We start from the raw sequence: 144179 nt of genomic DNA, 5'->3' as shown, positions 1-144179 counted from the left end.
ATTATGATTGGAAAGGAAGAAGTGAAGCAAAATAAGATTGTTGGAGGAATTGTTTCCGGGAAAGAAGAAATCTATTATGACCACAAGGCAATGAAGAAAGGGCTGTTTCTTTAGTTATGTTGTCTTGAATTCGACATGTACTATTCTGTTGATGTATGGACACGTATTTAAAGAAAGAACATTAAGAGAAAGGTTGACTTGTATCATCTATATACACTATCGTGTGTTGTATCGTCACAGTATCAATATTTTGAGATATGAATAATTGCTATAAATGATAATAAAAAATATAATCATACGTATATATGTTTTCTTTTCTATTCATCTTCAATTCTTGCATATATCTTTTACGAATAGGTATGATACTCATAACGTCATCGATATGCAAGGATGGATTCTTTTACAAATGGAATCATGAAATTGTTTTGATTTTAACATCATCAAAACACATTTGGGTTAACACACGATAGTTAAAAAAAAAATAAATAAGATCAAACCAGGCAATAAAAACATACTCGGTCAAATGAAAATAGAACAAAAAATGGAAAACATAGAACACAAAACGTTTTCATGGTACCAACCTTCACCCTTACACAAGTCAATAGTGTAACATCACAACATACATGTAGAAAGACACATTACATAATATCAAATGAAATGGTTTAACTCAATCAAAAGCCATATAAACGCAAGTGGACATACACTGATGAATAAATTTGATCTATGATACAATATAAAAAAGAACATGTGGTATGATTGCTGATGAGACAACTCTCCACAAGAGACCAAAATAACATAGAAATTAACAACGATAGGTCACCGTACGGCCTTGAACAATGAGCAGAGCCAATACCGCATATTTAGCTATAAAAGGCCACGAAATGACAATGTAAAACAATTCAAACGAGAAAACTAACGGCCTTATTTATTTTAAAAAAGGAACAAAAAACAAACATGTTACACATAAACCAATGTTAATCTAAATCAATAATAAGGGATGAAGAATTAAAGTGACAGTACTATTCCGCCGTAAAATGTAAAACAATTTCAGAAAAACAAATTGTCCTTTTTCATATTTATTCATGAAACATTTTAAAAGGTGAACGTTGTTTTTGTTTGCTCCGTAGAGAATGCCTCAAGATACAAGACGGAAACAAAAGCGCTGTTCCGGTACTATTTGCCTTTCTTTTTGCTATGTATGCACTTAGTTTGTGTGAAGGATGAATATCTCACATCCCTAGTTTTACTATTATATAAGTACATAATAATCTTTTATTCGTTGGTATTGAAATCTGTTGAATTTGAAACTGTTATAAACAAAGCTATCATGAAAGTTTGCTTGAAATAATCTACAGTTGTTTACCCTCATCCTACTTTTTTGGCATGATATACAGGTGTCGATAACTTTGTTAAGAGCACCTGATCTGTTTGATATATATTTAATAATTAGTAGCATGTTAACAAATACGTAAGGACACACCATTTTATACAGGCAATTTATTATGCATGTAGTCTTATCGTTCATAATCTATGAAAGGCCGTTCAAGTCATAACTCATTTTCACATGACCTATATGTACACGTTTCACTTTATTCACATACCCGAGAGGTACACGTACCACTATGTTGACGTATCCTAGAGGTACACCTAACCCTTAACTCATGAACCCTAGAAGTACACGTAACAGTTTGTTTACGTTTCTAGGAGTGTGCGTAACAGTATGTTCAAGTACCTTGGAGATACACGAAACCATTTGTTGCACATATATACCCTAGAGGTTCGAAAATCTGTGAATAATGGATTATCTGTGTCAACATCAATTCATAATACATGATGTAAAATCAAATCCGCCAAATACAGTGTAATTACCAAAGGTTGTAATTTGATACGCCAGACGCGCGTTCCGTCTACATAAGAATCACTAGTGACGCTCAGATCAAAAAAGATAGAAAGCCGAAACAAGTACAACATACTGTTTTATATGTACACATTCTGTTGCTAAAATTTATTTTTAATACAAATCTAGGTTTAACCGAAATAATTTCAACCGAGTTTTAAAACTTTAAATAAAGTAATGAGTAATATAGTTATAATTATTTTTTTCATAGTAAATCAAACTTAATGGATATTTTTGACACTTGTTATTTGATACATCAAGTACCGGTACGTTATCCATGCCTCGTTAACCATCAAAAGTATATAATCGATTTGGTTAGTACATGTTATTTCTTTTATATGTATAAATTGGTTATGAAAACAGAACTACATGTATTACTTCCACAGTAAGTGTCTTCGAAAAATGTAGGAGTTATTGATAAGAATATAAAGAGATATACGCGGACACTTATTTAGATTATTGCTTTTAAATATTACCAAATGGTTTAAGTCATTTTTTTCTACGATGTAAATGTGAATAATATTTATCAAATAAGGATTTTGATTTTTATTATACCATAGTCAGAAGAATTTGGGGCCGAGGGGAATCCGTTATAGTTTCAGTCTTATCTGACAAGCCGAAGAAGTACATTGTTAAAACTTGATTGACCAAAACAGTTTGTCAGCGTTGTCTCCCCTGATCCCTGCACTAGTAGCACGATTTCAGTCTGAAACGGTCATTTTGGTCTGATCATATCTTGATTGACTGGATTTACCGTTAGATAAAAACGTCAAGATATTTTAGATCGTTAAGTCGCCGTTCCGATCGATAGCCTCACCAGGTAAATCCAACGGTTAAGGCATGTCAAGATAAATAAGACTGAATCTTCTAGCGGGCTGTTTCGACCCGTTAAGACCGTGTCAGACCAAAACAGACCATGGATACAAAACGTTAAGATGCTGTCAGACCGTGTCAAGGCATGTTCAGATTTTAAAACTTTGGACACAAAACGGGTGAAACTTTCCCAGTGATTATCAGGAGTTGCTGCCCTTTTAAGAATAAAATAAAAATTAGAAAGAAGACGGTTTAAAGGTTTATGTTAACTGAAAGTGTACCATGTCCTCTCAATTAAATAGAAAAATTATCAACTTTAATTCTTATTTCTTCTTATTTAATTAATTAACATTTTTTATGTTAAAAATATAAGTAGCTCAAGGTCATACTACTGCACCAACCGCCGCGAATTGAGTTAAAAATCAACAGATTGCCGTCGAAGTGATATTTATTTATTGAATATTAAACATGTTAAAGCATCTAAAACTTTATAAATGATTGCAAATAAATTTATGCAATTACTGACTGGTGCCGTGGTGAAAAATTGGTCAACTTGACTTAACAGATCATTCAAAAATTACGGATGTTCTTTAAAAATTACGGATGTCGGGATGATCACAGTGACTTGAAAACGTGATCATGTTTAATTAAATTTTGATGTAACTTTTCTTTTTTTAATATTGTAAATGAAAAAAAAAACATTATCATTTATTTTCTTTATGTTTCATATACAAATTTCATTTTGGGTTATTGTAAATTTGAGGCAGGAAAAAACTAACGAAAATTGCCTATCAATCTTGCAGTGCAAAAATTATTCGGAAGAATCTTGCAATACTATACGTAGTTTAAGGTGACCCCAGATGAGTATCGATTGAGGCACGCTATCGTTGGCGCCATTTTAGATGCTGAAGCCGAACAAACTACAACCTGTAAATTACATCGGAAATAGTATAAACCGTAAGTAGATTTTTCTAAAGGAAAACGATGTTATATTGCCACCGGCCTTATAATATAATTCTTAAATGCGAAAATGTATAGATTTATATTGCAATTTGCAGAGTTAGAGCCTAGCTTGTTTCAGTTTCCGCACTCCATCATACCAAATAAATATTGATAACTGGGCAGTGAATTTCGTGCTAATAAATGTTTGAAACATCACCACCTCAGTCTGACTAAAAAATCCCTTGTATTCACACAACATTATCTTATTTCTGGACTTTCTATCTAATAGAAATATGAAATATTCACTGACATAGTTTCGAATTCAAAAAGTTCTGTATTCTTCTACATACTGTTATACGTACATGCCTTGTTGACATTTAAAGAATGAGAAGAAGTATTGTCCACTGTCATTGATAATTTTTTTTACAATATTTGAATATTAAAGTAACTTTCTGAAGGTACAAATGTAATTCAGACCATATGCCATGTATGCATGGCAAGGCAAAGAAATGTTGTCATACATGTACATAATAAATATAAATAAATGATTTGAAAAATAACTAAAAGATATAGACTTGTACTTTGAAAAATGTATTCGTAAAAAGTATTAACAGAGTCTTTCAATTTTTCTTGAAGTCTCATTGGGGGAGCTTGACTTTTCACTGTATGGTGGTCAGGGGTCTCTGTAAATCTGATGTTTGATTATATACTTTTTTCTACCCTTTATGTTACATTTGCATATATATATATATATTTGAGCATGAATCAGACATTCCCTGTCATTTTTTGCCTGTATAGTAGCTTCGCTTACCAGTCTATATTATCTTGTTCTATTTGTGAATATAATATATACATGTATATGGTAAAGGGCATTAATATGAGTGGCCGTCGGTTGCTAAATTTTAACCCAGAAAGACATTGACACATAAACTATATTTCTTTTGACTGAGACTGAGAGGAAATTATTTGCTTACCCTTGCCATGAATCTTTATACAGACTTATTTACCCAAACCAGCATGTGCATGATTAAAAAGACAGCACCTTACAGGGTCTAAGAAGCATAAAAAGCAGTAGAATGTGCTTGCCTAAATAAAAAAAATCCTTTTTGAAGAGCTGTAAAATATGATCATATATGAAAATCGTTAGTTTCTTTAAGAAAGGAAAAAAATAGGGCATTTCATAGCAGATACTTTTAAATACTTAGCTAGTACTTATATGGATTCAATTTTAAACTATTTTATTCATCTCAGCTGTTTTGTACATGTAATATCCATTTGGTGATACTGATATGATAGGTGATTTATAGATATCAGTAATAATAATTATAACAACTATCATCTAAATCACACCCAGCTTCAAATAGACTAGTACTGTCCTTATGCAAATTAAAATGTTACAAGCTTAGCACCATCAGTTGAGAACATATTGTTGATATATATGTACATGCATTGATAATTTAGTAGCAAGATTTTCTCAGATTAAAATTTTAAGTGGTTTCAGATTAAAATTTTAAGTGGTTTCTATCTACAATGTATTACATTGACCTATGGTTAGAGGAATAGTTGGGATCCGTCTTGGATGTTTATACGGCCACATTCTGTATGGTGCCTGTCCCAGGTCAGGAGCTTGTAATTAAGTGGCTGTCGTTTGTTGCTGTGTTACATGTACATGTATATTTTGTTTTTCGTTATTTTTTGTACATAATTAAAACCATTAATTTTGTCGTTATATAAAGGATTGCACTGATACGCAACAGCAAATTCATACCTGTAATTTCAACAAAGAAAAAAAGGTGTTATAGCTTGCTACATGGTACATGTATATATGCTCATTGTTGAAGGCTGTTCACCTATATTTGCTAACTGCTACAATATTTGATTTCTAGTGGAGATTTATATCAATGGTAATCATACATATACATTGTACATGTACCACCTCTATAATATAAAATAGCTGGCCATTTAGTTATGGAACATGAGAGACAAACATTGTCATTGTAAGACCTAAAATTAAGATTTATTTAGAGTCTGATAAAACACGACTACTGGAGATACATCATTTTGTACATGTTTGTGTAAGGTGGTCATTAAGGAAATTAATTGCCATGACAATAGTCGGAGCAATTTACTTGTTTTTGTATGTATGGTGCATGTAGTGTTCTCCTGGTAAACAAGGGAAATAGAAAAACCATCTTGTTTTTAAAATGTATCGCAACACATCCATAACATAATTTATAAGAAAACCACTTCAGATAGCATCACATTTAAGGTTATAGCATCACATTACCATGAAGTTAAAAGGCCCTGGGGAGAACACTGTTGGTAACTATACATGCTATAGAAAAAGAACAAAAGATGTGCATATACATGTATATTCAAGTTTGCTTGTTTATGATCGTATGCTGTTCACCTTTACTTGATTACTTCAATGTCCTTTGGTCTGTGATGGCATTGTCATATTGTAAATCATACTAGATATCTTCTAACTATAAATTTAAACACACTCAGGGGTTTCCCTTAAAATTGAAGTAGTAGGCTAAATTATAATTATAGGTGGCTGTAACATGCGTTTGGTGAAGCTGTACACCCACCACCTTATTTCAACTATCAAATGACTATTTTTATGTATGAAATGGTGAATTTAAAGGGGGAAAAAAATCTCATTTTTTTTAATGTAATGGTTTGGTTTTTTTCTTTCTCTACCTTATGCTCAAAATTCATTGGCTTTTAAAGGAGTTTAATTTATATAATAATCCGATTTGTTAGAACTCTTGATCAATATATTTTGCATAACTCCTGTATTTGTAAACAAATGACCCCCTTTTTTTTCCAAAGACTTACGCGTATTTAAATCATTCAATTATTGCTCAAGCATTGACAGAAAATTGATATATCCTCTGATTTTTCTTTTTTTGTAAACTGTTCAATAAGTCGGATACATAAATGATAAATCATTTGGAAACGTTATTTATTTGTGGTCGTTGTTACGCGTACCTCTAGCATTCGTATAACAAAATAAATTATGATCCGAAGGGCCATTCATATTAAACTACATAAGTACAGTAGACTCATATCTTTTACATCAACCACACAGAGAGCTCACCCCTAAATCAGTGTTTAAGAGACACATATAGACTTGTATCTTTGTTTAAGAACTAATTTATTTAAACCTAAACCTTAGCCTAACTCAGTAACTGATTAGACCAATAAATATGATGTCTAGAAAGGCTTTTTTGGCATAATTATCTTGACTACTGCTACTTATGATCCCATCATAAACATAATACCAAAGGGGATGGTGGCTAGGGTGCTTGTTTCATCTTGTGCACAGTTACAGGCTTTGGTACTGACATCTGGCTGTTGTAAACCAGACATTTCAATCCATTCATATACATTTATTTTTACATTTATTTTTGTATGTAAGAATCCATATGTATATTTTATTTTAGCTGCCTACTCAATTTTTTTTTATTGTTCTGATGTGTTTTTTTTTCTCTTTTAGTCTGATAAACACAAAGACACTTCAATTTCCCTTTGCTGTGAGAAAAATAAAATGCCCACCAACTTACCCACTGTCTTTTTAAGTGTGGCCTTACAAATGTGACTGCAAAACTAACAAGTTTAAAAAAATATTTAAGGTTTGAACAGTCTCTTGAAAACTTAGACATAATGACGTAAAAATCTCAAAAGAGGTGTGCAAATTAAACATGAAATGCCCCACAAGCCTTTTAATAGTTAACAGTTACCTTGTCCAGTTATGTACCCCTTTAAGTTTATTCTGTCCTTTTAAATTTGTAAATTTAAAAGGAAGTATCTTTATAAATAATTTAAATATATTTATATACATGCTCTTAAAAGGTAAATTTACAAATGATATTTTGTTCAAAGTAAGCTGATCACTTTTTTTTTTTAGTTCTAAGTAAAAACTAGGAGTAAGGGAATTCAGACAATTTTAAAAAAATCAATCTAATGTCAAATATATTTCTTTCACTAGTCCACTTAAACATGTTAATACAAAAAGGTAAAGTGCAAGGAGTACATGTATTTATTTTTCTGCATTTCTTGTTTCAGCAACTGCTGTACCTTTCCAGTTACTTATTATGTGTTGTGTATTTATTTGCAATTGACTATAACACTTTTCAGTGACAGGACAGGTTGATAATATTCATCCATAGAAAAAGAAACTGGAGAGATTGGTAATGCCTAAATGGTTTAAGACAGCTGCAATTGAAGGTACACAAATTAAGGTCGTCATATAAGCCTTCAAAGTCATATCAATAGCCAATGCTAGTAGTCAATAAGCATGAGTCATCAGACATCAGTCATATCAAAAGCCTAGGGTAGTGGTCAATTATCAGGAATCACCAGTTATCAAAATCAATAGTGGCCTAGGGTAGTCAATTATCTGAAATGATTAGTTAACAAAGCCATGGCACTAGCCTAGAGTAGCGGTCAATTATCAGGAATTTCCAGTTAACAAAGTCATTTCACTAGCCAAGGGTAGTGATCAATTATCTGAAATGACCAGTTATCAAAGTCATGTCACTAGCATATGGTAGTGGTCAATTATCAGGAATGACCAGTTAACAAAGCCATGTCACTAGCCTAGGGTAGTGGTCAATTATAAGGAAATGTCAGTTAACAAAGTCATGTCACTAGCCTAAGGTAGTGGTTCATTATCAGGAATCACCAGTTAACAAAGCCATGTCACTAGCCTAGGGTAGTGGTCAATTATCTGGAATGATTAGTTAACAAAGTCATGTCACTAGAATAGGGTAGTGGTCAATTATCTGGAGTGATCAGCTAACAAAGTCATATCACTACATGTAGCCTAGGGTAGTGGTCAATTACCAGAAATGACCAGTTAAGAAAGTCATTTCACCAGCCTAGGGTAGTGATCAATTATCTGAAATGACCAGTTGTCAAAGTCATTTCACTAGCCTAAGGTAGTGATCAAATATCAGGAATCACTAATTAACAAAGCCATGTCACTAGCCTATGGTAGTGGTCAACTATCATCAGTGATCAGTTAACAAAGTCATGGCACTAGCCTAGGGTAGTGGTCAATTATCATCAGTGATCAGTTAAAAAAGCCATGTCACTAGACTAGGGTAGTGGTCAATTATCATCAGTGATCAGTCAACAAAGTCATGGCACTAGCATGTATGCTCTCACAAAGTGGCAAAATGCAGACCTTATTTTATATATTTTACTTCTATGGATCTTGTCCTCTTTGTGACTGAAACCTGTTGAAAATGAATACTAGAATAAGTTGGTATTGTTATCACAAATCAACCTCGCCCGCAACATAACTTTGATAAGAACGGAAAATGCACCGATCGTCAAATTATGCGTGAATTGCAGTTTATGTATTATACCAAAGTGCATAAATCAAAACAGAGGTACATCAATTTTTATATTGAAAAATACATGTTTGAAGATCACTTTTGAACAGTAATTTCTAATAACGTCAAAACCGAACTTAGAACTGACTTGTATAGTCTATTAGAGTATGGAAAAGATTAAAATACCTATCAAGTAGAACTTAAATTATCATACGGATAACAAACATGTGGTGACGGACGAACATATTATTATTTAACTGAAACTATTAGATACGTTTAATGTTAACAAAGTAACTGTATGGATGGCCAGTTATAACAAGATTGAATGATCATATGATAAAGTTATTGAAAACAACAATTTTTCGTATCTTAAAAGGATATTGTTGAATAAAAAGGAAAGTATAATTCCTAGTATTAAAGTGAAGTAAAATATAAAGGAACTTATTTGTGTATAAACTTGAGTAAGTTACTCGCAAACATATCAATTAAGTTCTTTGGACTTTTATTTGTTTGTGAGGGAACTAGTCGAGTTTATACACCAATACATTCTATAAAAAAGGCGTTTAATAATATAATAGAGATTTAACATTGAGGAGGATATTTTTTTTTTAATCCTAATATAATTCCACAAGGGCCAGTTGCATTTGAAATGCATCTATTGTTCTCAATGTACATAGATACCAATACAATACAATTTTTACCGTTTTGGTTGAACATCCATAGATACTTCATACATTAAAAAAGAGAAATTCGAGACATTGGATTGGACGAAAAGTCGTAGTTATATGCTATAGTAACATGTTTCGGTAATCATTATCCATCTTGTCAGACATTTTATGTTCATTAGTTGTCGCTGTTCATGTCTGTCATACTTAATTTTTGTAAATTGTTTTGTTGAAATTTATTCTGTAGATTGTTTTATATTTTATAAAGCAGACTTTTATAACTGGATTTTTCCTAATTATTGAAAGGTTTACGGTTCGTTTTAATTGATTAGATTACATCATTTGAGCTTTGGTAGATAGTTATTGTTTTTTGCTGTTCTGATTTTGTGTAAATGATGAATATCCCACATCCTTAGTTTTTCTATTATACAAGTACATAAAAATGAATTTTCCGTTGGAACTGAGAACGGTTGATTTTAAACTGTTATAAACAATCTATCCTGATCGTTTGCATGACATAACCTTAAGTTGTTTACCCTCGACCTGTTGTTTTTGTATAATATACAGGTGTAGAAACTAATAATTTTCTGTTTTTTGTTATAGATACCAGGTTTGAAATGTTTTATTTACGCCAGACGCTCGTTTCGTCTTTAAAAGACTCATCAGTGACGCTCGAAAAAAAATATGTCAAAAAGGCTAAGTTGAAGAGCATTGGGGAACAAAACTTCCTAAACGTTTTGTCAAATACAGCTAACGTAATCTACTCCTTAGGTAGAAAAGCCTTAGTAAATTAAAAAATTAAAAAGTTTTTAACAGCATCTGTTGAGAGCATCTGATCTGTAAAATATATATTTGATAGTGTGTAGGATGTCAACAAATCCTATCAAAAACGCCGTTTCATACCAAGGAATTTTGTATGCATTAAGTCTAATCGTTCTTAAACTAAATAAGTACAATTGAATCATATCTTTTAAGTTATCCATGCAGAATTATTTAGTGCTTTGAAAAAGTATGAAAGGAAATTTCAAACCATTGGCTTAATTAATTTAAATACGTGTTATATTAACATGGCCGGGTACACATTTTCTTATCTAAAAGGACTTACTAGTTTGCATTTTCAAATGTTTGAATAATATTATAGTATATAAGTACAAAATATATGTTAATCCGTTGGTATTGAAAGAAGAGGAATTTATAGAAAAAAACCACAGATCTCCTTACAGTTAACCAGGAACAACCTTAAGTTGTGTATAACTCAGTCCTGTTTTTTTTGCATTATATCACACTGATTATTTTTCCGTCTTTAAAAAAAATTGTTATTGTTTATGAATCATGTAAGGCCACCATTATTAATGAAACAAATGTTTATCAACTGTAAAAGTTTATTGATCTGCCAAAACAATTAAACAAATTGTTTTATATTATCTCAATATCAATTTATTATAAATTTAAGTTAAATAGAAGGTAAATAATAATAGAACTTTAACAACTCTCTTTTGTTTAACGGTGATGTTTGTCTGGAAAAAAACAGCCCGAAAAAATGTTTACTTAACTCCTTAAGATTTACTCTTATGTTATCCTCTTTGATACTTGTAACTTTTGACATTGTACCAAAATGTTTTGACAATATTACCTACTATATATATGTTTGTTTGTTTTGCTTACACATTGTTGTCAATATAATGCCAAACTATATGTAACAGTTGTGCAAGTGAGTGATATAACTTGCTATGAAACCAGTTTTAACGCAACAATGTCTACATAGGGAAATGCCTGAACCAAGTCAGAAATATTTAAATAAGGTGTCTCGTGTAAAAATTGCAAAAGTATGGTAAACAACAACAAACATAGATTGCATTGTGGGAATCAAATTAATATTCCTAATCTAAACGTTAGTTCTGCAACTCCATATTTGATTTGAATTAGCCTTCAAACTGTTGTGATTCAACCACCACCGATAAGTCTTTACAAGAATTAGGTCATTATTTTCCAGAATCAACCCGGACGATACCATGTTTCAATAAAATATGCTCTAAGGCATAAAAAAATGACCTGTGTGGGGTCATTATTTTCCTTGATAAAAATACAATCTATGATTTACTTCAAAATTATATTCGTCTGATAGTTTTTTGTTGCCGATTTTGGAATTTATTTTTTTAAAGTTCAATCGATGATAGCTTTAAAAGAAATCGTCATTTCCCGCATTTTAATTTTAGAAACAGATAACGTGAAGTTTTGTTCATTTTCTCCGTTACAATACAGAAACATTATCATATATGTGAAATGAATTTTGATTTAGACTTTCATAAATTAAAGCCAGATTTGAAAATCTTATTGAGTCACACTGAATAGGTTGATTGATTTTTGGTTACTTGCTTAACGTCCAGTGGCAAATGTTTCATGCATGCTCAAGACGATACACACTGACTAAGAAATCCTACTGTGACTTACATGTATATATATTCGTCTTCGTGTCAGTTCTTAGCTTTTTTAAATCTATGTATACCTTTTACTCTATCAAATGATCAACTAATAAGATATTCGTTTATTCTATCAAAAGGGTCGGGTGCGGAGGTTATATAATTATATCTCGATTATCTGTTTAAAATTGTATTGCTATTCAAAAGACAATATTTCTGAATATTTCATTTGATTCAATTAAAATTGATGAAAAAATAACCACTTTTCCGCGATAAAAATATCATTTCAAATAGAAAAAAAACATCCCCTCCCCCTTTTCCATAACTAAGTTGGTACAATAAATTACTTACAATGTGTCTTGTTTTTATTATACACCGTTATCGGATGGTAACAATTAGTTTGTGTCTTTCTTCATGCAGTTACAGTAATATTTCTATTATGTATGGATAATGATTTTTAAGGTTTATATATTTAGTTTAATAAGTGAGTTTTATTTCACATTCTAAATGAGCCATAGGGCGTATTAAAATCTGGACGCATTAGAAAGGAATATCCCACTAAGTGTGATCGGTAATATATGATATTAAATTTTGCAAATCTTTATAAAACATATAAATTTTTGGACGGTATATAAGTCAGATAATGCATATTTTAAGGTTTTTCTTGTAGTAGAACACACCTTGGTCGGTCTTTCATTTGATCAATCCTGACACCCCTCGGTGTGTTCTACGACAAGAATTATCTTAAAATATGCATTATCTATAACGTAACGAACCTCTTAAATAACAAATTATACGCCTGACATCTTTGATGAATTTAGTTTATTATAATGTTTCAATATTTAGTTCATAGAAAACGCCATAGTGGGCTCTTCTTACGGTAACTTCATCATTAGAAGGATGAACAGTCAACATGCAAATTTTACAAGATAGAGAAAAAGAACAAATAAAACTTTAGTTTAACAAACTTGTTATAACATTTCTGGGAAAAAAGGGAAATAAATCAAGGAATGCTTTAAGGGAGAGGCGCAAGGGACGTGCATACTCGGAAATAAAATGACTACACAAAGACCAAACAACAAAACAGACAAAGAACAGTAAACAAAAACATAACAGAAAATCAAAGACTGAGCAACACAAACCCCGTTAAACACCGGCGGTGATTTCTGATGCTCTGAAAGGTTAATCTGGTTCTGCTTACACTTGACACCCGGCGTATTTTATCTGTCAAATACGTTGATAAGTGATATCAAGTGATAAAATATCACGCAATATCAATATGATAATTGACTCTTATCTTTCCATAAGACTCACAAATGTCAAGACCATCAGTCATGTATAAATGTCAAATAAAGAAGTTTTTGTATTTTTGATAGGAAAAAAGTTTTCATGACAAAGGAAGACAAGAATGTAACCGATAGAAACAACAATAACCTTGAAAATAAAAAGCACAAGGAACAGCAACACAGCTTTCTAGATAGAACGTTAACTGTAATGAATAAGTGGATTCAATCTCTCAAATCCTGCATAAAAACGTTTCGAATGGGATACTTCATATATAATTATTAATTAAATTTTCTTGCTTATTTAAAAATCCAGGTCGAATTAAACTTGTTATGTTCCCCATACAGTTTCATATTACATACTTTTTCTGTGTACGAAGTAAATATATATGGAAGCCTAGTTATAACAAGACTGCATGGTCCTATGATAAAAGTAGCGAATACAAAAATGTTCAGATTTCGTTTTTAAAAGTATCTTTGTATCTAGATGTAACAGTGAATAGGATGATTTTAAATAATTAAGGAAACACAATTTATTCCACAATAGCCAGTTGCACTTATATGCATTTAATGTTCGCAATGTACATAGGTATCAATATAATGCATTATTAATTAACTACACTGTTATTGGACTTAATATGATAAAAACTGCCTAGGCGATATAAGGTGTAAACTCGACCAATACAGAATAACTCAGCCAATACAGATTTTTTCTGTATTGGCCGAGTTGACACAAACACAGGATTTCGAAACCGTCTCTAGTTTTTACATCGAAAGTCACGATAAACACAAACTGAAAGTAAACAGTTCTTTGGAAGACACAGTTTTCATTTAGTCATCATTACATGCTGAAACGTTCAGTTTGGTATATATTTCAGGCTAAAGATGGTCACATTCATTTAAAAAGCATTTTGAAAGCAGACGATGGAATTATTTCAGGTTTGGGGAACGAGAACAAAGTTCATCTCTTGACGACCTCATAATTTCACGATGGTGCAAATCGATTAACTGTTTTAAAAAAAGATCTGTTTACTTTCTCTTTTTTTGTAAACTGTCATTTATTTTTAAACCCGAACCAGGCATAATTAATTATTCAAATCTTCGTTCTTTGGTTATTTGGCTTATGGATAGTTGTATCATTTTCAACTTCTACATTATTTTTTAAAGATATTTTCAACTAGTTTCTGCATAACACCTGCAATGGCAGAACCTTTCCAATTACTATTTATGTGTTGCGTCAAAGTTTAAGTTGTAACACTTTATAGTGACTGGAAAGGGTAGAAAAATTCATCAGATGAGAAAATGCTGAAGACACCTGGAAACAGCACCAGATCATTAAATAAATAAAGAAAGTGAGATTTGGATAGTTCCACTTTAAGGTAAAAAATATTTATCTCTTGTGAAATGAAATAAAAAAAATAATATTGTAACACTGTAGTTAATTAATAAAGATACTACTACGTGTATTTCTGTATTGGCCTTTTTATTGGTCCTCGGCCAGCTGTATTGGCCTTCGGCTTCGCCTCAGGCCAATACAGCAAGCCTCAGACCAATAACAAGGCCAATACAGAAATACTTACGTAACAATATCATAATACTACGGTTTTTGGTCGACATGTATAGATACTTCATACATTGAAACAGAGAAATACAAACGATTGATTTGGACAGAAAGACGTATTTATATGCCAGATGAACATGATTCTGTATACAAGCATTATTTATCTGATCAAACATATTATGTTTAGTGGTTGTTGTTCGTAAGCACTACAAACTTTTCAGAAACTTGAAAAAAACTCATATTTTGTGCTAGACCAGTAAGGACGAACGCAGATTTAACTTGTTAGAATCGACATAATCGCAACAGTACTTAACAGTACTTAGCTGTACTCGACTTTGGTATCGACTTGACTCAATAAGTCTGTTTCAGACTTGACAATCTTGGTATAGTTTGAACCAAACACCAAATTACCTGAAATATATAAATGAGTTAATCGGCTGATACAGACAAGTGGAGACTAAATGTAAAGGTCACGACTAAGTCTAGACAGATCGTGACAAGTCGAAATTGTTCAAGACTTTTCGAGACAGAGTCAAGACTGGTTGAGACTGAGTAAAGACTTATTGAGACTGGTCGACACTTAGTCAAGACTGGTCGTGCATTTGTCAAGACCATTTCAAACTTAAGTATTTAGTACATACCATGACTTTGTTTAATGGATGACTATCCCTTATTTCTACTTTTTTCTAGTACATGTATGCAAGTACAAAATAATCAATTTTCCGTTGGTACTGAAAACTGTGAAATTCGAAACTGTTATAAACAAAGCTTTTCTGATAGTTACCAGAAATAACTTACGGTTGTTTACCCTCGTCCTGTTTTTTTTTATCCCCATTCTGTCTTTATTTTCATACAATATAAAGGAATTGAAAATAATTCAATCTTTTTTTAAAAACATCTGATATTTCAGATATATATTGAATGGTTAGGTCGATGTCAACTAATCCTTAATAAAACACCATTGCATTCAAAAATAGCCAGTGACTGTTAATGCACTACGTTTTGTCGTTCTTTATTTACTTAGGTAAAATGAAATCATACCCTTTATGTCCGCAATGCATAATTATTTAAGCCATGTCAAAGGTTTACATTACCATGATTATCAAACTTTAAAGGAAGATTCAAACAATTGGTTTGGATGTTATAAATATGTGTTATATTAAAACGATCGGGTAAATCATTTGATTTCGTAAAGGACTTATAATTAGAAATGATTAAAAACGAAAAACACCTTTAATGCATTTGAGTACACAATAATCAACTTTCCGTTGGTATTGAAAACTGAACAGATCTCTTAACAGTTAGCCAGACATACAAATGTAACCTTATGTGTTGTTTTTCCCCAGTCCTTTTTTGTTCATATTAACTTGCTGACAATTATACCACTTTTATATGTATTGTTATAAAGCAAAAGAAATAACACGTTTGACAATTAGCATATGTCAGGTCAAAATGTTTATTGAGACAAATAGTTATCGACTGCAAAAGATTATTAATGTATAGGCTAATAGTAACATAGTTTGCTTTATATCAATTCAATTTTAGATTCTGAATATATTAGCTATAAATGTATGAATTTATCCCGACAATTATATTTCGAGCAGTGATGTTCCTCTGACAAAGTGACAAAACGCAGACCTAATTTCTTATGTTTTACTTCTATGGTTGTTGTCCTTTTTGATGTTGTTACCTATTAAAAGTAAAAACTAGAATAAGGTAGCATATTTAGAGCAGTAAAATGCACTAATCTTGAAATTATGTATGAATTGCATTTATGTATAATACCAAAGTGTCTTAATCTGAACAATAAGTGCGAGTCAGGAATCATGATTCCTAAAACCATCAAGCTGAGGCGCACATTCATCAAAATAAATGTCAATTGTTTCTTATTTCATCATTACGTTTATAAATTCCACGTCTGCTTTCATTTTTCTGATTAATCTAAAATAGACGAGACGTATGTAACTACATTTTCTATTAAAACTTAGAATGTCGTCAAAATGGGATTTTAAATTCAAATTCTAATATTTGGTATCGTTTTATAATGCAGACAGCCAAATTTTGTTAAAAATTAATAGAAGGACAGAGCTTGACGATACCTTTTTGAATCAGCTATTTTATTTCAATATCAATTCTTTTTTGTTTGTTTAATCAGTTTTATGAAAAGTTAATACATCTGCGACACTTAAATTCATTCAAAAGTGCAAAAGAAATGTCATTTGTTTTACTTTCCTTTGTCACATTTCAGTGTGCATATTGTATAGTTTTATAATCAGCGTTCTGGTTAACTGTTCATAGTTCTAGTGTAAAATGATAATCCTGGTATCTTTGATAACTGTTCTGTTCACTTTTTCAAAAGTTAACTTATTAAATCAATTGTCCACATGCAAATTCCCGTAATTGACCCTGTAATTAGAGACCCTTTTTAGTTGTCTCCCTTATGACTTACATCTAAAAATTGACAATGAGGGTCGGTTGAAAACAAAACTTTACGACAAAAGAGATGATTTCAGCTTTCCAATTGTGAACTTTCCATTTCTAAGTAGCAACATTCCAGCAGCACCTGCATACGGGGTATATATCTCCCAATTGATACGATATTCCCGTGCTTGCGTTTCCTATCATGATTTTCTTGATAGAGGGTTACTGCTCACAAGGAAGCTATTAAACCAAGAGTTCCAAATGGGGAAGTTGAAATCATCCCTTCGTAAATTTTACGGACGCCATCACGAGTTGGTTGATCGTTATGGAATAACCGTTTCACAAATGATATCGGATGTGTTCCTTACGTCGTAACTACAATCCCCTTCCCTTTCATGAATGTGACCACCGAATTAGACTATTTACCGGATTTGTAATCACATAAGCAACACGACGGGTGCCACATGTGGAGCAGGATCTGCTTACCCTTCCGGAGCACCTGAGATCACCCCTAGTTTTTGGTGGGGTTCGTGTTGTTTATTCTTTTGTTTTTCTATGTTGTGTCATGTGTACTATTGTTTTTCTGTTTGTCTTTTTCATTTTTAGCCATGGCGTTGTCAGTTTATATTAGATTTATGAGTTTGACTGTCCCTTTGGTATCTTTCGTCCCTCTTTTATGAGGGACATTATTTTGTATTAACGATAAAGAGATAGCAGAAAGAGCCAATTTACATTTGAGTTATGTGAGTAATCTTAAAGGTTTCGAAATCTCATAATTACATTAATTTGTTGTTTAGTTGATTACTTACGACATCAGAAATTATTTTTCATGAAAAACTAGTTAAAATGACGATACATTATTTTCAATTCATCATGCTTTGCATTGGCAACAGCCAATATTGTGCGGTATAGAACCAGTCCAAGATTGACAAAGGGAAGTAATTTGTTTAAAAAGTGTGTAATAACAGAATCAAATCGGTAATTGGCAAATGAACTATAAAAAAAAACGTTTTACGACAGAAATTATTGTACATATATATCATATTTTATGCAACAATTGTCATCATACAAATAACGTTTATCAATTTAATGAGTTTAATTTAGTCTAAAATATTTAAGCACATTCATTAGAATAAAAGTAATGTCAAATGTTTTACTTTTCTTTTTCTTACAAATTTCACATCTACTTTTATTGTTTTGTTTATTTTGTTACGAACTGAACTTTTAAACAACCTTATTCATAAAAAGTTATATAGTCGCCAAAAATTTATTACGTGTTCTGTTTAATGCAGAAAATGTAAACAATTACTAAAATACAAGAAACAATAAATATTAATGAAACTCACAACACTTCCCAAATTACCATTTGAATGATAGAAAACACTCTTTTAATAAATATCAATATTTTCATGTTGCTGAAAAAAAGTTAACAGCACCAATAACACCTCAACTCGTTCAATAGTACAAAATAAATGTCAAGTGTAGCAACTTTATTTTCTATATTTCAATATACTTTCTTATTCTTCTGATTATTTCGATATTCTTTATGTAATGTCACTTTTTTTTATTGTTCTTTATTGATTGAAATGTAAAACAACATACTTAGCACCTACCGAAGTTGCTTATAAAAGATTTGTTTGCTAGATAAGTTAAACTATTTTCTATCTTCATTTCAAGAACATTTGAAGCTAATTAAAAAGTAGAAAGTTATGTCGATTGTCTTACCGTCAGTTCTCAACTTGAGTGAACAAAAAACTGAGAACTATATTCAAGATGGACATTTGAGAAGTATGCATGAACAAATGGGCATATCTATGGTGCAATTTATGTATCTACGTAGTCCGTTTGCAGACAGTAATGATGTTTGTTTCGCTGACACTGTTGTATCAAGGATGACAGTATTTTGAATACTTTAGGAAAATGAATGGGAAACTTCATTTCACTTCTATTCACTGGAACATTAAATGGACGATGATAAAGATAAGACGTACTTGAATTGGAATAACATGATAACATTATTATTGGGAAGAAAGTGGTGAAACGAGATAATAATTTTTGCGGAATTGTTTCCAGGAAACAAGAAATCTAGTATGACCACAATGCAATCTAGTAAGGGCTATTGCTTTGGTTTATTTGGAAACGCATTCGATAAAAACTAATCTATTTATGCATGGACATGTATTTAAAGAAAGAACAGAAACAGAGAGGTTGACCTACATCTACAAGAACTTGTTGTATATTCACTGTATTAATATTGTGAGATATGAATAATTGCTGTAAATGATAATAAAAAATATAATCATACATATATGAGTTTTCTTTTCTTTTCAATTGATCTTGAATTCTTGCTTATATCTTTTGCAAATATGTGTGATACCTCTAACGTCATCCATGTGCAATGATGGAATTTTATCTTACAAATGCAATCAGGATTATACTATAATTATGATATCATTAAAACCAATTTGGGTTAATACATCATATTTTCAAAGAAAAAGTACGATAAATCCAGGCAATAAACACAAAGGTCAATTGAAAATAGAATACAATTTGGGACGGATAGGAGACAAAATTTGCAAATAAGTTCAATAAAACTTAGATAAGATGACAAATAAAAGCAACACACACAGTAGAATACCGCTGTTCGAAAGTCATAAATCGATTGGGACAAAAACAAACCGGGTTACAAACTAAAATCGAAGGGGAACACATCAATTATAAGAACAACAGAAACATTGAGGTTAACAAAAAAACGACAATACAACATACACAGAAACGAACTATAAGATAACAACTGTCATTTTTCTGACGTGGTACAGGACATTCTAAAAAAAATGGTGGGTAGGACCGGGTTTTTGTGGCTAGTCAGACTTGCACTTTTATGGCAATGTAAAATATACCACAAAAATGACAACATTACAAGACAGGAATACAGTATAAATAAATGAAATAACATTCAGGACAGAGAAAAATACCAATAAACAAAACAATAGTACATTTCGACATGCTAACCCCAAAATAACAACGAAGATGCAAAAAGTTAAGTTAAAAATAATTTCCTAAAGTTTAAACTATACTGCAGAAATCTTCAAAATATCACATTGGCTGTTCAAGAACACGTTTTACCCATAGTCTTTCTTTTCGTGGGTATTTATTGTGTTCAGCCATATACAATTACTCCAGATATATATTAAAATTGTCGACTGTTACAGCCCTTGGATGGTGTAAACTTCCCCAAAAAACGTGTAGGGTGTAACTGTGTATGGCATATGGTGCAATAGTAGAAAGTGTATGGTGCTATGGTGTTTGGTGTAAGGGGACTGGTAAAAAGGTGTAACGAAGGATCAGGAATGGTGTGAATACATGTGTATGACATTTAAAACTATGCAACTGATTTGTAATTTTATACATTAATTTTTAATATTGTGATCAAAATAAGTTTTTTTTAGAATAAAAGATTTTGTAGTCGAACGCTTTCTTTGAAATTAAATTACATTATGTTGTTATGTGAAAGGTGTATGGTGCAAGGGTGAAACGTGTATGGTGTAATGGCACAAAGGTGTAACGTGTATGGTGTAATGGTACATGATGTATGGTGTATAGTGAATGGTGTAATGGTGTATGGTGTTAGTGGGAAGTTTACACCATCCAAGGACTGTAACTTCTTAAAAGGGATGATTTAAAAAATTAAATTGGCTTGGAAGAGATGTTGTTTATGAGTGATAAATAAAACAAGTACACAAAAAAATATAATGTAAAACATTATGTATCTTAAAAATCTGTAGATTACATGTTATTCAAGAAAAGAACAGCATGTAAATGTTAAAGTAGAAAAATCTTTCCGTTGGTATTGAAAACTGTGGAATGTGAAACTGCTTTAAACAAACATGTACTTGCAGTTTACCTGAAATAACCTATAGTTGTTTATTCCCTCGATGTTTTGTTATTTTCACAGGCCATTGGCACCATTCCACATTTTGTTTAATATATTTAAAAGAATAACAAGTTTTTCTTTAAAAACTGTAACACATTTAGTTCTATCATTTATTAATGAGACAAATATTTATCAAATGTGACAAAAACATGAATAAGTTTATCTGCTAGAACAAATACTACTTTTACATACATTTCATCACAAACTTCGTCATTTATCATTTAGAAATTATAGAATATACCGAAAATTATATTTGAAACGGTAATGTTCGTCTGACAGATGGGTCCTTTTTGATACTGAGAGCTGCTAAACATAGAATCGGAAACTTTGATAAAAATACTATTGACCTTTTCCTGATCTAAACAGGTGAACATATTATTTCCAACACACATAACAGTTAATTTTAACATAACTTACTAGAAGTATTGCGTAACAGTAAAGCGTAGAATAACAAATTATGCAAAATCGAACAAAAACCGATCATAGTTCGAGTCTTCAGATTAATGAATATCAGAATATGAAACAAGAAAAGATAAAGAGTTGATAGATCTTATTAACACATCGCTAGTAAACATATCAGATATATGATGCAACAACACAAAAGTCTTTATTTGAGTTAGTAATCAATGTGCGCCAAACATTAAATTTCTGATTTTTGTTTTTAGGTTTTAAACTTCGTATTCTATTTGCCCTTCCAATTGTGTAATTCGTGCTACGCCAATAAGTTGTATAAGGAGAAATTACGCCTCTGATGTACCAAGTTGTAGTTTTGCGTTTGAAGAGTAGGCAAACGTTTAATTGATTTGCAGTAACGACAAGATATCGGTTGAAAGTGTATACCTGTATTAGATATCATTCAAACAAGGCGTAAAATTCGATGACTTTACAATTATTCCACTAAAAGACGTTACTTTTTTCCCATAAAATAAAACTCGAATTATCTGATAAATTCCTCAGTTTAATTCAATGGATAAATTAACGAATACTGGCGAGTACTGTATCGTCATTCATAGTATGATAATTTAAAAAAAAAGGACTTGCCTTAATCAAGCAACCAATATGTGTGTTATAAGGTACCGATAAAGTGAACCTAATTAGGTAATCAACTCTGTTGTAAAATTTGAAATTGATAATTGTACAGATCTCAAACAATGATGATAATCATTAAAGTGTACTGGTATGATCTGAGAAACTATAATTACTTCTTATCATCTAACGTTTTTAGTAAGAATTAACATCACGCATTTTATTTTCTGCCAGACTGTTGCTCCAAGGTTTTTTTTATAGAGTTGTCGTTCTTATCATAAGAACATAGTAATTTTCTTAACTACGGGATTTGTTCCGGTTGTTCTTATTGAAATGTTATCACTGTGGAGTAAAACTCCTCATTATTATACAAATCAGCTCTAATACGGATAATCAGACTGTGTTATATTCATGACGTTGCTCTGCCGATATGTACCAGGACTTTTTATCATTAAAAAAAGTTTAAATGATGTTTAGTGTTTAATAACGTTTTTAAATGAAATATTGTACAATCTTTCGATTGGGACTTTTGATAAAAATGATTAATTCCAGCTGCGAATTTGATGCGACCGAAGTGAGAGGTTTAGATAACTTTAAATCCAGGTTTAATCCACTATTTTACTCATAAGAAAATGCAGGTAACAAGTCAGGAATATGAAATGCAGTTGTCATTTATTCGTTTGATGTGTTTGAGTTTTTGATTTTGATATTTGATTAGGGATTTCCCTTTAGGAATTTTTCTCGAAGTTCAGTATTTTTGTGATTTTCATTCTACTTCATATTGTCTAGATAAAATGAATAATGAGTAATAGCATAACATTAAGTACTAGGACGAGAAATCAGAAATGACATATGTTGACAATTTAATCTATCATGAATGCAAAAAGACAAGTTCAAATATGAATTTCTGTATCTGCGAATTCTTAATGGTGAGTTTCTTAGTTTAATAAGAAAAACAATATTTGAATACATGTGTAATGAACTGGCTCTAATGGTCATTGACGCTTCAAGTATCGGGTCCAGTAAAACTTACCTTGATTCTTTAACAGGATCAATACAGAAAAAGCCAGTAACTTTATATTACTGTTTATAATTAATGATCATTCTTCTTTGTCAGTGTTATCAAAGCGTATGTGAGATCCACGAAAAGCAAGTCGTTACTGGAAATGGTCCGTGTGAAGGACTTCTTGATTTCTACCATAAACGAATTGGTGAGTTGGAATTGAACAGTCTCTGAGAATCCTCTAACCTGTTCATCTCAAGTTTGGCTTAGTGCATTTAGTAAGAAATGAACATTAAGACATTTTTTCTGGCCTTAAAAAATTTAAAACAACACGTTAAATTTGTTCATGCGTCCGACGCTTAGTTTAGAATAATCTATTGTTGTTGAAGCAATTCAATATCTGTATTCAATAATTGTGTCTAAACACTGACATAATGCAGTTTCTTTGACTTGATTAAAAGTGTGTGAAGTTGTTGACTTAGAAAATAATAAATGTATATTTCGGCATGATTAACTATCAAATTTTGAATTCGTAGTTCAACCTGCAGTCTTGTTTACTATTTTTTGGTAGTTAATTTTTAAACAACACAAAACTTTTTTTTACCAGTTACAAATAAATGTGAACAACTGATGGACAGACAAATTACATTAAATAAGGCTGGGATGTCTTCTTCCATCTTGGATTTTGTAAAATGTGAAAACAGTGGTCTAGATCTTTGATGAATGTACAAATTGTGAAAGTAGTATGTAATTAATGTGTTAGACGTTTCATGATAATATAGAAAGTTATGTGTTTGATTATATTTACGACTATATTTTCTAAAAAAAACCCACAATAATTTTATGCTTGTTTGCTTCTTTGTCTTTCTTTTATAATTTGCCACATAGGGGGAGATAACCGAGATTATAGTGAAGAAAATTCAGATAAAGTAGTAAGTGTTGTGAATTTTAAATATATAGCAAGAAAACATGTCAGGTGACCCCATAATTTCTTTTTCTTATCTAAAGGTTTATTGTGTAATTTTCCTTTTATCACACAATATTGGATATTTCATCTATAAACTTTCAAAATCTGACTATTTTGCAACTCTTGTAGCGTGAAAAAAAGTCCAATGAGCCATACCTTTTTTTAATATATAATGAAAAAAAGCATGATCAAAACTACATTTTGCAATTTTTATTTTTTTAATGTTTAAGACAACATTTCCACACGGAATGATCGGGTAAACACATTATTTTTCTAAACGAAAAATGTTATGCATTTCAAATGTCTTAAAGAATGTTTATGGATGAAAGTATAGAAATTAACTTATTGTTTGTATGGAAAACTGTAAAATTGAAAACTGTTATATACAACGCTATAACATCAAATTTAACCTGAGATAAACTTATATCCAATTTGCACATTTACTACATCTTTTTTTATATGTCAAATGAAATGATTAGTACGACATTAAATACGTTTCGCTCCAATATTGATAAATGAAACACATAAATATAACCTGTAACAAACATGTATACATTGATCATATAACACAATCCAAGGATGAAGTTAGAGAAAATTAAAAAAAAATCTAAAATTTTAAGTTGAAACATATTTATTTATAGTGGATTGGAAAACAAGTTATTGCAACTTATACTAACCCTTTTCCACTTTGCTAATGCGAGTCTTACCTTGTAGCGGCATTAGATTACTCTTTGTCGAATCTACAAGAATGTTGTTTTCGTGCAAGATATATGGCTTTCTCATAACATGGGTTAGCTATTTATTGTCCCCTTCCGATGGACTATTATCGTTTCTCAAGACCATACTTGCAAATGGTACCAAGGGAAAGCCGAAAATAAGTTGATTAAACTAGTAAGACGAGCATTACTTGAGGAACAAAATAAGCTAAATAAACTCATTATAGATACCAGGAATAAATTTTATATATACGCAAGACGCGCGTGTCGTCTACAAAAGACTCATCAGTGACGCTCGAATCAAAACAAGTTAAAAAAAAAAAACCAAATAAACTACGAAGTTGAAGAGCATTGAGATCCAAAATTCCTAAAAGTGTTGACAAAACAAGGCTACGAAACTCTTTTTCTAAGATATTTGTGTTTTTTATAAAGTGCAGGGAAACGCCGACTCGGACTTTTATCTAGTATTTAGCATTGGCATAATTTGAATATTAAATCGTTAAAAAAAATCTATAAAAGAGGGGCGAAAGATACCAGAGGGACAGTCATACTACTACATTGAAAATAAACTGAAAACGCGATGACTAAAACAGAAAAAGACACGAACCCAACCAAAAACTGTGGTGATCTCGGGTGCTCCGAAAGTGTTAGCAGAATCTGCTCTTCATGTGACACCCGTCGTGTTGCTCATGTTATTACAAATCCGGTAAATAGTCTAATTCGGTAGATCACATTCATGAACCATTGGTTGAATACCCTTTTCAGCATCAATCTGCTCACATTTTTGTAATGACCTTTTTTGTGTTATATACCTCTTACAGAGCTTTTGAAATATTCTATGATAAGAAAATTGTGTAAAAGGGGGCAACTTATTTTACACAGTATCTTAGAAAAAAAACCAGGAATATACTTCTTATATGACAATTATATATGTCTGCTGCTTAACCGGCTGATTATTTTATAACAAGGAACTTTGGTTAAAAATAAATATATCGACAAAAGAAATATTTTCAACTTTACATGTTTGTAAAGAATATCATAGTAAGGCATGTATATAGAGTACACATTTATTAGTAGATGCAATTTCAAAGGCTTTCTTACATGTCAAGCTATTTCATAGAAGACGATTATTGCTGACAAAAAAGGTATTTATCCAAGGGTTCTAAAAGATAATGTTAAAACCTTGTGTGACTTAACAATTGTTTTGGACTAACACGATACAAGAATAATTTAATAAATTATATAATTAAAGACTTAAGATATAGCTCGACTGCCAATCATACAATCTGCTAACCAAGACTGTTATGTCGCCTACATCAACGAGCAATACCCATATTCTATAGTACGATATAAAAGACCAAACACACCACTTGTCTTATCTGTGTCTTCTCGTTTCCATAAAAGATACTAATAACTTGAAAGTAATGATACACTGCCGTTAATGAATTATTTTGTAATAATGTGTTTCTATTTTATTTCAATACAGCTGATGTTTTTTTTTTTAACTTCCTGTGACATATATTTAATGCATATTCAGAATATGAACCAGTTCAAAGATCAATGAATTATGTTAGTTCTGTAATGTAAAACGACGTAGATGAAAAGCGGGAAATTTGTAATTAAACAGATTAAGATTGTTTCATAAGACAGATAATATCTTCTACCTAAAGGCAACATAGGAATTGCTAATTCACATACAACCAAATAGAATTGAATCATCCATAAAAAAAAATCAAGAAGCAATATGGAATTTATTAACTAAAGATTTAAAATGTTAAGCTAGTCAAAAAGGACGACAGACGCGCGTTTCGCCTGCATTGATATCTTCACTGGCGCTCGCATCACAGCCATGAATATGATTAAACCTGTATGAATGTCAGATTAAAATTGGTAATGTGTTGGAAAAAAACCTTCATATGTGAATGGAGTCATTGTCGAAATCAAATGATTCATCACTATAACATTTAATCGATCTGCCTAATTTCCTTACTGGTGTCGTTCTCAAATGTAATAGTTTTTTTTACATTTTTATACAAACTATTAATAATGCTTATATTTTGCGGATCTGGTGCATAGAAAAATGGCACTATTTATGTAAATAATTATAGAATGGTTGATAACTCTTAGAAACAAGTTGCTGGCTGTCTTTGAATTGAAATGTATCTTTCACTTTTGATGCCAAGAATTTTATATTAATACTAGAACACACCCGTGATATCTCGGGTCTGTGACTGAATTAAAATATATAACTATGCGCAAGCCTTATTTTAGTATTAGTATTGTCATCTGATGAAGTCATGCCGATTATAAGATACACAGTTTTCTCTGCTTTCAAATCTTTCTGTTTGAACGCGTCGAACTGGAACTTATCAATCATTGGTAATATTAATTAGCAAATGATCAATTTCCCTATATATTCGACCAAAATTCACACAAAACAAATACAGTAAAGTCCTAGGGTCTCTACAAAAACGAGAAAGTTTATAGTGGATAAACAATGATTTTTGGAAGGGTGTTCAAATTTTTCTATTTTCCTTATGATAATGTCAACACTTATAATCATTTGTAGTGAGCTGAACAATTTTAAAAGGCCCCCTATCCTAGTTTTCATGTTTTTGTACGTAAAATCAAAGAAAATTGCCATTTGTAACAATCGTTTCCTCGTAATCCAGCCCTATTGTTGACATAGATTTATGTTACACTTTAATTAAGGAGAAGGAATTTATATAGCCTAAAATAGAAAACACTGGAAGAAAGTCTCTCCAAAGCTGATCTTCTACCACATGTACTAGTATATAAGATTTTGCATGGAAGAACCCTATCACAAGGCAAAATTCTCTTAAATCTTTTTTAGACCCAATCCATTCTACTCTAAATGTTAGATACTTAGCAATAGGTTAGTAAAATAGCATGAAATGCAAAACAAATAAGAGTACATTCAAGGTCAAAGTCAAGGGAATATCTTGTCTCGACCCTTTTTCTCTGTGAAATCGAATGTTCTATGGTTTGGTTGCATTACATCCAAATACTGACAGTACAGTATACTTCTTATATGTAAATTTTAACATGTGTCCTTTTGTCATACAGCTAACAAATGATATAATACATTTAATCAATGTTTTCTCATGATTTACTCCTTATAAATGGAATTGATATATTATTACGCTATAAAGAATGACTGTACTATCTGTATGCATATTCGAAATTACATTAAAAAAGAGGATGCACTGTTAACGAAACCACTACCCATTGTGTTCTGTGTGCAGCACCTTTTTTATGTTATTTCTTCATATACATCAAAATTTCACAGCCATTCCTAGAATATAATAATTATTAGAGTAATGAACATTAGTTAGAATTGGTGACATAGAACGAATAAAACAATTGACCTTCGTTTTTTGTTTAGTGGGATGTGTAGGGTGATATATATATATATTGTCCTTTTTATTCTTTAATTATTTATAGAAAACTCTAGACCTTAAAAATAGAAAGATTCTTAACTATTCCAAATGGTATTGGCCTGTGTTATTTCTTGTTATTTTTAAATATTCATTCATTTATGGATTGTCTATCATTTCTTGCTGCATTCCAGTTTACTGTTGATCCAAAAAACACTCAGACGACGCAGATTTCCTGCGTAACAAAAGCGACAAATACATATAGCTTACACATAACAAAAAGACATAAAAGAAAGAAAGAAAACCAATACAAACATTAAATTTTCTCTTCATAAGCCAAGATTAGTATAATCAGAAAAACAACCGGATAGTCAAACAGTATTATTCCTTCACAATAAATTTTTAAATTCGTAACCCTTCAATTAATCATTTATTTCTTGTTATTGGCTTAGTGAGTTAGATTTCAGAAACTGTGAGTTTTCTCAGACTTGTAGTTAAATTTTCTGTTGTTGTTGGAATGTTTAAGTGACCACGTGCAATTGTATTTTTGTTAAAAGTATGTTTTTGTATCGATTGTTTTATAGGTTTTTCCTATGTTTACCAGGATATAGTAGTTTTCGTTTGTTACTGTGTAATGTAATTATTTTCGTTCATAAGTTATTCATAGATCAGGCCGTTAGTTTTCTTGTTTGAACTGTTATACATCTGTCATTTTGGAACCTTTTAATGACTTTGCATTGTCATTCATACCCCAAATTTTCCCTACGAAATGACGTTACATTCACAAATATGTCCAAAATTGGTCTGATTAATAAGACAAGTTAGTTTGAGTTAATTTTAACTAACAACTAATTATTAAAAATAAATTTTAAAATAAATATAGATATTTTCCAGAAATAAGTGATTTTTGAATATTTTCTAAACTTTTTCCCCAAAAATGAAGTTAAATACCACAATATGTATAAAAAAAATTCTCAATTTTTGGCAGGTAATTTTTTAATAATTTTCATTTGAAATGAATTTATAGTAGCTATGTGGATATTTAATAAAATAAAAATATTTTCCAGAAATCTGTGATTTTTTAGGATTTTTGCAACTTTTCGCCAAAAATGAGGTTAAATTCCCAAATAAGTCCAAAATTGAGTCTGAATATTATGAAATGTTAGTTTGACTTAATTTTAACTAACAACCAATTATCAAAATTAAATATTTAAGAATTAAAATAATTTTCCAGAAATCAGTGATTTTTGAATACTTTCTTCGCTTTTCCCCAAAAAATGAAGTGGAATACCACAATATGTATGAAAACTGTGTCTCAATTTTTTGGCAGGTAATTTTTTGATAATTCAATTCAATTCAATTCAATTCAAAGTTTTATTGCCATATAAACTATACAGTTTGTGACATATACCAACAACAAAAACAAATAAAGACAATAACTAAGTAACTCAATATATATACACAAATTCAGGTAAATATTAAAGGGTCCTCTGTCCTCAGTTCCATTGACTTTTTTATAAAGGATCCTAGTTTATTCACTTGTGTTGGTGTTGATGGGTTAAGTATATATATAACTTTGTCATTGTCAGTGAGATTAGAAAATTAATTACGTTCTCTGTTAATGCAATTAAAATATGTTAATCTAATATTTGAATTATGAGAACAATTTATTAAGAAATGTTTCTCATCATCTAGTACTTTGCATTTTTTGCAAAGTCTCTCTTCGCGAGGAATTTTAAAATGCCTTCCTTTTTCAATCAGTAATGAATGGTCACTGATTCTAAGTTTTGTAATTAATTTTCTAAATTCAAAGTTTGGGTAAGAGAGGTAAGGTTTGATCAATAGATTTGGCTCAAGTCCTTTATAAAAATTTAATTTACTTTTATCGTCAATAGATTTCAACTTATCCATCAACAGGTTGTTGTAATATGAGTTTATTTGGGGTTTAATATAGCTTTTAATATTTTTTAATTGTTTTAAATTATTACAGGTTTTTGGTCTATCTATATCAATGTTAGATTCAGAAAGAATATCTTTTGCAAAAGTGAACCATGAATAGGAGCCACTAGAATCTAAAGTTTTAGTTAATCGAAAAGATTCATGTAATAAGGGATTCAAATTTGAGGTGAAAAACCTTGCTAAATACATAATAGTTTGTGTTTTTATATGACATTCAATAGGCAGTCTTTCCAATTCGTTCCTTGTACCAAAATTTGAGGCACTCTTGTTATTGCCAAGGGTAAACTTGCAATAACCAAGATACAAGTTTTCTATTGGAGTCTTGTCAATAAAATTAAATGGGTCCACAATTTTTCCAGAAACCAAAGCTCTTTTTTAGCTTTGAAATATGTTATATATGAGTCCAAATACGTTATCTCAGAACTATAAGTTAATATAGGTCTCTCCTCTGATAGGAAGGCTGTCAAGAGAATTAGTATATGTTTTAATAGAAAACAAAACCTTTTTTGCCTTTTTTGTTAATTCAGCTGTACTGTGACTGAGATTACCATTTGATTTAATCAGCAGACCCAAGTAAGGATATTCCATAACATTCTCTATTTTTTTGTTTTTATATACAAGTATAGATGTTTCAGGCGTTTGCTTTGTTGTTGAAAAGACCATACTTTTTGTTTTATTTATGTTTAGAGAAAGCTGCCAGTTTTCACAAAACATGGAAACTTTATTTAGACTATTTTGGAGACCCTCCTTAGATTCTGATATTTAAAGCAGATCATCAGCAAACAGGAGGGAGCCTAGTTTACTATTTATGAGCTCCAATGGACTTGAGTTGTCATCTTCCAAACCTTTAGTGATATCATTTATAAAAATATTGAACAAAGTAGGACTTAATGAGTCCCCTTGTTTCACACCTCTAGTAATGTCAAAATAGTCAGAAATGTGATATTTTAAAAAGGATTTTGTATTTAAATATTGTTGTTTTATTACCCTGTAAAAAGACTTTCCTATTCCCATTTTGCATAATTTATACAGAAGGGCTGTCCTCCATACAGAGTCAAATGCCTTTCTTAAGTCAATGAAGCATGCATATATTTTTTTGTTATTTTTGTGTATATATTTATTAATTAAAGATTTTAATATGAAAATACTGTCAGCAGTTCTGTGGTTTTCTCTGAAGCCAAACTGACAGTTATTCAGCTGTTTATCCACAACTGTGATTAGTCTATTATTGAGTACAGCATTGAATATTTTAGGAAGATTACTGATTAAAGATATACCTCTGTAATTATTGGGATCAGATTTGTCTCCCTTCTTATGAAGTGCTATTATATATGAGTCCTTCCATGATTTTGGGTGTATACCCGTTTCTAGAATTAAATTAAATATTTTAACAATTGACTTAATTATTACTTGATTTGAGGTTTTAATTATTTCATTTATAATTCTATCTGGTCCAGCAGACTTTTGAAGTTTTAGTCCTCTGATTACCTTATTTACTTCTGAACAAGATATTGGAGCATCTGTTTCAGCTTTGAAATCTATATTATTTTCTAATAGCTTTAATTGTGATAAAATGTCTATCATAACAGCATTATTTATAGATGAAGGTTTACCTTGATCTTGAAAATGCTTTATTCAAACTTCTTCATCTTTTAATACCTCTGGTATTTCATCTTTTTCTGTTTTATTCTTAAGAGATTTTAAAATTTTCCAATATTCTTTTGGATTTTGATTGATATAATCACTTAAACAATTATAAAGTTTTTGTTTATATTCATACTTTTTCTGTTTAACCATTTTCTTTAAGTTTTTTTTTATCTCAAAAAACTTTTGCTTTAAACTATTATTATTTGGATTATTCCTTATTTTGTTTCCTATTTTATTTATTTGACGCTTGGTTTCATATACAACATTGTCTGACCAAACTTGTTTAAATTTCCAAAGAAAGGCTTGAAATATTATCTAAAATATTTGTCAATTTTTCTGTAGCCTCATCAACACCAACCTGATTTTCCTCGTAATTAACCATTTCAAACTCTATTATCTCATTATTTACATTTTCAGTCAATAAAGCATCAATAAGTTTAAGTTTAGAATTTTCTGACCATTTACATGATTTAATCCAGTGCCACCCTTTTTCCTCAAGGCTAATTTCTTTATCTATATTTATAGAGCACTTCATATATAAAGTAATTTGATTTTTACAGCACTGGGTCGATACCTCTGCTGGTGGACTATCAGTCCCCGAGGGTATCATCAGCTCAGTAGTCAGTGCTTCCGTATTGACACGATAAAACAAACTTTACTAAAATTGTCCGTTTATAAATTTTGAAATTATTATGAAACTAAGGTTTCAACTCCCTCAGGCAAAGTTGGTTTTAGATGAATTTGGCTATTTTTTTTTAGGTATTTTTAACATATAGCTCTTCAACGATTTTCGGTACTTATACATCTTCGGATTTCAAATGTTTGGCTTTGAGCGTTCTTGATGAAGGTAAATCCAGAAAAGCGCTTCGGACGCAATAAATTATTAAACGTGTTGTTTTATATTTTTGAACATGATCTGATAGGTAAGTAAAATCGTTTGTTTTAAAATATTTGACTGAGGACAGGAGACTCTCGCTAACAACAGCATAATCAACAGTACTTAATCCACTGCTTGACATATATGTATAATATCCCAATGAGTCACCTAAAAATCGACCATTGAGTAAGCGCAGCCTTGAAGACAAACACAAGTCTAATAACTTTGTACCAACTGTATTGACAGAAGTATCTTGATTGTTAATATTTATTTCTGAATCAGTAATATAATTTTCAGGGAGTAAATCAAAACCATCAAAATTATTGATGTGATCAGAATCATTTACAATAAAGTCAGCTCTTTGGCCAGTTCGAGCATTTAGATCTCCAATTAACACAATCTGTCCATTCATTGAGAAAGTAGATATCTCATTTTCTAAAAAATCTAAGTCATTATCATAGTGAGATGATCAAAAGGGGGGTATATAAAGAGCACATAGATAAATATCATGTACAAATCCCAAAAAGTTCTTATTCAACTTAAGCCATAGTCTATTTGGCGAGGTTTTTGATTCTTTCAAATATGTAATGCCTTTAAAGTATGGCTTTTTAATAGTAACAATAATGCCCCCACTATACCTTCTTGTTTTTTTTCTTTTTTTTTACGGGACTTAGAGATAATACAATGGCCTTCCAATTTAAATTCCTTAGATTCTCCCTTCCAGGTTTCTAAAAGTATGTTTATGTCACCTTTTAAATTCTCAATAAACAATTCATCTTTAAGTTTGTCTCTAAGGCCGTGAACATTCCATGAGGATATAGATAGATTTTTATAACAATTTGACATTTGAGCATATAAATTTTTCTTATTTTGTTGTAAACCTGAAAACCTCAATATTCACAATATAAAGTTCAAATGATGTTACCTTGTGTATGGTCTATGGAAGGTAACTCTATTCTTTAAATTCAGAAAAATTAATATTTTAAGCCCTAGCATATATACTAGTATTTACTAATTATATAAAATCAATACAAAAGACAATTTGATGTATTATATATCAATGCAATAACCTAGTTGTTATATAATTTTCTTTTATTTCTAGTCACACTTTGAACATATAAAAAAGAACTTAAAAAATAAAAATAAAAAAGCTTTTCTTTTGAATTTTATTTTACACCTCCAATTAGTCTTTGAGTTCTATATATAAAAAATCAGTTTGTAACCAGAACATATGAAAAGTACAAATGGCAGTAAACATATACCGGTAAGCAATATATCAATAAACTACATTTTTTTTCTAATCATTCATACATATTTACCACTGACATAAAAAAATCAGTTTGTAATCAGAACATATGAAAAGTACATATGGCGGTAAACATATACCGGTAAGCAATATATCAATAAACTACATTTTTCTTCTAATCATTCATACATATTTCCCACTGACATAAAAAATCAGTTTGTAATCAGAACATATGAAAAGTACATATGGCGATTAACATATACCGGTAAGCAATATATCAGTAAACTAAACATTTTTCTTCTAAACATTCAGACATATTTACCACTGACCCGTTCTCATTTCCTGTAACATGAGCTCCATCATATTTACAATTTTATTTCTGCAATTCATAGTACTTTCACTCCCTACATGTATAGGGTTATTAAAATGAGATTTATGCTCAAAAGCTTGATGATCTCTCTGTTTTCTGTTTATTATTGAATTTGGCATTTGATAATTAGGTATACCATTGTTTCTTACAGGATTTGTTTTTGTGTTATATTCATTGTTTTCCCATAACTTTACATTTAGTAGTGTATTGAGTACTCTTTTAATGGACATAACCATAATTGGAATGCCATGACCTTTAATATGTATTCCATCTACAAAATAATCAGACTGAATGAAATCATACCTTACAAAATGTAAATCTAAATCTTTACATAATTCATACAATTGAACATTAAAAATAAGGCGGTGTTCATTAAAAAACTTAGCATAATATCTGTCACTCAAAACACGTGGCAGTATTTCACCAAAAGTGATTGTTGCATCTGGGTTATATCGTTGTGTCACTCTGACTAGTTCTTCTATTTCTTCGATAACCTCGTCCGGGTTTTTCTGTTCTATATCATTGGAGCCGATTTGGAACATTATATGCTTTGCTTTATCTCTAAACGATTTAATATACTGAATTGCTCCAAACACTGTTTTGTCGTGTAGAGTGATAACTTTAACTTTTCTATTTTTGTACAATCTTTTGCCGTCAATGTCTTTGATAATCGAAGAGCCTATTATCAATAAATCATAGGTATCCCTGTGGTGGCTGTTTTCCTTCCTTAAAGTTGGATTTATCACACCGGCATAAAATTTATATTATTAACCCTCTCCCTTTCACACCGGTACAGCTTACCGGTGAAACCAATTTCAAGATTTTTTGGGGACATTTAGACATGTTTAATCGCCATTTGCTGACGTACAGATGTGGTTGAGGGCTCAAATTAATCCTCAGATAACCAGCAATGCCATTTAATGTGCATCATTATTACTTAATAAACAAGTCGCCCCTTACTGATGTGTAATTCTTCTGTAAAAACCATTTATTTTTCTTCGAATTTTGAGGGATATTCTCAAATAGAGGTGCAAAGAAAACTGCTCTTTTAAGCGGATTTATGTCTTTTTTCAATAACTGTGCAGTGAGCTTTTGAAGAATAGTATTAAACTAATAGTTCTAACTTGTACACTAGTTGCAAATGTAATTTTTAGTGTAGCAGCGCAATCACAAACTTGAATTACGCTAAAAATCTGAAGTCATTTCTTAAAGATATTATGAGAAAAGAGACAAAAACCGCTAAAATATTCTGAATTTTTTTGGCAAAGTTGAAATAGATGTAACAAAACATGGTTTCGTAAGTGTTGCGGTATACTAAAGTTGAAAACACTTTCGTATGAATAAAGAAACATGTATATTTCAATGAAAAAATGACAGTTTAAAGAGTGGATTTCTCCTAGATTTGCGTAAAAATCATGCATTTGGCAACAAAAAATTATCATCTGAACACATAATTCCAAAAAGAAAACAAACTGGGTGAGAATCTTTATATTATTTTTTTTTTCATTTCTTTCGTAGTAGTAGACTTAAGTACTTAAATTTCGATAACTTCACTACAATGTCAGTGGCGCAGGGGTACGCTGATCTATCCCAAGGCGCTAAGATTGAGAGTTCGAATCTCACTGCCGGAGTTGGAAAAATACTTTCCTATATTAAATGTAACTTAACTTAACTTTACTTTCAATTTCAAAAAGGAAACCTACGAATTTTTTTTTAAAGAATGTGTGTGCAAAATTGCCTACCCCCCTTTTTACCCCCTTTGCTCCATCGGGCTCGGTCAAGGGTGTCCCAGATCGAGCTAGCATTGGTAATTCAATGAATTTTCCCTTGTAAAAACAAAGTTTAGATTGCTGATTGATTGAAAACGAATTAGACAAATAACTAGGGTCCAAGTTTGAAATCGGACAAAAAGAGCGTCTAAAATCAATTATTTTGAATGTTACGGACATCGATATTTCAAGGCCTACAGCACGTTATGCGTCTATTTATACCACTATGATAACTTATATGGCTTCAACAGACTCGAGGCATTGTGTTTTTATCAAAACCTGACCCTATTAGCCCATCAATATGTCTCTGCACGACTTTTTGCCCAAGGATTTCGTATTTTTTCACTTTTTCTCCAACAGTCACGTGACTTTTGAAAATATACCACGTGACCAAAAAAATGACGAATTATCGTCAAACTTAATTTTTTGAAATAATTTACCAATTATCTTTCATTTGAGCCCAACATGGCATGTGTATGACCATTGATGCGAATTCTGTATATATTTAAATTTCGATAATGTATTTTCGATAAGTAAAGGTCTAAAATGCATGAAAGGGAAAGGGTTAATGCTTCTCTCAGGCTCATTTTTTTCACTGTTTTTCTTTTCAGATATTCTTTCAGTTGGTGTGGAATTATTGTCTACAGCACTTTCTACATGTACTTTTGTATTTTTGGTTTTCGTCTCTGCATGGTAGGTTTGGTCTTCTACGTGTTCTTCTGCTTCTTTTTCAATTGTATGTTGCAATTCTTTTATGTTTTGTTCAATTTTGATAACTCGTTGGATTTCTTGATTTCTCTCATCTACACGTTTTTCTACTTCTTTTTCAATTGTATGTTGCAATTCTGTTATGTTTTGTTTCATTTTGACAACTTGTTGGATTTCTTGATTTCTCTTATTTGCCATTTCTTTCAATCTATCCTCATTCTTTTTTATTTTTAATGATTTTTCTTTGTCAATTTGTTCATTCATATTTTCTATCTTGTTTAAATTAGTTTGCAAGTTAGTAAATAGATTTTGTACTGCTTGTAATTCAGTGTCTTGTTTCACAAGTTCAATTTCTAGGTCATGTATTGTTGTTTTCATTTGAGTTATCTCCTCTTTGTGGCGAGTTTGTTCGGACCTAATCTTTTCAAGTTCAGATTCAAGTATCTTCATCTTATCTTGATCATATCCCTCTTGGTTGTTTAGGACAGATGTATTTGGTTTGAATGTTTCATTTTGTGTTTCATTTTCTGAAGGTACATGTATCTTTTCAATATCATCTATAACTTTATCGGCATGTACACGTTCGGCTATTGGTTCCAGGTCTTCTGGAGATTCTATATCAATTAGTTCATTCTTCTTAAATTTTAATTCACTAAAAATGTTATCTACATCACAAGGGAGGTTCCCTTTCTGTTTAATCTCTTTGATTTTATTTATTGTGTCATTTATGACTTTAAATTCAGATTGTAACCATTCACTTGTCCCCTGACCCTGGATAGTGGCTTTTTTGGTTGTATAGTAAATAGTGATCACAAAGAGTTTCTGTTTATCCAATGTAATCGACACTGCTGATTTGAATAGTTCTTTCTTTGGGATTTTATTTGTGAATGCATGTTTATCATCAGCAATTTCTATCAGTTGCGATTTCTGGTCAAAGTCATTTCATTCAACTTTCGATTTTTCATGACTTCCAAGAACTTTGAAGTAACGAATTAAAAGGGCTCGTCTCCATAGATAAATATTCTCATTTTTTAGTTCGAATGTTGCTTGATTGATCCTATTGTGTGTTTAATTGTTGTTGACCCTGTTTTTGACCTCGTGTCCGTCGTAGTATGGGGATTTGGGCTGTCTTTTCCAATTGATGGCATTTCAAACGTTCAATTTAGATTTTTGTTAAATTTCTATATTCATACTTTTGTTTTGTTGAATTCTGTTACTTTGTAGCTTTATATTGAGGGTTTCAGGCTACAATTAAATTGAATTTGCTCTAGCATGTTAAAATCGTGGGCGCCGCCATTGCACCGGAAGTTCACTTGAAAGGAATTCATAGTAGTCAATAATTAAGAAAATAAGGATACTATCCAGAAATCTGTGATTTTTTTTATGATTTTTCCAACTTTTCTCCCAAAAATTAGGTTAATTCCCTAATAAGTCCAAAAATTGAGTCTGATTCTAAGATATGTTAGTTTGTGTTAATTTCAACTAACTTCTTATCATCGAAATTGAATATTTAAGAAATCAAAATTATTTTCCAAAAATCAGCGCTTTTTTAATGATTTTTTCATTATTTACCCCAAAATGAAAATGTTTGGATTTATTTGTAAATTTCATGTGTTTTCATGCTTCATACATCACATACAACTATTAAGTCACAATAGAAACATTGTTTAGGATGGGGAAGTTTTCACTAGTTAGTTAACCTACTCCTTTATACTCCTCATGTTAATTCTGTTATTTAACTTTTTAATGTCTTCTTAAATTTGGTCTTTTGTGTCTTTTGACCATTTTAAATATATACACTGTTCTGATATAATTTAATAAAAATATCACAACATTTCTAAAATAACGTTTTGCGAATTTACTACAAAATCAGCAAACATTGTTAACCTACATATTTGTTTTCGCCAAGAACGTTTTAAGAATAAAAGTCAAATAATTTTCTGTGTAATTTTTTCCAAATTGTTACTTGTTCTATTGTTCTAATTATTTTGATACGCTAAGAAAGACTAGCCAATATAAAACTATGTAAATGCAATGAAGGTTAAACAAAAATAAAACTGCTACATTAATAGTAGATATGTGGCTGTCATGCAGCTAGCGACTGATATTCAATATAAAAATAAATGAATATATAAATAGTCCTTGCCAATTTCAAAAGTGTTCAATAGGTGAATTGAACAAAGGGACAACAACACCATTAGCACCTAAGCTCTTTCAAAAGAGGAATTGAAATGTCAATTATTATGCTTTTTTCCAATTAAATCTGACTACTCCTTATTAAAAGTTCAAATTTTACAGTGTTGTTATTGGTTGAAATAGACAACATCATCAACCCGCACCGAATTTGCTTATAAAAGATCTGTTTTGGAAAATAAATCATCATACTATTTTCTTCACTTCAAAAAAATCTTCCGCTCATTCAAAAGCAGAAAGCGATGTCAATTGTTTTACCTTTAGTTCTCAACTTGAGAGAACAGAACACAGATAATTATATCCAAGATGGACATTTGAGAAGTATGCATGAAGTGCACATTCTGACGATGTACTGTCGGTATCGTGGAGGCCAGTTTGCAGACGATAATGATGTTGTGCTGGCTGTCACAGTTGCAACTAAAATGAAAGTATTTTGAATAGATCAGGAAAATGAATCAGGAAACTGTTCACCAGAACATTTATTTTAATTTCTGTTACACGATGATTGAATGTTGAGCAAGTAAGCAGAACAAGAATAGTAATTGTGGATGCCATTTCGAGGTTTTGATAATTGCTGTACATAATAATAAAAACATATTGATATGCGTACATTTTTGTGTTACCTTCATATTCAATTCTAAACTATATAAATATTATTTCTTAGAATATAGAAGACTATCAAACGGAGTCAATTGAGGATCGACAAACCCAGGGTTCAAAATAAAAAAAGAACATACAATACCTTACACATAAGATAAATAAGTAACCTGTTGATACGGCTCTATGTAACCCAAATACAATAGTAAAGACATTTTGGGTCCTTTAATATTTTGCTGTTCAGTGTGAGACAAGGCATCATGTTAAAGGGCGTGCTTTTACCTATAAATGTTTACTATTTACAAATTATGACATGGATGGAGAGTTTTTCTCATAAAAGTGATTTATAAGTTTTCAAAATCATCTTGACTTCAATTACTAACATGAAAGATTTTGCATTGTTGACAGTCATTCAATTTTGTGTTTTTGTAAGACCAAATCCACTCTAAATATCTATCAATAGTTTAGTGGAATAGAATGAAGTGCAAAACACTTAAGAGTGGATACAAAATTCCGAAAATAGACAAAACACCACAATTGTTACTCCAATTAATTTTTGATAATTTGGAACTTTACTAAATGTGCATAATTCATCTTTGTATGGAATGAAATGATACTACATAATGGCATGAACACAGGTTTCCTATCCAGTTTATTTAGCATTAAATATCTTATTACATGTCATTGTATCATCATCGGAACTTAATCATGTAAGTTTTAATATCCTGTTTGTTCACTTATGAAACCAGTTCACATTAACACATCCAATAGATGTCTTTTATAACACATTTATTTTAAATATGGTATAAATATTGACACGCACACGATAGATGTTTTACGGCTGTCAAATTAAGTGAATCTTTTGTTTTTTGATATGATTTTTACATAAACATCGCATGTTCTATGTTTTGGTGGCATTACAAATTAAAACCAACAACACAGCACAATTCTTAAAATATTTATACCTTTATTTCTCAACAAACCAAAATGCTTTGGTATAGAGATATGTTTATCTTGACATGTGTCTTTCTGTTATGCAGAAAGCTAGTAATATAAATTTTATCAACTTTTTTGCATGATATGCTCCTTAAAAAAAATTTAGAATTAAAGTATAAAGGATGACTGTTACATTTTGACGTCTATTTGAAATATTTGGGAGTATATAAGTATCCGTCCATGTCCACTCTATGTTTTTGTTAGATGTATTTCTACTTGTATTAATCCTTTTCAACTGATTCTTATAGTTTGTTCCTATTTTTTTACGGTTAAACCAAACCATTGTCCAAGGCTGGGCGAAGGTTGACACCCTCTAATAAGTTTGACTCCGCCACATTCTATGTGTGCCTGACTCCAGCAAGGAGCATGTAATTGAGTGGGTGTTATTTGTCGCTGTATCTTATATTTTATTTTTTCGTTCATTATTTTGGTCATAATTTTGGCCGTTACTTTTTCTCGTTTGTCTTTTCTAGGTCTTTAATAGCTGACTATGCGGAATGGGCTTTGATAAATTTTGAACTTCTCCAAGTTTGCTTTTTTATCCTTTGGAGGAAGTTTGGTTATAAAGACATTGATGTCGTTCAGGCGATTAATGCAGTAATAATTGATCTAACTCTTCATTTGGTTGAAATATCACAGAAACACAGAACAGATCTATGTGTATTCACGATTTATATGTAAGTAAGTGTAGTGCTGGTTTATGTTGCTAGGTTTCTGGATTGCCGTCTCGTTGACATATATCATGAATCTCCTTATGTGATAGTAATCATATGAATATACAGTCCATAGAGATTTACGTTTCTTTTGATATCAGCGGTGCATCAAGGCGGAAAGTATTTTGAATACTTCAGGAACCTGTAATCTAAATCTATTTACTAGAACATTTCACTACAACATAAAACTATGCTTTTAATTTCTGTATCATAATTTTAGTATAATGAGGCAGACAGCAGTAAAACGTAGTAATTGTTTGGGAACTTTGTACATAAAGAAGACATTCATTGTACAAGCAATAGAAAGCAGAATACACAACATCATGTTGTTTTGATGTTGTGATGGTGTACTACTGCAACTTAAACACTTGCAGTTTAGACTGTAAATATTTAACAAAAACATATACGAACAAACTGGTTCATTTGTTTACTACCAATTTTTTCTAACAATATTTCGAGATATTAATAATGGATGTAAATAATAATAAACGATACATAAATATGTATTTTTTCTTTATACTTTATTTTTAAGATACGTCTTGTTTCCTTTCATATTCATTTCTAAGTTTGTCTTGTATGACTTTATTTGATAAATTCTACAATATGCATGTTTATCGAACTTTTACTTCAGATGTTTTCTTTGTCTTGGTTTGAGGAAAAAGTTAATATATGACAGATTATAAAAAGAAGTCAATATAAAATATAAACAATCATGGTTCTCAATGAAACACAAACATACAAAAACTTACCACATACAATCCTGGCAAAAACCGAAATGGTAATTTGGCTCTTGCTAACGTTAAATCAAAAGTAAAATTGTGAAAAGTTGTCCAACTTTACTTTTTCTATTTTGTCATATGGACAATCAGAAAGGGTACAGCATACATATCAATACTTCTGTTATTTTGCATCAAAGAATATACTTTCGTTGCAAATTTCTGCATAGAAAACTGCAATCTCAGCATAAAGGCATTTACAATAATCTACGAGGGAAGTGTACTTTTGATTGATATGTGTAATGATCAAGAATGATGCCCTTTATTTTTTTTTAATTAGGTGATTTACTGGTTTCTATGTTATAGTAAACGTTCAACATTACTACATACACTCTTTTAAATTAAACACCATGTAACAGATCATCATTGTCAAGTAAAGTATTTTTCAAACTCCTTGTTGAAGACTGTACACTGACCTTTAATGGTTAACTCAAACAAATTGTGACTTGGATAGAGAGTTGTGTCATTGACACTCATATCACACCTTCTTATATCTATTTATCGTGTGAAATTACAGAAGTCGTGAAACAAGGTGCAACGACAGTGTTGGCGTCTATTGGTATGCAGACTATGTGGTTTGCTCATTTTTGAAAATCTTACGGTGACCTATGACTAGTCGGTATGGACATCATTGTTGAAGGCCGTACGGTGACCTATAGTTGTTTTAAAATATCTGTGTCATTTTGGTCTCAATATCTGTGTCATTTTGGTCTCATGTGGAGAGTTGTCTCATTGGTAATCATACCACACCTTCTTTTTATATATAGTTAATATTATCTGTTTAAGGTGGTATGGGAGTCTAAAATAAAAATGATAGAATTTGTTCATACTTTGCCAAAACGTTGTATCTATTGATACATGTTGAAAAATATAATAAAAATGATAGGTCACCGCGCATTTTCTCAAGCTACAGGACGGGACAAAATGACACATTTTGTATGGATTATACAGGAAAAAACACCATTTTGTGATTAGAAACTAAACAAAATGATAGAATTGTTAAATACTTAAGGAAAAAAAAGCTTTCAGACACTGCTTTGAGAATATCAAAAGAAAAGATAGGGTCACCGTACGTTTTTTACGGCTAAAATATAAAATAGGAAAATTCCATACAGAATCCTTCAGAAAATGCACTTTTTTTTAGAGTTACCTCCCCTTTAAAATGCCAATTAAAAAAAAAAAAAAAAAAAAACGACCAAAAATAATTAACATTTGCAAAAATATCAATATTTATAAGTTATATTCTTATAAATTGGTACTTTTAAATGAAAATGTACATTAAACATCTGCATTCCTGCATCAAATTTTTTTAACTTGATGGAAAATCTGGACCTTTGATTCTCTGTTTTTTACAATCCAAGATGGAGGAAGACACCCATACCACCTTAATTTGTCAGTAAGTCTCTTTTGGAGGGTTGGCTCCACTTTATTTTTATATCAACACATGAATATCAAGTGTTTTTTTTTCAACTATAGTAAGGGCACCTATCAGTTTCTCAATAGTTAACATTTACATTAAAATTATATCAGGACGTGTCATCGATATACCAGTACACTATTTGATTACACTATAAGACCATTTTATCATACCATAAGACCATTTCATCATGCCATAAGGCCATTTCATCATACTATAAGAACATGTCATCATACCATAAGAGAAAACTATAAATAGGGGTAAAATTCCAGCGCGAAATTTCATCATATCATAAGACCATTTCATCATACCATAAGACGAATTTATCATACCATAAGATCATAAGATCATATCATCATACCATAAGATCATTTCACCATACCGTCAGACCATTTCATCATACCATAAGACCAATTCATCATACTATAAGACCATTTCATCATACCACAATACCATTTTCTTCTTACCATAAGACAAATCTATAAATAGTGGCGAAAATCCACCAACGATATTCAGTAGCAACATCGATTGTAATCATAAAAAAGGCAGCGAAGAAAAACTTTTTACGGTCACGATAGGCGACACACACATATTGATACTCTCTAAAAAAAATCTTGCCGACAAATTTTAATTATCATGAAAGCACCCTGTCTTTTTGCACTTTATATTCACCCCATAGTATCGTACCGGTCTGATATTGGTACGAGGATTACCGTTTGGTTTTGGTACGTAAATAAGAGATGAACACTTTTTTCTCAAATAATAAAAAATCAAAACATAACTGCTTTCAGAAAGGGGGTGGGGGGGCACTTGATATATACTAGGTTATAGAACGTGCTATTCGAAAAGGACACATTTTCCGGAAGTATATTAAGTTCCTCTTACTTGCTAAAAACAGAGCCCGGAATTTTTTTGCAAAGCCGAAAGTGTTGGTGCTTATGACTGTATTTCTGTCTACAAATATTCCCTCTCTGACACTTTGGTAGTCATTTTTTAACATACGAGATGAAACCAAAACAAAATGGAAAAGGTTACACTTTCACATACGCAAATTTTGGATTGTTATACATTTTTAAATCTTAATTATACGAAAAAAGTAGCGACACCCATATGATTTGAGTATTAAAGTGCATCCCCCCTTTTCCCCTTGACCTTAACATGTCTTTGTTAAACGCTAAATAAATTCGTAAAATGTAGATAGTAAAGTAAAGATTGATCAACTTTCAGCATTGATTTGTTAACTTCATTTTACAGATCATTATTTAAACAATAATGTCATTTCAAACATCTGCCGATCTGGATTTCAGCTTTTAGTTAATAATAAAATTCAAGAATACAGTTAATTTTAATTGGTATGGACGAAAGTTGGTACGGGACACAGGTTACAGATTTTTCAACCTGTCAACCTGTGCTTAGAGTAAACTATCTAAAAAAACAGGTTGCTTTCATTAAAATCAAAATTTGACGAAAAGAATATTGGCCATGTTTTTGTTTAAGGCTTGTATACTATCTAGTTTAGTGTTTATTTTAGTGGGTACCAATCTTATGGTATGATGAAATTTCGGAATAGAATTTTCCTCCCTATTTACAGATTTGTCTTATGGTATGATGAAATGGTCTTGTTGTATGATGAAATGGTTTTATGGTATGATGAAATTTCGCGATGGAATTTTCCCCCTATTTATGGATTTGTCTTATGGTATGATGAAATGGTCTTATGGTATGGTGAAATAAGTTTAAACATATTTATTCAGAGTGGATTGGAAAACAAGTTTTGCAACTTATATTAATCCCTTTCCACTTTGCGGGTGTGAGTACTGTCTTGTAGCGGCATTAGCCTGTATGGTGAAATTGTCTTATGGTATGGTGAAATTGTCTTATGGTATGGTGAAATTGTTTTATGGTATGTTGAAATTGTCTTATGGTATGGTGAAATGGTCTTATGGTATAATTCCATGGTCTTATGGTGTAATCAAACAGTGTACTGGTATATAGATGACACCTCCTGATATACAAATTGTTAGCTTGATATAGAAATATGTCTTTATATGATAGTTATATGACATAACAGTATAATGAAATTGTTCTATGATATATCGAGATGATTGTATAGTATACAAATTTATTGTTATACTATCCTGAGATTACAAAATAGTATAAACAAGTTGCTTAATGTTATATATCAAGATGTCTTCATAGTATGAAAGAAGAAATAGTATGAAAAGATAACTCTATTTTGTATCAAAGTGTCTTTACAGTATATACATTTATCTTAGTGATATAGCAAATCAACACAGTATTATAGGCAAATGTCGTTATAGTATGGAGCATTTGCTTCATGATATATCTCTACCCTACTTCTATGGTTATTGTTATCATAAGGCAGATGTGGCGTTCCATATCTGTCTATCTATTTTACGCTTTTTGATCACCTGAATGTTTTACCTCATATTATATTTATACAGTATTCTGTTTTGTCTGAGGCATTGCACTGACCATGTATATTTCATTACAGTGTCTCACTACACACACTGTCTTGTGAAAAAGTCTTGCATGTGTATAACTGAATAACATTTAAAATGATGAACAGTCCTTTGTATTGCTAAGTAATGATTTTAAAAGTTTCAAATTTATGAAATTATATTTATACATCAATGTCTTTAACACACAAATAACAAAACTGAAATCTATTGAATTCATCAATTTTGTAATTATTTAAAAATAAATCAAATAACTATACTTAAATATAAAATTATGAACCTGTTCAAGGGAGACAGTACTCAAAAAGATTTGATTGCCTTTTTTAAAAAATGGAAACATAATTCAAAGGAATGTCACGCTTGCATACACATGACACATCAATAAAAATAATTAACTGCGCATTCGTGCTCCACCGTCAATGAAGATTCTAAGTTATAAATATAACCAAAATATGTCAATCTATAGGATAGTGACGATTATAAATGCTAACCCACAGTTAAGAATATTTCTTTGAATTGTTTTAAAACTTACTAAAAAAAATGCTCAGCTACTTGATTTCCATAGCTCAAAATTTTAGTTTTTACACAAAATTATGATATATAAAAACTATTTGCTAAGTGTAATACGCAATACAGATCGTATGCTTGTATCAATTTACCCAAATACAGATTGAAATAAGTCTTGAACATTTCGAAATTTTTTATTTATTTTTATCAATACTGGTTTGTAAATAAATCACAATTACATGTTAAGATCCGACTAAATACCCATATCCAGATATCGTCAGGTAAATACGCTATATGTTGGTTCGACCAATATCGATGAAACCGACTGTACTACATTTTTTTTGGCATCACACCTAGATATCAACAGTACAGAAAACATATTAAGTGTAAATCTTGAAGTGAATCTTTCTGTCATGCAACAAGCAAATAAGACATTTTAGTCAACGTTAAATCTTCCTTCATTTACTACTTAAAATTGAATTTAGAATTGAATCATAAGGACATACTTTAATATTAGTTCTGTTCATTCGAAATTTTATAAAAAATGACATTATGTGGTGCATACTTTAAAATAAGCCGCTATGCTTACTATAACGCTTGTATTATTGTTAGTGTTTTTGTCTTTTTTTTTTAGCTATGGCGTTGTCTGTTTTTCTCAACACTAATGACATTCAAATACATAGATAAATAGTTTAACAGCATATTACAACATGTAAACCACAAAATCACTATACAAACAAACTATGAATTTATAACTGTATAATTGACATTTGTTTTCTTAATTAGTGGGCTGTTGTGTTATAAACATTGTCTTGTTCATTCCATAGTTCTGTTAAATGCTAGACATATTTATTTTTATTCCAAATGGTATTGGCCTGAGGTATCATTTCGTGTTGATTTATTCATTCATATATTTATGGATTGGCTATCATTTCCAGCTGCATATACGTAAAGAAATATTAACAATAAAAAAATGAAATTAATATCTCTTTTTTGACATTTAATAAAACATAATAATGGTTCTAGTATTATCACAGATGCTGTTCCTTGATGACAATGTATTCTGTAACTAATTATAAAGTCAGATTGCTATGAACACTATATTTTTTGTGTTTAAATATATATTTTAAATGTATATCAACGAAACAACAATCTAAGAACACTTTAAGAGTTCAATATACAATTTATTCAGATAAACATGTGTCTTTAAATTGTGGCAACATCTGTATTGACTTACGACTAAAACGATGAAAACTAATTTAACCGAAACAGAAAAAAATCGATGCAAACATTAACTTTTTTCCCAAATAAGTCAAGTATATTATAAAGAAAACGGCAGATTTTCGTTGTTTTCATGTACAATGTAAGCAGATGAGATACATAAACATTTTAATCCCTTAAATTTATCAAAAACCACTCCGTTTTTAATTAATGTGATTACTATATATTAATAACAGTTTAAAACTATTACACGAATGGTGTTGTTTTAAAAATAAATAAAACGTCCTATAATTTATAAAATTAGCAAAGACGGCAGTTTTAACATGCATATAATACAGTATTTTAACAACGTAAGAAAAAAAACAAGGTATACCATATGAATAAAACTTGAAATTAGTTTGCAAATTTTTTTTAAAAATGAAACAAGATCGAATCATTATAAACAATACTACTTAAGAATGGTAGAAATACAGCCTGTTTCAATTTCAGAAATTTCAGAATCAATAACTCGGAAGTTCATGAATAATCTTAGATATATTTGCTCTTACATATTTGATGAAGTGGTTATGATTTAGCGTATCCATAGATAAATTCAATAGTTTTTCAATTACATTTTTCAATACTGGTGAAATTGTCAAAGCAGCTTTGTTATTGAACCAATGTGATATCTGTCTTGTTTTCATTTTTTACTTATCGCACCATTTTTGAAGCAAAACAAATTGACTCACTTACAAATATAGTTCACCTGCAACTGTCAATCTGGAGTTCAAAAAACCTTTCTTGCATTGGCTTTTACCACTTGGTGATTGAATGTTTTTTAAAAAGCAAAACTAGATCCCCAGTGAGAATTTACTTCCCAAAAAGGGCTAAGTGCTTTTAATAAAAGAGAAAAAGCAACAAAAAAACCATGCAACTAAAAAGTAAAAAAAAACAAACAACGCTATAGCGAACAAAAGAGAGGACAAAATGATAAACAACTGCATACAAAACAAAACAAAGAAAACTAACGACCGAGCAACAAAAAAACCACAGTCAAGTAATAACACATATATGCATGCCACGGGTCAGGCGCGTGTAATTAAGTGGTTGTAGTTTGTTGCTTAATACCATATTTGTTTTTCGTTCACTGACTTGTACATAAACCATACTGTTAACTTTCTCGTTTGAATTGTCTTATACTTGACGTTGGCGACCTTTTTATCTGTGAAGCACATATATGAAGAAACATGTTGTTAATCCCCTCCAACCGGATATAAGTCCATCAAATTCATCCAAGATCAACCCAATATTAAAACTTTTATACAAAGATTACAGAACATGGTTTGAGACAAAAATCCATCATCATTGAATTTATCTGTACAATAAAGCACATATTCCTTTCTTTCCTTTATCAACAAAAAAACAAGAGTTATGTCAAACACTAATGTAAGCTCGATTATAAGAGATGTAGTATTACTGTACTCTAAATCTTTCAACGAATTCATGAAAACTAGATATAATGGCCGTGTATAGCTCACGTTATGGTATGAATGTTGCTTACTGATGAAGGCCCTATGATGACAAAGGGTTGTTTAAATCCTCGGCATTTAGACTTTGTGAGAATTTTCTCTTATTTGTTATATATTTTTTACCGAATGCATTTTTTGGTGTTGAAAATAATGCTCATACTTAAAATCCACCCCCGTAATAGTTTCATGCTCGAACATGATTTTACAGGGGAACAGGTATTGTGTATTAATTTGGGCTGCAAATTTTAAATTACTTAGTACCAATTTTGTTCCGGTTAAGACAAAACAATAACTATCTTATGATGAAAATACTTATACAAATAGGTTAATTAAATATTAACTCTTATGTTGTACTGTTATACCACTCTCCCAGGTTAGGGGAGGGTTGGGGTCTCGCGAACATGTTTAACCCCGCCACATTATTTATGTATGTCCCTGTCCCAAGTCTGGAGCCTGTAATTCAGTGGTTGTCGTTTGTTTATGTGTTACATATTTGTTTCTCGTTCATTTTATTTTTTATAAATAAGGCCGTTAGTTCTCTCGTTTGAATTGTTTTACATTGTCTTATCGGGGCCTTTTATAGCTGACTATGCGGTATGGGCTTTGCTCCTTGTTGAAGGCCGTACGGTGACCTATAGTTGTTCATGTCTGTGTCATTTTGGTCTTTTGTGGATAGTTGTCTAATCATAACACATCTTCTTTTTTATAATTACTTTGATAAAAAACTATGAGTAAGAAAAACTAATGATCAAAACATTACAAAAATAATATTTAGCAAATTAACACAATATAAGCAAATATTGTTTTCCGAATATGATTTGTTTGCGCCGAAAGTTTTTTAAGAAGAAATGTCAATTCATTTTCTGAGTTTTGTTTTTAAAATATATTCTGTTTTCTACTGTTCTTATAATTTCGATACGTAAGGAAGGATTAGAAAAATATAGAACCATTTAAATACAACAAAGGATAACACCAAACTTTAATGAAGATATAATATATGTGTCTGTCTTTAAATATTCATGAAACTAATAGTCCTTGTCTATACCCAATGGAATGATTGACACCATGCACTATCAACATTGCTCTATAGGTCATTTGAACAAAAGGACAACATCATAATTATCACTTAAGCTCTGTCAAAACAGGAATTGAAATGTCAATTATTTTTATTTTATTTTTCCAAATTTCAATCTATTTATGACTCTTTCTGACCAATCCTTATTAAGGGTCAAACAATTGCTATTGCTGTTATTGGTTGAAACATTATCAATCCCCACCGAACTTGCCCATATAAGATCTGTTTGCTTAATAAGTTATCATACTATGTTCTTCATTTCAAGAATATTGTAAGCTCATTCAAAAGCAAATAGCGATGTCGATTGTCTTACCTTCAGTCCTCAACTTGCGTGAACACAACAAAACAACGAATCATATCCAGAATGGACATTTGAGAAGCATGCATGAAGTAGACATGTACTGTCCGTATCATGGATGTCAGTTTGTAGGCAATAATGATATTTTGCTGGCTGACACAGTTGCATCCAAGATGAAAGTATTTTGAATACTTCAGAAAAATGAATCAGAATTTTGTATTCTGAAATTATTAACTAGAACATTTATTGGCAAGATATAGACGATAAGACTTATTTTCAATGTCTAGTACATGATGATAGAATGATGAGATATGATAGCACGAAATAGCTTACTAATGTTGGAGGACTTTTATCAAGGAATGAAGACATTTATAATGAATTGAAGAGAAAGAATAAATAATCCAATGTACACATTGTTTTGGTGATGGTGCAACAAACAGAATAGAAACAAACTTTTACTTTTATCTACTACAATTTTGTATATAAATGCACTGTATCAATATTTTTATTATTTTTAATAATTCCTGACAATGTTAATAAACATATATGGATATGCATACAACTTTGTATTTCTTCATACCCAATTTAAAAAAAATTGTATATGTTATCTTTTTATAAAAAAAAAAGTAAGAATATACAATACTATAAAAGGGAGTCGATTGAAGATCGAAAAACAATGATTCAAAACAAAAAAGAACATACAATGCCTTACACATAAGATTTTAGCAGAAAATTATATTTTTATAGGGCTCTGTCTAACCCCAAAACAAAAGTAAAGAAATAAGAAATTCCACTCATTTTTTTCCATCTTTTACAACTACATTCCAGATCCCGGGGTAATCTGTTATTGTTATACACAGAGGGATATGTGTCTCTTTCGTATCCCGGGGTGTATAACTAACTCGCACCTAATGCTAAACCCAATATCTGTTAATATTATTAAATGAACAAGAGCGGATAGAAAATTTATAAATAGTATTATACGAATGTTTTTTTTTTTACATGAACACCCACTAGTAACCTTACTTTGGCTATCTACGTCCAAACTTTTACAATTAAGTAGATTTTACAAATATCAGTTGCTGTTTTGTGTATTCCCGTTAAATCAATGTGCTTATATCGATCCGCAGGTCAAGGTTGATCATTTTGTGCATTCTTATTCATAAAACAATGCATCAGGCTTCTTGTATGCAGATGTCAATATGGAAGGACGACATTTTTAGTCAAGCGTTGGGATTGATTGAAAAGACTAAGGATAGATGCAATATTTTACATATCTCAATTGATACGTTATTCTCGAGCATGTTCACACTATACGGACTTCATATACAGGACTGTGCTCCTAACGCAGAAACTGCTTCAACAAAGTCATGAGGTGGACAGATAAAAAATGACATTCCTTAAATTTTACGGACACCATCACGAATTGGTTGATCCATACGATGTGTCTTTGTCCAAACTAAGTAAGGACATTCTTACCACGTATTACATTGTGGTTTGTCATTACGTCGTTTGATCTTTTAATTACCGAACGTGACTTATTCCCGATTGTGACGGTTTTGCTGATTGAGAATTCGCATTGCTATAAGACGTGAGACGGTACCTTTCCATCCCAAATTCATGTATTTAGTTTTTATGTTATATTTGTTATTCTCATCGAATTTTGTCAAATGTCTTAACGTTTGTAGTTGTAAGTATTATTATTTTCTGTTGTATACGTGTGTTATGGTCAATATAATTAATCATCCAGTTCATTTATTAGATTTTATTTTGGATCAACGAAATTTATACGAATATTTGGTTTACAGTTTGATTTGGAAGAAACATCGACATTGCTAGATAATATAATTAATTATCTAATTACAACCACAATTTGATATTAATAAGTATTGTAATTTTCATAGTTAATTAATAAATGTTTTAAAAGTCTTATAAATCTAATCTTGAATTCTATCCTAATTCTATCTTATTTTGGAGAAATCTTATTTAGAAATTCAATTGTGACGTCACCAAGTGCGTTGATGAGCTGGTTTAAGTTGTTTTATGTTATTCATCCGTTTTTATTCTGTTGTTAGTCACCACTTCGGTTTATCATGTGTATCTATTACATAGTCATTTTATAAAATTTACTATTTGCAAAAAGAATGAACTACATGTATTCCAAATAATAAGGATGTTCTTATCCAAGGCAGAAAACATTAGCCGTATTGGTTACATCTTTATGGAACTTTTGGTCTTCAGTGCTCTTCAAATTTGTACTTGTTTTGGCTTTCGAACTTTTTTCATCTGAGCGTCACTGGTTAGTCTTGTGTGGACGAGACGCACTTCTGGGATATTAAATTTCAAACCTGATACCTTTTGTTAGCTATTATTCGTGTGTCTCTCTGTCCTATATTTTCTCCAATTCATTTGTATTGTAATCCGGTCATGTAATGTTGTCATTTTAATGTTATATTAAACATTATTCATTAATATGAACAATATAATAGAAATATAAAGTTGTAATATTGTTATACTCCCCAGCAATTAGTCTATTTCACAGTTTTAACTCAAAAACAACATAACACAATTTTGTTTTTCGCACTTATGACAAGATATACTGGTCATTTACCTATACGGTTGATTTTAATAATAAATAATAAGGAGCTATGATAGTTTTTAGAGTATTGCCCCTGAAATTGACAATTTAGTTTTACACAGATGACATATTTCGAAATTCTATTGATGAAAATAAATAGTAGTGAATTTAATCTATTTCTATATTTAAATAAAGGCAACAGTAGTATACCGCTGTTCAAAACTCGTGAATCTATGGACAAAAAACCAAAAATGGGGTAACAAACTAAAACTGAGGGAAACGTATTAAATATAAAAGGAGAACAACGACACAACATTAAAATGTAACATACACAGAAACGGACTAAGTATTAGACAAAATCCGATGAGAATAACAAATATAACATCAAAACCAAATACATGAATTTGGGATAGAAAAGTACCGTGACACGTCTTATAGTAATGTAAATTCACACTCAAATATAAGAGAAAACAAACAACACAACGGAAACACAACATTAAAATGTTACACACACAGAAACGAACTATAATATAACAATGTCCATTTTCCTGACTTGGTACAGGACATTTTTAAAGATAAACATGGTGGGTTGAACCTGGTTTTGTGGCATGCCAAACCTCGCACTTTTATGGCAATGTTAAATATAACATTGAAATGACAACATAATATTACAGGACTACAATACAAATAAATATGAGAACGTATTAGACAAAGAAACACATGATTAATAGATAACAAAATGCATCAGATTTAAAATTCAATACGCCAAAAACGCGCCTCGTCGACACAAGACTCACCAATGACGCACAGATATAAAAGATCGAAAGTGAAAAAAGTACAAAGTTGTACAGCACTGAAGATCAGAAGTTGAAAAAGGTTGTGTAAAATACGGCTATGTTTTTATGCTTGGGATAAGAAGATCCTTATTATTTAGAACAATTTATGCTATGCAAACAGTAAATTTTATCAAATGAGTATAAACGATATACATAATGAAACTGAAGTATTAACTAATTACAGATTTACCTTGAATTCAATTTAGAATGTTATTTTGGGAGACAGCAGATGTTTAGAAAACTAAAATAATTATTAATTCAATGTGTCTTAAAATCTAATTAATTTAAAATATTCTCCCATTTGTATTATATATTTACCTTGATTTCAATTAAGAATGTCATTTTGGGAGACAGCAGATGTTTCGAAAACTAAAATAATTATTAATTCAATGTGTCTTAAAATCTAATAAATATAAAATATTCTCCCATTTGTATTTCTCCTGGAATATGGGAGTGGGTTTATAAGCTACTACTGTTAAACATTAAACATGGTTTAACTGCAAATTATAAAACGATTAATGGTTTTAAGTATTTGAATCTCAAGGTATAAATATTTTCATATTAGCTTACATAACAAGATATGTGTGTAGAAGTATATCAGATATACTTCTACACACATATCTTTTTATATAAAATAAAATTGCAAGGTTACAGAATAACGAAATCATTTTAAACCTTCTGGAATAAGGAGATGAAACTTCCGCTCATCTGTTTTGTTTAATTTCAATGTAAACACAGTCCTATGTTGATAGCTGATTGTATAAAACCTCTGTAAGTTACTAACTGGACAACTTAGATGCTGACATAGTGTAAATAGACTTACCAATTATTTAAGGAATGACTGTAATATTTTTCTGTATATGACGAAATAAATTCAAAAATATGGTGTACACTAAATAACGCGCGTAGCGGGTTGTTTACAGTGTGCACCACATTTTTAATGTTATTTCGAATAGGCAGAAAAAATATTACAGTCATTTCTTATTATTTAATTCTGAATTCCCTTTCAAACCGGAGTAAATCATGAAAAAACGTTGATGACGTCACGGTCACATGACAAAATTATGTCTATGGGCTGGTAAACAAAACGACGTCAGCCAATCAGAAGACGCGTTACATCCAAAATTAAATTATTCGGATATACATGTATTCATTTCCCTAAAAATACCTTTTTTCTTTTGGCAATTTTAAATAATTCAACTCTCACAGTATCAATCTAATTAAAAGAATATAATCATTTTATTAAATTATATGTAATAACTGTAATCATTCAAGTTTTTGAACATACCCATGAATGTGGTAAGATATTCGCTAGAAATAAATCAAACTTCTGGAATGCAGCTATCAAAATATATGGTCAAAATAAAAAATATATTGAAAAATAAAGTTTATGAAAAATGTCTTATACATTTATGAATAATTTAGCACCGTTCTATATTCAAAGTCAATATTTTTCTATAGGTCAATTGAAAGAAATAACAACCAATCAATTAATACTTTAGGTCTGTCAATAGTATGAAAGAAATGTCAAATGCCTTATTTTTATTTTTACACATTTTAATTTAAAACTTGTTTTTTTTTACTCCCTATTAAAGGTCAAAATGTTCCTATTGGTCATTTTTGATTGATATAGATAACAACATCATTAACAATAACTGAACTTGCTTATAAAAATGTCTGTGTGGAAGATATATTATCATAAAGTTTTTATATTCAAGAACATTGTAAGTTAATTCCATAAAGGAAACGATGTCAATTGTCCTACCTTCAGTCCTCTACTTGAGCGAACACAATGCAGACAATTATATTCAAGATGGACATTTGAGAAGTATGCGTGCCCAAGTGCACATATTAAAGGTGTATTCTTCTCATCTAGGAGTCTTTGCAGGCGTTCATGATTTGTTTTATTCCATACCACAGCTGCATAAGACTCAAAGTGTTTTAAAGTCTGGAAAATGAATCAGAAAACTGGATTCTAATTTGATTAACAAGAACATGTAACGGCAACATGAAAACGATTAGAATAACTTTTAATTTCTGTATTATAATGACTGTATGATAAGAAAGGAAGCAGACAAACAAATATTTTGGAAAACCTTTTACGAAGATATTTACGGAGAACGCAAGAGACAGTAAGAAAAATTGATAAACTGTTTTGGTGATTTTGCTTCTATGCTGCATCCTGAGAGTATTTTATATACAAGTGATGGAAAAAAATACAAACCAACGTTAAATGCTGTTTACATACATTTGTTTTGTATATGCTGTATATGTCGAGATATGGATAATTGTTGTAAATGATAATAAAAATAATTATATATTGATGTGCGTACACCTGTTTATTTCTCTATTATAGAACCTATGACCTGTAGCAACAACAAACGCCAACATTCATAGAAACGGACTATTGAATAAAACGAATTAGGTATTGGCAATTCTCTTGGAAACCCAACATATACCCTCACGACACTTACCAAAGAGGAAATCCTGGATAATCATAGGTCTGATCGCCATTTTGAAGAAAACAAATGGGGAGTTGAAACTGTTTTTAAGGCTACCAAAACCCCACGCTTATATGGCATGTTAAAAATCCTGTGAAATGACAAGTTTACGGGACAGCAATACAGTACAAAAAAACACAAGAACACTCAGGACAGATTAATACTTCAATAAATAATACAATAGTACATTACAACGGGAATAGAAACTACAAAATAATAACGTACACCTACAAGAGATGACCAGGATATTGACGAACGAAACTACTCGACGAACGAACGTATTAGGAGCGGTAATTATATGTTTATAAACGTACTTAAAACCAAAAGGTGTTGTTATGTAATGGTTAATATGTTTGAATTGTATTCGAATGCAATCACGATAATAGAGAGAAGAAATGCATTAAATATACCAATTTTAAATGGTTTTCATGATTTATCGATAAAAGATATATGAAAGTGTTACGTATGTTACTATATCATATACATGTAGTTTTTATTATTGTTGAACACATGATGAAATGAACATCACGCAGAGGAGTATTCGAGTGCACCAACAACTTCTACTATACTCATACAGATATGAATGCATAATTTAGATGCTCTGAAACAATATGTAAATGTGATATTGCGGGATCTTTTCTTTATCTGTCTTTTTAATTGGGTATTCAAGTTTATATGTAATCTCATCCATCAGTTTATATATAAAAAATATATCGTTTTTTTAACCCGTTCAAAAATTATTATTTTTAAAAGGAGGAGGGGAGCAGTATGTATAATGTTGTCCTGCATTTTTTTTAGTGTAATCTCTGTCCTTTTTATTTTTCATTCTATTCGGTCCTGCCTTTTTATATAAGTTTGTCATGAGTTTTTTATTACATAAATTGTCATCCGCCTTTTTTTACTCCACATTCATGTCCTGTCTTTTTCAAATTTCATCCTAGCCCCCCCCCCCTTTCCCCCTCCTTTAGGGAGGTAGAACAGCACCCCCTCCTTTGTTCTTTTCATTTTTTTTTAAATTCTTATTGATTTTAATATCAGATTGTCCATTTTTCATAAATAACTATCACTACTTCGTTTGTTACGCTTAACTACTAGTACTACCAACGTGAGCTCTGTTACAATTTCTTAGTTCACTATTCATACTTGGAACAACATTATTATTGCAATACAAAAATGTATATCTTAATTGTTTTTTATCTCACCAAGCTTATGAAAAAACATTATAGCCAAGGCTCTGTGTTTGGCCCATAATAAAGGGACGGTAGTATACCTTACAAAATAATGACTTCATTGTTTAGTTAACAAGCTAGCTAACCAAATATTCTACCTTTACCTACACACTCAATTCAATCAACTGTAATTCTGTTAAATTGTCACAAATAACAATACAAAAAATAATCAAAATGGTCCCTTGAAATTGCAAGCCTTATTGTGATTTCCTGGCATTTACCCCCTTCACCATTAGGCAAAAACCTGGACCGCTGTTACAAAATAAAAACAGCAAAAATTACTTCAAAATGAAATTCAGAATGGAAATCGGGAATACGTCAAAAAGACAACAACCCGACCAAAGAGCAGATAACAGCCGAAGGCCATCAAAGCTCTTCAACTCCGCGAGAAATCCCGCATTCGGAGGTGGGCCTCAGATTGCCTCTTAATAAAATTATTCCATAGTTCAGTTAAAATGGACGTCATACTAGACTCAAACACATATAAATGAACTAAAATTAAAGATACATACACGACTAACAAAGGCCAGAGACTTGGAATAGGCGCAAACATGCGGCTAGGTTAAACATGTTTTGTGAGATCTCAACCCTACTTTATATCTCTATCCAACGCAGTTTTGTTGAAATGGTCCTCGTGGAAGGAATTTCGTTTAAGAATTATAGACACCAATTGTAGAACTAACGGAAATACGATAAACGATCCAAAATCAGAAAGTGTGGTTGAGGCATGGAGTACAAATGTATGGCATTCGTAAATTGTAAACCCCGACCTCCATGCAAACGAAGTTTTGTGTATAAAGGATAGGAATCACCCCAATCCGTATGTTTGTCGGTTTGTGTATCTGTTTTTCCCTTCCAACTGCCTGTGTATTTTGTCTAAACTGTATACAGCTCCTGGCAATGATGTGAAACTTCAATGTAAATAGGATGCTCCTGTTCATTGAGATCTCTTGGGAACTAAAAAGTTTGAATGTATATATTGTCACATATACTCCAAAGTTCCAAAGACCAGTAACTTTGGGAAAATATTTTAAATATTTATTTCAAAGACCGGTCTGTACTAATCATTTCTTATACGTACTAGTATACCACACCTATTGCAACTAAAATTTTCAATTACAAACACGTTTTGCAGGGTCTCAGTAATGACGACTTCAAATCTTTACCTCCTGATTGCACTTATGCTAGTACCCAGTTCACATATAATCCGGCTGGCCATGTTATTACCGGTGACCTCAACATTGTTAATAAAACTTCCCTAAGAAATGTGTTTTCGAAAGGTCCAAAATATCGTGAGCCGAAATCCATCAATTGGAAATACAACTTTAAAATTTTTATGGATTCAGTAGACGATTATGCCAGGCAATGGGCTAAGCATGAGAAGGAAGACATGGACACTCTTTCCGATTGCATTAAGACAGTGAGATCATTGAAACAAATCAGAATTAAGAAACTAAATGGGTCTATCAATGCCCATGCTACGTCAAACTTTAAAGACCCTAATGTTTCAAAACACTTCTCCTACCTTCATGACAATTATGTTGTTTTCTCCGCAGATAAAGCCCCAAACAACATCGTTTTTTGGGTGTAAAACTCATTACATTTACTGCTTGATACACGAATTAGGTATTGACAATTCTCTTGGAAACCCAACATATACCCACACGATACTTACCAAAGAGGAAATCCTGGATAATCACAGGTCTGTTTTATTTTCCTTTGGAATTTCAACCAAAGATGATGAACTGGATCTTCTATCACTGTATTGGATACCTAAACTGCATAAGTGTCCTTACAAACAACGGTATATTGATTGGTCTTCCAAGTGCTCCACAAAACCTCTTTCTAAATGATTAATATCTATTTTATCAGCAATCAAAGACGGGCTCAAAAGTTATTGTGAAACTGCATATTCTAGAGGTGGCGTGAATCAGATGTGGATACTTAAAAATTTCAAAGATCTTTTAGAGTACATACAATCTAACTCTCTTTCATCTTGTAATAGTATTAAAACATTTGACTTTTCTTCACTTTATATAAGTATTCCACATTCCAAACTAAAAGACAAATTGAAAGAGTTGGTATTGCTTTGTTTTGTGACTTTGTCGAATGCATCTATCCCATTGAACTAGAGATAAAGGATAGAACAGATACAGTTAAGTCTAGAAATTGACAATGAGGGTCGATTGAAAACAAAACTTAACAACAAAAGAGATGATTTCAGCTTTCCAATTGTGAATTTTCGATTTCTAAGTAGCAACATTCCAACAGCACCTGCATACGGTATATATATCACCCATTTGATACGATATTCCCGTGATTGCATTTTCTATCATGATTTTCTTGATAGAAGGTTGTTGCTTACAAGGAATATATTAAATCAAGAGTTCCAAATGGTGAAGTTGAAATTATCTCTTCGTAAATTTTACAGACGCCATCACGAGTTTGTTGACCGTAATGGAGTTACCGTTTCACAAATGATATCGGATATTTTCCTTACGTCGTAATTACAATCCCCTCCCTTCCATTAATGTGACCTACCGAATTAGACTTTATATCAGATTATTTTTATTGTCGTTTTAACATGGGTAGGCATTATATTCTTGATTATTTTTGCCCGAGCGATAGTGAGGGCTAAAGTAACACGAATATAATGCCTACCCATGTTAAAACTACAATAAAGTATAACTTGCATCAATTAATTCGATTCTGATTAGGACAATTACAGTAATTTCTATGTCCGATGTGTAGAAGTGTAGAAGGTTTGTATAGGCTCTTCCATTTACCTCCCTTTTTCGTTTGTAGACAAGCAAATGACTGGCATTGTGATTTTTCTTGCATTTAGAGCATGGGTGTATTCTCAAAGCGAAAGAAGCACGTCATATTAAAATAGATGGTTATATGCTTCTAAGCAGTCATTTATGTATTAGATAAAGTGATAAAAAAAAGACTTTATTTTAGGTGGACTCCCGACATGCGACGGTGATAATTAAACCGCCAAACTCACTGGAATTATAAATGTATGAAATCTGAAAATATTTAATAACACTACAAATCTTATTAACCTTTCAAAGTAAAAATATTAATCCGGCAATTCTACAAAAAAATAACAAAAGTATAGAAGAAAATAAATTACGCTGAAAATTGAATATTTCTTACATAGCACTATTGTACAATACTGTATACTGAAATGGGATCTGTATTTTAAATGCAAGTTCCTTGGAGAATTTCCATGGAAATTTATTTTAACTGTGTTCAAAAACACAGCTATTATTGAATTTACATGTTGTACTACACAGTATTATTTATACAGAAGATGGCTACACAAAATGAAAATATCAATGTTTATTTGCAATTTTTCCGAAGAAAGAGAAGCATTACTGCAATCATGTCAAATTGTGTTTAACTCATGATTTTGCCATCCGATTACTGACTATACGTTTTGGATTTTCGTAGGAGTTCCGTTTTTTCTAAAAAAAATTCAAACTTTTTTGTTTTAGCTCATTGTTCATTGGTTAAAACAATTTAGTTGATAAGTTTGATATGTGAAATGAATGTTGTACAGCTCAAACTATAACCGATTCACTTAAATATTGAAAATAATATACATTTTTGTACTTATAGGTATAATGTATGAATATTATTGCGAACTAAATGACACTTTTTCACAGAGTCATCTCCTATATTCAATCTATTTAAACTTTTTCTAGTACTATTGTCCTATTCAATTAATGCATAAGCTATTTTTCTTTGATCTTTAAATTTCTTTAAGAGAAATACATCACTCATTGATTAATTTATCTGTGTAAAAATTATTTGTACTAAAGAAAATGCATCTGATGTTGTATTTATTCAGTTTTTATTATATATTTTTCGATCTGTTTAACATTAAAACTGATTTTATAATTAAAAAACATTATTTCTGACAACATTTTCACAATTGTTCCTATTGAATTTTGTTTTTAGTGTGTATGTTTTAAAACTAATTTTACAGATGACGTGTTTTCAAACATTATTTACATCTGATGTTATGTGTTTAGGTGTGTACTAGTTATTAACCAACATGAACAATATAATCGAAATACAAAGTTGTAATAATGTCATACTCCCAAGCAATTAGTCTATTTCACAGTTTTAACTCAAAAACAACATAACACAATTTGTTTTTCGCACTTATGACAAGATATACTGGTCATTTACCTATACGGTTGATTTTAATAATAAATAATAAGGAACTATGATAATTTTAAGAGTATTGCCCCTGAGATTGACAATTTAATTTTACACAGATGACATATTTCGAAATTCTATTGATGAAAATAAATAGTAGTGAATTTAATCTATTTCTATATTTAAATAAAGGCAACAGTAGTATACCGCTGTTCAAAACTCGTACATCTATGGACAAAAAAACCAAAAATGGGGAAACGTATTAAATATACAAGGAGAACAACGACACAACATTAAAATGTAACATACACAGAAACGGACTAAGTATTAGACAAAATCAGATGAGAATAACAAATATAACATCAAAACCAAATACATGAATTTGGGATAGAAAAATTAAAGTACCGTGACACGTCTTATAGTAATGTGAATTCACACTCAAATATAAAGAGAAAACAAACGACACAACGGAAACACAACATTAAAATGTAACACACACAGAAACGAACTATAATATAACAATGTCCATTTTCCTGACTTATAATATAAAAATGGTGGGCTGAACCTGGTTTTGTGGCATGCCAAACCTCGCACTTTAATGGCAATGTTAAATATAACATTGAAATGACAACATAATATTACAGGACTACAATAAAAATAAATAGGAGAACGTATAAGACAAAGAAACACATGATTAATAGATAACAAAATGCATCAGGGTTAAAATTCAATACGCCAAAAACGCGCCTCGTCAACACAAGACTCACCAATGACGGCCAGATATAAAAGACCGAAAGTGAAAAAAAGTACAAAGTTGTACAGCACTGAAGATCAGAAGTTGAAAAAGGTTGTGTAAAATACGGCTATGTTTTTATGCTTGGGATAAGAAGATCCTTATTATTTAGAACAATTTATGCTATGCAAACAGTAAATTTTATCAAATGAATATAAAAGATATACATAATGAAACTGAAGTATTAAGCTTATTACAGATTTACCTTGAATTCAATTTAGAATGTCATTTTGGGAGACAGCAGATGTTTAGAAAACTAAAATAATTATTAATTCAATGTGTCTTAAAATCTAATTAATATAAAATATTCTCCCATTTGTATTATATATTTACCTTGATTTCAATTAAGAATGTCATTTTGGGAGACAGCAAATGTTTAGAAAACTAAAATAATTATTAATTCAATGTGTCTTAAAATCTAATTAATATAAAATATTTTCCCATTTGTATTTCTCCTGGAATATGGAAGTGGGTTTATAAGCTACTACTTTTAAACATCAAACATGGTTTAACTGCAAATTATAAAACGATTACTGGTTTTAAGTATTTGAATCTCAAGGTATACATATTTTCATATTAGCTTATATAACAAGATATGTGTGTAGAAGTATATCAGATATACTTCTACACACATATCTTTTTATATAAAATAAAATTGCAAGGTTACACAATAACAAAATCATTTTAAACCTTCTGGAATAAGGATATGAAACTTCCGCTTATCTGTTTAGTATAATTTCAATGTAAACACAGTCCTATGTTGATAGCTGATTGTATAAAACCTCTGTAAGTTACTAACTGGGCAACTTAGATGATGTCATAGTGTAAATAGACTTACCAATTATTTAAGGAATGACTGTAATATTTTTCTGTTTATGAAGAAATAAATTCAAAAATATGGTGTACACTGAATAACGCGCGTAGCGGGTTATTTACAGTGTGCATCACATTTTTTATGTTATTTCGAATAGGCAGAAAAAACTATTACAATCATTTCTTATTATTTAATTCTTAATTCCCTTTCAAACCGGAGTAAATCATGAAAACACGTTGATGCCGTCACGGTCACATGACAAAATTATGTCTATGGGCTGATAAACAAAACGACGTCAGCCAATCAGAAGACGCGTTACATCCAAAATTATATTATTCGGATATATTCATTTCCCTAAAAATGACTTCGATAAGTTGCTTCATTGTTGTCTCATTGACAGAAGTTATAAATCCATTTTTTTCACAATTAGCATAGTGATAAACTGGTCATAGTGTTCCTATTTTCTTTTGGTAATTTTGAATAATTCAACTCTTACAGTATCAATATAATTAAAAAAATATAAACAATTTATTAAAATATATGTAATAACTGTTATCATTCACGTTTTTGAACATAAACTTTTAATCTTCAATATCAAGAAGTTTGTTTTGGTGATTTTTCTCAGTTTCCTGATGCAATGCCATTTATTTATCGGAAAACATTTTATACTTAGAATTTGTTTTTTAAATGTTACTCAAAATGAATGAAGCATTTCACATTCAAGCTTGAAATAAATCAAACTTATGTCATGCAGCTAACAAAATATATAGTCAAAATAAAAAGATATATTGAAAAATAGATATTTAAGAAAAATGTCTTATACATTTATGAATAATTTAGCACAGTTTTATATCTAAAGTCAATATTTTTCTATAGGTCAACTGAAAGAAAGAACAACCAATCAATTAACACTTTAGGTCTGTCAATAGTTGGAAAGAAATATTGATAAATGTTGTAAATGGTAATAAAAATAATTGTATATTGATATGCGTACACCTGTATATTCCCTACATATTCAAATCCAAGAACTGTGACTCTGTCTTGTCCTTTCTATCTTATTGACATGCATTGAGGTTTGTTGCAAAATGTTCGGTTCTGCTATATTTTAAGTTAAAACAGTAATATACAAAAGAAAAAGTAATTCAACGCTAGTTTATAATAATAAGTTGAAGAAGCAAAAAAAAAATCTTTGTGCAAACTGAAATCGAGGGAAACACATCAACTATAATTGGAAACCAACGGAACAACAGAAATACTGACCTGCAACAACAACAAACACCAACATGCATAGAAACGGACTATTAGGATAAAATATGTCATACTCCTGACTTGGTACAGGACATTTTAAGAAAATACATGGTGGGTTGACACTGGTTTCAGTGCTTCTAAAACATCATGATTATACTGCATGTTAACAATACTGAAATGAAAAGATTACGGGTCAGGAATTCAGTACAAAAAAAAACCCGCAAGAACACGCAGAACAGAGATTATATTCCAGAATAACTAATTTGCCTGCTACACACTTAAACCTACTTATGAATTTTGAAATGGAAGATTAAAGCAAGGGAAATGACTATTTTTTAAATGGATTAAAAAAGGGAATATCAATATGCTTATGTTTCTAAATAAACATAGACCACACTAAAAGAGATACAAAAGACATTCACCTCCTAGGTTGCAAATGAACTGACAACGCCATGGTAAACAAAAGGTAAAGAAACAATAGACAAACAATAGTACACAAAACACAAGTTCTAAAACTAAAGATTGAAACCTCATTCATGTATCATCAACATATTGTTCTTTAAGAAAAAGTCTATAGATTTTAAGACAAATTTAAGATTTCTTGTACTTTCTATACCAATGTTAACTTATATTTTAAAAAGTACTCAACCAGTAATAATTCAGCAAAACAAATATTTTAATACCTTTTTCCGCTATTTTTAGTCTGTAACATAGCCTATTGATTGTTCCCTGACCTGCAGTCGGAAATATACATTATAGAAAAACATTGCATGTTGTTTCTATGGTAACCAAGGCATTAAGATAAGTTAAAACGTTATATTTTACAATAACGATCAGGATTAAATTTATGTGTAAATTATAAAAATATATAATCATGCTTTTAAGCATATTTGGCCTTTACAGAAATTGCTCTTATCAGCCTTTAGCAATATATAGTGTATAAGATACGTTTTATGTCAGCAAAACTAAGTCAATTACCCTTCAATTGTTTAGGTAACTTGAATACATAAATATAACTAAGTTGCTGCTTTAAATGTACCAGTTTTGGATCCCTCTGTAGTTTATTCATATAGGATAAACTTGTATAAAAAAACACCTGTTTTATGAAACCATTATTTGCTCTCCCTGGAGTGGTCTCTTAAAACAGGTTTCACTCTACGTCTTGTTTCTCTAAATATTTACAGTAACTATATTGATTGATGTTTATTAAAATCGTAAAATAAATTTTTCTCACTTCAATCAATACATATACTTATTCATGTTACAACTTGGTCGCCTTTGTCCCATTGAAGTCTCATGATTCAGAATTAAAGTGTAACAAGAGTGCACACACTGAAATGGCTCGCCTTCTTTACTAATCATTGATATTATGTTGATAATCCTAAATACAAAGCTTTATTACGACCGTCACATAAACTTAAAATGAACCATGAAAATGAGGTCAAGGTCAGTTGAACCATATGCCAGGCAGACATGTACAGCTAACAATGCTTCCATACAACAAATACAGTTGACCTATTGCATAAAGTATGAGAAAAACAGACCGAAACACAAAAACTTAACTATAACCGCTGAACCATGAAAATGAGGCCAAGGTCAGATGAAATCTGCTCGCTAGACATGTACACCTTACAATCATTCAATACAACAAATATAGTAAACCTATTGCATAAAGTATGAGAAAAACAGACCAAAACACAAAAACTTAACTATAACCACTGAACCATGAAAATGAGGTCAAGGTCAGATGACACCTGCCAGTTGGACATGTACACCTTACAGTCCTTCCATACACCGAATATACTAGACCTATTCTTATAGTATCTGAGATATGGACTTGACCACCAAAACTTAACCTTGTTCACTGATCCATGAAATGAGGTCTAGGTCAAGTGAAAACTGTCTGACGGGCATGAGGACCTTGCAAGGTACGCACATACTAAATATAGTTATCCTATTACTTACAGTAAGAGAGAATTTAACATTACAAAAAATCTGAACTTTTTTTTAAGTGGTCACTGAACCATGAAAATGAGGTCAAGGACAATGGACATGTGACTGACGGAAACTTCGTAACATGAGGCATCTATATACAAAATATGAAGCATCCAGGTCTTCCACCTTCTAAAATATATTGCTTTTAAGAAGTTAGCTAACACCGCCGCCGCCGCCGGATCACTATCCCTATGTCGAGCTTTCTGCAACAAAAATTGCAGGCTCGACAAAAAAACGAAAAACTACCAAAAGCCAAACAACAATAGAGAATGAAGGAAGTTATTGAATTAAGGGTTCCAAATGGTAAATGTGGTGTCATCCATTCGAACGTTTAACAAACGGTATATTTATTAAAATATGTTCACATTTACGTAACTATAACACATTTCTCTTTTTTCGAATGCAATAATCAAATTTCACTTGTCATGAACGTCACGACTTAAGTGTTTTGGGTATGAAGTCCCACGCTTCAAAAAGATCTTAATTCCCAGTCCATGCTGTTCATCTGTTTCTATTATATTTTTTGTCGTGTTTTGTGAACTTTCTTTTAGAATTCATGTGATACTGCATAACGATGCGAAAAGGTATGTACTATTTTTTTCTATTTTCTAACGGTTAGGGAGAACCTTATTATCCTTACTAATTTTTCTACAATGATTTCTGGCAGACGTTGATTGTTTTTTTTTTCTCTCGCTTAAATCGAATTATTTTTTATTGTCCGGTGTATTGTCGAAAAATTCATAATAAGTGTATGTTGTTATTCTGTATTGTACATGCACGTTGTAAGGTACTTTTATATTATTTATATGTTTCAATATTTATAGTATTAAACAATGGATTAAAGTTAGCAAGAGTTCCAAATGGTCAGGTTGTAAATTTTACGGACGACATCACGAGTTGGTTGACCGTTTTGGAATAACCGTTTCACAGATGATATTCTATATGTTCCTTATGTCGTAACTACAATACCCTTTCCCTTTTCACGAATGTGACCTACCGAATAAGGATATTTACCGGATTTGTAATAACATGAGCAACACGACGGTTGCCACATGTGGAGCAGAATCTGCTTACCCTTCCGGAGTACCTGAGATTACACCAAGATTGAGAGGAGTTGCATTACAAAAACCTTAACAGAAAACTACTTCTTGTGGTTGCAACTGTTCTGAACATAATGTGCTGATATGTTTTTTTTAAATGACTGTTTCAGAAATTAAAGGACACTGGTTAATTTTATTGTATGTACACCGACATAAAAATGTATAAATTGTTCTGGCGTACATTCCATTGGAGTTGTTTTTAACAAAGTTTATAAAGAAAAAATACTTCTCTGTGTCCTGTGGCACAACTCCATGTATGCTAGTCGAATGGTCGCCACATTCAGTTTTGCATCGAGGTTTTACTTTTTCAAATGCAAAATTAGATAGAAATGAACTATGTTATGCCCTACAGACCGACGATTTATCTTTTTATTTTCAATTTTTGTATTCGAATTTCCAAGTTCATTTTTATGATGATATGAAATAATATATGAGAGTCATAAATTGCATACATATTTTTGATAATATTGTTAAGAATCTAGGCAATAGTTGGCATCTGACCTACATTTCCACTTACAATAAATCTTCGTAGTCAGTGATCACCTCATATCTTAGATTTGCTCCCTAAGTATAAAATTAATGTTGATTATTTTAACATTTTCCTTATTATAAGACTTTGGCAAAACAAAAACATCCATTCTTTAAAGCAATATCGTGTCAATTTATATTGTTAGCATCTGATAAAAAAAAATTAGATATCTTTTAGAATGTCGGCATTAAAAGAATTAAGGCTCTGGAGAAACGTTAAATAACTACATGACCATTATATGGTCTAGAACAAAATTAGGGTTGCCCAAAATCAGCAAACAATTAGAAACTTTTTTAACTTCAAGAAATATACAATAACCGAACTACTAACAGTAGCAACCTTTCGGTTATGCAACTAGCAGATGGAAGACAATACTAAAATAAACTAGTTTATAAATGTTTATCAAACTGACTAACTTAGTTACTACAATTTAGAACAATTCACAAGAAAACACACCTGTATATGATGTATATATATAATTTGATAGATATTGAAAGGATAACATACAAACTCTCCATGGGAGATATTAAGTACAAGAGAACATTAGTATGTCTTATAAATCTTCTACTGTTTTGTTTGTATGTATGTGCTTAAATAATTGAGGTCCATCATTTGAATAATAAAGAATTCAGATCAGCACTTATAAATCCTGAAAAAAAGTAAGTTCTTGGAAAACATCATTCAAACTTATTAAGCCCAATAAATAGGAGAAAACATGTCAATTGATATTTTTTGTAATTTTTTGTAATTTTCAATCTATTTCATTGTTCTTATTATTTGCAATTGTAGATATTGAATTTTAAATCATTATATTTGTCTACTGGTGTGAATGGTTTGAAAATGACAACGCAGTTCTTGACACGTAACAAAGCTGCTTATAAAATATGTCTTTATACAATAAGTTATACGTAATACTTTCTACGTTCTGGTAACATTAATGTATTTAGTGTTGTTTAAATTGCTTTTCTTGAAGCCTAACTGATAGTAGGCGGGAGGCTTAAGAAGAATGTATGAGAAAGTATGAGCAATCCAAGCTGCTAAACATTCTGTTTCAGCTGTCCTTGCTATCCTTAACTTCAACTCATTGTTAATTAATGTTTACAGGTTGTAAAAGAAACTGTCATCAATTCGCTATTATTGTCTGACACATTTAATAAATAAGAGTAATTAACTTTTCTCTTCTTATTATTCGAATAAAAGAAGACTCTAAATCAAAAATTTTGCTCAATTTGTAAAGGAATTGAGAAAAAAACACGGTTTTAACAAAATTTTCCAAAATGCAAGACGGAATGACGGACACGGATAAAATTATATGGCCCCGGCGTAAATCGGCGGGACCATAGTAAAAATGAAACATTGAGATTGGAAGGGTGAAAAGGATCTTTTATCAATTTCGACCAAAACGATGGGAAGCATAAGTTGTAACATTTAAACTACAATGCATTTAGGTTTTTTTTCATAATAACTCATAATTACATTTCAATTTAACATAGAAGAACAGACAGAACATTCGCCATGCACTAAACAACAACATAAAGCGAAGGAAGATAAGAAGAAAAAAACAAAAGCAAAGAGTAAAAACTATCTACAAAAACTTATCACAGAAAAAATAAATTGTCAACATTAACCAAACCATTACACCTTACGTGAACCGCCAGTGTTTAGGGTAGCCATTCCTACTCAACTAATGAAACCTTTCCTAAATTCGTCTACTAATATTGTTTTAAAAATTTGGATATATATGATGGCTCGTTTCGGTCTTGAGACATTTTCACATAAGTTAATAAATGTTCGGGGTACGAAGTGAGATTTATTTGTTCATAAGAGAACCAGCTCATCAAGATAAAGAATTTCTTTTTTCAAACAGAGCTCCATAATTTTTAGTCAATTATTCTATGGTATTCTGCTCTCCCTATCTGCACAAATGGTTAAACTCACTCACTTGTTAAAATTGAAACATGTCTAATATCACTACACAGATATTTTGTTTACGTGCAGCTTTTGTGTTTCTCAATTTGCCGCGTATTAAGGATATTACCCCTTTTTCATAAAATAGTTTGTTTCTGTTTATGTTGGCCTTTGTTTTTGTTGAACAGCAGTATACAACTTTTGCATTTATTTGTAAAAAGTGATACCCCTTTTTACATAAAATAGTTCATTTCTGTGTATGTTTGCCTTTGTTTTTGTTGAACAGCGGTATACAGCTTTGGCATTCATTTATTAAAAGTGAGAAGTTAATCTAGCTATAAAACCAGGTTTAATCTACCATTTTTTACCAAAAGAAAAAGGCCTGTACCAGGAATATAGCAGTTGTTATCCATTCGATTGATGTGTTTGGGCTTTTGATTTTGCCATTTGATACGGAACTTTCCGTTTCGGATTTTCCTCGGAGTTCGGCATTTTTGTTATTTTACTTTTTGCGTTTGAATTCTTCTTTGTGTGCTATAAACAGTATTATGATGAATATTTCCCTTTGTGGTTTTTTTTCTAATTTTTTTCAATGAAAACAGTTAAATAATTCCTTTTTTTCTAAGGAGTATGCATGCTATTTAATTTAATTTAATGCATTTTGTTGCCGTTGTTTACAAATGAAAAACAATATATGGGACGTCAAGAGGGCATCACTGAAATGAAATGAATGTTATGATGAATATTTCTCACTTATTGACTGTGTCGCATTACAGTGCTGTCAACGGAGGAAAGCAAAGTTAATCCCGAAAAAGGGGAAGGGAAATGTTAACCCCTCCCCCGCATTTCCCGTCTTAATTGACTCTGTAATAGAGTCGTTGACCCTAACCATATCTTTACAATAATTTTATAATCAAATTAAAGTTTCAAACATTTATTTTGATTTGTACAAAATATTTCGTATCTTACAGGGCAATTAAAGATGGCTTCTTGTACTCCTAGTAAGTGAGGTCTCATTACAGAACCCATTCAATATTAAAGAGAAATAAAAAGGAAAGGTGAAAAACTCTCAACAACAACCTTCTTAATAGATGTGAGACGGGCAGGAGAGAGGACACACTTGTTAATTGGTCATTTCAAAAATGATAATCGGGAAAACTTGAAAAAGTAAGTAATTTCCAAGGGGGTGTCTTCCTTACATTTTGTACATTGGAACATTTTTGAATAAAAAGGTTTTTTTTTTAAATCCCTAGAAAATGAGCCGCCCCCTAAAATTAATTGCAATTGACTTAAGCATAGACCAGTTTAGGAATACAACAGATTTATTAGTTGGGTAAAATTGTTTTTAAATAAAAGAATGATTAAAATTATTAGCTTTCAAATCAAATGCAAGTCCTTTAGGTTTTAAGTTTGATTTAGTTTCCAACATAAAAAATTCCAACAGAGTATTTTTAAATTATTCTGCATTATTTATGTTTACATTATTTGTTTTAGATCAGGTTTAACTGAGAAATATAGCGAAAGAGAAAGTTTATTGGAGGAGGTAATATGATTGTTGATAGAGAAAAAGAGATGCAGATAAATTAAAAAACATTATTCCTAGAAAAGGCTTCCCATGACATTTAAAAAGGGCATAAGAAACCCTGACACTCACAAAAGGTAAGTAAAAATGATAAATTTAGGTGGTTTATTTTTGGTACTGAAAATTTACAATATAATTTGTTTTTTGTTTTAACTTTTTCGTTGATTTGAAACATGCATCTTATAGTTTACGGTTTTGAATCACAAAGGCAATATTCAAGCTTCAAGAGAGATAACAGTAGTTTTTTACTGTTATAAGGACACTCGGCACAGAAGTGAAGTCTGTCGATTTAAAAGCAGAAGAGATTCCCTCCTGATTTTACAAGGCCTTGCTATCATGTTACTTACGTGTCGATGTTTTCAAAACATTACATTAAAAAAATAAGACTGATATCATACTTGAATTCTTGTAAAGTTTGTTGTATTGTTCATTTAATTTAACGATCATGGATATTGTATAAAAGTACGAAACTTTGTTCTCCTTTTTTGAAATTTGTATCTACAAATAGAAAACTGACCTGCTTATACATTTTCTTGATTTTAGCACCTTGTTCATAATATTAAATTATATATAAGTAAAATATGGTAATTTGTGAAAATCTTGGTATAAATAAAATATATGGATACATGTACATGTGGCCCTCCAGCAGCCCGAGGGGTAACAATATTTGATTGTTATAAGGGCAATCGTTGTAGCATGAGGACTGTCGATCAACATTAACTTATTACAATGGTTTGCTATCATCTTATTTACGTCTCGGTGTTTTTAACACGTACGTTTAAAAAAAAGACGGATATTAGAATTCATTTTACGTCTGTTGAATTGTTCATATAATTTGTACATTCATGGATATTGCATAAAAGGTACAAACATTTTGTTCTCCATTTGTCAAATTTTTTATCTTAATATAGCAAATTCACCTGTTTGTAAAAAAAAATTTAGTTTACCAGCTTGTTCATAATATTACATTATATATAAGCAAAATATGTTATTTGTGAAAATCTTGGTATAAATAAAAATATGGAAACATGTACATGTGGCCCTCCAGCAGCAAGAGGGCTAACAACTTTTGATTGTTAAAAGGGCAATCGTTGTAGCATAAGGTCTGTCGATCCACATCAACTTATTACAAGGGTTTGCTATCATCTTATTTACGGCTCGGTGTTTTTAAAACGTACGTTTAAAAAAAAGACGGATACTAGAATTCATTTTACGTCTGTTGAATTGTTCATATATTGTGTACATTCATGGATATTGCATAAAAGGTACACACATTTTGTTCTCCATTTGTCAAATTTTGTATCTTAATATAGCAAATTGACCTGTTTGTAAAAAGAAATTTATTTTACCAGCTTGTTCATTATATTACATTATATATAAGCAAAATATGTTATTTTTGAAAATCTTGGTATAAATCAAAATATGGGTACATGTATATGTGGCCCTCCCGTAGCACGAGGGCTAACAGTTTTTGATTGTTAAAAGGGCAATCGGTGTAGCATCAGGTCTGTCTATCAACATTAATTTATTACAAGGGTTTGCTATCTTCTTATTTACGTCTCGATGATTTTAAAACGAACATTAAAAAAAGACTGATACTTGAATTCTTTTAAAGTTTGTTGTATTGTTCATATAATTTGACATTCATGAATATTGTATAAAAGTACGACATATTGTTCTCCTTTTTTTAAATTTTGTACATAAAAATATCAAATTGACCTGGGTTTTTTACATTTTCCTAATACTAGCATCATGTGCATAATATTATATAAGCAAAATATGCTATTTGTGAAAATCTTAGTATGTTTAAATACGATATCAAATAGTTATATTATAACCTCAAAATATTTTATTGACTGAAATTTTAATCTTTGATAACAGGGATTATTTTCACGTTGTAATGTATAAAAATGTAATGTACAATCATTGTAACTATTTCAAACTTTGTTATAATGGGGTCTTGTAACACACTTTTACTGTATGAATAAGTACTGCAATATCAGTATTTAGTTCAAATGTAATCTTGGGTCAGTCCTAGTTCTATCTTATTCATTCAAATGACGTCATTTTTTCATTTTTTGATGATCTGTTTTACAAATTCAAATGACGTCATCATCATTTTTTTGTCATTTTTTACAGTTTCAAATATTACATCACTTGGCGTTGAGGCTTTAACATATTCGGATGTGTCTACATATTGTGTTGCAAATGTCTGGTTATGTAATGTATTTCAGTTGTTTCCTGTAATTAGTTAATATTTCAGTTCTATCATGTACAGCTTTTGTTTATTAATTTTATGAATTTAATGTTTGCAAAAGTATAGATTGTTCTAAATGATAAGGATGTTCTGGTAACAAACAGAAAACCCTGGCCGTTTTTTGGCACGCCCTTTTTGTTTTCATCTTTTGGTCCTCGATGCTGTTCGACTTTGTGCTTGTTTCGGCTTTCAAACTTTTGTATCTGGGCATCACTAGTAGATCTTGTGTGGATAAAATGCACTTCTGGCGTATTAAAATTTTCAACTTGTTACCTTTTGTTGGCTGTCGTTCGTGTGTTTCTTTGTCAATTGTATTCTCCAATTTATTTATATTGTAGTCCTGTGGTGTTGAGTTGTCATCTTAATGTTATATTTCACATGGCTATAAAAGGGGAGGTTTGGCATGCCATAAAACCAGGTTCAACCCGCCATTTTTTTTTGCTTTAAAAATGTCCTGTACCAAGTCAGGAATATGGCCATTGTTATATTATAGTTCGTTTCTGTATGTGTTACATTTTAACATTGCGTCGTTTGTTTTCTCTTATTTTGAATGTAAATTCACATTGCGATAAGACGTGTCACGGTACTTGTCTATCCCAAATTCATGTATTTGGTTTTGATGTTATATTTGTTATTCTCGTGGGATTTTGTCTGTTGCTTGGTCCGTTTCTGTGTGTGTTACATTGTAGTGTTGTGTCGTTGTTCTCCTCTTATATTTGACTGTCCCTTTGGTATCTTTCGTCCCTCTTTTATATTTAATGCGTTTCCCTCAGTTTTAGTTTGTTACCCCGATTTTGTTTTTTGTCCATGGATTTATGAGTTTGAACAGCGGTATACTACTGTTGCCTTTATTTAGTCAGTGAGCTAAATTCCAAAACTCATTATTTTGTCTTTTTCACCTGTTCCTTGATTGACTACCTTATGACAAATCTTTTTTCAAATAAATCATATACTAAAACGGATTATTTGTTTAATGCATACGATTTTTATTTTATGAAAATCTACGTGCTTTGATCTGTTCACCCATATCACCCTTTAGGAACATCTATGATGACCCAAAGTCAGAATCGGCACTCGACGTGAACTTGATGAACCTTTTGTCTTAAAGTAAACTTTTCAGAGTCATCGGTGTTATATCGTCTTGAACGTGTCTGCAATATTTGCAACTGGACGTCAAGGAATCAGCAATCAATCACTCAATCAATCGATGTGATATTGGATAGATATACATGAATACACATGTGATTGGTATATAAAAAAAGAAACGTATTCGTCCTAGGGTTAAGGTAGCACTAGTACACAGTTAGGAAAAAAAAACCTAAAAATTGCCACTCATAATTTTCATACACCCCCTTTCTCTTCCTTTCTAACAAATGAGGCTTAATATTTGTGTTATGCATGTGTATATTTATGGAAAGAGCATTTTACATAAATTTGATTTACAATAGTGATAATGGTGATAAATAATCTTTTTTTTTTGGTGTAACCATGGCAACAATCTGCCTTAAATTTTGTTAGATACAAAATATTACAAAAAAGGGGTGAACATGTCACAAAAGTCTGTAAAATCAAATTCAAATGCATTTTCTATTTTTGAAAATTTGAAATATGCCCGGATTTTGTTGTCGAAACATAGGTTGGTCGACATTAAGTTTCTGTTATGCACATATTACCCGCCATACAAAATCCCACCCTAAAAAATCGTGAAAAGATCACAATCAGCAAAAAGACACACATACTAACTACACAAGTCAAAAAGTCTGAAAAGACCAGTTTTTGTCTGAATTTGCATGAATTTTTACTCGACATTCTTTATTTGTTGGAATTATTTAAAAAAAAACCTGAACATAGTATGAATTTATCTAATAAGAGCATTAATTATGTAGAAAAATGATATATTGAACCTGGTTTTAAAGCTAGCTAAACCTCTCACTTGTATGACAGTCGCATCAAATTCCATTATATTGATAACGATTCGAGAACAAAACAAATGTGCCTGTCCCAAGTCAGGAGCCTGTAATTCAGTGGTTGTCGTTTGTTTATGTGTTACATATTTGTTTTTTCTTTCATTTTTGTATATAAATAAGGCCGTTAGCTTTCTTGTTTGAATTGATTTACATTGTCTTATCGGGGCCTTTTATAGCCGACTATGCGGTATGGGCTTTGCTCATTGTTGAAGGCCGTACGGTGACCTATAGTTGTTAATGTCTGTGTCATTTTGGTCTCTGGTGGACAGTTGTCTGATTGGCAATCATACCACATCTTCTTTTTTAGACATAATCAGGTTAGCAGATCTATGTCACTTAAATTGGAAAAGAAACATTCAAAGCACGTAATTTTTCATAAAATATACACTTAACAAATAATCAATTTTTATCATATGATTTATTAGAAAAAAAGATTTATTATAAGGTAACCAAGCATGAACAAGTGAAAAAGACAAAATAATGAGTTTTGGAATTTATCGCACTGACTAAATATCACGGAACTTATTCATACAGTAAAAGTGAGTTGCAAGGCCCCATTATAACAGAATTCGAAACAATTACGATAATTGTACATTAAAACTTAAAAATATCCCCGTTATCAACGATTAAAGTGTCAGCCAAAAAAACTTGACGTGAAGGTTAGAATACACTAGGATTGTCACAAATAAATAACATATTTTGCTTATATATAATGTAATATTATGCACAGGCTGCTAATATTAGGAAAAAAATAAAAACAGATTCTCTTTTTAGTTACAAATTTTGAAAAAAGGAGAACAAAATATCGTACTTTTTATACAATATCAATGAATGTCAAATTATGTGAACAATAAAAGAGGGACGAAAGATACCAAAGGGACAGTCAAACTCATAAATCTAAAACAAACTGACAACGCCAACAGACTTTACAAGAATTCAACTATCAGTCTTATTTTTTTAAATGTACTTTTTAAAAACATCAAGAAGTAAATGAGATGAAATCAAAACCTTGTAGTACATTAATGTCAGGAGGGTATGTCTTCTGTTTTAACATCGACAGACATCGTTTCTACGTCGAGTGCCCTTATAACATTCAAAAACTGTTAGCCCTCTTGCTGCTTGAGGGCCACATTTGTCCATATTTTGATTTTTACCGAGCGCATGTGTATTAAATAGAGAATATCATATGGCTTTTTCAATATCGCATCCGTATCAACCCGAGTCACCAATATAATCCCAAGAGCTCTGCTCGAGGGATTATATTGGTTGGGGTTGATACGGTGTGTGATATTGAAAAAGCCATATCATAAACACTTTACTATATACATATACCTCAAGTAGATGTTTTTATGTGACATGACGTCATACAGATAAGGAGGTTTCAAATGACTTCATACAGATTAGGTAGCAATACACAGTTAGGAAAAAAACTTAAAATTGACACTCAAAATTTTTAAACACCCTCTTTCCCCTCCTTTCTAACAAAGAAGGCTTTATATGTGTGTTATGCATGTATATACTTATAGAAAGAGAATCTTCCATAGATTTGATTTCTAATGGTCATAAGGGTGAAATATAATCCCTCTTGGGTGTAACCATGGCAACAATCTGCATTTCTTAGATACAAAATATAGCAAAAAAGGGGGGTGAACATGTCACAAAAGTCTCCAAAATTTGGTCTAAAGGAAAATTTCAATCAATTACAGTGATACCTTTCCTGAATCCATAGGTTTATATCTATCAAGTGGTCCCAAAAAAATCATATGCTTATCTGCTCGTTTTTCCATAAAATTGAATTGAAAAGTTTATTAATTTTATGAATTTAATGTTTGCAAAAGTATAGATTGTTCTAAATGATAAGGATGTTCTGGTAACAAACAGAAAACCCTGGCCGTTTTTTGGCACGCCCTTTTTGTTTTCATCTTTTGGTCCTCGATGCTGTTCGACTTTGTGCTTGTTTCGGCTTTCAAACTTTTGTATCTGGGCATCACTAGTAGATCTTGTGTGGATAAAATGCACTTCTGGCGTATTAAAATTTTCAACTTGTTACCTTTTGTTGGCTGTCGTTCGTGTGTTTCTTTGTCAATTGTATTCTCCAATTTATTTATATTGTAGTCCTGTGGTGTTGAGTTGTCATCTTAATGTTATATTTCACATGGCTATAAAAGGGGAGGTTTGGCATGCCATAAAACCAGGTTCAACCCGCCATTTTTTTTTGCTTTAAAAATGTCCTGTACCAAGTCAGGAATATGGCCATTGTTATATTATAGTTCGTTTCTGTATGTGTTACATTTTAACATTGCGTCGTTTGTTTTCTCTTATTTTGAATGTAAATTCACATTGCGATAAGACGTGTCACGGTACTTGTCTATCCCAAATTCATGTATTTGGTTTTGATGTTATATTTGTTATTCTCGTGGGATTTTGTCTGTTGCTTGGTCCGTTTCTGTGTGTGTTACATTGTAGTGTTGTGTCGTTGTTCTCCTCTTATATTTAATGCGTTTCCCTCAGTTTTAGTTTGTTACCCCGATTTTGTTTTTTGTCCATGGATTTATGAGTTTGAACAGCGGTATACTACTGTTGCCTTTATTTAGTCAGTGAGCTAAATTCCAAAACTCATTATTTTGTCTTTTTCACCTGTTCCTTGATTGACTACCTTATGACAAATCTTTTTTCAAATAAATCATATACTAAAACGGATTATTTGTTTAATGCATACGATTTTTATTTTATGAAAATCTACGTGCTTTGATCTGTTCACCCATATCACCCTTTAGGAACATCTATGATGACCCAAAGTCAGAATCGGCACTCGACGTGAACTTGATGAACCTTTTGTCTTAAAGTAAACTTTTCAGAGTCATCGGTGTTATATCGTCTTGAACGTGTCTGCAATATTTGCAACTGGACGTCAAGGAATCAGCAATCAATCACTCAATCAATCGATGTGATATTGGATAGATATACATGAATACACATGTGATTGGTACATGTATATAAAAAAAGAAACGTATTCGTCCTAGGGTTAAGGTAGCACTAGTACACAGTTAGGAAAAAAAAACCTAAAAATTGCCACTCATAATTTTCATACACCCCCTTTCTCTTCCTTTCTAACAAATGAGGCTTAATATTTGTGTTATGCATGTGTATATTTATGGAAAGAGCATTTTACATAAATTTGATTTACAATAGTGATAATGGTGATAAATAATCTTTTTTTTTTGGTGTAACCATGGCAACAATCTGCCTTAAATTTTGTTAGATACAAAATATTACAAAAAAGGGGTGAACATGTCACAAAAGTCTGTAAAATCAAATTCAAATGCATTTTCTATTTTTGAAAATTTGAAATATGCCCGGATTTTGTTGTCGAAACATAGGTTGGTCGACATTAAGTTTCTGTTATGCACATATTACCCGCCATACAAAATCCCACCCTAAAAAATCGTGAAAAGATCACAATCAGCAAAAAGACACACATACTAACTACACAAGTCAAAAAGTCTGAAAAGACCAGTTTTTGTCTGAATTTGCATGAATTTTTACTCGACATTCTTTATTTGTTGGAATTATTTTAAAAAAAACCTGAACATAGTATGAATTTATCTAATAAGAGCATTAATTATGTAGAAAAATGATATATTGAACCTGGTTTTAAAGCTAGCTAAACCTCTCACTTGTATGACAGTCGCATCAAATTCCATTATATTGATAACGATTCGAGAACAAAACAAATGTGCCTGTCCCAAGTCAGGAGCCTGTAATTCAGTGGTTGTCGTTTGTTTATGTGTTACATATTTGTTTTTTCTTTCATTTTTGTATATAAATAAGGCCGTTAGCTTTCTTGTTTGAATTGATTTACATTGTCTTATCGGGGCCTTTTATAGCCGACTATGCGGTATGGGCTTTGCTCATTGTTGAAGGCCGTACGGTGACCTATAGTTGTTAATGTCTGTGTCATTTTGGTCTCTGGTGGACAGTTGTCTGATTGGCAATCATACCACATCTTCTTTTTTAGACATAATCAGGTTAGCAGATCTATGTCACTTAAATTGGAAAAGAAACATTCAAAGCACGTAATTTTTCATAAAATATACACTTAACAAATAATCAATTTTTATCATATGATTTATTAGAAAAAAAGATTTATTATAAGGTAACCAAGCATGAACAAGTGAAAAAGACAAAATAATGAGTTTTGGAATTTATCGCACTGACTAAATATCACGGAACTTATTCATACAGTAAAAGTGAGTTGCAAGGCCCCATTATAACAGAATTCGAAACAATTACGATAATTGTACATTAAAACTTAAAAATATCCCCGTTATCAACGATTAAAGTGTCAGCCAAAAAAACTTGACGTGAAGGTTAGAATACACTAGGATTGTCACAAATAAATAACATATTTTGCTTATATATAATGTAATATTATGCACAGGCTGCTAATATTAGGAAAAAAATAAAAACAGATTCTCTTTTTAGTTACAAATTTTGAAAAAAGGAGAACAAAATATCGTACTTTTTATACAATATCAATGAATGTCAAATTATGTGAACAATAAAAGAGGGACGAAAGATACCAAAGGGACAGTCAAACTCATAAATCTAAAACAAACTGACAACGCCAACAGACTTTACAAGAATTCAACTATCAGTCTTATTTTTTTAAATGTACTTTTTAAAAACATCAAGAAGTAAATGAGATGAAATCAAAACCTTGTAGTACATTAATGTCAGGAGGGTATGTCTTCTGTTTTAACATCGACAGACATCGTTTCTACGTCGAGTGCCCTTATAACATTCAAAAACTGTTAGCCCTCTTGCTGCTTGAGGGCCACATTTGTCCATATTTTGATTTTTACCGAGCGCATGTGAATTAAATAGAGAATATCATATGGCTTTTTCAATATCGCATCCGTATCAACCCGAGTCACCAATATAATCCCAAGAGCTCTGCTCGAGGGATTATATTGGTTGGGGTTGATACGGTGTGTGATATTGAAAAAGCCATATCATAAACACTTTACTATATACATATACCTCAAGTAGATGTTTTTATGTGACATGACGTCATACAGATAAGGAGGTTTCAAATGACTTCATACAGATTAGGTAGCAATACACAGTTAGGAAAAAAACTTAAAATTGACACTCAAAATTTTTAAACACCCTCTTTCCCCTCCTTTCTAACAAAGAAGGCTTTATATGTGTGTTATGCATGTATATACTTATAGAAAGAGAATCTTCCATAGATTTGATTTCTAATGGTCATAAGGGTGAAATATAATCCCTCTTGGGTGTAACCATGGCAACAATCTGCATTTCTTAGATACAAAATATAGCAAAAAAGGGGGGTGAACATGTCACAAAAGTCTCCAAAATTTGGTCTAAAGGAAAATTTCAATCAATTACAGTGATACCTTTCCTGAATCCATAGGTTTATATCTATCAAGTGGTCCCAAAAAAATCATATGCTTATCTGCTCGTTTTTCCATAAAATTGAATTGAAAAGATCGAGCGCAAAATCTTTGTTGATCACTACAATAATGTATGGACCTATGAACGGTACGGATAGGAAAATACGGACTGTCAATCATATAAATGGCATATAAAACATGTTAAAAACAATCTTAATGTTCATATAAACCCACTAAGAAGGCTATATTATTCTTCAATTATCTAAAAATCAATTTTATTGTACAAAAACTTTCATATTTAAAAAAATTCACAGGGGCCCTAATGCGAAACTAAACTTCTAACTGTGTATTGCTACCTTATAGGTTTGACATGACGTCATACAGATTAGGGATTTGAAAACCTTTGCAACAGTGACTGCAATCGATGACGTGACGTCATACAGATTAAAGGTGTGATAAAGTTTTTGTAACCGTGATGATATCGATATCATCAAGGATGTCTGATACAGCAAGCTTGCCAATGATTGTATTACACATACAATTTATCTGTATTTACTACTAAGTATATAATAATGTATTATATATTTCCAATATAATACCGGTTGCTTGATTGGTGGTTGCTCAATGTCTAGTGGCAAATATTTCAGGCATGTTCAAGACGATATAACATCAATGCTTCTGAAATGTTTCCTTTTTGTCAAAAGTTCTCCAATGTAACTTCATCAAGCTAACATCAAACTTCATTACTTACTGGGTGTAAAAACGTAGAGTAAGCAGATCCGGGTTAATGAAATTGATAGGACAATTGCAAGCAAGTAGTTTTTATTTAATAACCAATTTTGAAGTGTTTTATTTTTGAAACAGTTATTACTATCATATGTTTCATTTTAAAGAAAAAAGAGGTAACTTTTTTAATTATCAGTCAAGGAAAAAGTGAAAAGGACAACAGATTGGTTATCAGCTCACTGATCATCACTGGCTTACTATAACGAAACTTATGCATACCGTAGAAGTGAGTTATGCAAGGCCCGAATATTACAAATTTTTAAACAAATCTTATGAATAAACCATGTTTAACTTATCAAAGACTTAAATGTTAGTCATTAAAAGGTTATTATACGTATATCTTGTGTCGACAGTTCAAATTACAGCATTTTCACAAATAACATATATTCTAATAATATGAACCAATACACCAGCTGCTACAATTATAAATATACAAACGGGTCAGTTTCCTGGGGTATATGTACAAGGTTCTGCCTTTTTTATTCTCTCTGTCGTAGTATTTGCCTAAATTTATTTTAAAATGTTTTCACCCTTCACTGAGACGCTTGGTGTTTAGTTAAGTATACACTATGTACCTTGTATACGTTTTGTCGGTTCTCTGTATGTCTGCAGTGAAGGATCAATGCAATTGAATGGGAACATATAATGGTTGGAACCCCTCCCCTTTTTATCCTAAGTTGGAACTCCCTTTTAAAACGGCTGGATCCGCCCCTTGTCTGTAGGTAAAATAACTTGACCTTGTTAAAACGGGACACTGAGTGGAAATGTAAATAGTTTTTTTTCTGCTTTTTGTTTTGATAAACAACAATATTAATAACAACGCATTATGTTTATTATTGAATATAACAATAAAAACATAGGTTTACATACAAAATAACTATGATCTCTTGCTTTCAGTTCTCTAGCAACCAACGTCATTCCGCCAAAAGTTTCCTGAAATTATAAGAAAAAATGCGTTCGACTGATATTTTTTTCTACTGAAAATATAAATTTATGTTTAGTAATCATAAGCGTTCTTTATACAGAATCAGAATTATAAAAATATTGTTTACTGAAAATATAAATTTATGTTTAGTAATCATAAGCGTTCTTTATACAGAATCAGAATTATAAAAATATTGTTTTACTTAATATGTATGTAAGACTCAGATCGACGTCCGGTCTCAAATCGACGTCCAAATCTGACGTCACAATAAAATAACATTCATTCCAAATCGACGGCCAATTTTATGTCTAATCGACGTCCATTCTTTTGGTTTCTCTAATCGACGTCCAATTTTAAGCTTCTCAAATCAACGTCCGTTTGGACACAAAATATGAAATTTAACTGAACCGGCAAAAGCAGCTGAAACCGTTAGATTTTTAAACAAAATTGTGACAAATAAGATCTATCAAAGAAAAAAAAAACATTTATGTAAACAGGTAGTGAAATCAGTTTTTAAATTTTAGAGACTACGTGAAAATAAGGAGATATGGTATGATTTTCAATGGGACAACTATCCACCAGAGTTCAAATAAAGGGGATGTCAGCGTCGATTATAGGCATCCGTACGGCTTTTAACAATGATAAAAACCCATACCGTTAAAGGTTATAATAGGCCACGACATGAATAATGTAAACAATTCAAATTATAAAATTAACGGTCTTATTAATAAAAAAAAAAACAATTCCGAAAAACAAAAATGACAGACATAAATCATCGAAAACCATTGCACTTCAGTCCCATAAAGAATATGTCGGGGTTAAACATGTGTGTGCGCACTTAACCTAGACCAGTGGTGTAACAGCACAACATAGAACATACTACCAATTTCTTGCGTATATGATTCACTCCAGGTTTAAAACTTAGACATTTGTTGAAAATATCTTACAGAGTCAGAATTATAATTCTCTCAAAACAATTCGCTGTACTTCTTTATTTTGTCAATTGTTGAAGACTGAATAATGCCCTCTAGATGGCGTTTGGTCTCTTTGTCGTTGGGTTGCTTTTACCCTTAAATGCATGTCATTTATTAATAGGAATAGGAATGACACACTATTATGTAGATCGAGTGTATTAACTTTTTATCAAAATAAACATTTTAAAATATGCATGTTCCCTATTTCGGGTTGAAAAAAAATCTATATGGAAAGTATCATAATGTTTGAAAGTTTAGTTGTCGTAAGAACCCAACAAAACACGTACATGTATAAGTGTAAATTAAGTCTAGTAATTTATTATTTATTGATATTGGACATCGATTATAAAAGACGACTACAATCAATCGGACGTCGGTTGTCACATTGGACGTCGATTGGAGAAACCAAAATATTGGACGTCGATTTGAGGAACGGACGTCGATTTGAGAAACAGACGTCGATTAGAGGCCGGACGTCGATCTGAGTCTAACATGTATAATATGTGTATTTGTATTCTTTTGTTAATTTAAGTTGACTGATGTTCGCCATGCGTGTTTTTCCTTTCACAATTCGTAATATTAAAAATCTTAATTCTTTTATTAGTCTATTGAATTTAACTTTCAGTTGGACCTCGGGATTGCATATAGCGGTCGAATATATAAAAAAAAAGAAAAAGATGTGGTATGATTGCCAATGAGACAACTGTCCACAAGAGACCAAAATGACACAGACATTAATACAACTATATGTCACCGTACGGCCTTCAACAATGAGCAAAGCCCATACCGCACAGTCAGCTATAAAAGGCACCGATATGACACTGTAAAACAATTCAAACGAGAAAACTAACGGCCTTATTTATATAAATTTTATAAAATAAACTGTTATAAACAGAGATATGTCTCGCTTTTTTGTAACTTCGATAATACAAATGTTGAAATAAAAAATAGCAACACTTTAACATATAATTAGTTTAGCAAATATTCAAATGGTAATGAGATGTGCCAATATTAATACAACTGCCTACAAAGTATCATTGACCTACCACTATGGGCTCCCCATAAACTGACCTACATGAAAACTAAGCAAACGTTTCAAAGTCCATGACTGAAGGGGCGGGGCCAAATATTCTCCATGGAAATGAGGTATGCCAATGCTTATACAACTGCATACCAATTATCATTAACCTTAGACTAGTGGTTCCCTGTAAAATGACCTAAGCACAAACTAATACATTAAAATTAAGCAAAAATTTCAAAGTCAATAGACCATGAATGAGGGGGCGGGGTCAAATAATCTCCATGGAAATAATATATGCTGATGCTTCTACAACTGCAGACCGGTTATCATTACTTTATCACTAGTGGTTTCCCATACACTGACCTTTTCAAACTAATACATGAAAACTAAGCAAAAGTTTCAAAGTCAATAGACCATAACTGAGGGGGCGAGGTCAAATAATCTCCATAGTAATGAGATGTGCCAATACTTATACAACTGCATACCATAAACTAGACCTAGTCACAAACTAATACATTGTTGTTGACGCCGCCGTCGCCGCCGACGCCGAAAAGACCATACCTATGTCTCGCTTTTTGACTCATGTGTTGTCCGATTAACCAACTACCTAAATAGGCATGGTGACAAGTTCCTGATTCAGCGGCCTAATGTATATGTCAATAAATTCTAAAAAATGTGTCTAATCCTTAAAATTCTCTACCCAATTATTCTTATTCACATGTCTCACGAATGAATAAATACAAAATGTATCACAAATAATTCGACATATTTTTTTTACGTAGGTTGCCAAATTAGTTTCACGAATATGATCAAACGAAGAGTAAACCAAGGAAAACAATTCTAATGTACCAATCACATTCATGTATCTATTCATATGGAAATTGTTTAAAAGAATTATAAAGATGGGACGGATAATATCTAGAAAATAAAATTACTCAAATATACTAAGATATAATTCTTATATGATTTGCATATTAGGGAATACGTTGATATGATTGGTCGAGAGGACTTTCGGTCGTTGATCTTGAAGTTGGTTATTTTTCGATATATATATTAACTTTATTTCCTTCTTATCGAAGATTTTGGATGTATTAAACAGTTTTGTACAATAATAATATTTACATATTGGTCAAGACATCAGAGTTATTAAATTATTTAAATGTCATATATTGATAAGAGTGATTGAATCAATTGAATGTCACTTTAAAGTAAATGATAATACTGAATCAGTTGAATGTCACTTTAAAGTAAATGATAATATTTCAGAAGGTAAGTTAACTGTTATAAAAAACGCTGCACATCCGTTGAACATGTGTAATACAAGTTTTTGAGAAATAAATACTGTTATCATTATCCAGATCATATTCCGTATAACATGACAAAAGTGTTGCTGTGAATGTGGATGACGTTAGATTGTCTAGATACACACTGAACACAATCGGATTAATACTTATTAAGTCCTCCCAAAGCTTCGCTCTTAAGTCTGATAGACGATCGCACACACACACATGATATGTTCAATAACGTTATAGAAAAACTGTCCACATTTATCGCATAAGAGAGGCGACTTTTCTGTTCGGATGACGGAACATAGGTCAACAATATATTTAGCTCCTTCTCTGAAGTTAGGATTAGTTTTAGCAATGACCCAAGCTCTGTGTGGTACAATGTGTTTGTGAATTTTACGGAAAATTTCAAAGTCACTGTCAACTGATATTCTTTGTTGCCATCTGTTGTTTTCAGAATTCGCTATGGAAGTGGAAATATATCTGTTCCATACAGCTTTACTTGGGAAGCTGCCTGATTTCACGAAATCTTCAACAAAGTTTATCAAATCGTATTTAACGGCTATTCTGATTAGATCTGGTACAAAACCATCTTGCTTTTTGACACATTTGTTTCTAAATTCTAAACGTCGTAGTAATAGTATACGTTTTGGTAATAAGTTATTGTCCATTCTACATAATCTTCCAAAAAATTGTAACTTGCACTTGTCAATATAGCACTCCACAGGAAGCCAACCGAGTAGGCTTGTGCACTTGTCGGATCGTGTTCGTGCAGGAAGCCCTTGAATTATTTTACATATATATTTGTGAGAACGTTCTAACATTGTTAATTCAGTATTTGAAAGACCATACCAAAGCTCACAAGCAAACATTGCCTTTGGATAACACATCTGAAATACTATTTTGGAGCACGTTAATGGATTGAGGAAGGATGGGTGTATTCCGGATTTCATTACAGATAACGCAGTTGCACGCAAAATTCGGCATGCATTTAAAGTTCTTGACATGCTCTTACATTCGGCATTTAATATAATTCCAACATGCTTAGTTGATGTTACTACTGGAATGTCCGCTCCGTAAAGTTTCAATGGTTGACTTATGGTAGCACATTTTGAAGAACAAAATTTCAGTACTTCACTTTTTGCTGATGAGAATCTGAAGCCCCAATTTTTGCTATATGTTTGGCAAATATCTATTAAAGTTTTCATACCTTTTGATGTTGTAGATATAAGAGCGATGTCGTCCGCTTGTACGGTACTGCTTACGCGAAGATTGAATAGCATACTTCCATAAGGACTTTCATCTAATTGTCTAAGAAGATCATTAATGAACACTAAATAAAAAACAGCAGACAGCACTCCACCTTGTCTTACGCCTCTTTTGAGGTTGAACCATTTTGAACACTTTCCTTTAAATTGCACACAGCTTCGCATATTCTGGTACATTTCATAGATCAACAGCCAAGTTAAACCCCGAACTCCATATATATACAACTTAACTAATAGTCCTTTGTGCCATAGAGTATCAAATGCTTTCATGCTGTCCAGAAGTGTGACGATAATATTGCTATGACGCTCTAAGTTATGGTGTACGACTTATTTTTTTTTTTATCAGATATCAAATTTCATTGAGAACATATTTCTGTGTTAACTAACAAATATATGCATGCGCAAGGCCCATTCAATGACATAAATATACAATTGACGTGTGATAGAGGTAACGAGTGTGAAGAAATATATTCCCTATCTCCTATTTTAATGAATACTATAGGATTAAACGATCCTATAGTATTCATCAGAGGTTACGAATCTCTTCAGTTGTTATTTTTTTGTCGTTGGATTTCTGTCTCAAAGACGTTTACAATAAATTGCGTTTTTATCAATATCAAAACCAATTTCTAATTATTATTTTATTCTTTTCCTGGAGTATTGACCCTTAATTCGAATTCGAAATTCTTTTTACACTAGACCATTTGTAGACCCTTAAGCGCGTATTTTCGCAGTACTCAATTGCCGAGCATCAAGCACAATTTTACTCAGACGTAGTTATCTTATAAACGAGTTCATTTTTCCATGCACGTATTTATACACAACAATTACATTTTCTTTATTCCGTGTAACATTAGCATGGTGCTTTTTCAATAAACTGAATAACATATTGAAATATTCCGAAATAAGACGTGTGGTTGTAGAAAATAAAACACAACCCTCACCATTATTTTGACTCTCTTGGGCATTTACATCTTTCTTCTGGTGGAATATCCTTCAAAGCCTGTTCAATATGTTTTCCACAACCTGAAAAAATATCCCATTTGATTAAAAACAAAAACAAAAAACAAACCAGGGAAAAATGTCATAAAACTTGGGTATCACATGCAGTAATACATCGTAACCATGATGAATGTTGATTGATATTCAGAAAAATAAAAATAGTACGGTTTCTACAGAAAAATACATATAATATAATGAGTAAGGCATATTAACTGATTTTTTATAGTTCAACTTTGTTCTTATATTGTATCCTAGATTATGCTGAGTTTTCGCGTACCCACAAAATGGTTTAACCCTGTATCTATCCCAAATCAGCCTGCAATTTAATGATTTTCGTTTGCCGATGTAAATCATATTTGTTTTGCGTTTATTGATGCGTACACAAACTAGGCCGTTACTTTTCTTGTCTTAATTGTCGTACATTTGACATTTTGGACCTCTTATAGCTGACTATACAGTTTGGGTTTTGAACTATAAAATACGTTTGTCTGTTTAACCTATGTTAAAAATGGATCTTTATCAAATAATAGACTATGGTTAAAACTCGATAAAAACTTCTTTGGATTGTCTGACGACATATATATATGTGCTGTATATATTCCTCCTGTTAGTTCTACTCATTATGATGATGATTTTTTACAACTTGAAAAAGAAATAAACATTTTTTCTAAAAAAGGGAAAGTTGTACTTTTAGGAGATTTTAATTCTAGAACTGGAGATAAATTAGACTATATTAAAGATGACAGCCTAGACATAAATAATTTTGCTCAAACTAATCTATTACCAGATGAATATAAAATAGATAACTGTTTTAATAGATATAGCTGTGACAAAGTTGTCAACGGACAAGGTGTAAATTTACTTGATTTATCTACATCGTCAAGCCTACGTATATTAAATGGTAGATATATTGGTGATATAATGGGAAATTTTACTTGTATGACAAGCAATGGTTCAAGTGTTGTAGATTATGCTATTGTAAGTGAGAGTCTCCTTTCCTCAGTTGAATATTTTAAAACACATGAGTTTAATTATCTATCAGATCATGTAAAAATTGAGATTTTCTTGAAATGTATGCAAAGAGAATATAATTTTGATATCTTTGAAAATTCAAATTGGTCTAGCTATAAATCGTTCAAGTGGGACTCACAAAAATCAAAATTAAAATTGCTTGACCATTTATCAGATGAAACTGTTCTGAACAATATTTTAAACTTTGAAATGCAAACCTTCAGTAATGACCAAAGAGGTGTTGATGATGAAACAAATAAACTAACAACTATTTTATGTAATTTAGCTGAAAATTCATGTGTAATTAAAAGAAAAAACTTTAAGAAGAGTAAACCAAAAAATAAACAACCGTGGTCAGATAATGCAATAACAGATTTAAAACATCAAATAAATGCCATCGGCAGAAATATTAAAGCAAATCCATTTGATAAAACATATAAAACTAGATATTTTAACCTTCTAAAAACTTTTAAAAAGATGATAAAACAAAAAAAAGCTAAATATAAAACGGATATTTTTAAAAAACTTGAAAACTGTTTTAAAAATAATTCAGAGGAATATTGGAAAATTCTTAAAGAAATGAAAAAGACCACAAAACATGAAGATAATTCTGAAGAAATATTTAAAAACTTAGAAGAGCTAGAAAAACATTTTCAAAACCAAGGAAACTGCTCTTCTGTCAACAAAGAATTTAAAAAAAACATAGAAACAGAATTTAAAAACATTGAAGATAAAATGTTATATTTAAACACCACTGACAAACCTTTTACAATATCAGAGGTTAAAATTGTTATAAATAAACTAAAAACAGGTAAATCTTCAGGACCTGATAAAATCTTAAATGAAATTATTAAATTCAGTAGCCCTGTTACACTTAAATCTTTTACAAAACTTTTCAATGCTATACTAAAATCTGGATGCTATCCTAAACTATGGGAAAAATCATATATTATCCCAATTCATAAATCAGGAGACAAATATGATTTAAATAATTATAGAGGAATTGCTCTAATGAGCTGTTTGTCAAAAGTATTTAGTGCATTGTTAAATAATAGACTAAATAAACATATGGAATCCAAATATAACCACTCACAGTTTGGATTTCGAGAGAATCATAGAACTTCTGATAGCTTATTTATTCTTAAATCTATTATAAATAAATACCTTCATAAAAATAAAAAGAAAATATATATTTGCTTCATAGACTTTAAAAAAGCCTTTGACTCTCTTTGGCGGCTAGGACTAATGTATAAATTGTGTAAACTAGGAGTTGGTAAACACATCTTTAACATTATTAAAGCACAATTCGATCATACTCTTGGTTCTTTCAAACATAAGAACTCAGAGTCTAAACATTTTATTATAGATAAAGGTGTAAGACAAGGAGATTCTTTAAGCTCCACTTTATTTAATATTTTTATTAATGACTTAAGTCAGATATTTGAAAAGCCAAACTCTACCCCTGTAAAACTTATAAATTCAGACATAGGAAGTCTTCTATTTGCAGATGACTTAATCATATTATCAGAGAGCGAAAACGGTCTGCAAAATAGTTTAAATAATCTCTCTGAGTATTGTGATAAATGGCAATTAACAGTTAATACAAAAAAATCTAAAACCATGATACTACAAAATAACCCAAGTAAAATAAATAAACCCTTTTTGAAATTTAAAGGAAAATACCTTGATAAAGTATATGAATATAAATACCTAGGATGTGTTATAACATCTAATGGCAGTCTAACTAGTTGTAGTTCAGATCTTGCAAAAAAAGCAAGAAAAGTTTTATTTGCTATTAACTCTTACTCATCAGGCTTTGGACAACTTCCTGTGAGAGTGTCTTGCAACCTTTTTGAAACTTTGGTCAAACCTATTTTAACATATAATAGTGAAATATGCTATATGGACACTTATATTCAATTTTATAGAGCTAAACTCCGAGCTAACAAAAATAGCTCAACACCAGATGCTATTCATTTTATTGATAAAACTGTTTTAGAAAAAACCCAGCTACATTTTATGAAACAAGTACTGGGGACAAAAAGAAGCTCAACAAATCTAGCTGTTAGAAATGAACTAGGACTTTTGCCATTAGAAACTTTCATAAAAACCCAAACTATGATGTACCTATCTAGATTAAATAATGAAAATCTAAACCCACTTCTTAATGAAGCCTTTAAATTAACTAAAAGTTTAGATACCAAGGGAACATACTCTTGGTATACTTTTGCAAAAAATGTGTCACAAGATATAAATATTGACATTAAACTTATTGAGGAAACTAAAACTTTAAAACAGACTAAAATGTTAAAACCCCAATTAAAAAAAAGTTATATCAACTATTATCAAACTGTTATTGATGATAAAATAAATAACTTAAATGAAAATAATAAAATATATCTATATAAATTTCTTAAATCTAATATAAATAACCAAATGCAATACTACCTATCACACCCAAGTAAAGAGACAAGAAAAATGTTAACCAAATTTAGAATAAGCGAACATTGTCTCTTCATAGAAACTGGACGATATACCAAAATACCACGAAATGAAAGAAAATGTAAAATATGTAATATCTTAGACGATGAATTTCATTTTTTCTTCAACTGTAAAATAAATAAAAATATAAGAGAAATCTTTCTAAAATATTATATACAAAAATATGTAAATTTTAATACACTTAATTTTACTGATAAACTCGTAATAATACTTAATCCATCAACACCAAATGATGTAAAAGCAGTTGTTTCTTTTATTAAAGAGTCATTAGAACTGAGGAAAGGAGAACAGTAACTGTTTTTATAATATTTCTTATAATATTGTCGAGTTTTCATTATGTTTCATTATGTTTGTTTGTCAATGTATTTGCCACAACCAAAATTGGTTTTTGTATGTTTTGCAAATAAAGATATTATTTAAAAACATGGATTTTTGCAAAATGTAGAAAATCGGAATAAAATGCATACTCAATACAGGCCAATGTATTTGGAAATAAGAGTCATATAACAAATTCTAAATAATATCTAGAAAATAAAATTACTCCGATATACTAAATGTATTCATCAGAAGTAACGAACCTCATCAGTTGTTATTTTTTTTGTCGTTGGATTTCTGTCTCAGAGACGTCGTTAAAACTAACGAAGATTGCATACAACATTGCTTCAAATTCCTCTAGAACAGAACCCAAGTGTAAAGTCTTCAATCAGTATTGGTAGTTTATTACATTACTTACCTGACCAGGTTGGCTTGTTGCATTTTTCACAGGTTACTTTGGAACACATTTTTTCCTTCGCGCTCAGCAATAACTATTGACGTTGTCAATGGTTGTAATTGTGGATTGGTGTTGCTAACGTCCGGTTGTCAAGGAAGGATGCGCTGTGCAACTTCCATCTAAACAAAAGCAGCCGTCATGCATGACATAGGCACTTGCATGCATGGCTGCTTGTACTGGTCGAAATTTTAATATTTGAAAAAAAAATACACAAAACAGAACTAAATATATATTGCTGATTATGAACAGTTAAGATAGCTCATTAACCTTTACATCCTTTCGATCCTATTTACTTATATTTTTTGTAATTCAAAACGTTCTCAGAAAGTTTGTGACGGATTTACACTAATCTGTTAGAGTGATATGTGTACTGATTGATACTTTCTTTTGTCGCGTGATCGGGGAGAATATTAGTCATTTTGCCATTAATCAGTGGTGAACTAAATTTAACGCAGATATTTTCTAAACCGGTGTTTAATTTTGCGTAGGCATTTTCTAAACCGATATAAAATTCCGTACACCCCTGATCGTACCAAGATAACGAATTTATTTCGTATGAAGCGTTACTCTGTTTATGTCACATCTGAGACAATACAATTAAGAAATAATTATAAAGTACTTCCTCTATAAAAAAATTACGGTGTTTATATGCAAATGTTGCTTTTTTAATTGGGGGTGCGAAAGTTTATTATTTTTGTAATTTTGCTTGTTTCTCTCGATTTTTACAAGAAGCAATATTAAAATTGGGTTTATTTATTTTGACATTTTTTTTTTGTTTGGGGTATTTTGGCCATGTTTTATCCAAGGGTGAAGTATGTAGGATCTTATTTACTCAAGAAAATTACCCAATTTGTTTGCAAGATTCTTGATCAATCATAGAAAATAATCAGCCTATAACTGCTTACATCCACTTCATTTGAACTCAGGTGGAATGATTTTTTTAAAGCCGTAAATTGTATTAATATTAGATATGTATTATTCAGGTAACTACCCCCCCCCCCCCCCCCCCCTCCCCCCAAACAAAAATAAATAGAAAAGAAAACAACAGCTTACAAAATACATTTAATTTTTTTATTGTAAACTATATTTCATTTTGAATAAAAACATCTTATACAATTTAAAATAAAATTCAGAGACAAGCATTAAGGGCATATGATACAGCTATGATCCCAAGATGACTTTTTTTTCAAGACAATTTGCATGCAAGCTATGTTATACATAGTAAATACAAGTATGTTATAAAAAAAATACCTTGATGTGCTGTACATGAGGATACATGAGGTCGAAATTTAGGACATTTACTCAAAAGTTCTGTGTTTTGGACATAAAAAAATTATTCTTGGGATAGACATCACACACTTTTTTATGACGTTGTCAAACAGATAACGTTTGTTTATTTTTTTATCTCTGCGAATAACAACATTATAACCTTTTATTTACCGACTGAAGCACAGACGAACCCTTCTCCTTAACGCTTCGTTATCTCGCGTTATTTGTTCCCTTCTAGCGAGAGTCAGTGGAGCTAATTTATGTAAATAACGAGTCTGCCCTTATGACATTATGTTTCTATTTTCTTAAAAACCTTTTAATGAAAAAGATATTCAAACATGACAAATGTAGTTGTATTAATTTCAAGCTTCGTGTAAAACGCGATGGTCACTTGTTTTTAGTACGTAACATAAAGTCTTTATAGAAGTTCGAGATAACACAAAAATATTTGTTGTTCTCATTTTGATCCTGAAAGTAAAACTTTACAACTAAAACGTCTGCATAAGTCTATTTAAAAAATGAGTGTTTCTTTTTGTAACTTAATTGAAGTGTACAAGTGTTGACAGAAGCAAATTGTGTATGAAGCGCGGAAGCGCTGAAGCGGTCCACTCTAAAATTGTGTGCATGATAATTTATAAATATAGTTAATTTTTGGAGATTTTCACTAAGTTGATAAATACAAAATTAGATTTTCCTTTTGTCCGTTATTTCATCTCAAAGTTACAAGAAGTCGTCTTTTCAGATAAGACGAAATTAACCTTCTATTCGATAGACACTTATAAATATCAATCGTACTTGTTGACCATTGTTAAAGATTACAAAAATATAGTGCTGAACTATAATATAATCATAATAGATAAGAGGAATAAATGGTGATTGGGACTGCGATGTCTGCATATTTATTCACAGCTTTTTATTTATGCACAGCAATTATTTTATTGGGTAAGATTTTATATCTACATGCAAACACTACAAATAAACATTATTGATAGATAATAAAACAATAAGGAGGTAAAAACAAATAAGAGTGTCAATACATATAGCATACTTATTTGGCAATAGTAGTTTAACATTTTTAATGTTACAATTGATTGATTGATTTTTGGTGTTTTAACGCCCCTTTTAACGATATTTTAATGTTTACGAAGTACATTTTGTATGAAGTGCGTTATTGTCGAAATATTTATTTGAAATTGATTCGCATTTGTTTAATTACGAGACATTATTTTAGGAAATGTAAATGCTGAATGTCCGTATGGATGGCACCATTATGACCTATCCTGTTATTTCTTTAGCACTGACAATTATAGTTGGCTAAATGCGCAAGTAAGTAGTCCTATTCTATTTGCAATCATTTACACTAACTTTTATCTCTACTCAATCAATGTCAATTATATGTTATACATTCAGTCAATATTTTGATTTATAACACTTTTCTTAAAATGTCCGTATATTGAATTAGAAATGAGTTAGACATTTAAACGTTTTTCTACTCCCTCTTAGATGGACATGACTTTCATTTTTAGTGGGTTTTTTTCAGGTTATATTCATATATAGCTCTTCAATTGGTCCTGTTCTTTTACATTGTTGGCTTTCAAATATTCGACTTTGAGACTTTTTGATGATTCAGAAGTAAACAGAATAGCGCCTCGAACGCATGAAATTGTTAGGCCTTATTGTTGTTTCATTTATTTTTAATTTTATTTTTTTAACATGGAAGTAAATAACGACACGTTCATAATTTGGAAACCGAGTGATGTCAAGTGTGGCTGTGCTCGCAACCACAGGAAGCTAGCTCCTCCTTAGCAACAACACATTACTGCTGGTTTGAATACGACAGCTTAAAAATAACAACTATTAACGAATTTCCTGGAGTCTGTTAATAAATTAAACCTAATCGACATTATAATAGAAAAACAAAGGCTGTAGAATATCTATCCAGCAGTACATACACAGCAAAAACACACAAAAAGCAAACGAAATGCATCTACTTCAAGTTTAATAGAGTCCTTAGCACCGGCTTCAGCGGAATTCTTTCAAAAATATTTCGAATACTCTTTATAAGATGTACCTCAATGAATTGTTTACCCGAAGAGTAAGCGGCAGTCTGGTTGTATTTAATGTCCTGTTAGACGATTCTAATTCATTAATGATCGTTACATTAATTTGCAATATACATTTTTATAAGAAATGGATTTTTTTCGCAGAACAGCTGTCGCGGACATGATGCGAGACTTGCTGAAGTTTATAATAAAGCACAGTCGGACTATCTAATGCTGATGGCCAGAACATTAGGAAAAGGTAGATATTCCCAATCGGGTATTGACCCTTATTGGTTAATTTGTAAAATAAAAAGATTTGTATTACCAAAAAAGTCATACATCTCATTAAAGGTCGTATTTATTTGAGAGTTATCGAATCAAATTAACTGTGATGAAGTATACACTGAACGATTGGTTGTTCTCACGTGCTTACCGTTAAGTAGCAAATAGTTCATGTATAATCAAAAAAAAAAAGGAGAAGAAATGCAAGTTAACAAAAAAAATAAAGGAAGATTGTTTGGTTGACACGGATAAAGAGAGGGACTTAAGACTGGTATCGGAAAATTTGTTCTCGTTGGATAGCGACAGTTTTGCCTTGCAACTACGAACCCATTCAAAAATTGTTGCAATGAGTCTCTTGCAGAGAACCTTGCACTCTCTCTACAAGAGGCATTGAATTAAATGTTTTTCTTCTGATCGGACGTGTTGTGTAATTGGCAGAATGGAGAAGTCCAGTGATGAATTCAGTAAACCATTGGTGTTAAGAGATTATGAAATATAGAGAAAGAAAGAAACTAAGAACAAATACTCTTAACTACTGTCTTAGCGATGTTTTTTTGTCTATCACATTAGCGATTTTGTTGAGTATTTTTTTTCTGGTACAATCCTTTGGTTTGAGGTATCATAAATTATACTAACAGTTTAATAACATGAAACCATTTTTGATTGGCATCCCCAAAAGCGAAAAAAGCAACCTCAACGTGAATTTATTTATGTATGGTTTTTTTTCAAACAAACATGTCGACAATTCGTTAAAACTATTCACAACAGCTGATAAAAAAGGTCGAAAGAAAGTATGGTTTTCTTATTGGCAATCTTTAGATAGAAATTTATGAATGATAAATTCAGCAATCCTTCCTTCTAAAATATATGTTTAAATGCTTCAATGTTAATCAGTATACACATTCACCCAACCAACAGGACAACATGATTTTAGATTTTGGATTGCAAAAACACCTGCTGGCACTCTGAAGAATAATTCATCCCTGCATTAGTCTATGTGAAAATTCGCCTTTTGAAAAGTCTGAGTCCACACTTCCATTAAAAATATTTGTTTATTCCAGATCATAATTATTGGTTAGGTGGCAGAGACGATGTGGATGAAGGAACATGGATGTGGTCATCAACAGATGAGTTTTTCACATATACAGACTGGTACCCAGAACAACCAAATAATTACTTGGGTAACCAGGATTGTTTACACATGCACGCTTCTTTCAATATGAAATGGCAGGATGAATCGTGTACCCATCTAGGCAGATACATATGTGAAAAAATGTAAGTTAATGCGCAGGTTGTGTTGAGGTATAGAATACCATAAATCATAATCTATGACGAAATGTTAGCTACATCTTGTCCTTTTAACAAAAATACTGTGAATTCATTTATTTTCGTTAGTACCAATTTTCGTGGATAAAGGAAGACTTGTATGGTCGTGGATATTTAATTTCGTGGTTTTGCAACGGTATGCATACAAGCCTATAGAAAACCTGTCATTCGTTGAAAATTTAATTTCTTGGTTTACCTGTACCCACGAAATCCACGAAAATGAGTGACCAACGAATAATAATGAATCCACAGTAATCATTTAATCTCTATTCAATTTAAGGAATCACATTTGAATATTACGATTTTTATTCGTCACAAGTTTTTTCCACGACATGGATCCTGTATGTTGACCTCTTAATGTCGTGTGTAAGTATTGTCGCTAGGTTGATGTCTCATTGACCTTTACACAATGCTTTCAAATTCATTACGGATTTAACTTTTAAAACAGATCAGTGTTGATCACTTTAAAAAGTGCAAGATTTCCAGAAATGTCAATAAATATGTCGTAATAAATTCGCTTATTTACATTTACCTGATATGCTAACTCTTTCTTTTGATTTATTTTTTAGATATCCTGAAAGTACAGCTAGTTCGCCTCCAATAATAGGATAATGACATCTAATTACAATGCAAATGAGTTAATAAAATATAGAACTTATTGGTTGCACTCTGTGTGCTTTGGAGAGCGCGATATGATGATGCTTTATATACTTTACTGATATGACTAACTTAAAATATAACAAATCTATCTAAAAATGTCCGTTTTGGGTTTTGAAATTATAAAGTAATTAAGTCTTTAACTAAGATCTCGTGAACGTTTGCGTTTGATGAATTAGGCTATTATCTGTTGTTTGTCTGTTTGTCTGCTGGTATTTTTCTTTTTAAATGCTTCTTTTTATAATTTTATTGGGTTGTCCAAGCGTTGACCGAAACACATTTTGTATGAAGCAATTGAAGTTATAACTGTTTTTTTTAGACGGGAATACGCATTGCATTTGTGTGCAAGGAGTTATATCGCCACGACTGAAAGTATTGTACTTTGATGGTAGTAGCTCTCAGTCGGTCACATCAAGTACAGTTTGAAAAACGTGAAGTTTAATCTATATACTTATATTCGCAATGAACAAGTCCCTATCAGTAATCGTCTACTAGGTGAACAAAACATAACATTTCCGTGTATGAAACACATTTTTTAAATAACTTCATAAGAAAATACAATTAAGATGAATCTTATTCGTAAGTTTTTGTGTGAAACCGACTCAAGGGATATACATGTACTAACATAAAAACAATCTGTTTGAGCTATATGACCAGAAAGGACATACTATAGGAGTTTTGTTAAAAGTCGAAAAGGTTGACATGTGCATACCGGTTTACCTTATTATCACAATAGGACGAAACTATTGAACTCATCGTACACGTTCGAGGTTAGAAAGAGGTATCAGTTAACAACTACTTGGAGTTTGTTGGTGTAAGAAGTTACTTACGGAGCAAAACAAAACAATGAATAGGAGATACATGTACGATACTGCAACTCATTTGAAAGAAATTATTACGTTAAAAAAGTCATGAATATTTCAGTATAACTTATAATCAATTTGTGTCAAAATATTTTTGGTGAAAAGGAACCCAGACATTGTCAAATATTAAAAAGATGTTCCAGTCCTCATTTCTTTTTTGCTTTCTAACACTGCGATTGTTATGAGTTGCTCTAGAACACAGTTGGAACATGAAAAAAATAGACAATACCATAGCATTTTTTTTTGCATTCAGAAATATTTAAACCAAAATGAACAACTTGGCGTCTGTTGGTATAACTATGCAAAGTTAACCTTTAAACATTGGTATACTAAGTACTCGTAACAATATCTTTATGTTTGTATCAAGCTAACACAATATGAATTGTATAGCACAAGCTTTTTCATATTTTCCAATTTCAATATGGCTAAATTTTGAAAGCTAATAAAAAAAATAATAATTAAACTGCGTATTGCAAACATACAGTTATGTTTTGAATAATTCATGGAGGTCGAAATTGTACATTGTTGACTGTTGTATCCCAATTTTTGACATTTGTATTTAGTTAGTCTGTCTGATTTGCTCACACGTTGTTGTTTATACAAATGGAACTATATGCGACTGTCATTCAAGCGAGAGGTTTGGATAGGTATAAAACCAGGTTTAATCCATCATTTTATACATAAGAAATAGCATGTACCATGTCAGTAATACCCAATATGACAGTTGCTTTCCATTCGTTTGATGTGTTTTTAAAAGCTCTTAACTTTCTTATTTGATAATTTTCAAAGGAGTTTATTTTTTTTTTTGTAATTTACTTTTTACACGCAGCTGCTACAAAAGGAACATATTATAAAAACATTTGAAACATATAAGAAGAACATGTGTGAATAACATTCTACGATTATTCACCTCTCATTTGTCGAGTTATATGTGGAAACTGTTACAAACCAATTGTAGAAGCTGTGAATCGCCCCCTTTATCTAAGAATGAAAGTGCAAAATCAACATGTTAAAGTCCCTGTTTATAAAGATATATCTTTTCAAAAGGTCATTTTGTTATCATAATTAGAGCTATTTTCCTAGTGTTGTAGTTTAAAAGTTTGGTTGGGTTGCTGGCTTTGTTAATATCAATGTGTTTTTTTCTCGAGTATTGTAATTAAGATTGATATCTGCAATCGAAAAATGCGTGAGACTAAAACTTGTACACATTATACTCTGCATTATATCTAACATCCAATTAAGTATAATTAATGCAGATCTTAATCTTAAGTACATTGTTTGAGCAGACATTTATATAAACAAAGCAAGGAACTAAACCAATCAAACATTACAACTACAAGCAAAAGGTAAGTAGCAATTTGAATCTTGAATTTTAGTTCATTGACTCTCAGATATGTTAAGGAATTGTCTTATTGATGTAAACCACACCTCTTCTCAAATTGGATCGAATCAGTTAAGCTCTAAACAGACAGACAAACACACAGATAGAAGAATAGATATATCAAATAATCGGGGTCATTGGTTGAACGCACTGAAGGACAAAAGTAAATATGCTAAAAGCCCGATCCCTTCGACTCTACTATCAGCGGCTGTACTTCCATGTCAAATAGCAACGTAACGGATAGTGTAGAAAACTCCAATCATGTCAAATAACTACGCTAAATATGTGTACATAAGTGTTCAGCAAATCAAATAAATTGAAATATTTTTTAACTGGTAACAAGTGAAATGATTGTAATCCTAAAACAAACTTTAAAAAAATCATAATTATGTGTAGCTGCTACATGTTTAGTACAATTAAGGACATTAAGGTTGTGGAAAACTATTTAAAGGACATTTATCGTAGTAAATAGTATAAAAAGTACTTTTTTTTTTACTACAGGCTTGTTTCGAAACTCATCTTGGCTTTTAAAGTTTTGGTTTTTATAATGAAGGGGTAAAACAAGAAAAAAAAAACTTCCGACACACGAAAGGATGAAGTCACATAAATGAAGTTTTTGAATACGACCTCAAATTTAATCATATTATTAATATATATAAAATTATACTCGAGGAATATAAATTAACTAAACAGGATTTACAATTATGGTTATGAAGTTGATATTACGTCATACCGTGGTTATTTACATATGTGTTTATTTACATAAATATATTAAAATATGAAGATGTGGTATGATTGCTAATGAGACAACACTCTACCAGACACCAAATGACACAACTATCCATCCAAGTTACAATTTGTAAAAGTAATTCAATAAAGGTCAAAGTACGGTATTCAACACTGAGTCTTGGCTCACACCGAACAATAAGCTATGAAGGGACCCAAAAATGACTCGAAGTGTGAAACCATTCAAACGGGAAAACAGTTTTATCTATGCACCTGGAAAAAAGCATTGCAACACTTCCATTGAAAACAAGAGCCTGTGTCGCTCACCTTGGTCTATGTGCATATTAAACAATGGACACAGATAAATTCATGACATAATTGTGTTTTGGTGATGGTGATGTGTTTGTAGATCTTACTTTACTGGACATTCTTGTTGCTACAATTATCTCTATCTTTATTGAACTTGGCCCAGTATTTACAGTGGAAAATACTTTCTAAACATTTACAAAATATTATGAAACATGTTAAAAATTAACTATAAAGGGCAATAACTCCTTAAGGGGTCAATTGACTATTTTGGTCATGTTGACTTATTTGTAGATCTTATTTTGCTGAACATTATTGCTTTTTACAGTATATCTCTATCTATAATAATATTTAAGATAATAACAAAAAACGGCAAAATTTCCAATTCAGGACAGTTTCCTAACAACGGGTTGTTTGATTCATCTGAAAGTTTCAGGGCAGATAGATGTTGACCTGATAAACAATTGAAATCGGTCAGATTTGCTCTAAATGCTTCGGTTTTTGAGTTATAAGCCAAAAACTGCATTTTACCCCTATGTTCTATTTTAGCCGTGGCAGCCATCTCGGTTGGATGGCCGGGTCACCGGACATGTTTTTAAAATTAAATACCCCAAAGATGATTGTGGCCAAGTTTGGATTAATTTGGTTAAGTAGTTTCAGAGGAGAAGATTTTTGTAAAAGATTACTAAAATGTACGAAAAATGGTTAAACATTGACTATAAAGGGCAATAACTCCCAAAGGGGTCCACTGACCATTTCGGTCATGTTGACTTATTCGTAAATCTTACTTTGCTGAACATTATTGTTGTTTACAGTTTATCTCTATCTATAATAATATTCAAGATAATAACAAAAAACAGCAAAATTTCCTTAAAATTACCAATTCAGGGGCAGCAACCCAACAACGGGTTGTCTTATTCATCTGAAAATTTCAGGGCAGATAGATGTTGACCTGATAAACAAAATTTGTCAGATTTGCTCTAAATGCTTTGGTATTTTAGTTATAAGCCAAAAACTGAATTTTACCCCTATGTTCTATGTTTAGCCATGGCGGCCATCTTGGTTGGTTGGCCAGGTCACCGGACACATTTTTTAAACTAGATACCCCAATGATGATTGTGGATAAGTTTAGTTTAATTTGGCCCAGTAGTTTCAGAGGAGAACATTTTTGTAAAAGTTAACGACGATGACGGACGACGACAACGGACGACGACGGACGACTACGACGGATGCCGGACGCAAAGTGATGAGAAAAGCTCACTTGGCCCTTTGGGCCAGGTGAGCTAAAAACGAGAAACGAAAAGTTTAGAGGATGCATGAAATCAGCCATTATTTGGTCCCTCAAATTGCAAAAGTAGTAAAAGTTCTCACTAATACTAAGTAAAAAGTACAAATTAATTGTATTACTAAATTTAGGGAAAGACTGCTATAAATTAATTCTTCACACTTTTATATAGAAAGGTCATAATGTAATATCGCTATGATAAAGACGCTCATTTCAAAATTACCTTACTTGACCTAATATTGTCATTTTACTCAAAATATATTCAGTCAGTTTAGCAGTAAGTGCAAGAGTTTTGTATCTAAAATGCGATATAAAGATGAGTTTAAACCGTTTGAGATAATGACGATTTAAAGTTAAATATCTAATAAATTTAGTATCTAAGGTCTGTTTGGAACATTTATAATGAAAAAATATTTTCAAATTTACGGGAGAGGGTTAAAAAAAATAACATTCTCATACTTTTTCTTTGCACTAAATTTAAGGATCAAATATTTAATTTATTTTTATCGCACCTCCATTTCCTTATAATGAAATAATGGAATTTGTGAATTATCCGTTCATACAAAACAAATCTCTACTTCATGCAAAAAAAAAAAATGTTTTGTTTCAGTTCATTTCCTGGTTTATACACTTGTTTCATTTGCTCTATAGTTTATAATTCAAGTGCTATACTTTTGCTCTTATTAATGACTATAGTTTTAAAACCTATTCACCTTAAAAAATATCAAGGCACTTTTTGTTAATTATTCATATGCACCATCGTTCTTGATGTCGCTTTTAGCAATTCGAAATAATCTCTTGTTCGATGCAATGTCTACACTTATAATTCGCGACATAATAAATTGGCTTATCTTTTTAGTATTCCTTTGTAGAATATTGCACATACATGTTCTATCACTCATAATTTAAAGATAAGAAATTTGATCTACAATACGAGACATGTTAACATTGTTTTTGTCTTCCGTAGTTCTATTTCTGACGTATTCAGGTAAGGATTCCTACTTAAACTTGCCTTTTTTGTGTTTCATTCATACATGTGTTGATATGACGTGGCTCTGTACTTATACATCCCGTCATTATGTTATCGTACTATTATTTTGTGTTCTTGTCCTTCATGTTTCAAATTGCTAATGTGCTTTGTCTATATGTCTTTATGAACTTGTTTGTTACATATTTGTTTGTTTATATAATAGTGATTAAGATTATAGCACAATGTTGACTGCTGAAACCCTAGTTTTGACATTTTTACCTATTATGTCTGTTTGTTTTGTTCACATATCGTTGTCAATATAATGGAGTTTGATGCGACTGTCATACAAGTCAGAGGTTTAGCTAGCTATAAAACCAGGTTTAATCCACCTTTGTCTACATAAGACAATGTCTGTACCAAGTCAGGAATATGACAGTTGTTACCCATTCGTTTGATGTGTTTTAGCTCTTGATTTCCCAATTTGATTAAGAGATTTCCGTTTCGAATTTTCCTCAGAGTTCGTTTTTTTTTTGTATCATGCAATATTCCAGTTTTGTTTTAAAGAATGATAAGATAAGTAATCAAATCCTGAATAAAGAAAGGCAATGACAGCGACAAGAAACATATAACTAATTGTAGACCTATTTTTGGACTTTGGACTTTTAACGTTTCTCTCAGTTTTCATGTTGTCAAACCTTTGCAAAAGAGGCAAACTCTACAATCATACGAAAAGAACTTATAAACAGTTTCTTGAAAACTTCAGTCGAAAAGTTGATTTAGGAGACAGATTAATATAAGCACTTTGTGTATGTTTCTGAATCCTTATTGTGAATGTGTTTATAAAATATACTAACTTGTATTATTCATAATAAAAAAATGTTTACATCAAAAATTGATTTAACACCTTCTCTAACTAACATAAACATAATGCCTAAAATTACAAGTTTAAGTGTTGTCTTTAATTTTGATATTTGTATATCAAAACAGAAAACTCAATGTTACTTGCACATAATTTGTTTTCTCTCTTTTTATTTTTAGATATAGTCAACACCGAATGCCCATTAGGCTGGCATCATTATGGATCCTCTTGTTTTTTCTTTAGTACTGAAGCTTTTAATTGGTTAGATGCTGAGGTAGATATTTTTGTTAACTTTAAGGGGTACAGAACAACTTGAGTTGAACTCTTTTAAAAACGGCTTAACGTTTTAATCTTAAATTGTACTATTAGTAAAGAAATCAATGTTAGTCAAATTAAACTCCTATAATTAAAAAAAGAAAAATCCTATGAATTGTTTTACAAATTTTTATAGTTTTCTCAAGAGGTCAAACAAAATATTAAGTCATTCAAAATAACATTATTATAAAATTAAACGAGCTAAATCTCATGAATTCAAAGTGGTACTCCCCCCTTAAATGTACTGGATCCTGAGTTTTTCGTTACTGCTAGTCTTTGTTTGAACGCCCTTCTAACCGTTGGAGTTGGGGATGGATGATGTGGTATTTTTTACTGTCACATTAATAAGGTTAATTCTTGTAATCATTTTAAAAATTCTTTTAAAAAAGAAGGAAAAAAAGTGAACTAAATTAAATATGATGCAAACATTCATGTTCTTTCTTTGATGGGTCTTGGTCCTTTGATTGTCCGTTGTCTTACAGATATACTTCATTGTCCATAACTTGCGTTTTTTCCATTTACCTCTAAATTTATTTCTCTTATGTTTTATTCATAAACATAAGCAGGAACATGACTTCAGACGAATATTTAGGAAAAGAAGTGATTTTGTCAAGTTGTCAAAAGTTAGTATGTCCTAAGCTGTCATAACGATTTAAAGACCCCCTTAATAAAATGTGTGAATTGTTTTGAATTACAGATGATAAACTTTTATATAGTTTCGATATAATTTGTCCTACATTGTAATAATCTTATGGGAAAGAGCAGGTGCAATTTGCAATTTATTGTCTAAAAGAAAGGCACTACGAAATCACTATGTGGCCAGTTGTCTCATTTACAATCATATCACATCTCCATTTTGTACATAAATCTCTGTTCAAAGATTGCATTCGTATAATAGACAATAAAAACTGGTCATTATCGTGATATACAGACTGCCCATAGGACAGTGGTAGTGACTTAAACAGCGATAATGACAGAGGCGTAGGCGAGGTCATGATCACTGTCAAGGGCAATGCCACTGTTCTCTCCTTTTTATTTAGCTGTTATGTATTTCTCAAACGGTTTGCTATTTTTTTTTCATTTCTATCTCCTATCCTATTGTCAACATAATTGTTGTGTGAATTCGTTATTTCACTCGTTATTGAATTTCGTAGTTCTTTCCATTTTCCTCCTGAAATTCCGACCACTATGAATATTTTTTTCCGTTTCCATTTCCATTCCGTTTTCCGTTTCCGCCGTTTAGTAACACCCCATTGTCCTACAGGCAGTCCATGTATCATAATAATGACCAGTTTTTCCATAACTATTATGTTTATTCTATTGAGGAACCATGTATTTAAAAATTCTCATAAATTCAAACTGTTCAAAGCAAACTCGAGTTGTTGTACGATTTCTATCAGAAAGAGTGAAGATCAGTCACAGTGATAACTATAAGTCACTGCCGTTCATTTAAGTGCAAATTGTCTGTATATGAATAACAAAAAACTTGTCGATAATTTAATTATTAACGAAAACATATAGTAAACAATTCAACAACTTCAATATAAGATCATATAAAATTGACATCACTCTAAACAGAGAAACTTACGGGAGTTCGCTTCTCAGTTTCAAAATAATTAACTTTTCAAAATACTAGTTTATATTGATAGGGGATAAATAAAGGAATCCAAAGAGCAAAAAAATATATAGGTCACCGTGCTTGTTTTCGAGATATTAGCCATTGCAATTTTGGCTATTGTCTCTTGACTTTTCATAGCTTTATCATTGACAAGTGAAAGTTCTAAAAAATTGTTAAAACATAATTAAAATTTTATAAGACTTTAACAGATGGCTTATCATTATACATGTAAAAGATTTACAAAAAGGAAAATGGGGGTCACCGGGCAATTTTTGTCAATGCATTCAAATAGATAAAACCAGAGGATTCCGAAAATCTGACAAAAAATCCAAAGCATGACAAGCCAGCTTCCTTAAACGACCGTTTTCTGGTCCGTTTATTTCTGTTGACTGATGGGATTTTTTACTAGAAGAAATCATATCATGTGGCCCCTTGTTATCAAATAAGAGAAGTTAATTCTTACCCGAAATTAAATAATGAAAGTTAATATGTACATAAATTGGCTTTACAATTAACTGACTTTCACTGCGAATGAAATGTGTTAAATTTTTTATAATTAATCACAGTATAGTCTTTTACTTCACAGAGCAGTTGTCGTGCACATAATGCTCGTCTGGCTGAAGTCCAAAGCAAAGCACAGTCTGACTATCTGATAAATATGTCAATATCTGTAGGACCAGGTATGTCAATTTTATAGTAACCATTTGAATATACATGACATTGAGAATGGAAATGGGGAATGGCAAAAGGACAACAACTCTTACAAAGAACAGATAACAGCCGAAGGCCAAAAATGTATATATTTTTTTTTATTATATATAAAGTGTACTATAGGATTGTATAATAGAAACTACAGCACAAGTTACAGCATTCTTCATAATTTGGAATCAAATTAAACTTAAAACAACATTGCCTGGAATGCTAAGTTATCTTATTGGTATTCACAGAACATCTTACTTTTTATATGACGAAACCATACTTACAGAATAACTAATCGAAGAATTACACATTTACCATTAACTTTGATGCGACACAATTTTTAGACACCTTTTATGTGGATTAAAATCCATATTGAAACAGTTCATAAATGAATATGGCATTTGCGGTTGAGTCCTGCAAATAAATAATTCGTAAATATAACTCAACATGCAGACATCTTATACGTTCAGGTATTTCACATCCAATCTTTTATGGTAATATTCTTTACCAAGCACAAAAATGTCGGTATTCACCTCAAAAACTTACAAAACTTACAAAACCTTTAAACAGACTTATTATAAGAAGGGATATAGTTACGATACTCAGTGGCGGATCCAGGGGGGGGGGGGGGGGTTCCGGGGGTGCGCACCCCCCCCCCTTTATTTTTGCCGATCAATGCATTTGTATCGGGACATATGTTTTGCACCCCCCCTTTGCCCTGGGTGCCCTGGGTTAGCACCCCCCCTTTCGAAAATTCCTGCATCCGCCCCTGATACTGTTGTCAGATCATTAAAGATTGCATATTTTGGCTTTAATATTGATTTCACTTATAGGGTCTTTGCATCGGAACTAAACACATTTATTTAAAACAAACAGTTGTTGGCATGGCACGGGTTATGTTCTTCTCATATCTTTTATGATAGTACGATACTAAACCCCTAACGGGAGGGATTGTGCCTGATATTCATATGATGAAGACATATTCTTTTAATTGAGGTCTGGAGCTGGCATGTCAGTTAACTGCTAGTAGTCTGTTGTTATTTATGTAATATTGTAATTTTGTTTATTTTCTTTTGTTACATCTTCTGACATCGGACTCGGACTTTTAATGTTCGTATTGTTATGCGTTAAATTTTCTACATTGGCTAAAGGTATAGGGGGAGGGTTGAGATCTCATGAACATGTTTAACCCCGCCGCAATTTTGCGCCTCTCCCAAGTCAGGAGCCTCTGGCCTTTATTAGTCTTGTATGATTTTTAATTTTAGTTTCTTGTGTATAATTCGGAGTTTAGTATGACGTCCATTATCACTGAACTAGTATACGTATTTTTAAGGGGCCAGCTGAAGGACGCTTCCGGGTGCGGGTTTCTCGCTACATTGAAGACCCTTTGGAGGCCTTCGGCTGTTGTCTGCTCTATGGTCGGGTTGTTGTCGTTTTGACACTTTTCCCATTTCCTTTCTCAACTTAAATACTCTTATAGATATGAAACGATTTACAGACATACTGCCTGATATTTTTGTGGTAGGTGACAACGGACATGCGACTGCACAAACAGGAATTTTAATAGCGTACCAGTCAGGATTCTACTTAGTCAAAATTATTACGTCCCCATTACAGTGGCGGATCCAGGGGGGGGGGGGGGTTCCGGGGGTGCGCACCCCCCCTTTATTTTTGCCGATCAATGCATTTGTATCGGGACATATGTTTTGCACCCCCCTGCACCCCCCCCCCCCCTTTGCCCTGGGTTAGCACCCCCCCCCCCCCCCCCCTTTCGAAAATTCCTGCATCCGCCCCTGCATTACGCTAAATTATGGAAGCCAATGTTTGTGGTAATGACGCGCTACCAATCAATCTCGTCAAAATCGATAGATTCTGAAGCCAGATGAAATGAATCAATTATATTTGCTTTATATGTTTTCAAGACAGAATAGTTACATCAAACACGCCCAAATATACAAATGTGCACTCGACTTTCTGTTTTCGATGAAATTATTGCCCATTTTTGGTATTTTCCCACAAAAACTGTCACCGACGGGAGAGATGCAAATGAATGCTTTAAGCCTCGGTCACACCTTACCGGATAGCACGAACGGACGCCTAACGGATGAAAATAAAAGTTGTCCGTTGGCAAAATTGTTATCCGTTGGGAGTCCGTTGATGTACTGATCGAATAAAACGGACGTGTAACGGAAGCATAACGGACTCACACCGGATATGTAACGTACGAGAAACGGACACGTACCGGACAGAACGGATGTCGAACGTACATCCCACGGACGAGTACCGCATAAAACGGACTCATAACGGAAGCGTACCGGATAAAACGGACGAACAAGATATACGGAAAAATCAAAGGCGACAATAATAATACATGTAAATCGCATAAATATTCAAAATGTTTCTGTGTAACTGGTTTTGGTTTGTTCTTCAAAATTCCGCCAAAGGGCAGTGTCTGGCCTGAATAAAAACTGTTTGATTGTGTTGACGTGCCTATACTCAAAGATCGATTAAGAAATCTGACATACCAATATTTGGCATTTCTGACGCGAAATTTTCAATTGGCATTTATCCGTTTCAGATCCGTTCATCATCCGTTTTATCCGTTATACGTCCGGTAGAAGTCCGTTTCTCATCCGTTCAACATCCGTTTTATCCGTTAAACGTCCGGTAGAAGTCCGTTGGTGAATTTATCTTCCAGACCTCCAACGGATGTATAACGGACACGTAACGGATACAAAACGGAAACGAAACGGATGAGTACCGTACAAAACGGACGCCTAACGGACGTTCAACGGACATTTTATCCGTTGGACGTCCGTTCAAAGTTTTGAACATGCTCAAATTTTCCACCGGACAGAACGGACGTCGACGGATAAAACGTACGCTTAACGGACATGCAACGGATATGGACGGACGTCTAACGGATAAGAACGGACGTCTAACGGACATGAACGGATTGAAAAAAAGTTATTCGTTAGGCGTCCGTTCGAGCTATCCGGTAAGGTGTGACCGAGGCTTTAAACAGATTGATCAATCTATTATCTATCTGTTGATTTATTTTCGATCGAATTGATGTTTATGCACACAAAAAATCCACTTGTATTTGCACTTACCACAATCGACGGTTTTATGAAGATTTGTCTATAATTTAAAAAATTACAAATATGTAGAAGCTTCATACTGTTATTTGAGTTAAAAAACGTAAATGAAAGAAATACATTCCTGAATTATCCACCTTTATAAAACTTTTAACTCCCATAGAAACAGGTGTAAACAGTTCAAATATAGCAATTTTGTTTATCTTCATTTACAAAGAGTTCCATTTCTTTTGTTTAATATCCACTGGGTATTCGCCTGGTACTGGATATGAGCCGACATTGTTATTCCTGTTACCCTCTGTCTGTCACACAATCGTATAAACATGAAAAATCAACAACTTCATTAGATTTTGGCTTATTAAAAGAAGACAAGTAATGAAATGAAAAACTGATATTTGTTAGAACAAACTGATTTTAAAATAAAGCTGGGGTTTCAAACTGTTTGAACTCTTAACGTTTGATTTGAGATCAAGCATGTCTACAATAGGCAATGAGCAAACCATATAAACCTGTGTACCAAAACCAAAACGGTTTGAGTTAGAATTCAACTTAGGGTTTTGAACTATTTTCAAACTGGCAGCAAACTAATTATCAGGAATCAATCGTATGTCTTTATCAAAACATAGACATGTCAATTTTATCCAAGAAACTACCTCTATTTCCCCCAAAAGTACCTCAAAATGAAAAATACGTTAGTTTGTTTTTTTGGCAAATTGTATTGTTCTCATCTTCTTTAACAATCAAATTATGCCCAACATGAACAGCAGTTTTATTAAGAATCCACAGGACAGTTTTTCTACATCTTAATATATATTATACAAAAAATAAGGTACAATAATGCATCTTTATATAACAATTATCTGATCTTATTATTATTCTAGGACAAAGCTATTGGTTGGGTGCACGAGATGATATAATTGAAGGGACTTGGATCTGGGCATCGACAGATGAGGTCGTAACATATACAAACTGGTTCCCTGGAGAACCGAATGGGGTTCGCAGAGAGAACTGCTTACACATGTATACTGGAGAAGGTCTGAAATGGAATGATGTCAGCTGTACTTATACGAACAGATTTATTTGTGAAAAAGAGTAAGTATTATGACGTCGCGTACGGTGTTGGTGTTAGTTTTGGTAACGTTATTTTGACGTTGTTTTTCATGCATTGTATAAATAACGTCGTACTTTTTTTTATTTCGTGCAGCTCAATTATACAGCATAATTTATATGAGCGGTTTGCTTGACTTGCTACGCATAGAACCGAAATGCAAAAGCGGCACATATTTTTTTTTTAAGTACAGTTAAATTAAAACGGAAAAATAATATTCATTTACATTACTATCCCCTCGGAGCAAAACTACTAGGGGGCATTTTAGCGCAGACATTAGAGCCCATTTTAGCGCAGGATTAATCCGTTCAGCTGTATTTTCGATAGCCCATTTTAGCGAAAACTTTCCTAGTTGAATAATACTAAAACCACGAGCATTAATTTATGCTGGTTTAATATTAAAGTTGTATGTATATATCGTCGCTGGGCTTCTAAAATGTTGTAAATTACGATTTTTTTCAAGAATTTTTTTTTTTCACAAACAGGCTTTGAAAATTTTGGCAAAATGCATGCTTCCAAAATGTCGTATGTGAACTTGAACATTTTTGTAAATAGCAGTGAAATAAAAACGTTGACATTTCTGGATTAACCAAGAACTTAAATTATTTTTACAGAAATAAAGAAATGTACAATTATTTTTTTCCCAAAACCATTCTACAACGATTTTCAAGTTTTCATACAACATTTTGGAAGCAAACTTTACAAACAACTGACATTGGCAATTTTGTAATATGTCTTATTTCACACATTTTGATTGGTCTAACTGTATGCTATTTTGTGATAACAAAGATTTCCTCCCGCCCAGACCATTGGTGTCAAAAAGTATTTTTAGCCAAAAAAGTCATATACAACATTTTAGAAGCCCAGCGACGATATATGTTCACTTTGGTTCATCATGGAAATAAAAGTAGTTCTATAGTTGTCACTCAGCTATTTACGTTTTTCTTGATACTAACATCAAATTGCAAACAACAACATATATAAAAATACAATGTATAGGCGAATGTGCACCACAATCTAGACAAGATAAAGAGAAAAATCAGTTCCTACTGCAACTTTATCAACAGTATTGTACTGATTGTGCATGGGTTTTCTCTTCCAGATCTCGCCTATGGGTCTTTGTTTTTTAATGAAAAGTGTGCAAACAAAATAAATATTGAAACAAATATATAAAGAAAAATGCAAGGATTAACTTAAGGATGTTTTATTAATCCATCGAAATTGATAAAGAAGCATGCCAGCATTTTTTTTATCCTTTCATGTTCCTATGTCCCTAGAAACACACTATCCATTCTTTCTGATTTGAAAATGTGCAATATAAATTGATCCTTTTTCTATTTTAATCGTTCGTTTTAAGACACCAGGTCCCATGTACTGAATAGAGAACATATCAAACTAGTCCCCCAAACTACCTCAAATAATAGATAAAAAGGGAGGGAGAGGATTTCAGAAACATTAAACCTGTTAAAAAAGTTTTGAATAAGCATTCAATGACATATTTGTCGCTGGACGTCAGATAAACAATGAATCAATACACAAAAAAATGCGCCAATTTGGATTACGCAATGTTTCAACCAATCTCATTATTATAATTAAATCATACTATTGGTAGAGAAATTCACAATTTGTTAAATCAAATTGACAATTTGTTAAATCAAATTGACAATTTGTTAAATCAAATTGACAATTTGTTAAATCAAATTGACAATTTGTTATTTCTAATTGATAATTTGTTATATCAAATTGATAATCTGTTATCTCAAATTGATAATTTGTTATACCAAATTGATAATCTGTTATATCAAATTTATAATTTGTTATATCAAATTCATAATTTGTTATATCAAATTCATAATTTGTTATATCAAATTCATAATCTGTTATATCAAATTCATAATTCGTTATATCAAATTGGAAAAAGTTAATTAGCATGGCACGTAAAGGCTTCCGCAATTTTCGACGTTAGGCACTACATGTCAAGTTTTACAGAACGTAACGTCAAAACAAGTAAAAAAGCATGGTGTGACATTATGACTAGACAAAAGTAGTCGCTGACTGTGTCGTTAATACTTCCGACATGTGATCGAAAATGGGTTCAAAAAAATCCCTGAACAGTAGATTTTAATGTTATATAGTATTTTTTGTGCTATTATAATTTCAAATCCCCCCCTCCAAAACTGTATAATACGACTTATCATACTTGTAACAAAAATGTAAAAAAACGGCGTTTTGTGACATTTTGACTAGACAAAAACAAAAAGATCGCGTTTATTTTTTTTTCAATATTTTCTCTTAAAACTTCGACACAATTTTTTTTCATACATTTAAAAAAAAAGTTTTCACGTTTGAATAAAATTTCATATCGTAGAAAAGACAGCAACTGCCTATTACTTTTCATAAGACACTTTACAAATACGCCAAAACGTCAGAAAACTGCGAGTGTGACATTTCAACGGATTTAATAAAATGAACAATTTAGGACATAATTTAAACAATACTTACTAATTGAAGACATAAAAAGTTGTATATTTATTGTATAATTTTGACACAGGAAGGTTGGATATGTAAATTGTGGTTTGGATCTGCAGCATTCGTTCGAATTTTGAAGAGCTCCAAAAAATATGCAAGATTTGGGTTTTGTGACAGAAACACAAATTTCAAAAAATCATTAATTTTGCCACGATCTTTTGAAATGTTGTAACACAACTTTTTTATTTTTTTTTCCTTATTATATACGGAATAAAAAGATATATCATTTTCTGAATAATCTATTTGAATTACCTTTAAAAATCACTCTTAACTTCACCCCTATCCATATTTTTTTCAATTTTCGGCTTGACCACAAAACAAAGTGAACTTTTCGTCCTGGTCAGACGCGTCCAGTTAACGATGACGTCATAAATAAAACATACACCATAAACACCAAAGACTACTCTTGCTAGGAGTACAACTTTTTTTTAATAAGTTTAAAAATTGACAAGAATAACTTCAAAGCAACGCTGATCATATGTCGCGGTGTTACTTGTCTACACGCTCAAAATCAGTGTTATTAGGGATCATTCGAGTAACAAAATTAATAAAAGTATTGATTTTAAGGCATATTCCATTTCTACTTTTAATTACGCACATTTTGATATATACATTTATATAGTTATCAATTCCGAAACTTCTAACAAATGCAATAAAGGCGAACTGGAAAGCAAAACCCGTATTATCACCAACACCGTACGCGACGTCTATATATATAGTCATTCACTGATAGCCGTATTTCATTCTTGTTTGTTGATTTTTCCTATATTCATATAAACTATGATTGATAAGATAAGTCGACCACCTCACGATTTGAGTTCATATGAATAGGAAATGTTTTAAAGTATTTTGATAACCCTCTTGCTGCATGTTGTTTTTCAAGGTGGTATTTCGTTTGCCAGACAATACGACGGCTCGACGTCTGTAACGTTAGATGTCCAACAATGACGTCATTCGATATATGACATGAAGCAAAAATGGGACCAATTGAAGAAAAATGTTAAGGGAGTTCGCTAGGTGATTAATAAAAGAATTAAAAGAGCAAAAAAAATATGTAGGTCAATATGCTTGTTTTCAAGATATTAGCCATTGAAATTTTGGAGGGAAAATGTTCTCTCTTGACTTTTCATAGTTTTATCATTGACAAGTTTAGTTTCTCAAAAACTATTTATAAAAAAATTAAAATTCTATGATGGCTTCATATATACATGTAAAAAAGATTTATAAAAAGAAAAATGGGGTTCAATGGGCAAAAAATTATAAGGCATTTAAATGGATAAAACAAGAGGATTCCGAATTTTGACAAAAATTCAAAAAAATGACAAGCAAACATCCTTAAATATTTAGTTTTTTTATGTGAAAAAGATACAGCAATGAGGAGAAACTTGCATTAATTAAAACATGGACATATGTGCCCCTCCGGCACAGTCGGTGTGGACAAATGTGTCCCTCCGGCAGCAAGAGTGATAAGTATGATGCAATATATTTAAGATTTTATGAAGTCCGTATATAAACTGGTCAACTAAGCATATAAGTAAACTTTGATTAGTGGTATGATATACTAGGTTCAATTCGTCGTTCAGAATCTAATGCATCCTGAGTAATATTTTCAAAAGTGTACACCAAAACATCCTGATTGGTTAAAAGTGTTATAAACAATGGAAATAAAACCAGTGACGTGACGTTATTTTCATTTTGGGGTACAAATAATGAAGTTATTTACATGTTTTTTTTAAGAATAAAAAACGACGAATTTAGGATACATAGCTATTAAAGGTACCAGGATTATAGTTTGATATGTCAGGCGCGCGTTTTGTATGCATAAGACTCATCAGTGACGGTCATATAAAAAACCCACATTAAGCCAAACAAGTACAAAGTTGAAGAGCATGTAGGACCCAAAATTACAAAAAAATGTGACAAATACATCTTATAATCAATTTGAAGTATTTGGTTGCTTTTAAAAACTAGATCCGATTATAGGATATAGTGCAAACATGTTACTTGTTATATATCATATTTATTCAACAATTGTTGTTGACTGCGAAACTTTCATCACTAGTTGACGAACTGGAGCTTATGCAATACAGAAAGTACAAAATATAAAACAATTCTTGGAAAAAGATAGAACATGTAGCTTACTTTTTAATGTATACCTTTACTTCATATATGTTGGTTTCCTAGAGTTACTTAAGTATAAAAATTTGGTCGCTTAAATCTTCTACAACCCTTGCTAAAGTACGTGTAAAATAGGCAGCCTTTCTCAGAATGTCGGAGTAAAATATGATTCCTCATGTAAAGAGAGTGCCATGCTATTTGCAAGTTCATAATCATTGAAACAACTCATATAGTGGTTTGTAGGTGGCCTGTTGCTAGGCAAAAAAATTACCCTATCCAATGTACCATATTTCCAAGATTTATTTCATATTTCCAAGAACTTCATCACAGACACTCTTTACAGGACATACCTGTATTTAAAACTAATTCGTTCTCTCCAATAAATATTCGCAACTAACAATCAATCAATCATATATTTTAGTTTAATATTATACTTTTCTTTTGTAGATATCCTGGAGATAGTTCTGAAATACTAGGATAAGCACATATCAATGTTAACACACAGTCATTTTGATATTAAATTCTGTTAGAAAAATAGTTTATCAAACTTGTATTTCGGATAAACAAAAAACATATATCAGCTCATACAACGAGTGGCATTCTATGGAACGCCGGAACTGTCTTATAGTGTAAATATTTAATGTGTTTTTCGCTTTGCCTTTACGTCCTGTCATTTCTTCTCTATGTTATGTGCAGGTGCCTTTATTTCCGGACACTGCATCTCTGTGTTATGTCAAATTTATTATTTGTTTGGTCAAACAATTGTATGATACGTCATTGCTAAACTTTATTGTGTGCAATAGGCATTACATTATGCTGTAACATACTATAATTTATGTGAATACCTGCACTCTTTATGATCAACCACCTTTACATTCGTTCATATTTTCTCTATGTTTTGTCTATCAGTTAATAATTGCGTTCTGTCTCAAATGTGATTGTAATGCTGAATGTTATAAACATTTTGTTTCAATACATCTTTGTTCTATAAAATAAAAACCTCAAGATAGTATAGCCTAACATCTTTCTGGTGTGTTTATACATATGTATCTCCAGTGAAAAAACTAATACATCATGGTATAGTTAATATACGGTTAGCATCCATTACGTCATGTGCACATGCCGTTTACATTATGTTCAAACACCTAATACATTATGTGCAAATACTTTTAACGTTATGTGCAAATACTTTTAACGTTATGTGCAAACAGTTTATGAGACAATATCTGAAAAAGTCTTATTTCATCTAATGAAATATTATAATTTAAATGGTCAACTCCCCAAAAATCATGTTGTCCCCTGTTATTTTCTGAAAATTAAATCATTCAAAGAATATCTAAATTAAGTAAACAGCCTTCCGATTTTCACAAATCTGATAGATTATATAATATACTTCTCCATTACTGGTCTTATTTTGTTATAACTGAAGCATGTAAGAAAATTTTGCATTTTTAAGGGTCTTTTGAATGTTGTCCCCAGGGGTAGTTTCCCTCCTGTTACCGCTGTTTTTTTTACCACCTGTGGACACGTTTGAAAGATTATTTCTTGTAATGTAATGTAAAGAGTATCATTTCCTGAATGTATGAATCCATTTGTTTAGGTGAAAAGCAGCCAGTTTAAAAACAACTGAACTCCCCAAAGATCAGAATTTGGAGAAAAATAATTTTATTGTTCTCTCCTGTTACAGCCTTTTTGTGTACCTTCTGAGAATATTTCATTGTCAGCACTATAACAGTACATGTGTTTTTATAGTATCTTGTCAAATTGATATGTAGATGAAAGTAAACTTCTACATAATTCGAGTAAATGAACAAAAAGTACTGCGTAATTCCTTTCTGTTACGTTCTGTCATGTTACCTGATAAAAAGAAACAGCATTACCGTAATCAGTAACAGGAAGGATATTCAAGACAATTTCACTGATGAATCAAAAAGTTAATCTACTATTATATGTCAACCATTTCATTTAATATAAGTAATCATCACCATATTAAATAAATTTCAAAGTAATATACAGTATATTGAATGAAAATATAGGTTTTTTGCTTTTGATAACAGCAGTGAACATTGTGCAATTCTAGTATAGTAGATAGTAACAGAAAGGAATTTATTTTAAAAATTTTCATTACCTAGGCAGATTTTTCATCTGGCAAATACAGTTTCAAAGGATTAATGACATTGTTTGCTGTTATCTTCCAATTGTGACCAATCTGAAATGATGTATTTTTCTTTAACTATAAAATAAAGCATTTTTTTGAGAAAAAAATCCTTTCTGTTACCAACTCTGTCCTGTTACCGTTGTCCTGTTACTCAAAATTGCAATTGTTACCACATTTAACAATTGTTTGAATTACAGACAACAGTTCCTAGATCCCCAATGTGTGTTCTTCGATTTGTGTTATTATAATACCGGGTCTAAAGATTTTTTTTTTATTTTTTCTTATTGCCAATAATTAGACTTTTTCAGATATTGTCTCATATACGTTTTGTGCAAACATGGTTTACGTTATGTGCAAACACCTATTACGTCATATGCAAATGCCTATTACATTTTGTGCAAACACCAATAACGTTATGTATAACACCTATTTCATTATGTGCAAATGTAAAGCAAAATTATATCCGTGTGATATTTGATCCGTAGGAAAAAATGTCACAGTAGTTGTTGTTATTTTTTTATCCAGAAGAAAATATTTCCCTGGGATATTTTTTCCTTTGCCGTGAAATTCTATCTGGGTAGCTAACTTATAGTTATTAGAAAAAAAACTTATCCTTTAAAAATATTTTGCAATAACAATAGTGTATTTGAAATAAAGCGAAATTATTAAAAGAAAATGTATTATAATGGTAAATAATTTCACAAATTATCCATGAAAAAAATTCCTGAAATATTCAAGTCAATATCATTCTTTTAAAAAGAAAATGATCATGAAACATAGGGAAGAAAAACAGAAGTAATTTCAAAGATCGAAATTGTGAAAATAATATCATGATTAAATAAGGTTAGTTTAATACATGTAAAAAGTGAGTTGTTTTCAGATCTCAGTACAAATATAAATTTAAAAGTAAGGTAGAAATATAGTTACATTACTACTGTTAACAGTAATAGAAGAATTTGATTATGATGATATTTTTAACTATATGAATAATTTTGTCTGGGGACAGAGATGTAGCTGTTGATTATATGGAAATCAGATAAATCATAGCATAAAAATATATTGGAGCAAAAGCATGTTTAACAGCTGGATAGTTTTTACCTGTGAAATGTTATCTGTCTTATTAAATCAAGTTGTAAGTCATCTTTTTATATAAATGAATATATAAAAAATAAGATTCAAGGAAAAATTTCACTATAAAATAGATTCAGAAATATATTTAATTAATATCTTTAAAATATAAATTGCTCATAATTACCTCCCTTTGATAAATTATGCAAATTTGGTCTACCTTTGTGAAACATTTTATAATTATAGTCAGGTATATATTGATTGTGAGTAACTTACATAGAAGTTAATGGGACTCTATTTCACACGGTTCTGAGAAATATAGTACGGCAAATATATACCGGTACATAATATCCTCTTAACACAGATAGATTTTCACTCCTCTGGAAAAAATCAACCTGTGAAATACCATGCCTGGAAAAAAATTACCGGGATAGATTATCCTTAGGATAAAATATCACAGAGGAAGAAATAAACCGTTACACAAACACCAATACCGTTAAGTGCAAACACCTATAACGTTATGTATAACACCTATTTCATTATGTGCAAACCCTATTGGTTAAAAGGAAGTAAATATAGATCGCTGGCGCCACCTAGATTTTACATCCAAGATAATAGGTAGAAGTAAATTTATTTTCTACTGCCTTGGTAATTAGAAATTAAAATTGAAATAGTGAGAAATGAGTGTTGGCCATTGGTGTAGAAATAGCGAGAAATTTAGAGAAAACTCTCTAAGACTAGCAAGATTTTCTGTGCCAAATTAAGCAAGGGGTGTTCTTCATTCGTACTATTTCGAAAATTCCGGAACCGTTGAGTACCCTTAAAAAATGCCATTTTTCTATCAAAAAAGCTGCGGCACCATATGTGTTTGACCATTGCAATTACACCCAAAGGTGTTGATAATTCAGAATTCGAAATTTTTTTTAATGGATCTTTGATAGTGAAAAGGCAGGACCAAATAAGGCTACCATTGTCGCCTATGTAAATAATTACTTCCTTGTAACCTAAAGCAAAATGACGATTTCTGGCGCATCACTGTATTTTTCGAGATATTTTAGAAATTGGATCGGTAAATTAATAAGGTACTAAGTGATTAACTATATCAGAAGAAAATTGCTGATCGCCGTGAAACTATAGTCTATATCAAATTTTTACTGTTTTTTTGTTCTTCTGTCTCAGGGGTAGGGTTCATCGATCTACTGTAAAAACGAGAATTCTGTCAAGGACTCTGTCTTTAATAATTTCTCCTCATCCTCGATAACACTGAATGTATTTATGCATATCTAAAAAAAGGGGGGCTTATTTTTGCTCATATTAGCGAATTTTTTGTATTTTTAATGGCTAAAATGTGCCAAAATGACCGTAAAATATTAAAAATTAGGTAAAAAATCAAAGGCTATACATGTTTCTCCTTAGTATCGTCGAATAGAATATTCTGAACACAATTCATATAAAACACATAACAGCAATGATGAATTTTTAGTTTCAGCATTTTTATAGTCTATTTCATAAAATATTTTGACTCTTATGCAACGGTGTCCATATATTCGCGATAAAGACATATAATTTGGACACAGTTATTAAATCATCAGCCTAAAGTCTTTAATAGACCCCAATCGAACTTCATTAATCAAAAACCGCGTTTTAAATATAACCAAACAGTCAAAATAAGCTGGTCAATGGCCCCAAGTCTGTAAAAAGTAACGTTTTCTATAAAGGGGGGTACCTGTAAAGAAAGTCATTTTAAATGGTGAATAATTGTCTCTTTAATCCAAAATTTTGAACTTAAGCAGCAGTAGTATATAGTAATCGACTTATGTAAAGGTTGTCCGATTTTATTTCAATATGTGTCAGTATAGGTTAAAAGGAAGTAAATATAGATCGCTGGCGCCACCTAGATTTTACATCCAAGATAATAGGTAGAAGTAAATTTATTTTCTGCTGTTTTGGTAATTAGAAATTAAAATTGAAATAATGAGAAATGAGTGTTGGCCATTGGTGTAGAAATAGCGAGAAATTTAGAGAAAACTCTCTAAGACTAGCAAGATTTTCTGTGCCAAATTAAGCAAGGGGTGTTCTTCATTCGTACTATTTCGAAAATTCCGGAACCTTTGAGTACCCTTAAAAAATGCCATTTTTCTATCAAAAAAGCTGCGGCACCATATGTGTTTGACCATTGCAATTACACCCAAAGGTGTTGATAATTCAGAATTCGAAATTTTTTTAATGGATCTTTGATAGTGAAAAGGCAGGACCAAATACTTATTTCCTTGTAACCTATTGCAAACACCTATTACGTTCTGGTAAACACCTGTTTGACACAGATCAAACGAAAAACGCATCAATGATATACACTTTGAAAATTAAGAAAATTACAAGTTTGAGCTTTCTAAAAAGCTGTTTACTGCTTCGCTGTGTGCATCAGGTTGTTGATTTAGTATTGGAAATGTGGTATTTTTAGATATTGATTGATATAAAACTGCTATATAAATATGTTGTTCTTCTTTAAGAGTGTGCGTTATACACCCATGCAAATTTGTTCACTTCACTTGTTGAAAATTAAAACATTTACAAATATACAGACATGATTCTAGTTTCCCAAAAAATGCAAACGAAAGGAACAATACAATATAAAAAAAGAAGATGTGGCATGAATGCCAATGTGACAACTCACAAGAGACCACATGACGCAGAAATTAGAAACGATAGGTCGCCGTACAGTCTTTATTAATGAGCAAAGCCCGTACCGCACAGTCAGCATTAAAAGACCCTGAAATGAAATATTTAAAACAATTTTTTTTTCTAGCGAGAAACGTGTACCAGGTTAATGCTATAAATGCAATGACGTCGATTTATGTAGCAGCTAAGGAATCCTGCAATTCTAAGACTTACTATTTCCTCCGTCCCTGACAAGGCGTGTTGCGACGGGTAGGTATGATGAGGAAGGTAAAAAAAAAAGGGGGGGTCAGGTAGCCCGACCCTCTTATCTTAACCTTTTTAAAAACTAACTTGGATTATAGGTACCATAAGCTATTGCAACTGGCCGCCTATTTTCGTTGAATTTAGAAAGAATGGAAACCAAGACAAATGATTGTTTCTAAAAAGTGTAGTGTCTCGTGCATCTTAAAAAAATCAATATTTCTTTTCTTTCTAAGTGTGTGAACATTATAGTATATCTCTCTCTTTTCTTGAAAAACGTAGATTTTATGAAAATCAGAAGTGTTCGATACCACTGCCGGTTGACGTTGCCGGCGTCCCCGAGGGTATCACCAGCCAAGTAGTCAGCACTTCGGTGTTGACATGAATTTCAATTATATTGTCATTTTTATAAATTTCCTGTTTACAAAATTTTGAATTTTTCGAAAAACTAACTAAAGGATTTTCTTATCACAGGAATAAATTACCTTAGCCGTATTTGGCAAAACTTTTGGAATTGTAAGTCATCAATGCTCTTCAACTTTGTACTTGTTTGGCTTTTATAACTTTTTTGATCTGAGCGTCACTGATGAATCTTACGTCTGGCGTATTACATTATAATCCTGGTACTTTTGATAACTATTTGCATCAGTTTGAGCTATTTTTAACTATGAGCGGACGCGATTAACACGATATTTTAATGTGTTGTTTGTTGAAAGCAAACAATTTACTTTTTCAATATATTCGTAGTTCTAGTACTCAAGTCTGCTCATGTTATTCTTGTTAGCCTTGTATTCACTGGTTGTCGTTTGTGGTTGTTATTCAGTATTGTTTTGTAGCTAAAGTAGGTCGTTAGTTTTCTCGTTTGATTCTTATTTTTCATCTGTCATTTCAGTGCTTTTTTATAGCTGACTATGCAGTATGTGTTGCAGGCCATATGATGAGCTATAGTTATTAATTTCTTTGTCATTTTGTCTCTTTTTGAGATATGTCTCATTTGCAATCCGATGATACCACATCTCTTTAAAATACTTATTTACAAAGTGCAAACATATTTGTGTATCATTTGTTTGAGCCATGTGAGTGAATAATGGCTTTGGGAATTACATTATCTTTTGCTTTCTATTATATTATCAGAATTATTTGTACATGTAACTGACCCATGTGGCCAGAGGCGGATCAAGCCATTTTAAAAAGGAGATGGTTTAACCCAGGACAAAAAGGGGGTTCCAACTACATGTCCCCATTCAAACGCATTGATTGTCCAAAAAAGGGGGATTCCAACCCCCGTAACCGCCGCCCCCCCCCCCCCCCTTGGATCCGCGCCTGCTGGCATGCATGTATCAATTCCATTTTCTGTCTTCATCTGGGTATTTTTGTATCTTATAACTAAAGTTTATAATACATGTAATCAAAATTCAATAGTGTGCATCAATGTTCCTTATGAATGGGGTTCGTGTTGTTTATTCTTTAGTTTTCTATTTTGTGTCGTGTGTGCTGTTGTTTGTTTGTTCTTTTCATTTTTAGCCATGGCGTTGTCGTTTTATTTTAGATTTACGAGTTTGACTGTCCCTTTGGTATCTTTCGTCCCTCTTTCCTTATATATCCCCATGCGGACATATAGAATTCAATCAATCATCATTTAAAAAAAAAAATTCATAATAATTAAAATGTATATACAATGTACATGTCTGATTCATGTCTGTGTTAAGGCCTAGCTAGATCCACACAACCAGTTATATTATAAGATCTACTGGATTGGTCCTGGACCGTACTGATTTTAAAATTTCATTCAGTGTTATCTGTTTTTATACCTTTTCAATTCCTTTTTATCTGTTTTAAGCCAAATCAATTCACTGTTTTGCTGTTATTGGAACCCCCTTGCCCCCCTCGGTAAATGTATCTTAAAATTTAGATCGATCTCACGTGGAAACAAAATTTGATCTGAGATAACCTCCCCTGTCGAGGAAATTATTTGGGATATTTATTTTTAGACAATTTTAGAGATAAAAAAAATTGGATTTATAAAATAAAATGATTAATGTTTCAAATATATTTTAAAAAATGGAAAAAAATTGGATTTATTAAATAAAATGATAAATGTTTCAAATATATTTACAAAGATAGAAATCGGTTGTTTTGATTAAGTTAAATTTTGCAAATTTCAAAAAAAGGTATGCAATTGTTGTAAATCTATTGAAAAAAAAAATAAAAAAATATGAGATTATATATTAATCTCCATACCGAAGGCAAACTGACTCTCAAGTGCCCACGAGTTAAAGCTTTTAAGTATGATTTATTCAATATCAAAAATGCGTTCTTTCATACGCGGATACAGGCTGATGAGCTTTTACCTGCGGAATATTGACAATACCATATCAGAGAATATGATGGAAGTTATTGTTATGAAAAAAGAAATTTTAAATATTGTCTTTTCTGTGACTATTTTATTTCCTTTCACTTTTTTCTGTATCAGAATCCTTCTTCTAATTAAACAGTTAAATGGAAGAAGTGGCTATATGATAAATACGGCTTTTGTTAATCATAAAAAGGATAACATTACTAATTGTTGTACAAGAAATAAATTCGATCTATCATTTCCAGGATTGCCTAAATATAATGTTATTTTTTTTAATGATATCTATTGTTTATATATATTTATCGTTTGACATAGATCACATGGGATTCTCGGTACCAGTTAAAAAAATATCAATGCGTAGATCAATTTAACCATCCCGCTGTACGTTTTGCATTAATTTACTCAATGTTGAAAATAACATGGATGGTACTACTTTTGACTGTATAAGTTGACGATTTATATTACAATTTTAAATTGTTTCTAAGAGGATTAAATAAATGTACATTGTACGTGTATGCAAAGTTTGAAAGTCAGCAGCCAAGTTGATACAGCAAGAATTTATATTCTTGTAATTCTCAACTATTCTTTTTTGTGACCCGGGTACATATGTAAGGGACATGCATGCATCCGTCCTCCCGTTAGATAGTCTGCTTTCTATCAGGTTACAATCTGTGATCAAGGTTATTTACCCATGAAGACTTGTCACATCAACTTGAAACTTATAATACAAATTATTTACGATGAGATCTTTCAAGATATAGAATTTATACACCCCACCCAATTTAATTATAAACAGAACATATAAATATGAAAGCGCAAAATTATTATTATCTACAGTAATACAAGTAGTCTTTGGTTAACCGAATTACGTTTTGGTCACATTAAGTTGAAACACATGGCACATGATAGTTCTATCGGGGCATGGTGCTATGGACATAGAATTGATTACTTTCTTAGAAACGCTGGATTACTTTTATATGTAACCCCGTACATGCATAAACATATCAAAGTGAAATCGACTAAATGTTCAAATATTTCAAATATAAAAGCAACCAAAAACTCTGGTATGACAATTTAAGTTACATTTAATTAAGCATTTGCAGATATGTAAACCATCTTAGAATTATTCATAAATACAACTGCATGTATGAATTGTAACTAGTTACGTATATGCGAAAGACAGGAATCACTGATTTTTTAAGTTAAATTACTTAGTTTATTGGGCGAAAAGCTCAGATCTCGCACAATTGAAACACACATTTTTTACAAATAACGAGAGAGAAAAGGGGGATGGGGGGCGTAGCTTATCGTACATAATTTCTGTTAGTTTTTAAATAGTTTCAGCTAAGAGGTGCGGGCCACCTGACCACTCCTCCCCTCAGGACACCCACTCGCATCAACACGCCTTGTCAGGGACGGAAGGAGTAGTAAATAAAGGCAACAGTTGTTTACCGCTGTTCGAAATTCATAAATATATAGAGAAAAACAAATTCGAGTTAAAGTTAGTACGTCTTAGGAAGGTTATTCAGAAATGTGCCAGATGTGGAGCAGGATCTGCTTTCCCTTCAGAAGCACCTGGGATCACCCCAGTTTTAGTGGGGTTCGTGTTGCTCAGTCTTCAGTTTTGGCTTGTGTACTAAAATAATAATATTTGTCTGTTTTGTCTTTTTATTTTAAGCCATGGCGATGTCAATTTATTTTTGATCTAAGAGTTTGACTGTCCATCTGCTACCTCGCCCCTCTTTTATGGGAAATAAACGACACTAACATCTGACAAAAAATGCTAGATTCCTAAGTTTCTACATAAATTGCGGGAGACGTCATTGCATTGGTTACTGTCACCGTAGCTTTAAACTGGTACACTTTTCGTGCTAGAATAGCCTACTGGGAGGGTCATAACAAATCATCCTGACACCCGTTATATTTTTAGTTCGAGGTTGCAGTCGGGAAAACAATGGGAACTTTGAAGTAATGGCTGTTAATAACTGAGAGTACTCTCAGATCTGTACTTAGTGTAATTTTTTTGTTGAGACGTAAAATTACTGGGCCAGGGCCACTCTATGATTTTGTTAGATGCATTTCTATGTGTAACCATCTCATGAGTTAAGCCTTTTTCAACTAGATTCCATACTTTGTTTTTATGGTGTACTGTCCCATTGTCAGGGCAGGGCTCCCATTAACCCCGCCACATTCTGTCTGGAGCCCGTAATTCAGTGGTTGTCGTTTGTTGTTGTGTTACTTATTTATATTTAGTTTATTTTTTGGTACATAAGGTAGGCCGCCAGTTTTTCGTTTAAATTGTCATTTCGGGGTCTTTTAATAGAGAACTGTGCGGTACGGGCTTTTCTGTCGTTTTTAATTTCTGCTTCATTTGCTCTCATGTGAAGAGCTGTCACATTTGCAGGCATACCACATCTTCTTTTTTATTTTTCCTTTAAAAATGTCCTGTACCAAGTCAGGAATATGGCCATTGTTATATTATAGTTCGTTTCTGTGTGTGTTACATTTTAACGTTGCGTCGTTGGTTTTCTCTTATTTTTTAGTGTAAATTCACATTGCGATAAGACGTGTCACGGTACTTGTCTATCCCAAATTCATGTGTTTGGTTTTGATGTTATATTTGTTATTCTCGTGGGATTTTGTCTGATGCTTGGTCCGTGTCTGTGTGTGTTACATTGTAGTGTTGTGTCGTTGTTCTCCTCTTATATTTAATGCGTTTCCCTCAGTTTTAGATTGTTACACCGATTTTGTTTTTTGTCCATGGATTTATGAGTTTGAACAGCGGTATACTACTGTTGCCTTTATTTATATAGTATTGTTCCTTTCGATTGCATTTCTTGGAAACTAGAGTCATGTCTGTCTATTTGTAAATGTTATAATTTTCAACAAGGGAAGTGAACAAAATGGCATGGGTGTATAAATAAAGGCAACAGTAGTATACCGCTGTTCAGAAGTCATAAATCTATGGACGAAAAAACAAAATCGGGGTAACAAACTAAAACTGAGGGAAACGCATTAAATATTAGAGGAGAACAACGATACAACATTAAAATGTAACAAACACAGCAACGGACTAAGCATTAGACAAAATCCGATGAGAATAACCAATATAACATCAAAACCAAATACATGAATTTGGGATAGAAAAGTACCGTGACACGTCTTATAGTAATGTGAATTCACACTCAAAAATAGGAGAAAACAAACGACACAACGGAAACACAACGTAAAAATGTTACACACACAGAAACAAACTATGATATAACAATGGCCATTTTCCTAACTTGGTACAGGACATTTTTAAAGAAAAAAATGGTGGGTTGAACCTGGTTTTGTGGCATGCCAAACCTTGCACTTTGATAGCATTGTTAAAGATAATATTAAAATGACAACATAATAATACAGGACTACAATACAAATAAATAGCAGAACGTATTTGGCAAAGAAACACATGAATAATAGATAACAAAAGTCACCAGGTTTCAAATTCATTAACGCACACTCTTAAAGAAGAACAACATATTCATATAGCAGTTTTATATCAATCAATATCTAAAAATACCACATTTCCAATACTAAATCAACAACCTGATGCACACATATTTATAGCGAAGCTATCAACAGCTTTTTAGAAAGCTTAAACTTGTAACTTTCTTAATTTTCAAAGTGTATATCATTGATTGAACGTAATAGGTGTTTGTAGATAACGTAATAGGTGTTGGCACATAATAGCATTATAGATGTTTGGACATAATGTCAAAGGCATTTGCACATAAGGTAATAGGTGTTTGTACATAATGTAATAGGTATTTGCACACAATGTAATAAGTGTATGCACCTAATGAAATAGGTGTTTTACATAACGTAATAGGTATTTGCACTCAACGTTATTGGTGTTTGCACAAATGTAATAGGAATTTGCACATGACGTAATATGTGTTTGCACATAACGTAATATATGTTTGCACATAACGTAATAGGTGTTTGCACATACTGTAATAGGTATTTGCACAAAATGTAATAGGCATTTGCATATGACGTAATAGGTGTTTGTACATAACGTAAACGATGTTTACACAAAACGCACATAATGTAAAAAATGTTTGCACATCATGTATAAGGTGTTTGAACATAATGTAAAAGGCATGTGCACATGACGAAATGAATGCTAACAGAGACAGAGAAAACGTATATGATCTATACCATGATGTATTATGTTTTTTACTGGAGATATATATATATATATAAACACAAAATAAAGCCGTTAGACTACAATATCATGAGGTTTTTATAAAACAAAGATGTATCAAAACAAAACGTTTAGAACATTCAGCATAGCAATCACATTTGAGACAGGACGCAATTATTAACTGACTGACGTCAAGGAAGAATAGACATAACATAATTTCATAGAGAAAATATGAAAGAATGTAATAACGTTTGGAGGTATTCACAAAATATATAGTAGTTACAGCATAACGTAATTCCTATTGCACACAACAAAGTTTAGCAATGGCATATCATACAATTGTTTGATCAAACACATAATAAATTTGACATAACGCAGAGATGTAGTGTCAGGAAATAAAGGCACATGCACATAACCTAAAAAATAAATGACAGGACGTAAAGGCAAAGCGACAAAACACATTAAATATTTACACTATAAGACAGTTCCGGCGTTCCATATTCCATAGCATTCTTCTTTAAACAAATTAATCTCCTTGTATCATTATCCGTGTGCCAAAAAAGTGATGGTACTTTTGAAGAAATATTGTGTTTGTTTTTGTCTTAATGGTACCTCATTGTTTTAATAATAATATAATGATATGTATTCAGGTAAAGGCAGTGTATACTTATATATATAATACAATCTTAATATAATTTCTTATAGAAATGGTTGTGACGTCTAATGCCTTAACCAAAGGACAACCCATGACCTAAACTTATTTAAATTGGACTCCTTATAGACTTGTTTTTGTTTGTTTGTTTTATTTTATAAATGTTAAACATATCTTATCTTACCCGTCCGGAGCACCTGAGATCACCCCTAGTTTTTTGGTGTTGTTCGTGTTGTTTATTCTTTAGTTTTCTATGTTGTGCCGTGTGTGCTGTTGTTTGTTTGTCTTTTTCATTTTTAGCCATGGCGTTGTCAGTTTGTTTTAGATTTATGAGTTTGACTGTCCCTTTGGTATCTTTCGTCCCTCTTTTATATATTAACACCAACTAATTTTTTTCAGGGAAGCAACTAAACGGGGATGGCATTGGGAGATTTTCACAGTCTCATTTGTCGGGGGAATAGACTTATTGATAAAATAAATATTTTTTAATTAAAAAAGATTTGAATATGATTTTAAAAGATGAATTCCCCCAAAAATCAATCTCAGTAGAGATTACTGATGACTATTAATCATGCCAAAAAAATAAATATTTCTAAAGAATACGCGCAAAATAGATTTGTGCTGTTCACGCAATGACTCCCTATCAGCAAGGTTGTGAGAAAGATTGAAATCGACACGTCACCAGGGTTGAGTTCAATATCGTAGCAGCTACGTAGTGCCACGTAGATTTTAACTATTGAACGTGTAGACTAGTTCTTACAAAGATATTGATAGCAGCTACGTAGCTGCTACAATATTGAACTCAACCCTGTTGTACGGTCAACATTACGAAGGAGTTAATCGGTAAGACGGGTATGTGTCAAACAAAATCGAGTCATACTTTGGCAGTCATAGATTAAAACGACGCCAAAATAGTCGTCTGTTTTGTTGGTTTTTCGTTTTGGTCCAGTCTTCTATTGTTAAAAGAATATTTTATGACATAGCGGTCGCCCAACCAGGGTTGAGATCAATATCGTCGCAGATACATAGCGCCTACGTAGCTGCTATCAATATCTATGTAGCAATTAGTCTATAGCTACACGTTCAATAGTCAAAATCTACGTAGCACTATGTAGCTACTACGATATTGAACTCAACCCTGGTCTTGTTAGATTTAGAGTTCCAGAGTTCGATTCTCTCAGATTTTTATCTTCTTCCATTTTCTGTGTCTACTCAAAATGAACTCTAGAGTTTAGAACCACGATGAACTTTACTGTTACCTCTTTGTAAATTGAACAGTATTACCAATATTATCTTTACTAGAAAAAGGGAAACGTATCAGAACACATTGAACAATACAACCTCTGTCTCCTGAAGCAAGGGGATAGCAATGTTGATCATTGGAAATTTCAAACTTTTGCGATTTTTATTTGAGAAAAGAGGGACGAAAGATACCAAAGGGACAGTCAAACTCATAAATCCAAAACAAACTGACAACGCCATGGCTAAAAATGAAAAAGACAAACAGAAAAACAATAGTACACACGACACAACATAGAAAACTAAAGAATAAACAACACGAACCCCACCAAAAACTAGGGGTGATCTCAGGTGCTCCGGAAGGGTAAGAACTTTCGCGATTTAATCAATGCTGAAACTGGTGTCATATCTAAATATTTCTGTTTGAAGTTTTAGACTATCATATTGTATATTAAACTGATTAAAATGTTGATAAGGCTTTTGTATCACTTTGGAATAAACCGAGGTAAGGAGAAGTACTTCGTATATAATGAGAATCATGATTGTGAACTGGCTTCAAGTATTTCACCTGCTGATTTTGCTGATTTTGCCTGGTATGTATGTTCAAAATATAAATATTGTTTAACATAACTGTTTTTGTTTCTCTCGATAGATCGATGAATAGATCAAATCTCGTAAAATTTAAAATTTTGATATGAATCTTAATTCAAAGGTGGCTGTTATAATTCATAGTCATAGTCATAAAAGACCGTCTGGACATTTTATGTGAATGCATACTATTCTCTCGGAATAATTAAAATAATACATTATTGAGTATTCAGCAATTACCGAATTTGATTGAAGATGACAATAAGCCATACTAAAAAAAATGTATTTCCATACATTGATATAAATCATTGTCTCTTATTCAAAGTTACCAAACAAATGCAAACACTTTAAATAGGTTCATACGTCCGATGCGCTTTTCTGGATCTACCTTCATCAGGAAGACTCAAATTCGAATATTTGAAAGCCGAAACAGTTGCAGAGCTATATAGAAAAAAAAACGACAAAAGAGTCAAATTCATCTACGGCCAACTTTGCCTGAGGAAGTTGAAACCTTAGTTTATAATAATTTCAAAATTTATAAACGGACATTTTATGAAAGTGTTGTACTAAATCATGCCAGTTCCGAAGTACTGACAATTACAATCAACATTCAACTTAGAATGACCCTACGTACTTGCGAAGGTTTATCTTTAATCATGAAAAGTGACCATTAACGGTCAATATTTGTCAAAGATCAAGAACAGTTTCCAAATTTTCCAAATTTTTTTAATGTATATTTATTCTAATCGTTACTTCAAGCGTAATAAATCTAATCGATTGTACGTCGTTTTTTTTTTTTTTTGTTGTGTAAAAGAGCCAAGTACAATGTAACAAACAGTTTTAAAACAAGGATTCAAAATATATATCTCGTGTGACGTGCAGTTTCACTAATCTAGTAAACATTTTTGTTTTGGTGCAAGCCGATGCCGCTTGAAGACCCATTGGTGGCCTGCTGCGATTTTCTGCTCTTTGGTCGGGCTTTTGTCTTTTCAACACATTCCCCATTTCAATTCTTAATTATATTTTAGATAATGGAAACACTGAATGTGCATTAGGATGGCATCATTTGGGATCATCTTGCTATTTGTTCAGCCATGAACGTTTTAATTGGTTTCAAGCTGAGGTAAACGCGCCCCTAGAAATGAAAACATGATATAAAAATGATTGATGAGTGGAAAACCAACACATATTCATTGCTGATATTTTATTCATAATGCAAAATTATAACATAACTAACCATGATTTTTACTTTTTGTTTTGCTTATTATTTTTTTGGACGATGATGTTTTTTGCCCATTCTTATGGTATGTATGTTTCCAAACTCGTTCTCTGCTCGTCCTATAGTGCTGTATATATGATTTCAATTAGCTTAATCTATATATATGTGTACCTGGTAAAAAATTAAGTTAGTGATTTCATTTCCATACATTAATTAACTCATTTACTAAATTAGTTCATGGATACTAAGATTTTGTTTTGAAGTTTAGCTGTACCAGAATAATTAGTACTAAAATAGGAAATCACATACTGAATTTTAAGGTGATGTTAGTTATAAAGCCTGAAAAATTAAATACGACCAATTTCAACTCATTGATCCTTTGAATAAACGTATTCTTAAAGATATATTTGTTAATCGGTACTAACATTGATTTCGTTTTTGATAAATTAAAAAATAACTAAAATATTATTTTGTTTTAATTTTATGAAAACTTACATCAATCGATATGATATTCTCTGTTTATTTATGACTTTTCTCGAGGTAATGCTTTTCTCTGAACCCAAGAAACAAAGTAATGATATTCCATTGGTTAGAAAACCTTTGCTATGAAGTTTTCGTACAAATCAGAACGTTGTAGATGGTTAAATGGATTTTTTAACACCGGAAATTGCAAGCGTCCAGGCTGGCCTGTTGATTTACAGATTCGTGTATTATACTTTCCTATGGTTTCTGGTGGATTATCGCATTTGCAATCTTACATATCTTTTCCATAAATTTAATATAATCATAATTTTCAATAATTCTATTATTAGCTGTATTTGGCTACTGTAACATTTCGATTATAACATACAAAACCTTCGGGGTAATCATACATCCTTTTCTATTTAGTTCAGTTGTAGTGCACACAACGCCCGCCTTGCTGAAGTTCAGTCAAAAGAACAGGCGACCTTTTTAGTAAACATGGGTAAAACTCAAGGGCCAGGTATGTATAGAAAATCGCATTCTGTAGCTAGTGAGCCTCCTTATGGGGTTTGATCATGTGATTACCTGGCCGTTTAAATAGTGTTTATAGATTACTACATGTACATTAGTTTGTAGCTTTATAGACCAAATGTTTGCTGATCATTTGTCTATTTGATAATCTAGGACTTTTTATTATTATTATTATTATTTGATTATCTTATTTACATAATGATTAATGATTATGTCTTGTGATTATATTGGCCAAAAAAATTGTGATTATATGATTACTGACACAGCCCCAATGAGAGGCCTCGCTAGTTTACAGAACCAATACAAAATACAAAATTTGAATTTGCAAATCTCTTTCAAACTAAAAATTCAATATATATATATATTTGAGAATGATGCAATATTTTGATACGATTTTCGAATTTAAAAACAACAAACATATTGGGTTTTTTTTAAAGGAAAGATAATTACATAAAATATTCTTTGTTCAAAAGCCTGAAAAGGCAATCACTGGCTTCATAAGTTAAACATTTTAAATATGAATAAGCAAAAAAATATTGCTTATTGTATTTATTTTTGGTTTACTTATGTCAATCATCCCAAAACTCCAGAGGTGAACGACCACGAGTATCCAATAGAGTTCATATGCATCCGATAGTTTAGAATAAGGCGAGGGACAACCATACCAAATGCACGATGTATTATCATTTATCAAAACTAAGAAAGTAATAAATATGTATCATTACCATTTCATTACATAATTCAAACATCTCTTAGAACTATTTATCAAGCAACTGATTCATATTATGGGCATATTGTTGACAAAAAGTTTTGTTTATTACAATTTGTATTCAATTCACATATGTTAAGAATTCTCATATTTAAATACAATTGTGTTCTTGTCCCTTGGAATCATCTCAGCCGTGCATACATTATGACCGACCCTGCCTTAAGAGATTATAAGCAATCGTGAAGAACTTATTTCAAAGCAGTTGACCCCTTCAACACACCATAGTTCCGAGTGAGCACAACAATACTATTTAATGGACAACACAGCAATGCTGTCGTAAACGTTGAACTGTGTAAGGGAATTATATTGAAGAATTATGGGAAAGTAAATGACAACCTACATTTTATTTGTGAAATTTGTTTTCGAATAACAGATTTTATAATCTAAGCTAATTCTTTTAAATTAAAAATCACAAAAAGATATTTCTTCGTGAAAAGGATATCATGACTTATTCTGAAGACCCTCGATATTTCTTAAGTTTATCGGACTTTTTTTGCACATGCGCAATACGTTAACTGTTGCATTATTTTAATACATTTTGATCTTTCTTTTTCACAATTGCAAAAGCACCATCATTGCCACAAGGAAAAATAATTCACTTGTTCACCAACTATGTGTAAATATTTTCTTACCGTAGTGATACAATATTTTTCCGCCGTACGTGTCGCTACGATCATCATTCTGTAAAAATATCAAACACCAAAAAAAAAAAAAAGCCAACTCCTTGGAAAATTCAAAACGGAAATTCCTATATTAAATAGTAAAACCTAAAGCTTAAACACATCAAACGAATTGTGAAAAGAACTGGATTGGAAATGATACAAGCATGTTCGTAACTATTTTCTACTTGAGGACTTTTATGTTACTCTATTGTTGATCGGAACCCCTTACGTTACAAGAGTAAATGAATCACAATCTCGTTTAATTTTACTCGATGTTCTCACCTTTAAGGGGTATTTCAGTTTATTTGCAAATTCCTTAATATTTGCTCATATTTAAGAAATATACCAGTGTTTGACTAATAACATTAATGTTATATGCAAAACTAGAGTTACCTATCAAATTAAAAATATGAATTTCTGAAACTTATGTATTGACGAAAATACCAATTAATGAAAGTAATTGGTTCAATTTATACAAGTTCCTTCTTCGTAAGTCGGTATGTGTAATTATTCTTAACTATACAAATGTAGGTCAAAGCTATTGGTTAGGAGGTAGAGATGATGTCATAGAAGGCATGTGGACGTGGGCTCAAACAGACCAGCCGTTCAATTTTACTGACTGGTATCCTAATGTACCAGACAACAAGGCCAGAAACGAGAACTGCTTACATATGTATGCTGCATATAATTTGAAATGGAACGACGCCACATGTACCGGACTGTACAGATTTATCTGTGAACAAGAGTAAGTATATATTTTTCTAATCTTAATCTGTCTAAAGCATGACATTGCTTTAATTAAGGAGAGAAAACAATGTTTTTTAAATGGTCAATTTACCATCCCCAAATCTTACGATACAGCCAATATATATAACTTGGTTGTTAATAAAGTTAAGACATACAGCAAATATAAAACATGTAAAATGTCGTTATTATTCTACTTATGATATGGACTATAAAACTTACACAACAATCTGACGAACCTGAGCTGATTATGCAATATCGAAAGTACAACAAATACAATTACTTAAAAAAAAAAAAGGAACAGGCAAAAACAACTCTGAATTTAATTCTTGATTATCTATTTTGGTGATATATTAACTTTTCTTTTGTAGGTATTCTGGAGATGGTTCTGAAATAATAGGATAAACAAATATCAATGTGAAAACAAGTCGTTTCGATTTTTAAATTTTATTGGACAAATAGTTAATCAAACTTATATTCTTAATCAAAAGAAATACTGCATATATCTCGGGGCGATCGGCATTAAATTCACAATTGTCTTCTAATTATTCTGTTATCAAAGTAAACTAAACGTTCGAGTCAGTACATTTGATATTTAAATCTTGGTGAAAAACTGTGTTATCAAACCGTTTTTTCCCATGTACAATGTATATATTGTTTATGGCTGAATGGTAAGATGGGTCTGTGTCACACAAAAGACATGTTTTGGCAGTCTTAGACTTGAATGAGCACAACAGTTGTCTGGTCTGTAAAATATAGGCGAAAGATACAAGACAGACATTCAAATTCATAAGTCGAAACATAATAACATTTGCAATAGTTGTCGATGCAAGCGGTCTTGGATGTTTTGGAGTTTGTTAGATTCCATCAGATGTTAATATTTTACATTTGTATACTGTGAACCAATTTATTTTGGCGGATACGCTATTTCGCATTTAGTCGTTTCTATTTGACGTCTCGGCATTTAATTTGCGCTGTGTTCTAATTTCATTGATGTATTAATATAAGAGAAGATCAACGTTTCACATATTCCTGAAGATTTTTATGTCTGTGTTTTTTCTAATCGTAAAATTCGAAAAAATCGATTGCTTGCGAAAAGAATTCGGTTTACAGTTTTCAAAATTGATTTAAAAGTTTGGAACATAGGTAAACTTTACTATAACATCAGAATCTTTAAATTGTGTATTATGAAATCATGCTTTATAACATTTTTTTTCTAGTTTTCAATGCCGTATAAATATATTCCATCGGATCAGCAAATGGTTACTTAATTATTCTTTCGCCTGAGTTTAGTTTTTTATTATCAATATGCATTGTCTATTTCGCTTTAATTGTGCACTAATGATTCTTATTAATTAACTACACTGTTATTGGACTTAATATGATGAAAACTGCCTATGCAATATAATGTGTAAACTCGGCCAATATAGATTTTTTTCTGAATTGGCCGAGTTTTTTCTGTATTGGCCGAGTTATTCTATATTGGCCGAGTTGACACAAGTGCAGGATTTCGGAATGTCTCTAGATTTTACATCGAAAGTCACGATAAACACAAACTGAAAGTAAACAGTTGTTTTGAAGACGCAGTTGTCATTTATAGTTATCTTTTAAACATGCTGAAAATGTCAGTAGGGCATACATTTCAGGCAAAAGACGGTCACATTCATTTAAAAGGTATTTTGAAAGCAGACGATAGAACTATTTCAGGTTTGGGGAACGAGTAGATTATCACAAAGTTCATTTTTTGACGACCTCATAATTTCACGATTGTACACATCGATTTAGTTTCTGCATAACACATGCAATGGCAGTACCTTTCCAATTAATATTTATGTGTTGCGTCTAAATTTAAGTTGTAACACTTTATAGTGACTGGAAAGGGTAGAAAAAATCATCAGATGAGAAAATGCTAAAGACACCTGGAAACAGCACCATATCATTATACATGTATAATTTTGCATCTAATAAAAAGAAACGAACTGAGATTTGGATAGTTCCACTTCAAGGTAAAAATATTTATCTCTTTTGAAATGCAATTACAAAAATATTGTAACACCGTAGTTAATTAATAAAGATACTATTACGTGTATTTCTCGGCCAGCTGTATTGGCCTTCGGCTTTGCATCAGGCCAATACAGCAAGCCTCGGACCAATAACAAGGCCAATACAGAAATACTTACGTAATAATATCATAGTATTGTTTATTATTAATTAACTACACTGTTATTGGACTCAATATGATGAAAACTGCATTTGCAATATAAGGTGTAAACTCGGCCAATACAGAATAACTCGGCCAATATAGATTTTTTTTCTGTATTGGCCGAGTTATTCTATATTGGCCTAGTTGACGTAAATACAGGATTTCGGAACGTCTCTAGTTTTTCCATCGGAAGTCACGACAAGCACAAACTGAAAGTAAACAGTTGTTTGGAGGAAGCAGTTTTCATTTAGTCATGATAAACATGCTGAAAAGTTCAGTATGGTATATATTACAGACTTAAGACGGCCACATTCATTTAAAAAAGCATTATGAAAGCAGACGATGGAATTATTTCAGGTTTGGGAAACGAGTAGATTATCACAAAGTTTTTTTTCTTGACGACCTCATAATTTCACGATGGTACTACATATACTATTCGATTTACTATTTACTTTTGCTTTTTTTTGTAAACTATCATTTATTTTCAAACCCGAACTAGGCATATGCATTCTAATATTATGTAAATCTTCGTTCTTTGGTCATTTGGCTTATGTCATGTATGTATGGTTATATCATTTTCAACTCCTATATTATTTGTTTTAAATAAACTCATAACACATGCAATGTCAGTACCTTTCCACTTACTATTTATGTGTTGCATTTAAATTTAAGTTGTACATGTAACACGTTATAGTGACTGGGAAGGGTAGAAAAATTCATCATATGAGATAATGTTGAAGACACCTGGAAACAGCTCCAGATCATTATATATTGCATCCAAGTTATAAAAAGAAACTGAGATTTGGATAGTTCCACAAATATTTATCTCTTGTGAAATGAAATTAAAAAAATTATTGTACATGAAACACTGTAGTTAATTAATAAAGATACTATTACGTGTATTTCTGTATTGGCCTTGTTAATGGTCCGAGGCCAGCCTCGGACCAATAACAAGGTTCGCCTCAGGCCAATACAGCAAGCCTCGGACCAATAACAAGGTCAACACAGAAATACTTACTTAATAATATCATAGTAAAATCGAAAAAAATACTGTGAGGCATGAATACAAAATTTTAAGTTTCTGAATGATATGCTAAGTAGATGAATCATACATGCCATTCATTTCGCCTTTTGGATTGCACTGGTATCTGTAAAAAGTAAAATCACAAAAATACTGATTTCCTACTAAAATTCGAACGTACGAACTACGATCTGGAACACAATACAATGCTGCTCCATTGAGGACGGGGATAACAATGTTGATCAATGGACATTTGGAAGATTTGAGATTTTTATTTGAGAAATATTGGGTCTAAATCCCTTTAAAAAATGCCATATTTAAAAGTAAAATCTCAAAAATACTAAACTCCGAAGAAAATTCAAAACGGAAATGTATAGCGTGTGCTACTATTTTTATGTTTAAAGGCATTGTGGATTATTTCTTTAAGGCGATTTTCAATTTCACATAGGGAATTGTGGTATACAGAGTTCAAAAATCTAAATTTTTGATAGAACTAATTTCAGAGAGAGACTGAGATTTTAAGATTTCAAAGCACAAACCTGCACAATCATTTATTGTAGAACAGTGGGGTCACGTATATGGTTCATGAGAATGTTTAAGAATACACAAATGGTTAATACCACTACTCGAGTAAACAATTTCACAGTATTTCTGAAGACTCTCTGTTACTGCGGACATATTTTTGCTCAATCTAATGGACTATTCTTTAGTGGAACATGCAGATGAGCCGGCAATGTACCGTTGTTTGTACGGAATTTTGTGAAGCTTAAGTATCAAATACAAACGATACAAAGTCTTCCGATTTGTTGTTCAATGTAATGTTCATTAAAGCCATGAAGGACTTATGATTCGCCAACATCTTATCCTTTTCAAATAATTGTCTTTGTATGTGGGATTACCTGGATACCAAATGTATGTATACAAGTAATTACATATGACACTATTTCACACACTGGACGTTCAGACTATCGTTTACTGGTTGGCTAAACGGTCAATAACAATAACAATAAACGATTAAAATTTTTATAAGGCATTCAAATCATTTTGAAATTTACGGTAGTACAGATAAGAATTTACATTATTATGGGAATCACGTTTCTGCACTCGTTTTCAGTACTGAATCTGGTGCTTTTGCTGACTTTTCCTGGTATGTTTGTTCACTTTTGTCTGTTAGTTGCCTTTGTTAGTGTTCAAATTGTATATTCTTTCATTTTTTAATTTATTTTTGGGTTTGGTGTGACATACATTTTCATTGAACTAGTACACTGTTGATTCAGGGGGGGGGGGGGCAGGCGAAACCCGCTTCCGTATGTGGGATTTTCTTGCTGTGTTGAAGAACCATTGTTGAACATCGGCAGTTTCCTACTCTTTAGTCTGGTTGTTTTCTCTCCTTGACCCATTTATTATTATAATAGTAATTAATTGATTTTTATATGATTTTATTTTAATTCGATTACGCTTTTTTTCTTTAAATATAACCCTTTTGGTGAAGGAATTGTTGTAAAACCAGTGAGTCTGATACAAATTTGACGTCTAAGATGGATGTTAATTTTGAAAAAAAAAAAGAACTTTAGATAACAAAATGTAGACTCTATGACCAATTCATGAAATATCAATATCAATAAAAGTGGAATATATATATGAGACAATATCTGAAAAAGTCTAGTTTTTGGCAATAAGAAAAAACAAAAAAAAATTCTTTAGACCCGGTATTTTAATAGCACAAATCGAAGAACACACATTGGGGATCTAGGAACTGTTGTCTGTAATTCAAATACTTGTTTAATAAGGAAACAATGGCAATTTAAAATATGGTACAAAAAAAATCCAGTTCTTTCCTGTTACCAAAGTGAATCAATTTTAAAAAGTTTCTAATGGGAATAAGGAATAAGTTTAAGACACTATTTGTGGTTTACTAGTATATACTGCAATAGTTTATCAAATGCCAATTATTGATTTTAGCATTTGCAATACAAAAGGTTTAGAATTATACTTAAATATAGTCAGATATGTCGGTAACATGAAAGAATCTTGAGTAACAGGACAACGGTAACAGGACAGAGTTGGTAACAGAAAGGATTTTTCTGCTTTATTTTAAAGTTTAAGAAAAATAAATCATTTTAGATTGGTCACAATTGGAAGATAACAGCAAACAATGTCATTTATCCTTTGAAACTGTATTTGCAAGATGAAAAATCTGCCCAGGTAATGAAAAATTCTAAAATAAATTCATTTCTGTTACTATCTACTATACTAGAATTGCACAATGTTCTCTGCTGTTATCAAAAGCAAAAAACCTATTTTTTATTCAATATACTGTATATTATTTTGAAATTTATTTGATATGGGGGTGATAACTTATATTAAATGAAATGGTTGGCATATAGTAGATAAACTGTTCGATTCTTCAGTGAAATTGTCTTGAACATCCTTCCTGTTACTGATGATGGTTATGCTGTTACTTTTTAATAGGTAACATGACAGAACGTAACAGAAAGGAATTACGCGATAGTTTTTGTCCTTTTTATCACATTAAATGTAAGTGTATTTCCTGTGACATATAACTTTTAAAAAGATGATATAAAAACACACTTAATGGTGTGGTGCACACTTAAAAATATTCTCAGAAAGTGTAAAAAAGGCTATAACAGGATAGAACACCAATAAGTATTTTTCTATAAATTCTTACCTTGGATGGGCTTGAATTTTCAAACCTGGCCGCCTTTCCAACTATTTCTTTGTACTAATACATTCAGGGAATGATGCTCTTCACAATACATAATGGGAAAATAACTCTTGGTCTTGTAAACGTTTCCACAGGTAAAAGAAACCCAGTGGTAACAGGAGGGAAATCACCCCTGGGGACAAATTGTTTTTCTCTTATTATTAAATTTGCAAAATTTCATTACATGCTATAGTTATAATATAAAAAGACAAATTAGGGGCAAGTTTATTAAATAATATATCATATATGTGAGAATCGGACGCCTGTTTAATTAATTTGGATATTATTTGAATGATTTAGTTTTCAAAAAACACAGGGGACAACATGATTTTAGGGGGGTTGAACATTTAAATTACAATATTTTATTGGAAGAAATATAAGAATGAGTGTTTAATTGGCAGGCCATGGTGCATTATATAATTTAGTTTATACTAACACTTAAAATTTTCAAAAAAGATGGTTGAATAAAAAAATAATTGCTGGTGAAGTGCGGGACATGGAAATTAGACTTTTTCAGATATTGTCTCATATATAGATATGTGCACATAGGAAAAAGATTCCCAGGGTGTATAAAAAAGGTTTAAAGAACTGAAAAGTTGAGGCGGTGGAATTCTCCTCTGTAAATTAGTCTTTGCGTTCATACTGTTCTGATTGGGAAAGTACTATATTTGGATGATTATTTGAAACATCAACTCGCATGATGTTTTGTTTAGATAATAAAGATTAATTCAACCTCTTCATCTAATAGTAATTCACATGTACGAGTTAATTACAATTTTAAAAGTCGATATAACTTTTTCAAAATATTATATATATTTATCATTGAGCATGTTTCTCCGAAAAAAAAACTACCGCATAGAGTTCTCTTTTCATTCGACTAATATGATGTTCCATTACTCTCTACTTGCTCAAAACGCTGACGCTATTGCGTTATGTTATCGCAGATTTTCCATTGTTGATTGTTCAACCTTTCAAAGGATATCTTGTAACAATGAAGTGTTTAGATAGATATGTGATGTAAATAAGCCGTTGATAACCTCAATTAATTGTTTTTACCTTATATCGACCTATGACGTCCATCACTTTGTAATGTAAAAGGGGTTTGGTTGCAATTGAATCCGTAATTTAGGCATATTTTTTTTTTTGGCATCTAAAATATGTTTATATGCTTGAAATCAAGATATGTGATGATGAAATTTAATTTATCACAATTATTTCGATACTTATTAATATTGAGGAAAAAAGATGAAAAGGAAATGGCACTAACTAGTGTTTTGTTTTAAGATATATTTTCCTTTCATCTGGTCTAGTCAAATCAACTAACTCATTACTACCTGATCAAATTACTTATGCGTATCAAAGAAAATTGTAGCATTGTCGCTTTTCTTAATATGTCTACCAGGAAGGCTCATACTAAAAGCAAATGAAAACCAATGATACTATGGACACAAATTTTAAAGAATAAAACCGGTAAAGTAGTTATCAAAGGTAACAGTATTATTATTTAATACGCCAGTCGCGCGTTTCGTCTACATAAGACTCATAAGTGACACTCAGATCATAATAGTTATATAGCCAAACAAATACAAAGTTGAAGAGCATTGAGGACCCGAAATTCCTAAAAATTGTGCCAAATACGGCTAAGGTATTCTATTCCTGGGATAAGAACATCCTTAGTTTTTTAGAAAGAATAAAAGTTTTGTCAACAAAATGACCATATAATTGATATTCATGTCAACGTTAACACCGAAGTGCTGACTACTAGGCTGGTGATACTCTCGGGGACGAAACGACCACCACCATTGGCATCGACCCAGTGGTGTGAATAGTTATCAAAGGTACCAGGATTATAATTTAATATGCCAGACACTCGTTTCGTCTACATAAGACTCATCAGTGACGCTCCGATCAAAATAGTTATAAAGCCAAACAAGTACAAAGCTGAAGAGCATTAAGGACCCGAAATTCCAAAGTGTTGTGCCAAATAGGACTACGGTAATC

The 144179-nt window shown here is 31.5% G+C and overlaps 4 protein-coding genes and 1 long non-coding RNA gene across 5 annotated transcripts; 3 read left to right on the top strand and 2 right to left on the bottom strand.

Annotated features, from left to right (window-relative positions):
• Window positions 1-31112: 31112 nt before the first annotated feature.
• On the bottom strand, window positions 31113-56676 carry LOC139510737 (putative leucine-rich repeat-containing protein DDB_G0290503). Its single transcript, XM_071297262.1, has 7 exons — window positions 56637-56676; window positions 36856-37878; window positions 34450-35169; window positions 33085-33309; window positions 32356-32510; window positions 31499-31907; window positions 31113-31195 (listed from the first exon to the last, which is right to left on the bottom strand). The coding sequence occupies exons 1-7, from the start codon at window positions 56674-56676 to the stop codon at window positions 31113-31115; spliced, it is 2655 nt and encodes an 884-aa protein (XP_071153363.1).
• Window positions 56677-83275: 26599 nt separating this feature from the next.
• LOC139511543 (uncharacterized) lies at window positions 83276-93340 on the bottom strand. Its single transcript, XR_011662040.1, has 3 exons — window positions 93184-93340; window positions 88880-88961; window positions 83276-83394 (listed from the first exon to the last, which is right to left on the bottom strand). It is a non-coding gene; the product is annotated as an uncharacterized lncRNA (long non-coding RNA).
• A 1952-nt stretch (window positions 93341-95292) lies between these two features.
• Window positions 95293-98797, top strand: LOC139510495 (perlucin-like). The gene is made up of 5 exons (XM_071297070.1): window positions 95293-95433; window positions 95723-95817; window positions 96699-96792; window positions 97877-98090; window positions 98711-98797. The coding sequence occupies exons 1-5, from the start codon at window positions 95361-95363 to the stop codon at window positions 98751-98753; spliced, it is 519 nt and encodes a 172-aa protein (XP_071153171.1). The 5' UTR covers window positions 95293-95360; the 3' UTR covers window positions 98754-98797.
• Window positions 98798-104209: 5412 nt separating this feature from the next.
• LOC139511542 (perlucin-like protein) lies at window positions 104210-117210 on the top strand. Its single transcript, XM_071298374.1, has 5 exons — window positions 104210-104347; window positions 105368-105462; window positions 107708-107801; window positions 111800-112010; window positions 117121-117210. Exons 1-5 carry the CDS (start codon window positions 104299-104301, stop codon window positions 117152-117154), a joined length of 483 nt encoding a protein of 160 aa, XP_071154475.1. The 5' UTR covers window positions 104210-104298; the 3' UTR covers window positions 117155-117210.
• Window positions 117211-131760: 14550 nt separating this feature from the next.
• LOC139511541 (perlucin-like) lies at window positions 131761-136803 on the top strand. The gene is made up of 5 exons (XM_071298373.1): window positions 131761-131847; window positions 132871-132965; window positions 133950-134043; window positions 136017-136230; window positions 136601-136803. Exons 1-5 carry the CDS (start codon window positions 131784-131786, stop codon window positions 136632-136634), a joined length of 501 nt encoding a protein of 166 aa, XP_071154474.1. The 5' UTR covers window positions 131761-131783; the 3' UTR covers window positions 136635-136803.
• The last annotated feature ends 7376 nt before the right edge of the window (window positions 136804-144179 follow it).

Source organism: Mytilus edulis, chromosome 2 (genome assembly GCF_963676685.1).
Source record: "Mytilus edulis chromosome 2, xbMytEdul2.2, whole genome shotgun sequence".
In the NCBI taxonomy this organism is placed as follows: domain Eukaryota; kingdom Metazoa; phylum Mollusca; class Bivalvia; order Mytilida; family Mytilidae; genus Mytilus; species Mytilus edulis.
Note: the sequence above shows the minus strand (reverse complement) of the source record. Positions and strands in the feature narration are given on the sequence as shown.

What these genes read in the sequence shown, in the direction of transcription:
- LOC139510737 (XM_071297262.1), bottom strand. Translation starts at nt 56,676, where the DNA reads ATGGCGATCAGACCTATGATTATCCAGGATTTCCTCTTTG. An exon ending in AATATCTGAAAAGAAAAACA is followed by an intron (nt 35,170 to 36,855) that starts GTGAAAAAAATG and finishes TATTGATAATAG; the next exon opens with GCTCTTCGATTATCAAAGAC. An exon ending in TACAAAGTTATTAGACTTGT is followed by an intron (nt 32,511 to 33,084) that starts GTTTGTCTTCAA and finishes CTATAAATATAG; the next exon opens with ATAAAGAAATTAGCCTTGAG.
- LOC139510495 (XM_071297070.1), top strand. Translation starts at nt 95,361, where the DNA reads ATGGTGATTGGGACTGCGATGTCTGCATATTTATTCACAGCTTTTTAT. An exon ending in GGCCAGAACATTAGGAAAAG is followed by an intron (nt 96,793 to 97,876) that starts GTAGATATTCCC and finishes TGTTTATTCCAG; the next exon opens with ATCATAATTATTGGTTAGGT. An exon ending in AGATACATATGTGAAAAAAT is followed by an intron (nt 98,091 to 98,710) that starts GTAAGTTAATGC and finishes TTTATTTTTTAG; the next exon opens with ATATCCTGAAAGTACAGCTA.
- LOC139511542 (XM_071298374.1), top strand. Translation starts at nt 104,299, where the DNA reads ATGTTAACATTGTTTTTGTCTTCCGTAGTTCTATTTCTGACGTATTCA. An exon ending in TTAATTGGTTAGATGCTGAG is followed by an intron (nt 105,463 to 107,707) that starts GTAGATATTTTT and finishes TTTACTTCACAG; the next exon opens with AGCAGTTGTCGTGCACATAA. An exon ending in AGATTTATTTGTGAAAAAGA is followed by an intron (nt 112,011 to 117,120) that starts GTAAGTATTATG and finishes TTTCTTTTGTAG; the next exon opens with ATATCCTGGAGATAGTTCTG.
- LOC139511541 (XM_071298373.1), top strand. Translation starts at nt 131,784, where the DNA reads ATGAGAATCATGATTGTGAACTGGCTTCAAGTATTTCACCTGCTGATT. An exon ending in TTAATTGGTTTCAAGCTGAG is followed by an intron (nt 132,966 to 133,949) that starts GTAAACGCGCCC and finishes TTTTCTATTTAG; the next exon opens with TTCAGTTGTAGTGCACACAA. An exon ending in GGGTAAAACTCAAGGGCCAG is followed by an intron (nt 134,044 to 136,016) that starts GTATGTATAGAA and finishes ATACAAATGTAG; the next exon opens with GTCAAAGCTATTGGTTAGGA.